Source organism: Somniosus microcephalus, chromosome 14 (assembly GCF_052327205.1).
Source record: "Somniosus microcephalus isolate GS21.2 chromosome 14, FLI_Smic_1.0, whole genome shotgun sequence".
Taxonomy (NCBI): Eukaryota; Metazoa; Chordata; class Chondrichthyes; order Squaliformes; family Somniosidae; genus Somniosus; species Somniosus microcephalus.
In genome coordinates, this window is record NC_141000.1 from 91,876,025 (window position 1) to 92,020,203 (window position 144,179).

General features: G+C 46.6%; 1 protein-coding gene and 1 long non-coding RNA gene across 5 annotated transcripts; one reads left to right on the plus strand and one right to left on the minus strand.

Annotated features, from left to right (window-relative positions):
* Positions 1-20,140: 20,140 nt before the first annotated feature.
* LOC147107696 (NXPE family member 3-like) lies at positions 20,141-110,334 on the minus strand. 4 transcript variants are annotated; one of them, XM_086006922.1, is made up of 7 exons: positions 109,947-110,334; positions 104,055-104,167; positions 61,889-62,067; positions 50,164-50,951; positions 46,926-46,999; positions 34,969-35,178; positions 20,141-24,233 (listed from the first exon to the last, which is right to left on the minus strand). In XM_086006922.1, the coding sequence occupies exons 3-7, from the start codon at positions 62,003-62,005 to the stop codon at positions 23,680-23,682; spliced, it is 1,743 nt and encodes a 580-aa protein (XP_085863048.1). In that variant the 5' UTR covers positions 62,006-62,067; positions 104,055-104,167; positions 109,947-110,334; the 3' UTR covers positions 20,141-23,679. The 4 variants fall into 4 exon arrangements, with proteins under 4 accessions (XP_085863048.1, XP_085863049.1, XP_085863050.1 ...); XM_086006923.1 differs by lacking the exon at positions 109,947-110,334 and adding an exon at positions 109,624-109,905; XM_086006924.1 differs by lacking the exon at positions 104,055-104,167.
* LOC147107697 (uncharacterized) lies at positions 110,265-120,299 on the plus strand. Its single transcript, XR_015080849.1, has 3 exons — positions 110,265-110,364; positions 110,512-110,552; positions 120,161-120,299. It is a non-coding gene; the product is annotated as an uncharacterized LOC147107697 (long non-coding RNA).
* The last annotated feature ends 23,880 nt before the right edge of the window (positions 120,300-144,179 follow it).

Below are 144,179 nucleotides of genomic sequence, written 5' to 3' on the forward strand. Positions count from 1 at the left end.
GGACTGAAACTGCTCTTGCCAAGGTCACAAATGACATCCTAATTGACTGTGACTGTGGCAAAGGTAATCTAACCCTTCTCGTCCTTCTGGACCTGTCTGCAGCCTTCGACATGGTTGACCACAAAATTCTGCTCCAACGCCTCTCCACCGTCGTCCAGCTGGATGGGACTACACTCGCCTGGTTTCATCCAGATTCCGCACTGTCACCTTTGGTGTCCGCCAAGGATCTATCCTTGGACCCTCGTATTGCTCATCTACATGCTTCCCCTTGGTGACATCATCCAGCAACACAATGTGAGTTTTCACATGTAAATTGATGATACCCAGCTTTACCTCTTCTCCACCTCTTTTTAAACCCTCCACCATTTCTATACTATCAGATGGCTTGTCTGACATCTAGCACTGGATGAGTAGAAATTTCCTCCAATTAAATATCAGGAAGACCGAAGCCATTGTCTTCCGTTTACGTCGAAAACTCCATTTCCTTTCCACTGATTCGATCTCTCTCCCTGGCAACTGTATAAGGCTGACCAAGTCTGTTCGCAACCTTGGTGTCATATTTGATCACGAATTGAGCTTCATACCTCATATCGATTCTATCACTAAGACTGCCATTTCCACCTTTGTAATATCGTCCATCTCCGCTCTTACCTCAACTTATCTGCTGCTGAAACCCTCATCCATGCCTTTATCACCTCTAGACTTCACTATTCCAATACGCTCCAGGCCGGCCTCCCAAGTTCTACCCTCCATAAACTTGAGGTTATCCAAAACTCTGCCGTCCGTGTGCCAAATCGCACCAGGTCCCGCGCATCCATCTCCCCAGTGCTCACTGACCTACATTGGCTCCAAGTTAAGCAACGCCTTGATTTTAAAATTCTCATCCTTGTTTTCAAATCCCTCCTTGGCCTCACCCCTTCCTAACTCTGTAATCTCCTCCAGCCCTATAATCCCCCTAGACCTCTGCACTCCGCCTATTCTGGCCTTTTGAACATCCCCGATATTAAATGCTCCACCATTGGCGGTCGTGTCTTCAGCTGCCTAGGTCCTAAGTTCCGGAATTCCCGCCGTAAATCTCTCCACCTCTCCACTTCTCTTTCCTCCTTTCAGACGCTGCTTAAAACCTACCTCTTCAACTAAGCTTTTGGTCATCGGCCCTAACATTTACTTATATGGCTTGGTGCCAATTTTTTTTTGATAACACGCCTGTGAAGCACCTTGGGACATTTTATTACGTTAAAGGCGTTATATAAATATATAAGTGGTTGTTGTTGTTGCCCACACTTTGTCCTGTAACCTCCAGCATTCCGCAAATATGACAAAGCTTCGGTATCTGGTCCCACCCCAAAACCCATTGTCACCCACATTGATTGTGTGCAATTTTTGTTGCTGGCCACCTGCCAGCACCTTCCCCCTCTGCCGTCCCGGCCTCTTGACCAGCCCCCCGCGGAGTGCCGGTTGCGCTCTGTGAGCCTGGCACTTCTCTTGAGTGCTGGGCTCTTTTGCTGGCTCTCCGATCCCTGGTGGCCCAGCTGGGCCCCGGGTCGCGCTGCGCAAGGTCCTTCCCCTTTAAGGAGGGGAGGAAGGCCTGCAGTACCGTGGAACATAGCGCTGCAATATTCGCTCGCAGCACCCCAAGAGGAAGGCGGGGCGCTTCCAGTAGCACCCCGCTTCCCTCTTGGTGCGCTACCGATCAATTTCGGCCACGGGGGCACTAAAAGTAGTACCCCGGCGAAGTTAGCGCCCCGAAGGGGGCACTACTCAATTTTTCCCCCTTAATTTCAGTACCCTTAACTTAAGCTAGATCAAGTAAGTAGTCAAGAAACTACACTGTAAACTAAGTACCCTAATTATAAATTTAATTAATTTTAATAAAATAAAACAAGGTCATATAGAGATGGCAGTGCAGGCGGTGTGCCGCAATTGCAGCATGTGGGAGTTTGTGGAGAGCATTGTGATCCTGGACAACCACGTTTGCAGTAAGTGCCTGCATCTTGAGGATCTTCACCTCAGAGTTCTTGAGCTGGAGTCTGAGGTGCAGACATTGCAGGACATCAGGGATGTGGAGAGTTACCTGGACACTTTGATCCAGGAGGTAGTCACACCCCTGAGGTTAGGTAGTGGTACAGGTCTGGTTAGTGGTCAGGGACAGTGATGTGCCTTCAATAAGAACATAGCAGCATTACAGGTCTTCCCACATCGGGTGTCTGGTAGGAATGACTCATCCAGCTCCTGAGACCTTTATATGGCAAAAGACAGGGGCGTAGCCAATACACACAATAGGAACAAAAGGGGGCGGTTCACACAATACAAGCAGGTGAAACACACAGGTAAAACACATAGGCTGATGAAGGCATATATTTCATCACATTCACCCCTTCTACAGATTTAGTCTGTCCGGGGGTGTGATAGTCCTTCCTGAACATCGCAACAGTACCTCGGGTTCCGACCGGGAATCCATGGTGCCCTCCTGGGCATAGCCATCTGCTGGGGTTGTTGCAGGTACTGCTGGGGGTGGTGAGGATACCTCTGGGGATGGTGGAGGTTCTTCTGGGGGTGGTGGTGATGGGTCATCATCGTCGCTTCCTGCCGAGGCGAGGTCCTTTATGGACACGGTGTCTTCACGCCCGTCGGCGTGCTTGACGTACGCGTACTGTGGGTTTGCGTGGAGTAGGTGTACTGCCTCCACGAGGGGATCCGTTTTGTGACCCCTCACATGTTTCCGTAACAGGACTGTCCCTGGGGCGGAGAGCCACGAGGGTAGGGATACTCCTGAGGTTGATTTGCGGGGAAAAACAAACATCTTCTCGTGAGGAGTGGCGTTAGTAGCAGTACACAGTAGCGACCTTATCGAGTGGAGTACGTCTGGGAGGACCTCCTGCCAGCAGGAGGTGGGGAGGCCTTTAGACCTCAGTGCTAAGGTGACCGCCTTCCACACTGTCGCGTTCTCCCTCTCCACTTGCCCATTACCCCGGGGGTTATAACTAGTGGTCCGACTCGTGGCTATCCCCTTTGACAGCAGGTATTGGCGCAGTTCATCGCTCATGAACGACGCCCCCCTGTCAGTGTGGATGTAGTTAGGCATGCCGAACGTGCAAAACAGGTTGCCGAGGCACTTGATGACCGTGGCACTGGTCATATCTGGGCAGGGGTAGGCAAATGGGAAGCGGGAGTACTCGTCCACAATGTTGAGGAAGTACACATTGCGGTCGGTGGAGGGGAGTGGTCCCTTGAAATCTAAGCTCAGGCGCTCGAATGGCCGTGTAGCTTTGATCAGGTGGGCTCGGTCGGGCCTGAAAAAACGGGGCTTGCATTCCGCACAAGTGCGGCAGTCCCTGGTCATAGGCCGGACCTTCTCGATGGAATAGGGCAGGTTACGGGATTTTATAAACTGGAATAGCCGGGTGACCCCCGGGTGGCAGAGGCCATTGTGGAGGCCCTGTAGCCTGTCCCCCTGGATGCTGGCACACATCCCTCGTGATAGGGCGTCGGGGAATTCGTTGAGGGCCCCCGGCCTATATATTATGTCGTACTCAAACGTGGAGAGTTCGATCCGCCACCTGAGAATTTTGTCGTTCTTGATCTTCCCCCTCTGTTTGTTGTTAAACATGAAGGCTACCGACCGCTGGTCGGTAAGCAGGGTGAAGCGTTTGCTGGCTAGGTAGTGCCTCCAGTGCCGCACTGCCTCCACTATGGCCTGGGCCTCCTTCTCTACCGAGGAGTGCCTGATCTCGGGCCCTTGGAGGGTTCTTGAGAAAAAGGCTACGGGCCGCCCTGTAAGAATTCGCAATAATTTACAACTCTGAAGATTCATTTTTTTGATTAAAGGATCCCTGAGCGATGTGCTTTTAAATTTCCAGGGATAAAATGGCAGTCACCACATGGCCGAGACAAAGAGGCTTGGAATGCAGCTTTCTGTGTCTGGAAGTAAGGTTCAATGAAGACAAAGGACAATGCTTTGTTTACAAAGCAACTGAATGCTATTAGCATTTGTTTGTATATCGAGTGGATACAAAGGAAACTGCAGGAGAGACTTTTGCACCTTGAATGGGAATCGTTCAAGATTTGAATGGGTTTTAAATCACCCAGCGCTGGACAATAGAGCAGCTGTATCTCCCTTTTGTTATTGGACCCTTTTGGGTGGGGAATTTTGCACACAGCCCTTGCAAGGCAGGACGGGAGGGGCTCACCAGGTATAAAGAAAGGGCTGAGAAGCCAGCTCGCTCTCTTGACTCGCTTGACTTCCTGGGACCATAGGTGAGCTCTCTCTCTCTCTCTTCGCTGGACCAAACGTGAGCAGAGTTTCTGATTCCTCAACAAGGCAACCTAGCAGGAGTTAAGGGGGGATGGTGATTTAAGGGAACTGCTAAGATTGTTTAAATAACATTGTAGCCATTGTATCCCTCGTTTTCGCCGTCTGCAACCCCCCTGTTATATAGTTTTACAATTTCACTGTGTTCATGTGGGATAGTTTGATATTTTGATTATTGTTTCTTTTAGTTAATAAAGCTTGATTTTTTTCTCTCACCCAAACCACGTGTTCCGTTTTAATACCATTAATTATAAGTTCCTCCACTCAGAACTAAAGGAGGGGTAGCGATTCAAAACTGCTGTTTGTAAATTGGTTTGGAGTGCAGCAGCAAAAAGACTGCTGGCCAGGTAGATTACCTTAAACCAGTTTAAAGAAGCCCCCCGGAATCCTTACAATGGCGAGCCAGCCAGGAGTGGAGGCAGTTTTTGGTTTAATAAGTGGTCTGGATCTGGAGAAAGCATCAGCTCTGGTTTCTCTCGTTGTTTTCAGTATGTGGGTAGCCCTGAGGATGTTAGCAGCAGCGTGTAGGCTGACCTATCAGGGTATAGGTGGCTGGGTTAGGAAGGGTGTGAAGAGAGAGCAGGAGGAAAGGCTTAGGGAAGCAAAGGCAGCTTATAAGCTGGCCTGCGCCCTAAGGTTTGAGAAAGCAGATCATGGCCCCTGTAGGGCAGAGATAGAAAGCCTTAACATGGCTTTAAATGCATTTAAGGGGATGATTTGCATGATCAGCCTGAAGGCAGCTCAGCCGGATTTTACTGGCAGCCCAAGTAGAACCATCCCACAGGCAACACCCAGAACGGTGCTGGATTGGGAATTAGAGACCCCAAGACAGCAGCCCACAGCTCCGGGTTTTGAGGAGCTCTGGCAGCAAGGAGGGGTGGACAATGGGGTGGTAGGAGAACACCGGCAGGTCCCGCTAGGCAGGCGGGGACCAGGACCAGTGTACCCCCTCCAACAACGGAGGTATGGTCCGCCCGTGAGGAGTGAGCCTGAGAATAGGAATCCTCAGCCCACAGCATGTTTGAGTTCACAGGCAAGCACTGTGGCTGGTGTGGGGGGAGGAGCCATTCATATTCAGAGTAAGCTGTTTATGCCAGGGAACAGGAAAGGAGAGTTCTGGGACCCCTGTAGAGCAGGCCCAGTAGCAGAAATCCAGGACAAGGGAGGCACGCAGGGGATAGTTTTGGCCTCAGGAAAAAGGCAGGTCCAAAATTCCCGTTAAAGCCACCTGGGTGAGGGAACATGAGTTTGTTGTCCATGCAAGTTCAAGTTCACAGCCTACAAAAACAGGAACTGTGACTTGTTTTCAGGGAAGAGCAGACAAACCCAGAGAGAGATTTGCACCGGCAGGCTGCCAGGTGCATTATACAGTGCGGGCTATTTGGACATGGGGGAGAAGGTTCCCAGCCAGATGGGGCTGTGACCCAAGCTCAGGGTCCGCCAGCCAAAGTTTCCCCCATAGAGACACCCCTCAGAAGGTCTCAGCGGGTGCCCCAGCCTAAGAAAGCATGGTCACCCACTTTACAGTGGAGTCGGGCGGACTCCCAAGCCGGGGAGAAGCCAGAGAACAGAGGTCCCCACTGTGATGAAATATGCCATTCATCAGGCACTCTGTATTCTCTGTGTTTGATTGTGCCTGTGACTGTGACAAGCAGGGGAGTTTAGTTTCAGTTTCATTTCCTTACCTGTATTGTATTGTGTGTAGGGCTCCGCCCATACCTGGCCCCTACTTAAGCAGGCCCCAGCGTGTCTCACAGGCAGTACAGCAGATCTCTGGATGAGAGACACTTCTCCACTGTGTATTACTTTCTGAGTTAATAAAAGCCTTGCTTTGCTCCGTTAACGTTGAGTCTCGGATTCATTGAGGCACATCAATTTTATTAACTCAATTTTCAACGCAATGGATCAACTCTTGAAACCCGAACGTTTGGATTTGGACCCGCATGCTTCGGACGCATCGGCACGATTCGGACACTGGTTTAAGTGTATGGAATTCTTCCTGGACAATTCCGCAGCCATCACAGGCGCTACGGACGCTGAAAGTATGAAACTCGGAATCCTGCGGAATTGGGTAAGCCACCGGGTTTACCCCCTCATCCAAGACGCCGACACGTACCCGGCCGCCTGCGACATCCTAAAGGCGCATTACCAGCAGCCTACGAATGAGGTGTACGCTAGGCATCTGCTCGCTACTCGCACACAGCAACCTGGGGAATCGCTGGATGAGTTCCTAGTCACCCTGAAAACGCTTGGCAAAGACTGCAAGTGCCAAGATGTAAAAGCCGCAGTGTACACTGACGAGCTTGTTCGTGATGCCTTTATCACAGGCCTCAGCTCCACTTACATCCGGCAGAGACTACTGGAAAAAACGGGATTGGACCTGAAACAGGCTGTGGACACAGCGCGATCCCTGGATGTGGCCCAGAGAAACTCGGACGCCTACTCTTCAGCCCGCGCCGCCCACGCCACCACGTGTGCACCAAGGGCGCTGCCATCTTGGAAGGCATCTTCCCCGCCCGGCAGCCCGACACCGTCGGGGCCCCGCTCTCCCCCCAGAAGCCCTACGACAGCCGCGACGCGTCGGGGCCCCAACTGCTACTTCTGCGGGCAGCCGAAGCACACCAGAAACCTTTGCCCGGCGAAAGGCACCACCTGCTTTAAGTGCGGTAAGAAGGGGCACTTCATGAAGGTGTGCAGAGGGAACCCCGCTGGAAAACCCGCCACCGCCGCGTGTGCACCGTGGGAGCGGCCATCTTGGACGCCATCTTGCCTGACCTCGTGTGGTCCGCCATCTTGTGAGCAGACAGCGTGGACGCCATCTTGTCTCGATCAGGGCCCTACAGTGGCATCGGTCACAGTGGACCAGACCAGACCGCACCCGCTATCCAAATCAATGGTGGACATCGAGGTAAACGGGTGCGGGGTTAAATGTTTAATTGACAGTGGAAGCACGGAGAGTTTTATCCACCCTGAACTAGCACAACAACTCTCTCTAACAGTGGTCCCTGCTCGGGGCACCATCTCTATGGCTGATAAAACCCAGACATCGACCATTATGGGTTACTGCGCGGTACAATTGTCCGTTAATGGAACTGTATACGATAATTTTAAATTACTAATCATGAAGAGTCTATGTGCGAGCGTGATCTTGGGCCTGGATTTCCAGTGCCACCACCAAAGCATCACGCTCAATTACGGTGGGCCCCAGCCGCCCCTCACAGTGTGCGGTCTGGCTACCCTGAAGGTAAAGCCGCCTTCGCTATTCGCGAACCTTACTCCCAACTGCCGGCCAATAGCGACCAAAAGCAGGAGGTACAGCTGGGAGGACAGGCGGTTTATCGCGACCGAGGTGGACAGGCTGCTGAGGGAGCGCGTCATTGAATGCAGCAACAGCCCGTGGCACGCCCAAGTGGTGGTGGTGAGGGGTAGCGAGAAGAAACGGATGGTGATCGACTATAGCCAAACGATCAACATGTACACCCAACTAGACGCCTACCTGCTACCCCGCATATCAGAAATGGTGAACCAAATTGCCCAATACCGGGTGTTCTCCACCATCGACCTCAAGTCAGTGTACCACCAGCTCCCTATCAGACCAGAGGACCGCCCGTACACCGCCTTCGAGGCGAACGGACGCCTCTACCAATTCCTCAGAGTCCCCTTTGGGGTGACGAATGGGGTCTCGGTCTTCCAGAGGGAGATGGACCACATGGTCGATGACCACCACTTGCAGGCAACCTTCCCCTACCTCGACAACGTCACCATCTGCGATCACAACCAGCAGGATCAAGACTCGAACCTCGAGAGGTTCCTGAAAACCGCACAAAAACTCAACCTCACTTACAACGAGGACAAGTGCGTTTTCAACACCACGCGCCTCTGCATACTAGGCAGTGTGGTGGAGAATGGGGAAATCAGACCAGACCCCGACCGATTGCACCCCCTACGGGAGCTGCCCCTGCCCAACACTCCCAAAGCCCTGAAAAGGTGCCTGGGGTTATTTTCTTATTATGCCCAATGGGTCCCCAACTACTCCAACAAAGCCCGCCTCCTCTTGAAAGCATCCTCTTTTCCGCTCTCTGCTGAGGCCCACGCCGCCTTCAAAACCATTAAGCGGGATATTGAACGGGCCACGCTACAGGCAGTGGACGAGAACACTCCCTTTCAAGTGGAAAGTGATGCGTCTGACTTTGCCTTGGTGGCCACCCTCAACCAGGCGGGGCGGCCCGTAGCTTTCTTCTCGAGGACCCTCCAAGGGCCCGAGATCAGACACTCCTCCGTGGAAAAGGAGGCCCAAGCCATCGTGGAGGCAGTGCGCCACTGGCGCCACTACCTAGCCGGCAAACGCTTCACCCTACTTACCGACCAGTGGTCGGTAGCGTTTATGTTTAATAATAAACAGAAGGGGAAGATTAAAAATGATAAGATTCTCAGGTGGCGGATCGAGCTCTCCACCTTCGAGTATGACATCATTTACCGGCCAGGGGCCCTTAACGAATCCCCCGACGCCCTCTCACGAGGGATGTGTGCCAGCGCCACCGGGGATCGGCTACAGACCCTCCACAACGACCTCTGCCACCCAGGGGTCACACGGCTGTTCCACTTCATAAAGTCCCGCAACTTACCCTACTCGATTGAGGAAGTTCGGTCTCTGACCAGGAACTGCCACACTTGCGCTGAGTGCAAGCCTCGGTTCTACCGCCCAGATAGAGCCCACTTAATCAAAGCTACACTGCCCTTTGAGCGGCTCAGCTTAGATTTCAAGGGCCCCCTCCCGTCAGTCGACCGCAATGTTTACTTCCTGAACATTGTGGACGAATACTCCCGTTTCCCATTCGCCTTCCCCTGCCCAGACATGACCAGCACCACGGTCATTAAATGCCTCAACAGCCTGTTCTGCCTGTTCGGTATGCCGAGCTACATCCATACGGATAGGGGGGCGTCCTTCATGAGTGAAGAGCTACGCCAGTACATGCTGTCCAGGGGGCTCGCCACGAGCCGTACCACCAGCTACAACCCCCAGGGTAACAGCCAGGTGGAGCGAGAGAACGGGACAGTATGGAAAGCAGTCACACGAGCTCTAAGGACCAAGGGCCTCCCTATCTCCTGCTGGCAGGAAGTCCTCCCAGATGTGCTCCATTCGATACGGTCGCTATTGTGTACTGCCACTAATGCCACGCCTCATGAACGAATGCTTGTCTTTCCCCGGAAATCCACCTCAGGTGTATCCATGCCATCATGGCTCTCCACCCCAGGTCTGGTATTTGTACGAAGGCATGTGAGGGGCCACAAGACGGACCCTCTCGTGGAGTCAGTGCACCTACTCCACGCCAACCCCCAATACGCGTATGTCCGGCACGCCGACGGAAGGGAGGACACCGTGTCCATAAAAGACGTCGCCCCAGCCGGTAACGACAACAACCACGACAACAACAGCAACAATGATCACAGCAACTCGTACCCACCCACTATCCTTTCATCACTCCCGGAAGAACATCGACCAACGGTGCCCCCACCAACTACCCCTTCAACAACCCTGGCGGCGCCCCCGGCAGAGACCCAGGAGGCCACCGGGGACACCCAGCCGACACCCGCGGCACCACAACAGCTACGTCGGTCACAGAGGACTATCAAACCCCCGAACAGACTAAATCTGTAGAAGGGGTGAATGTGATGAAATATGCCATTCATCAGGCACTCTGTATTCTCTGTGTTTGATTGTGCCTGTGACTGTGACAAGCAGGGGAGTTTAGTTTCAGTTTCATTTCCTTACCTGTATTGTATTGTGTGTAGGGCTCCGCCCATACCTGGCCCCTACTTAAGCAGGCCCCAGCGTGTCTCACAGGCAGTACAGCAGATCTCTGGATGAGAGACACTTCTCCACTGTGTATTACTTTCTGAGTTAATAAAAGCCTTGCTTTGCTCCGTTAACGTTGAGTCTCGGATTCCATTGAGGCACATCACCCACTCAACAGCCATAAGCTGCGAGGGACCAGAGACAGGAGGCAGTCCAACTTCGCTGCAGCCAGCAGCAATCTGTGACAGTGCCAGAGATTAGACTGGCCGTCCGGAGACGGGCGGCATTTGTATTTATAGCTATGTGTGTGTATATAGCGTGCTTTAAGGTGTATTTTAAGTTTTGTTGATTTAACTAGTTTTAAGTTAAAGGGCAAAGAGTTTAAGTTCACATGTGTGCCAAATGTTTGTGTTTTGGTCTGAGGTCGAGGGACCTGACCATGTCTCCACCTAAGGCAGTAGGTCAGTGAGACCTGGCTGCATGTCCCTTTTATGTTTTTGCAGGAGATTGGAAAATGAAGCAGCCATGTTCGCCCAGCCCGAGCTGGACATCGAATGAAGATACAGAATGTTGGGGATCACCTCGCCACTGGACGAATCCAGAAGACCCCGCAGCGATCTTCGGGAAAAACCGGACAGAGTCTGGAGGAACTTGCCTACTCCTCCTACGGGGAGGAGATGGCCCCAGCTGGGTGGGGCATGGCCCCCAACCCAGCATTGTCCTGACCGAAGTTCACTTGCGGGAGACCTCGCTGTCGAGGAGTCACGATGGGGAAGCGCGGGCGCCTGGTCATAGGGATGCATTCCTCGGGGGTGAGTGGTGATGGCCCGGGAATGATTGTATAGAGGAGGGGGGAGACCCAAGAGTCGCGTGGGTGCGGTCGGGGGAGGGAGGAACTCACCCGGGGGCCCACGGGCAAAGAGGATAAGTGTGGCTGGGAAGGATGAGTGGGTGGCCGGATCAGTGTGGGGCCAGGGAGAGCCGCCACACAGGCACCCATCATTTTCTGCAGCCAGTCGAGGGAAGACGGGAGGGGGAGGGACTGGGAGTCATGAGATCCCATACTCCCCGGTCTCGGTCTGTGCCAAGGTAAATTTTAAACGTGAGGGGTACCCCGCCTCCACAAAGGGACAAGGGAACGGTTCGGGGCTGGCGGAGCAGGCTGGTCGCTAAATCCATTCTGCCTGTTTTAAAGTTTAAGCTGATCACAGAATCACAGAAACCCCACAGTGCAGATAGAGGTCATTTCGGCCCATCGAGCCTGCACCGACACATATCCCACCCGATCCCTGTAACCCCTACACCAACACATATCCCACCCTATCCTTGTAACCCCACGTATTTAATCCCTCTAACACTAAGGGTCAATTTATCATAGCCAATCAACCTAACCCGCACATCTTTGGACTGTGGGAGGAAACCGGAGCTCCCGGAGAAAACCCACGCAAACACGGGGAGAATGTGCAAACTCCACACAGACAGTCGCCCGAGGCCGGATTCGAACCCGGGTCTCTGGCCCTGTGAGGCAACAGTGCTAACCACTATGCCACCGTGCTGATCAAAGGGGGGTGGAAGGTACTTTTACTGCCCAAGTGGGAGGAGCAATACCCACTCAAATTTCGCAACCCATCATCAGCACGTGATGATCGGGGTTCATTTAAGCATGTTGTTTAATGATTTTTTGTATTTTGTGTTGCAGCCCCAAGTTGAGCAGAGGCGTCGGATCCTCTCCGTGCTTGGGACCAATTTGTGACAACTCCAAGTTGAGCAGAGGAGTAGGACCCTCTCCGTGCTTGCGATAATTTGAGTACATTGTGTAACTAAGCTTGCAACATTTTGTAATAACTTATGATGTAAAAAAAAAGGTGATTGTAAATTTGGTTTACACTGTATAATTTTACAAGCATGTAGGGGTATGAGACCTCTTGTTGAAAACTGAAGTATCTGTAAGATGCCTACCGTACCATGGTTTTTTTTCTGGAATTTAAGGGGAATAGACGGGACGGGGATCAGTGGCAGATAGCTATTAGGTAAATACAGGGGATGGTTGTATTGTGGGGGGTCAGAAATCATTGCTCATTTCTTCAAGAGGATACTACAAGCAAGCTGGAAGTATCCAAGGGCGGACTGTAAGAATTCGCAATAATTTACAGTTCTGAAGATTCATTTTTTTGATTAAAGGATCCCTGAGCGATGTGCTTTTGAATTTCCAGGGATAAAATGGCAGTCACCACATGGCCGAGACAAAGGCTTGGAATGCAGCTTTCTGTGTCTGGAAGTAAGGTTCAATGAAGACAAAGGACAATGCTTTGTTTACAAAGCAACTGAATGCTATTAGCATTTGTTTGTATATCGAGTGGATACAAAGGAAACTGCAGAAGAGACTTTTGCACCTTGAATGGGAATCGTTCAAGATTTGAATGGGTTTTAAATCACCCAGCGCTGGACAATAGAGCAGCTGTATCTCCCTTTTGTTATTGGACCCTTTTGGGTGGGGAATTTTGCACACAGCCCTTGCAAGGCAGGACGGGAGGGGCTCACCAGGTATAAAGAAAGGGCTGAGAAGCCAGCTCGCTCTCTTGACTCGCTTGACTTCCTGGGACCATAGGTGAGCTCTCTCTCTCTCTCTCTCTTCGCTGGACCACATGTGAGCAGAGTTTCTGACTCCTCAACAAGGCAACCTAGCAGGAGTTAAGGGGGGATGGTGATTTAAGGGAATTGCTAAGATTGTTTAAATAACATTGTAGCCATTGTATCCCTCGTTTTCGCCGTCTGCAACCCCCCTGTTATATAGTTTTACAATTTCACTGTGTTCGTGTGGGATAGTTTGATATTTTGATTATTGTTTCTTTTAGTTAATAAAGCTTGATTTTTTTCTCTCACCCAAACCACGTGTTCCGTTTTAATATCATTAATTATAAGTTCCTCGACTCAGAACTAAAGGAGGGGTAGCGATTCGAAACCGCTGTTTGTAAATTGGTTTAGAGTGCAGCAGCAAAAAGACTGCTGGCCAGGTAGATTACCTTAAACCAGTTTAAAGAAGCCCCCCGGAATCCTTACAGCCCATCCTGGTTGAGGGTGGCGGCTAAAGCGAAGTCGGACGCATCGCTTTCGACCTGGAAAGGGATGTTTTCGTCCACTGCCCGCAGCGCGGCCTTCTCAATGTCGTGTTTAATGCTGTTGAAGGCGGCGTGGGCCTCGGCCGTGAGCGGGAAGGACGTTGATTTCAGGAGGGGACGGGCCTTGTCGGAATAATTGGGGACCCATTGGGCGTAATTGGAGAAGAACCCCAGGCACCTTTTCAGGGCCTTGGGGGTGTTTGTTAGGGGTAGCTCCCGTAGGGGGCGCAATCGGTCGGGGTCCGGACCGATTTCCCCGTTTTCCACCACGCAGCCCAGGATACAGAGGCGCGTGGTGCTAAAGACACACTTATCCTCGTTGTAGGTGAGATTGAGTCTGAGGGTGGTTTTCAGAAATCTCGCGAGGTTCGAGTCGTGGTCCTGCTGGTCGTGGCCGCAGATGGTGACGTTGTCTAGGTATGGGTAGGTGGCTGTTAACTGGTTCTCATCGACCATGCGGTCCATCTCCCGCTGGAAGACCGAGACCCCGTTCGTTACCCCAAAGGGGACTCTGAGGAAGTGGTAGAGACATCTGTCCGCCTCGAAGGCGGTGTATGGACGGTCCTCCGGCCTAATGGGGAGCTGGTGGTATGCCGATTTTAGGTCGATGGTGGAAAACACCCGGTATTGCGCGATTTGGTTAACCATATCCGCTATGTGGGGCAGAGGGTAGGTGTCTAGCTGGGTGTATAGATTAACCATCTGGCTATAATCTATCACCATCCGCTTCTTTTCGCTACCCTTAACTACTACTACCTGGGCGCGCCACGGGCTGGTACTGCATTCGATGATACCTTCCCGCTTGAGTCTTTCTACTTCTGACGCAATGAACCGTCTGTCCTCCCAGCTGTACCGCCTACTCTTGGTCGCTATGGGTCGACAGTTGGGTGCGAGGTTGGCGAACAGAGAGGGCGGCTTGACCTTCAGGGTAGCCAGACCGCACACTGTGAGGGGCGGCTGGGACCCACCGTAGGTAAGCGTGATACTTTGGTGGTGGCACTGGAAGTCCAGACCCAAGATCACGCTCACACAGAGATCTGGCATTATCAATAGTTTAAAATCTCTGTAATCATTGCCTTTTACTGACAACATAACCGCGCAGAAACCTGTAATTTTTGAGGTATGAGTCTTATCGGCCATGGCGATTTTGCCCTGTGTGGGCACTATCGTTAGTGAAAGTCATTTTACCAGGCTAGGATGAATAAAGCTTTCGGTGCTCCCGCAGTCAATCAAGCATTTAACCTTGTTCCCGTTTACCTCTATGTCCATCATCGATTTAGACAACGGATGCGGCCTGGACTGATCCACTGTGATCGAGGCCACCAGTGGGTCCTGGAGGTCCGTGTAGTCGTGGCAAGATGGTGGACTCCATGAGGGTGGACAAGATGGCTTCCAAGATGGCCGCTCCCACGGCGCGCACGCGGCGGTGGTGGAGTTGGAGGCGGGGTTCCCTCTGCAGACTTTGCTGAAATGTCCTTTCTTCCTGCATTTAAAACAGGTGGTGCCCTTCGCTGGGCACAGATGCCTGGAGTGTTTGTCCTGGCCGCAGAAGTAGCATTTCGGGCCCCGATGCATTGCGGCAGTAGTGGGGCTCCTGGGTGGAGGCTGGGGGTCCGATGGTGCTGGGCTGGCCTGAGACCTGGGAGGTGAAGATGGCTTCCAAGATGGCGGCCCCCACGGCGCACACGAGGCGGAGTGGGCCGCGTGGCCAGGGGAACAGGATTCAGAGTTCCTCTGGGCCATATCCAGCGATCGCGCTTTATCTATAGCCTGTTTTAAGTCCAGTCCCTCCTTTTCAAACAGTTTCTGCCGAATATAATTTGAACTGAGGCCCGCAATAAGGGAGTCTCGAATCAGCTCCTCCGTGTACACGATGGCAGACACGGCCTTACAGTCACAGTCTCTGCCCAGTACTTTTAGGTTTAGTATAAAGTCCTCTAGTGACTCACCATGCCGCTGCGTGCGAGTAGTCAGAAGATGCCTGGCGTACACCACGTTTATTGGCCGCGCGTAGTGGGCCTTCAGGGTGGTGCAGGCCTCCTCATAGCTGGTGGCATCTTGGATGAGGGGGGAGACCCGATGGCTCACCCAGTTTCATGTTTCCGGTAGCGGTTTCGGCTGCGGCTATGGCAGTGGATGAGTTTGCAATGAAAAATTCGAAGCATTGGAACCAGTGTCCGAACTGTGTGGCTGCGTCTGAGGCATGGGGGTCCAGATCCAAGCGCTCTGGTTTCAGGAGTCGATCCATCCTGGTGTTTTAGTGATTAAAATTGATGTGCCTTCAATAACTCAAAGACAAGGAATTTAAAGGATTCAACTAAGGCTTTTAATCACTAAGAACATAGCAGCATTACAGTTCTTCCCACATCGGGCGTCTGGTAGGAATGACTCATCCAGCTCCTGAGACCTTTATATGGCAAAAGACAGGGGCGTAGCCAATACACACAATAGGAACAAAAGGGGGCGGTTCACACAATACAAGCAGGTGAAACACACAGGTAAAACACATAGGCTGATGAAGGCATATATTTCATCACAGACAGGAGGGTGTGACTGCAACTCAGGCAGGTAAGGGGACCCAAGGTGCAGTGCTGGAGGAGCCTCAACCTTTGCCCTTGTCCAATAGGTATGAGGTTCTTGCTGCCTGTGTGGATGAAGGAAAAGCCTGCAGGATGGATGAGCAAGCTGACCATGACACCATGGTGCAGGAGGCCATTCAAGTGGGGGGAGTGAAAGGGAATGTAGTTGTGGTAGGGGACAGTATAGTCACGGGCATAGATACTGTTCTCTGCAGCTGCGACTGAGAGTCCGAAGGTTGTGTTGCCTGCCCGGTGCCAGGGTTAAAGACATCTCGTCGTGGCTGGAGAAGAACTTGGAGTGGGAGGGGGAGGATCCAGTTGTCATGGTCCACGTAGGAACCAACGACATAGGTAGAACTAGGAATGAGGTTCTGCTGAGGGAGTTTGAGGAGCTAGGACCCAAATTAAAAAGCAGAACCTCAAAGGTAATAATCTCTGGATTGTTACCTGACCCATGCACAAATTGGCATAGGGACAAAGAGATTAGGGGGGAAAAATTCAGTTGTTTGCACCTCCCATTAGCGCCTTAAGAGGGTGCCAAGTAGGGCGCAAAACAACTAGCGCCTGGGCGCAGCGATGTTTGTGCCGCTCGCGAAATTAACTAGACATTTTGCGGCGGTGCTAAACACTACTGCCACGATCTCCTGCGCCGGCAGATCGTGACATCAGTCGAGTGCGCAACGCTCTGGTAGTGCCCCAGACCGGAAATTGAGTGGCGTCCCCTGCCTTACCGCCTGCCGCTAGCAACGACAGGTTGAGGGGAGCGTTATGCTGTCAGAAAGGGACTAGGGGAGCGCTATTTAAAGGCGACCACTTCCTGCCTGTTTTTTTGGTGACATTTTTGCACCACACATTGAGAGAGAGACTTCTGGAGAGATTCAACGCTGTGTGACTGAGCAGCACTTTGCAGGTTGGTTTTGATTTGCCCTTCCTTGTATCGATTTAGAAGAGACTATGGGGTCTGCACTCTGAGCTCTTCCCCTGGTTCTCTCCATTGTTCTTTCCAGCAGATTTGATGTACAGGTCTCTCCAGGCCGAGATTCAGGCTGAGATTCAAGGCTGCAATGAGCAGGATGTGGATGGAGAGCAAAATCAACCCTCCCCTTTAAGATAAAAACAGAAAATGCAGGAGAAACTCAGCAGGTCAAGCAGCATCTGTGAAGAGAGAAACAAATTTAACGTTTCAGGTCGATGACCATTCGTCAGAACTCCCCTTTAAGAATTGGACGGTGCCAGTGTGTCTGTGTTCCATTGCTGACTGAAATCACATGAGCTTCGCCAGCGCTGTGAGGTAGCGCTTCGCTCCTCGACCTTAGCGCCTTAAGAGAGGTGTGTAGCACCTGATTTAGCGCTCCAATCACCTCCAGGGGTGATAAAAGCCATGTTTGCTGTCGGAGGCGATAATTAGCGCCAGGCACTAAGCTTTGCGCTCCGCCAATAATAGCGCCCCAAATGGGGCGATACCGAATTTTTCCCCCTAGAGGTTTGTGGCTCAAAGAGTGGTGTAGGAGGAAGGGGTTTCAGTTCAAGGGGCACTGGCACCAGTACTGGGAGCTGTTCCATTGGGTCAGGCTTCACTTAAGCCAGGCTGGAACCAGTGTCCTGGCCAACCGAATAACTAGGGCAGTCAACAGGGCTTTAAACTAATGAAGGGGGCGCGGGGGGGTGGGGGGCGGCGGAGGCTTCGGGAAAGAGTAAATTTAAAAGCAGCGAGAGAAATGTCAAGGCTTTGGAGCAGAGTAGAGTTTTGGGTAAAAATAAGCAGAGTGGGTCAGGAAGGGACAGAGAGAGTAACAAAGGTAATAGGGCATCAGTGACTAAGGTGACAACAGGGAAAAATAGAAATAAGTCAAAGCTAAAGGCACTATATCTGAATGCATGAAGCATTCGCAACAAAATAGATGAATTTATAGCGCAGATAGAAATTAACAGGTTTGATCTAATAGCCATAACAGAGATGTGGTTGCAAAGTGGCCAACGTTGGGAACTAAATATTCCAGGATACATAACTTTTAGAAGTGATAGGCAAAATGGAAAAGGAGGAGGGGTAGCCCTGATAATAAAAGATGGGAAAAAGACAGTAGAGAGAAAGGATCTTAGCTCTGAAAATCAAGAAGTAGAATTAGTTTGGGCGGAGCTAAGAAAGAGCAAGGGGCAGAAAACATTGGTGGGAGTTACTTACAGGCCCCCAAACAATAGTTGTAATGTAGGGCAGAGTATAAATCAGGAAATTAGAGGCGCATGTAACAAGGGTAATACAGTAATCATGGGGGACATTAATCTACATATAGACTGGACAAACCAAATTTGCAGTAGTAGTGTGGAGGACAAATCCATGGAATGTATGCAAGATAGTTTTCGAGATCAGTATGTTGAGGAACCAACTAGGGAACAGGCTATTTTAGATCCAGTATTGTGCAATGAGAAAGGGTTAATTAATAAACTTGTAGTAAAGAGGCCTTTATGGAAGAGTGACCATAATATGAGTTTGAAAGTGATTTAGTTAAATCCGAAACTAGGGTCTTAAATCTAAACAAAGCAAACTACGTAGGTATGAGGAGTGAGTTGGCTAAGGTAGATTGGGAAACTACATTAAAAGGTATGACAGTAGACAAGCAATGGCTAGCATTTAAAGAATTAATACATAATTTACAACAAATATACATTCCTTTAAGGCACAAAAACCCCACAAGAAAAGTGGTCCAACCGTGGCTAACAAGAGAAGTTAAAGATAGTATTAGATCAAAGGAAGAGGCTTATAATGTTGCCAAAAAGTGTAGTAAGCCTGAGGATTGGGAGGATTTTAGAATTCAGCAAAGGAGGACCAAGAAATTGATAAAGAAAGGGAAAATAGAATATGAGAGTAAACCAGCAAGAGACATAAAAACAGACTGTAAAAGCTTCTATAGGTAGGTAAAAAGGGAAAGATTAGGGAAAGTAAATGTGGGTCCCTTACAGGTTCTCAGAATCTCAGAAACCCCACAATGCAGATAGAGGCCATTTCGGCCCATCGAGCCTGCACCGACACATATCCCACCCGATCCCCGTAACCCCTACACCAACACATATCCCACCCTATCCCCGTAACCCCACATATTTAATCCCCCTAACACTAAGGGTCAATTTATCATAGCCAATCAACCTAATCCGCACATCTTTGGACTGTGGGAGGAAACCGGAGCACCCGGAGGAAACCCACGCAAACACAGGGAGAATGTGCAAACTCCACACAGACAGTCGCCCGAGGCTGGATTCGAACCCGGGTCCCTGGCGCTGTGAGGCAACAGTGCTAACCACTATGCCACCGTGCTTGAGACGGTTGAGACAGGAGAAATTATAATGGGGAATAAGGAAAGGACAGAGAAATTAAACAAGTACTTTGTTTCTGTCTTCACAGAAGAAGACGCAAAAAACTTCCCGGAAATAGTGCAGAACCAAGGGGGGGTGATTTTCTGCCATCGGAGGAGGTGGATTTGGATGCAGGAAAGATGGGAAAATCACATTTAATGAGGTCGGGTTTGGAACTCACCTCCAACCCTCCTCCACGGGATTTTGCCGGAGCCAGTTTTGGAAGACGGGAAATGGTCCCGCTTCCAGCTAGCCATAGCGATACTTGTGATCATTAAATGCTCATTAAGGGCCTCTCTAAGCCTATTTTGAGAGGCCCTCATGATTTTTCAAGGATTTCGGCGTGCTCCATGCACCTCCTGAACCACGCCAGGTAAACCTGGCAGGTTGACTCGTGGGTGGCCTCCTCACAGCTGCAGGTCTAACAATACATTGTTTATTGCAGCAAGGATTACTTGCAGGTGCCAGGCCTTGGCTTTAAAAGGTCTCTGAGCACTTTTAGAAGGCCTTCTGAAGCCGGAGGTGCTGCAGCTTGTATCAATCAACTGTGGGACCTCCTTGTAAGATCCTCTCCCTGCTTGCAATGAGCGCTTCCCTAAAGGAGGCATCTGCAAGCAGTATGGGATCCATTCATTTTCTTTCTGCATGGACCTCAGATAAGGAGGAGGAGGAGCAGGAGGAAGAGGAGGAGCAGGAGAAGGAGGAAGAGCAGGAGGAGGTCAGAGCGCCAGTGCATCGACCAGCGGCAGCGGCAGCACGCGAGCACATAGCTGCCCTGGATGCAAGTGATGAACTTATCCTGGCCAGATTTGTATAGGTTGCCCATGTTGGCATATATCCTTGGCTCCAGCCTAGGACATCATTGACAATGGACATGACTCTCTGGCCTCCTTTCACTCAGGCCACGAACCTGACAACGCAAGTGTGGCGGAGGCCGCAATGTGGAGCTGTCTAAGGCAAAAGAACATATGTCATAACGCCAACATTTTGACTTCAAATCATTTTAATTCTTTCCAACAGGGATGGCATTTCATTAATACACATAAACATTCTCCCAATCTGCACACAGATCTGGAGGTTATATCCCTTGCATGCTGTGCCCACAGCCTTGGTTTCTTTGGCAGGCCTCTTCCTCCCAGATGAGTAGAAGAGCACCTCCATGATAGCTGTCACCCCCTCAAACAACTTTTGCAGCGCCTCATCTGAGAGCCTTGGGGAGGCCTTTGCCTTGGAATTGGACATAGTGGTTTCTCAGAATATGTTGCAGGTGGTGCAGCATAGGCAGAAATCCTGTGGAATGAGCCAAGGGAGCAAGAAGCCATAAAATCAGACTGGAAAAGTGCTGTCAACAGAGGCGAATTTCAGTTCCAAAAGGCTAATTGACCAAGGGCATCCCACACCTCTGAAATCAAGTGGCCAATCATGGGAAAATCGCGAATTTTTGAAAACTATCAGTGGAGGCGGGTTTCAAACCCACCCAAACTGAAACCTGCCTCCAGTGAGAAAATTGCCCCCTTGGCTCTAGCTAGAATGAGGAACTGAAAGAAATTAGTATTCGTAAAAAATATAGTACTGGAGAGATTAATGGGACTGAAAGCTGATAAATCTCCTGGACCTGATGGCCTACATCCTAGGGTTTAGAAAGAGGTGGCTATAGAGATAGTGGATGCATTGGTTGTCATTTTCCAAAATTCCATTGATTCTAGAACGGTTCCCACAGATTGGAAGGTAGCAAATGTAACCCCACTATTTAAGAAAGGAGGGAGAGAAAACAGGAAACTGCAGACCAGTTAGCCTGACATCAGTAGTAGGGAAAATGCTACAATCTATTATTAAGGATGTGGTAACAGGGCACTTAGAAAATAGTAATCGGATTGAGCAGAGTCAACACGGATTTATGAAAGGGAAATCGTGTTTGACAAATCGGTTACAGTTTTTTGAGGTTGTAGCTAGCAGAATAGATAAGTGGGAACCAGTGGATGTGGTGTATTTGGATTTTCAGAAGACGTTCGATAAGATGCCACACAAGAGGTTATTAAACAAAATTAGGGCTCATAGGATTGGGGGTAATTTATTTATCATGGATTGAGGATTGGTTAACCGACAGAAAACAGAGAGTAGGAATAAACGGGTCATTTTCGGGTTGGCAGGCTGTAACTAGTGGGGTACCGCAAGGATCAGTGCTTGGGCCTCAGCTATTCACAATCTAAGTCAATGATTTGGATGAGGGGACTAAATGTAATATATCCAAGTTTGCTGATGACACAAAGCTGGGTGGGGATGTAAGTTGTGAGGAGGATGCAAGGAGGCTTCAAAGTGATATAGATAAGCTAAGTGAGTGGGCAAGAACATGGCAAATGGAATATAATGTGGAGAAATGTGAAATTACCTAGAGTATTGTGTACAGTTTTGGTCTCTTTACCTAAGGAATGATATACTTGCTATAGAGTGCAACAAAAATTCACCAGACTGGCTCCTGGGATGGGGGAATTGTCCTATGAGGAAAGATTGAGTAGACTAGGCCTATATTCTCTAGAGTTTAGAACAATGAGAGGGGATCTCATTGAAACATACAAAATTGTTACAGGGCTTGACAGGGTAGACGCAGGGAGGATGTTTCCCCTGGCTGGGGAGTCTAGACCCAGGGGTCAGTCTCAGAATATTGGGTCGGCCATTTAGGACTGAGATGGAGAGAAATGTTTTCACTCAGAAGGTGGTGAATCTTTGGAATTCTCTACCCCAGAAGGCTGTGGAGTCTCAGTCGTTGAGTATATTCAAGACCGAGATCAATAGATTTTTGAATATTTAGGGAATCAAGGGATATGGGGATTGTGCAGGAAAGCTGAGTTGAGGTAGATCAGCCATGATCTTACTGAATGGCGGAGCAGGCTCGAAGGGCTAAATGGCCTACTCCTGCTCCTAGTTCTTATGTTCTTAAATGTCACTTGGCTGAGGTACTGGCCGGCATGGTACCCATGGAAACATATATCAGGAAGTGGGTCAATCCTTCAGAAGAGGAATGGTGTTAAGAAAAAGAAACAATAATACAACCACATAACACCCTTCCTGCAAACATCTTGGCCCATGGAAGGGCCTGGACATTGACAGTCTTTATTACAATCAGTGTATCTGGACTCCTATCCAGCAATCGTAGAATTGACCTCCGGATGTCCTGTAGCCTTCGGATGTATGGTTCTGCTGAAAAAGTGTGGAAATGGCACCATATGGAGAATGCTATAACTGTGCTCTTTCCTCCTTTAATGGCATCCCGTTTGGAGTGGGGTTCGAAACCCTACTCCTTCTGGCCCAGCGGCGGGGATGCTTACTGCTACGCAAAAGGCCCACTCCGCACAAAAGGTGACACCCATACGTTTCCTGCGCCTTTTCCCTCCCCGTGACTGGAGCCCTATGCTGCCACTTGAAAGACCAAGCTATCATCTGCCCTTTTTGCGGCGCCTTTGACTTCTCATTACCAATGATGAGCAGGCGCTGCGCCTCCACCTCGTTGAGGAGATTGCTGAGGTCATCATCAGTTCAATTGTGAGTTCTTTTAATGCCGTGAATTGTGCTCATTCCAGCCATTTCACGTTGCTAATCGGATTGGGCCTTTGGCATAGTGGTAGGATCCCCACCGCTGGGCCAGATCAGGGTAGGGTTTCGAACTCCGCTCCAGACAGTCCCGGCAAGTGGAGTCGGAGCTCCGGCTCTAAATTCTGGGTTGACATCCAGTGGGATATTTGCGTCCGTGGGTGTGGGTGGCCCCCCCTCCCTTGTATAGCTTGTGGGAGCCCGTAAAACCCTCCCGCCATAGGACTAACCGCCCTAATGGCTGGTTCAAAGATGGTTACGGTCACGGAATGAGCGTTAATCATGGCCATAAATCCTTCCACCACTTCATACAGTTCCCCAAAGGGAACAGTGTGAAGACACGTATGACGACGACATTGCTAAATAAACAAATGGAATTAAAAAAAATCTTTTAGGGCTTTTAAAAGTCTTTAAATTGCTTTAATTCTGTTTAAAACTACTTCAGATTCTTCAAAATAATGTAAACGTTTTTAAAAGTTTATAAAAGTTACCAAAAGCTTCAAAAAACTTCCAAAAACCTATTTAAACTGCTGCTTTGCATGTAAAAATGCTTAGCAGCTAGGCAGAAACATTGGGGGCGTGTCCTGTTAAACTGAGACCTCAAGGGGCGTGTCTCAGTTGCACAGCGCGCTCCAGGCTTCGTGCTGGCTGCACTCCTGGGCGGCGTGACGTCAAACGCTGCCCAGGATTCTTCAGATTCAAAATGGAATTCCAGGCGTCCCTGGAGGTGATCGGCAGGCGCGTCGGGTAAGTGCAAATCGGGACCTTGCACGCGCGGCAAGCCCCGTTCACGAATTTCTGGCCCAATAAGGGTCAGAGACAAAAGCCATCAGTGTGCAAAAAAACTCAAAATTCCCATAAATTCCCATGGAAAGTTTCTTCTTTTAAAAATTCCCAGAATTTTGCACCCTAGTTGGAACAGATCTAAATCAGCTTTTAGCCCTTTTTCAGAGGACACACATATGAAAGAAACAAATCTACTTCATTCTTTATAATGACTCGCTTGGGGTGTAATTCATGTGGCAGGTAATGTGCTATCGTCATCTCCCACGCATCCACAAATACCACGTTGATGCCCTCAAACATCTTTCTGAGTACTAAATCAAGCTGATAGGAGTACCAGTCACTGTTGTAGAGACTGACGTCCCGTGGAAGGGCCTGGACATTGGCAGTCTTTATTACAATCAGTGTATCTGGACTCCTATCCAGCAATTGTAGAATCGACCTCCGGATGTTCTGTAACCTGCGGATGTATGGTTCTACTGGAAAAGTGTTGAAATGGCACCATATGGTGAAGGCTATAACTGTGCTTTTTCCTCCATTAATGTCATTCAATTTATTGGCAATGAATGGAAGGTCCGGACTCGAAATGGGAAAGATTCGGATTGGTTGGCCATGGGCATAATATTCCACCTTGATCTTGTTGTCCATATCCAAAGCGAGATGAGGGCCGGTCTTTTGAGAATTGCCAAGATCAAACTTCCTGAGACCTAAAACAAAAGATATCATGATTTAACATGATGCTGAGTCATAATTTTGCAGATAATAATTAATAGGCATGAAATAGACGATCATTGAGAACGTCAGTACATCAAAACTAGAGCCACATTCTCATCCTACTCCACCTAGACCAAACCAGCTTCATATGAATTATGGGGTCTCAAGGTGGGTAAACTATCAGCTAGGTTAAGTAATTGGAACAGGCAGGCCAGTAGATGTCCTGGAAAGCACTCAGGGAAAGCAAGCAGGTGAACTGGAGGGCTGGTAAGTAATTGGAATGGAATCCAGCAGTTTAGCTAGGAAGCACTCAGATAATTGGGTAAACAGAAGGACTAAGAACCTCTCAGGCTCAATGGGTATGTCAGCTATGAGATTCAGAGGCACCCAGGGCAGAACAATGTGCTGGGGGTGGGCAAGCAAGTGGATACATGATGTAGGAGGCCTTGTCATTGGATTGGGCAGTTTCTCCAGGGCTTTCTTTAGGACGGGGCCTCCATTTTCCCCAAACAAGAGGTAATACACATCAGAGGGAGCATGGTCATGGGAAGGAACTTTTTCAGATAACTGAAAACAACTTGCAGTCATATAGTGGCTTTAACATACAACAAACCTCCAAGCCAACACGCAGAGATGTAATCAGGCAAAAATTACTGAGACAAAGGAGATATTAGGCTGGTGACCAAATGCTTGGTCAAAGAGGTAGGGTTTAAGGAGATTTAAAAATGAAGAGAGAGAGATGTAGAGACAGAGGGGTTTAGGGAGGAAATTCCAGAACTTGGGCCTAGACACTGAAGGCAATTCTACTAATGGTGGGAGTGAAGGGAGTGGGAGATGCACAAGAAGCCAGAATCAGAGGAATGCAGATTTCTAGGAGAGTTTAGGGATGGAGAAGATTACCAAGCTAGGAATGGGTGAGGCCATGAAGGGATTTGAACACAAGGATTAGAATTTCAAATTTGAGGTAACTGTTGGATCAGAAGCCAAGGATCGTCAGCGAGCACAGGAGTAATGGTTGAGAGGAACTTAGTGTGAGTTTGGACAGGGCAGCAGAGTTTTGAAGGAGCTGAAAGTGGTGTGGGAGCCAGAAGGTAAGCTAAGAAGCACTCTCATAATTAGGTAAGCAGAAGGGCTAGGAACCACTCAGGCTAAGTAGATGTGTGCATCACCAAGAGAACATTGGAATAGTAGTCTGGAGGTCAGAGGCAGTGGAGAAACTGAAGGAGCTGGTGCAGAGGTAGAGATGGCTGTCTTCAGCATACATGTGGAATCTGGCCCCACGTCTTCAGATGATGTCACCAAGGGGCATCATGTAGATGACGAAGAGGAGATGGCCAAGGATAGCGCCTTGAGGGACGCCAAAGTTAAATATGTAGTCTGGGAAGAGTAGACATTGCTGGCAATGCTCTGGCTGTGGTTAGATTGGCAAGAGTGGAACCAAGTAAGGGTGTTCACAAGGAGATGTGCTAAAGGGGGATGGGAGATGGGGTGGACATCAGTGACAAAGGGCATAGAGAGGTTGAGAAGAATGAGGAAGGATAATGTACAATAGTCACATTCACAGAGGATGTCATTTGTGACTTTGATTAGAGCATCTGGAACCAACTTCAAAATTATTTTAACAATTTGATTTGTCGCCTCCTGCTAGTTTCAACCAATGTCCCAGACTCCTCCATCACTATCCCCGAGTATGTCCTGTCCCACTGGCAGGACAGACCCACTACAGGTGGCGGCACAGTGGTATACAATTGGGAGGGAGTGGCCCTGGGAGTCCTCAACATTGACTCTGGACCCCATGAAGTCTCATGGCTTCACGTCAAGCATCATCAAGGAAACCTCCTGTTGATTACCAACTACCGCCCTCCCTCAGCTAATGAATCAGTACTCCTACATGTTGAACAACACCTGGAAGAATAACTGAGGCACAGAATTAATTCTGGGTGGGGGACCTCAACATTCATTACCAAGAGTGGCTCAGTAGTATTATTACTGACCGAGCTACCCGAGTCCTGAAGAATATAATTGCCAGACTGGACCTGCAGCAGGGAGTGAGAGAATCAACATGAGGGAAAAACCTACTTGACATTGTCCTCACCAATCTACTTGTCGCAGATGCATCTGTCCATGACAGTATTGGTAGCAGTGACCACTGCACAGTCTTCACACTGAGGACACCCACCATCATGTTGTGTGGCACTACCACCATGCTAAATGCGATTGATTCAGAACAGATCTAGCAGCTCAAAACTGGGCATCCATGAGGGCCATCAGCAGCAGCAAAATTGTATTCCACCATATTCTGTAACCTCATGGCCCGGCATATTCCTCACTACCATTAACATCAAGCAAGGTGACCAACCCCAGTTCAATGAGTGCAGAAGAGCATGCCAGGAGCAGCACCAGATGCATCTAAAAATGAGGTGCCAACCTGGGGAAGCTGCAACACAGGACAACATGTGTGCTAAACAATGGAAGCAGCATGCTATAGACAGAGCTAAGTGATCCCACAACCAATGGATCAGATCAAAGCTCTGCAGTCTTGCCACATTCAGTCATGAAAGGTGGTGGACCATTAAACAACTGACGGGAGGAGGAGGCTCCATGAACATTCCCATCATCAATGATGGTGGAGCCCAGCACATGAGTGCAAAAGACAAGGCTGAAGTATTTGCAACCACCTTCAGACAGAAGTGCCGAGTGGATGATCCATCTCAGCCTCCTCCTGAGGTCCCTACCATCACAGAAGCCAGTATTCAGCCAATTCGATTCACTCCACGTGATATCAAGAAACGGCTGAGCTCACTGGATACAGCAAAGGCTATGGGCCCTGACAACACCTGGCTGTCATGCTGAAGACTTGTGCTCCAGAATTGCCGCGCCTCTATCCAAGCTGTTCCAATACAGCTACAACACTGGCAGCTACCCGACAATGTGGAAATCTGCCCAGGCGTGTCCTGTCCAAAAAAAATCAGGACTAATCCAATCCGTCCAATTACCACCCCATCAGTCTACTCTTAATCATCAGCAAAGTGATGAAAGGTGTTGTCGACAGTGTTATCAAGTGGCACTTATTGACCAATAACCTGCTCAGTTTGTGTTTCAGCAGGACCACTCGACTCCAGACCTCATTACAGCCTTGGTCCAAACATAGACCCAAAAGAGCCGAATTCCAGAGGTGAAGTGAGAGTGACTGCCTTTGACATCAAGACGGCATTTGACCGAGTGTGGCATCAAGGAGCCCTGTTAAAATTGAAGTCAAAGGGAATCAGGGGAAAGACTCTTCACTGGCTGGAGTCATACCTAGCACAAAGGAAGATGGTTGTGGTTGTTGGAGGCCAATCATCTCAGCCCCAGAACATCACTGCAGGAATTCCTCAGGGCAGAGTCCTAGGCCCAACCATCTTCAGCTGCTTCATCAATGACCTTCCCTCCATCATAGGGTCAGAAGTGGGGATGTTCGCTGATGAATACACAATGTTCAGTTCCATTCACAACTCCTCAGATAATGAAGCCGTCTATGCCCGCATGCAGTAAGACCTGGATGGCATTCAGGCTTAGGCTGAAAAGTGGCAAGTAACGTTCGCACCACACAAGTGCCAGGCAATGACTATCTCCAATAAGAGAGCACCTAACCACCACCCCTTGACATTCAACGGTATTACTATCGCCGAATCGCCCATCAACATCCTGGGGGGGGCACCATTGACCAGAAATTTAACTGGGCCAGCCACATAAATACTGTGGCTACAAGAGCAGGTCAAAGGCTGGGTATTCTGCAGCGAGTGTCTCAGCTCCTGAATCCCCAAAGTCTTCCCACCATTTACAAGGCAGAAGTCAGGAGTGTGATGGAATACTCTCCACTTGCTGGGATGAGTGCAGCTCCAACAACACTCAAGAAGCTCGACACCATCCAGGACAAAGCAGCCGCTTGACTGGCACCCCATCCACCACCTTAAACATTCACTCCCTCCACCACCGGCACACCATGCATACAGTATACAGTGCATACCATCTACAAGATGCACTGCAGCAACTCGCCAAGGCTTCTTTGATAGCACCTCCCAAATCCACGACCTCTATCACCTCGAAGGACAAGGGCAGCAAGCGCATGGGAACAACATCACCTCCAAAGTCCCCTCTAAGTCACACACCATCCCGACTTGGAAATATATCGCCGATCCTTCATCGTCGTTGGATCAAAATTCTGGAACACCCTCCCTAACAGCACTGTGGGAGTACCTTTGCCACGTGGATTGCAGCAGTACAAGGCGGCGGCTCACCACCACTTTCTCAAGGGCAATTAGGCATGGGCAATAAATGATGGCTTTGACAATGATGCCGGCATCCCAGGAACAAATTTTTTAAAAGTTGCCAATTCAGAATTGGTGTCTTTCAAAAAAATGCAACGACTCAATTGCTCAGATTTCTGTTGCATGTTCCGCATTTTTAGAATCATAGGTTTGAAAATTGTGCTGACTCCTTAGAGGGGGTGGAACTGTGGAGAGTGTGGTGTATGTAACCTGTTCCACCTTAAGAGAACTACCTTAAGAGATGTACTACTTTCTCTTGGCTGCTGTATACTGTAGTACCGGTGGTGACCACACCGGTATATAAGCGTTGTGTAGTGATTTACTGGGCAGTTCAGCCCTGACCTCCAAATAGTAAAGACCTGTTAAAGTTATTCTTGTGGTCTGTGTCCAGTGATTTATAATAAGCATAACTGGGACACACAAACTTAACAGTGGCGACGAGTCCGATCTTACCCTGCGGCAGTTTTACATCCAAGGCAGCTTCGTCCTCAGAACGGGCGTCGAGAAGAGGCATCCGCCCTCATCATCCTGCTGAGCACCATCGCACGGGAGGCATCGAGAACCCGGGTTAAAAAGAAAAATTCTGACCACGAAGCCCTCCATCAGCGACAGGCAGTGATCATCCCTTCTACCACGGTGGTGGGTAAGCCGATCAGCGACACGAGCAGAAAGTCGGCCGCGTTGACTATGGAGTGGGGGAGGGAAAACAGAGGAAAAAGGGCGGAGAACTCGACCACGGCCGGTGAAAAGGACCGGGCTGCTTGCGGGGCTGAGAGGCGCAACAGCAGGGGAAGCGTGAATGCCCACGGGAACCGCGGGGGAGTAAAAGCAGCGTCAGGGAATTGAGAACCGCTGGGGAGGCGAGAACGGCAGCAGCACGGCAATCGCCATTGCAGCCAGCGGGGGAAGAAGGCAAACGCGGGAATCCGCCATTGTAGTCGGCGGGGGAAGAAGACGAGCGTGGGAAAGACCGCCAAGCACGGGAAGCCGCCATTTTAGTAGGCGGGGGAAGAAGACAAGCGCGGGGAAGCCGCCATTTTGAGAAAGAGAAAAATTTTAAAACTTGCAAGGATGCCTAAACATGGGAACATTAATACCTTTGATAGCGATATCGAAGATTGGACCACGTATGTAGAACGCATGGAAGTTTATTGTAAAGCAAATAAGGTACCAGATGATGAGAAAGCACTAACCTTATTAAGCTCAATGGGTGCGAAGACATACGGGCTATTGAAGCACCTTCTATCACCAGATAAACTGGCGGATCAGACTTTCGCGAATATTGTTACTGTCCTGAAAAATCATTTAAATCCCACGCCGCTGATGATAGCGGAACGATTTAAATTTTACAGAAGAACGCAGCTGAAAGACGAAAGCAACGCTGAATTTTTAATTGAACTGCGTAAGCTATCAAAGTACTGTCAGTTTGGAACAGGACTAGCAGATGCGCTGAGAGATAAATTTGTGTGTGGATTGTTAAAAGAAGGAACACAAAAGCGACTGCTTGAGGAGAATGATCTTACGCTTGATAAAGTTGTCACTATTGCAGCATCGCACGAAGCCGCAGCGAGAGGCACTGCGGAAATGCAGCTATGGTCACCGGAACTCAGCAGTAAAATGTTATCGTTGTGGAAAGACAACGCACGATCAGAACCAGTGCTGGTTCAAAAATCAGGAATGCAGAAAATGTGGCAGGCTTGGTCACATAGCTAAAGTATGCCGGTCAGGAAAGAAGACCAGCAACAAAAAGTCACCGCAGGAAAAGTACAGAAAGGTACACAAGGTGACAGAGAACAGTTCGAATGAACAGAAGTCAAATTCAGACTCCAGCAGTAATGAACTGGGTAGTCTAAGAGTACACAATGTTGGTAATGAAGCAGACCTCCAAACAATCTGGGTCACACTTCAGATAGCAGGAGTCCAAGTGAAGATGGAATTGGACACTGGATCGGCATTGACGGTCATGAATAAGCAAGATTACAAAAGGTTATTCCCACATATTCCCCTACGGGATATGGAGATTGTATTGAAAACATACACGGGGCAAAGAGTATACCCCATCGGGAAGATAGAGGTAAAGGTGGTCCACAAGGGCAAAGAAAGCCGAGGAATGGACTTATATGTGCTACCTGAGGGAGGTCCACCACTACTGGGACGGGAGTGGATTAGGAAAATAAATATGGACTGGCATTCCTTAAAAGCACTAACGGTAGATTCCGGTAAAAAAGATGTCAAACCTAAACGATTGTCCAGAATATTGGACGATGCTAAAGAGGTGTTCCAACAGGGACTGGGAACACTGAGAGGAATTACGGCAAACATCAAGGTTGAAGAACATGCAAGCCCGAAATTTTTCAAAGCCAGACCGGTACCTTATGCGATACGACCTGCTGTGGAAGCTGAGCTGGAAGGGCTAGAACGTTCAGGAGTACTGTCTAAAGTAGACTGGAGTGAGTGGGCCACGCCCATTGTTCCCGTCATGAAGCGTTCATCGAGCAACAAGCCGGGGGAACCGGGGAAGGTTCGCATCTGTGGAGATTTCAAGATCACTGTTAATCCGGTGCTTCACACGGTGCAGTATCCGCTTCCGCGGATTGAGGATATCTTCGCTTCGTTGTCTGGCGGGAAACACTTCACCAAGATAGACCTGGCGCAGGCGTACTTACAGATGGAAGTTGAGGAAGAGTCACGCCAGTATCTCACGATCAACACGCATAGAGGCTTGTACCGGTATAATAGACCGTTTTTTGGAGTGGCATCGGCTCCAGCAATTTGGCAGAGGGCCATGGAGCAGGTATTACAGGGAATTCCAGGCACACAATGTTATCTGGACGATATTCTGATTACAGGAGATGATGACGAGGAACACCTTGCAAATTTGGAACTGGTGCTCACCAGATTGAAAGAATATGGACTTCGAGTTAATCGCCAGAAATGTGAGTTCTTTCAGAAGCGGATCTCGTACTGTGGTCATGTCATTGACCAGGAGGGGCTTCATAAGTCTCCTGACAAGATCGAAGCTGTTGTGAAGGCTCCCGCTCCGGATAATGTATCCCAGTTGAGGTCGTTCCGAGGGTTGATTAACTATTACCATAAGTTTCTGCCAAATTTATCCACGGTGCTGCACCCGCTGAACGCTCTTTTGCAGAAGGGAGTACCATGGAAGTGGAGCGAGGACTGTAAGAGGGCCTTTCGCAAAAGCAAGGCATTGATCACCTCAGAGGAAGTGTTGGCTCACTTCAACCCAACGCTGCCTATTCGTTTGGCTTGTGATGCTTCTCCATATGGTATTGGGGCAGTACTCTCACACAAGTTGCCAAATGGCCTGGAGAGGCCAGTTGCGTTTGCATCCAGATCATTGACCTCCGCTGAGCGCAACTATGCTCAGATAGATAGGGAGGCTCTCAGCCTTGTGTGGGGAGTAAAGAAGTTTAATCATTACCTGCAGGGCCAAAGGTTTACGCTTCTGACAGACCACCAGCCGTTGGTATCCATTTTTAACCCTAAGAAGGGTGTTTCGGTGATGACAGCACAGAGACTCCAGAGATGGTCCCTTTTCCTAGGGGCACATCAATATCAGATCGAATTCAAAGGTACAAAGCAGCATGGTAATGCTGATGGGCTGTCGCGCCTGCCACTACCTACAGAGGAGGAGGCACCGACGGTTGACCCTGTTGAGTTATTTCATTCGACCATCATCGAATGTTTACCAGTCACCAATGCAAGTATTGAAAGAGAAACCAGGAACGACCCGACACTGTCCCGGGTCTACGAAGTGACAGTGAAGGGATGGCCAGCACATGGTGATCCACTGTTACCGGCATTCTCAGCAAGATGAGAACAGCTGTCCGTCTGTCAAGGAACATTGATGTATGGAACAAGAGTGATATTCCTCCTGTTAAGAGAGCGAGTTCTAAAGGAACTGCATGAAGGTCATCTGGGGGGAGTCAAGATGAAAAGCCTTGCTAGGGCTTATGTGTGGTGGCCGGGTATCGACCAACAGATAGAGGATCTGACGAAAAGCTGCTCAGGGTGCCAAAAAGTGCAAAATGCACCTCCGATTGCACCGCTGCATCCATAGGAATGGCCTTCAACCCCATGGCAACGTGTACATATTGACTTTGCTGGTCCATTCATGGACTCCATGTTTTTAATTGCGGTGGACGCACATTCTAAATGGCCAGAAGTGATTAAGATGACTACCACTACCTCGGAAAAGACGATCGCGGTGCTAAGAACGATATTTGCAAGAAATGGATTGCCAGAACAAATATGTTCAGACAACGGACCGCAGTTCGTGTCAGAAGAATTCCAGAAATTCATGAAGAAGAATGGGGTGAAACATTATACCTCTGCCCCATATCATCCGGCTACAAATGGGTTGGCCGAGAGATTTGTACAAACGTTCAAAAAAGCAATAAAGGCCATGAGCGAAGATCAGATTCCACTACAACACAAGGTGGACAAATTCCTACTGGCATATCGAAACGCCACTCATGCAGTGACAAACCAAAGTCCTGCCATGATGTTCTATAATAGGAGGTTGCGGTCCAGGTTGGACTTGTTAAAACCAAATGTGCGGAGGGAAGTTGAAAACAAACAGTTCCAGCATATAAATAACAAGACCACTCGGAGTTTCGAAATAGGACAACCAGTGTTAGCCCGGGACTATAAAAACGAGAAATGGCAATCTGGAACAATTCGGGCCAGACAAGGACCCCTGATGTACACGGTAGATATTGGTGAAAATGTAATACGGCGTCATGCTGACCAACTGGTAGAATCGAGAACAAGGGTCGAACCCAGGGTTACGGCAGAGACAACCGTGGAAGAAGTTAGTGAACCTGAAGCATCTACCTCAGAAGTGAATGTACCTGATGATGATGTCCAATCCATAAGAGATCAACTAGATGAGTCACCCCAGCAACGAGAATCAGAGACCCCTGAAAGGCGTTATCCAACTCGAATCAGGAGGCCTCCTCAGAGACTGAATCTTTGAACTGTTTTGCATGAAGTTGTATATATATATATATATCTATATGTTATTATGTTATGTTAAATGGGGATATAACTGTTAAGCTAAAAAGGGAGGATTGTGGTGTATGTAACCTGTTCCACCTTAAGAGAACTACCTTAAGAGATGTACTACTTTCTCTTGGCTGCTGTATACTGTAGTACCGGTGGTGACCACACCGGTATATAAGCGTTGTGTAGTGATTTACTGGGCAGTTCAGCCCTGACCTCCGAATAGTAAAGACCTGTTAAAGTTATTCTTGTGGTCTGTGTCCAGTGATTTATAATAAGCATAACTGGGACACACAGACTTAACAGAGAGTCAGGACTTCCACCTCTTTCACTATAGCCTGTTGCTGTACCTGTGCTAATTCCCAGGAACAGTCATTTAAATATTTGGGGTAGGTGCCCCGTATGGGGTAACAATGAAGTCTCCTGCCCTGATGAAGTTGCAGATAATCATAGTGGCTCATTCCACTGTGAAAGAGAGTACTCAAAGACCTGAAAGGGCTGAAGAAAAATATTATGCAATTTCTACAATTTCCCTCAGGGAGCAAAGGAGGCAGCAATTAGACAGAAAGACAGACTTGCATTTATATAGCACCATTCACGATCTCAGGACATCCCAAAGCGTTTTACTATCAATGAAATACTTTTTTTTTTTTTTTTTAAGTGTAATGTTGTATTGTAGTTCACCAATCCCTCTAAGATCACTTACCTTTCCTGCATTCTTGGATCCTTAAGGCTATGAATAGGGTCTACTCCTGCTCTTAGCAGATGTAGGTCTTAATGGGCCTATCAGGAGATGAGCTAGACACAATTCCCAGCGTATCCTAGGAACACTCGCAGACCCGGCCCCAAAGGTGATCTCGCAATGTAACTGGGGCTGGCCTAAGAAGCACTTGCACCCCTTGGAACACCTCAAATTGGAGCCCTCTCCCCAGGATTGTAACACAGTTCACTCTCGTCGGCACTTGGAATTCCATAGACTTTTGCAGCACAGGAGGCTGCCATTTGTCCCATCGCACCACTGAGTTTGTTGTAAAGTTTCTGGATCCATGGTGGATCTGTGATGGAATGCCGTAACCCTCATTGCAAAGATTTATTTTAATAGTTGTCACAGTGATGAAAGTAAGATCAATGTGAAAGATTTACTGGTAATAATCTTCTCAGAGTACACAGGCATGAATAGCAAGAATGGGCTCCCACCAGCAAAACTTTTACCTTTGTAATTTTCCATTTTCCAGTAGCTTAAGAAGTGTTGTGTAGAAATGGTGACCTATATATTAATGTCCAAGGAAGCATATATTGCCTGGGAAGTATACAAAACTGGTTTGTGACCAGGGTAAACATAATACAAAGCAGATTAGACTAAAATAGATAATGAGAAATAGCTAAACTTAACCTGGCACAAATTCCGTCAAATATTCAAACCACTGGCGTATAGTGGAATCTCCAAAAATGTAAACTTTTTTTCTACGAAGACAGTCTGTAATACTTGTAGGAGTGTCAAAGCGTTGAATGTTGCAGGTTGTTGACACCCACTGGTCCTGATGATAGAATCCAGATGGTGAAAGCAAGGGCTTGCTAGGGACACATTCTCCAAGACCTGTGCCTGAAAATAAAGAGAAAGGAATTTAGATACAGAAATACCAATGCACTGCACCTTAGGTATATGTTATCCAAGGTTTTTTCAATTGGCTAATCACATTTTCTGGGACAACGACAAATCCCAAAGGGCCTTCTGTAGTTATGAGAGAAAGTTAGACAGAAAAATAAGAGAGAAATAGGTGGGGAAATGTGAGGTTATTCATTTTGGTAGGAAGAATATAAAAACAGAATATTTTTTAAATGTTGGTGTTTAGAGAGATTTAGGTATCTTAGTACAGGAAACACAGAGGGGTAAAAATTAGTGTTCGCCAGCAAGGTTGCTGGTGTCACCGGCAACTGCAGTTAACGGCCGCAACGCTAACCGAGTGAAATTGGTCTAGGGGGCATGGAGATAGGTGGCGCATCGCTCACCTTCTGTGCAATGCGTTGTTGGAAGGATCCGGGACAAAGTTTCTGTCCAGGTGCGGTGTTGCAGCTTCCCACAGCTTCTGTGAGCGAAGCTGTGGAGTTTACAATGAATTGTGGGCAATGAAGAGGTATGAGAATTAAAGGGACCATGCACACTGAAGCAGTACAAAATAAAATGCAGTGAATCAATACATTTTTCAGCCCCTTCTGCCTGTTAAGAAATATTCAATATTTAAAAGAAGTTCCAAATGTGAATATTTAGCTGCTAAAGCTGAATTACCGTCCTAATCTAAACAAAATGGGAAAACTGCCTCAGCACTAACACAAAATGCTCAGCAAGCCAGGGAAGGGGCACCGAGGGTCTCACACGCAACACTCCAGCTTTGTGCAGGGGGTCAACATTGCAAGAGCAGCCCTCTACCCACAGGGGCCAGGAGATACTCCAGAAAGAACGATGTGGGAGTACATCACCAGGGCCGTCACTGCCAGCACTGTCGCCCCCACCACCTGGCTCCAGTGCCCAAAGAAGCTTCATGACCTCAGACCACTGGTCAAGGTCAGTGAATGCATCTTCAAAAGCCGTCTCCTACCAACTGAACAACTAGCCACACACACTGCTCATTGCATGACCCCCAATCACTCACCTACTATCAATCTGAACCAATGATGAGGCACATCTCCCATTCAAAGTCTCATAGAAACATAGAAGATAGGAGCAGGAGTAGGCCATTCGGCCCTTCGAGCCTGCTCCGCCATTCAATGTGATCATGGCTGATCATCCAAATTCAGTACCCTGTCCCTGCCTTTTCCCCATATCCCTTGATCCCTTTAGCCTCAAGAAATATATCCAACTCTTTCTTGAATATATTTAATGAACTGGCCTCCACCGCCCTCTGTGGCAGAGAATTCCACAGGTTCACCACTCTCTGGGTGAAGAAATTCCTCCTAATTTCAGTCCAAAATGGCTTACCCTTTATCCTTAGATTATGACCCCTGGTTCTGGACTCCCCGGCCATCAGAAACATCCTTCCTGCATCTAGTCTGTCCAGACCTGACAGAATTTTATAGGTTTCGATGAGATCCCCTCTCAATCTTCTAAACTCCAGTGAGTATAAGCCCAATCGACACAATCTCTCCTCATACGTCATTCCTGCCATCCCAGGTATCAGCCTGGTGAATCTTCGCTGCACTCCCTCCATGGCAAGAATGTCCTTCCTCAGGTAAGGTGACCAAAACTGCACACAATACTCAAGGTGCGGTCTCACCAAGGCCCTGTACAACTGTAGCAAGACATCCTTGTTCCTGTAATCGAACCCTCTTGCTATGAAGGCCAACATACCATTTGCCTTCTTAACCGCCTGCTGCAGCTGCATGCTTACCTTCAGCAACTGGTGCACAAGGACACCCAGGTCTCTTTGCACTTCCCCTTCTCCCAATCTATTGCCATTCAAATAATAATCTGCCTTCCTGTTTTTGCCACCAAAGTGGATAACCTCACATTTATCCACATTATAGTGCATTTGCCATGTTTCTGCCCAATCACCCAACCTGTCCAAATCGTACTGGAGTTTCCCGACATCCTCCTCGCAGCTTACTCTCCCACCCAGCTTTGTGTCGTCTGCAAATTTGGAGATATTACATCCAATTCCCTCGTCCAGATCATTAATATATATTGTGAACAGCTGGGGTCCTAGGACCGATCCTTGCGGTACCCCACTAGTCACTGCCTGCCACTCGGAAAATGACCCGTTTATTCCAACTCTTTGCTTTCTGTCCGCCAACCAGTTCTCTATCCAAGTCAATACCTTGCCCCCAATCCCATGAGCCTTAACTTTGCACGCTAATCTCTTACGTGGGACCTTATCGAAAGCCCTCTGAAGGTCCAAATACACCACATCCACTGGTTCTCCCTTATCTATTTTACCAGTTACATCCTCAAAAAATTCCAGCAGATTAGTCAAGCATGATTTACCTTTCGTAAATCCATGTTGACTTTGTCCGATCCTGTCACTGCTTTCCAAGTGCTCTGCTATTTCATCTTTTATAATAGACTCTAGCATTTTCCCCACTACCGATGTCAGGCTTACCGGTCTATAATTCCCCGCTTTTTCTCTACCACCTTTTTTGAATAGTGGGGTAACATTAGCTACCCTCCAATCCATGGGTACCGTTCCAGAGTCTATCGAGTTCTGGAAGATGACCAGTAATGCATCTACTATCTCTAGGGCCACTTCCTTAAGTACCCTGGGATGTAGACCATCAGGCCCTGGGGATTTATCGGCTTTCAGTCCCATCAATTTTCCTAACACCATTTCCCTACAAATACTGATTTCTTTCAGTTCCTCTCTTTCATCAGACCCTATGTTCCCCGGCATCTCTGGGAGGTTATTTGTGTCCTCCTTTGTGAAGACAGAACCAAAGTATGTATTTAGTTGGTCTGCCATTTCCTTGTTTCCCATTATAAATTCCCCTGATTCTGACTGTAAGGGACCTACACTTGACTTCACCAATCTTTTTCTCTTCACATATCTATAAAAGCTTGTACAGTCAGTTTTTATGTTCCCTGCTAGCTTACTCTCATATTCTATTTTCCCTTTCTTAATTAATCCCTTTGTCCTCCTTTATTGACTCCTAAACTGCTCCCAATCCTCAGGATTATTGCTTTTTCTAGCCAATTTATATGTCCTCTCCATGGATCTTATGCTATCCCTAATTTCCCTTGTTAGCCACGGTTGAGTCACCTTTTTTGTTTAATTTTTATGCCAAACTGGGATGAACAAATTCTGTAGCTCATCCATTCGGTCTTTGAATGTTTGCCATTGCCTATCCACCATCAACCCTTTGAGTGCCATTCCCCAATCAATCCTACCCAACTCGCTCCTCAGACCATCATAGTTTCCTTTATTTAAATTGAGGACCCTTGTCTCTGAGTCAACTACTTCATTCTCCATCTTAATGAAGAATTCGATCATATTATGATCGCTCTGACCCAAGGGGCCTCGTACAACAAGATTACTAATGAATCCTTTCTCGTTACATAATACCCAGTTGGTTCCTCGACATATTGGTCCAGGAAACCATCCTGTAAACACTCCAGGAATTCCTCCTCCACAGTATTGTTACTAATTTGGTTGGCCCAATCTATATGTAGATTAAAGTCACCCATGATGACTGCTGTGCCCTTACTGCACGCTTCTTTAATTTCCCTTTTAATGCCATCCCCAACCTCCGCCTTACTGTTTGGAGGTCTATATACCACTCCCACTAATGTTTTTTTCCCCTTAGTATTTCTCAATTCTACCCATACAGATTCCACATCATCAGAGCTGATATCCTTCATTACAATTGTATTAATCCCTTCTTTAACCAGTAATGCTACCCCACCTCCCTTTCCTTTTTGCCTATCTTTCCTGAGTATCGAATACCCCTGGATGTTGAGTTTCCAGTCTTGGCCATCCTTGAGCCACATTTCCGTAATCCCAACCAAATCATATTCGTTTACCTCTATTGGCGCAGCCAATTCATCCACCTTATTACAAATGCTCCTCGCATTAAGACACAAAGCCTTCAGGCTTGTTTTTTTCACACTCTTAGACCTATTAGAATTATTATTTACTGTGGCCACGTTTGATTTAAACCGTTGATTTCTCTGACTGCCACTTTTGTTTTTCTCCTTCCTATCTTTTGCTTTTATCCCTGTTTTCCTTTCCTCTGCCTCCCTGCTCAGGTTCCCAACCCCCTGCCATTTTAGTTTAAACCCCCCCGAACAGTGCTAGCAAACCTCCCCGCAAGGTTATTTGTCCCGCTCTGGTTCAGGTGCAACCCGTCCGACTTGGACAAGTCCCACCTTCCCCAGAAGCAGGCCCAGTGATCCAGGAAACTAAAGCCCTCCCTCCTGCACCAACTCTTTAGCCACGCATTCATCTGCTCTATCCTCCTATTCCTATACTCACTAGCACGTGGCACCGGGAGTAATCCAGAGATTACAACCTTTGAGGTCCTGCTCTTTAATCTGCTACCTAGCTCCCTAAATTCTTGCTGCAGGGCCTCATCCCTCTTCCTACCTATGTCGTTGGTCCCAATGTGAACCACGACCTCTGCCTCACCCCCTTGGAGGAGACGGTGCAGGCCATTCCTGGCAGGGGCATGGTTGAGCCCTTGGCCGGCAGCGGGGCTGAAAGGATAAAAAATGCGGGTATCCTCGTACGTTATCCTCTTTCTGGCACACACCTCATGCTTTCCCGCCTTCCCGTCAACACAACTCCACCCTAGTGCCTTCCTCATTTCACACACCCAAGAAATGCAGCCTGCCCAGTCAGTGGGTCAACAAGAGGAGGCAGCCTGCCCAGCCAGTGGGAACTCAGGCGGATGATGATTCCATCCTGGTTATCCCAGCCACAAAGGGGCTCTGTAGGATGCATCCTTCCGTCTGATTCCTCCTCTTCGGCTTCCGCCTCTTTTGTGTCTTCCTCTTCCCTCTGCAAGCAGATGCTGCAAATGTAAAATGACAGCATAAAATGCTGGAAATACTCAGTTGGTCAGGCAGCATGTCGATCCGAAATGTGAACTCTGTTTTTCTCTCCACGGATGTTGCGTGACCTGCTGAATATTCGCAGTACGTTCCGTCTTCTCAAAGGCCTTCATTTACCATCCAAGCCCTTGCAAGCATCCAACAGCACTCCCTACACACTTAAAAAAACTTCTCATCTATTGCAGCAGGCCACCACTTCAATAAAATTAAAAGAAAACCCAATCCAAACCCTTAAATACAAACTTACCTGAATGATGTGTGTGTCCCTTTAAGAGCTGCAGACATCGCCACGGTCAGCCTGCTTGCATGCCAGGTTAACCTGGCGTGCTTAGGACCCAGTGCTGAATTTTGCGTTGCACGCCGATTGACATCACAACGCCATCGTTTTTTTGTTTTTTTTTACAGGGTGCTGCCAGTTACCGGCAGCACAAAGGAGGAGAGGAATATGACGGCCGCCGCGGGACCCACTACCAGCTGGTGAAAGAGCGGTGGCTGCCATTTTATTACCAGTTCATGGTGCTAGAGTGGCGGTAAGTACATGAATTTCTAGCCCAGACAGTTAGCATGCAGGTACAGCAAGCAATTAGGATGGCAAATGTAATTTTGACTTTATTGCAAGGTAGTTGGAGTACAAGAGTATGGAAGTTTTCCTACAATTGTACAAGGCTTTGGTGAGACCACACCTGGAGTACTGTGCACAGTTATAGTCTCCTTATCCGAGCAAGGATATATTTGCCTTAGAGGTGATGCAAAGAAGGTTCACTAGATTAATTCCTGGGGTGAGAGGGTTGTCCTATGAGGAGAGATTGAATAGATTAGGCCTATACTCCCTGGAGTTTACAAGACCGTGAGGTGATCTCATTGAAACATAAGATTCTGAGGGGGTTGACAGGGTAGGTGCCGAGAGGTTGTTTTCCCTGGCTGGAGAGTCTAGAACTAGGGAACGTAGTCTCAGGATACGGGGTCGGCCATTTAAGATGGAGATGAGGAGAAATTTCTTCACGCAGAGGGTTGTGAATCTTTGGAATTCTCTAACCCAAAGGGCTGTCGATGCTGAATCATTGAGTATATTCAAGGCTGAGATAGATAGATTTTCGGATTCTAGGGGAATCAAGGGATATGGAGATTAGGCAGGAAAGTAAAGTTGAGGTCGAACATCAGCCATGATGTTATTGAATGGCGGAGCAGGCTCAAGGGACGATATGGCCTACTCCTGCTCCTAATTTTTATTTTCTTATGTTATAGGTAAATGACAATATTGTGAAAAATATTCTGTCATTTCTGCATCCAGTTCTGGTCACTAATGCTTAAGGAAAACTACCAAGCCCTGGAAGTGGTGCACAGAACGACCACAAGCCCGATCCCTGGTATCAGTGTGGAAATGTACCTTTTAAAACTGAATATAGTTACATGTGCCCTTTTGTGACAAACAAAATGAAGTCCCAGTTCTCCCAGAAGCCTCTGCAGAAATGTCCTCTATTCCTTCCTTAAGCATGTTAACCTTGACTAAACACTGTAAACCGTTGCTTATCTGCGTTGTTGTAGGAATTAACGAATTCCTACGAATAACGGAGATCGACACAAGAGAACAACTAAACAGGTCTTTACTCAATGGAGATGCCACGAGGACTGCCTGGGCGTCTGCCCGCGTCTTCCCATGCTCTTAAAGGGGCCACGCCCCGTACATGCAAACTCTATATACAAAACACAGTAATGCCTAACACAATGGTACAGGTTTAGGCTGGTGTTAGAACATCGTTAAAGAGAATTATATACAGTTAGCCAGAGTCATTCAGTGGTTCTGCCACATGCGTCCCCCTAGAATTCGCTTTAACGGGCAATGTCAAACGGTGAGGGGGTCTGACGAGCCTGTCAGAATGACTCCTGTACTCTCGAGGCGGAGGCTGCTGGTCGGCTGGCGGTCTGGCGGGCGGTCGCACTTGGTCTGCCGTAACGACGATGGGTGGCCGACCCCGTCTCGGCAGTTGTGCTGTCGACGGGGCGGTCGAGGTCTAAATGTGCTGGCTTTATGCGGTCGACCGAAAAGTGGTCCGGTTTACCACCGACATCTACCGTGAAGGTTTTGCCCCCTGCTTCCAACACGCGGAAGGGACCGGTATATGGGGCCTTGAGCGGATCCCTATGTGCGTCATGGCGAATAAGAACGTATTCAGCCTTGTGAAGCTCCGTGGGAACGTGTGAACTCTGCAGCCCGTGGTGCGAAGTGGGCACCGGTGCGAAACATCTGGCCGCCTCTTGGTGACTAGCAAGCTGGGCAGGCGCGGACCATGGCTCTGTCGATGTTGGTAGGAAGTCCCCTGGGACTCGCAGCGGCTGACCATACACAAGCTCTGCTGATGAAGAGTGAAGGTCTTCTTTGGGGGCCGTGCGAAGGCCCAACAGGACCCACGGTAGCTTGTCTGCCCATCCAGCGTCCTGGAGGCTGGCCCTCAGGGCAGCTTTCATTGACCGGTGGATGTATTGGCAGAGGCCATTCGCCTGTGGGTGGTAGGCTGTGGTGCGGTGTAATTTGACACCGAGTCCTTGGGCCACTGCATTCCAGAGTTCGGAGGAAAACTGCGGTCCCCTGTCTGATGAAATATCTGCAGGCATTCCGAAACGGGCGATCCAGGAGGAAATGAACGCCCTGGCCACGTCCGCCGAAGTAGTGGATGACAGGGGGACCGCCTCCGGCCATCTGGTGGTGCGGTCAACCATGGTCAGGATGTGTGAAAAACCATGGGAGGGTGGGAGTGGTCCTACCAGGTCCACGTTGACATGGTCAAAACGTCGCTCCGGAACTGTGAAGGTGGCCAACGGAGCTTTGATGTGGCGCTGTACCTTGGCCTTTTGGCAGACCACGCAGGCGTTGGCCCAGTCGCGGACATCTTTATGCATGCCATGCCATACAAATTTCGCTGACATCAGTTTCTGAGAGGCCTTCATTCCTGGGTGTGACAACCCATATATGGCGTCGAACACTTTGCGGCGCCAGACGACTGGCACGACAGGGCGAGGATCCTGTATGGAGACGTCACACAACAGCGTGGAACCTGCCGAATGGAACTTGATGTCGGCCAACTGGAGGCCAGTGATGGCCGTTCTGTAAGCTTGGACTTCCGGGTCTGAGGCTTGGTCCGCTGCCATGAGGGCGTAGTCGATGCCCAAATGAATCGTATTGACGACCGCGCGGGAGAGGCAGTCTGCCACCAGGTTGTCCTTACCGGCCACGTGCTGCATATCCGTGGTGAATTCGGATATGTAGGTCAGTTGACGCTGCTGTCGGGCTGACCACGGTTCAGCGGTCTTGGCCATTGCAAAGGTTAGCGGCTTATGGTCCACAAAGGCGGTGAAAGGACGTCCTTCCAGTAGATTTTGTAGGAATTAAAATGGGGTTGGGGTTATTTGTCTCTGGCCAGTCAGAAGCCTCTGAGCTGCTCCAGGTACCCCCGTGCGGTTTCGAAGCGCTCCCCTATTCCTGGTTCTGACCGCCGGACTTATTCGGTAGTGATGTGGACAGAAAAACACTGAGACTCGTGGTTTGGGTGCAAAACAGATCAGTATTTGTTGAAACAAAAGAAAGAAACAATTTAAAATAAACGATACAACACACCTATGCCTGGTACAGCACTTTTGCTTAACGCAGTACACTTAGCGTCCACTAGAGCACTCCTTGCTCAGTGCAACACTCCTATAGTAAAAATACAGCACTCTTAAATACAGCTATTCAGTGTCCACTGAAGCACTTCCTCTGCTCAGTGCAACACTGTCTTACTTAAATAGGGGAGGAGAGAATGGACACGAGGGAAAATTGACTAAAATCACAGTTCTAACAAAATTCCCACCCCTATACCTATTCTAAGTTGCCTTGTAAAGGGCCAGAAAAATATATGCTCACCAATGAAAAAATGCCTGCTCCGTGCTCTGCGATCTTTGATCTTCATTGCCCCGAAGTAAAAACACCCCAGTATTTTAAAAGCAAACTGCTGTAGAGAGCACGGAGGCGAGGCCAGAGAGAGAGAGAGATGCTTCTAAGAAGCTATCTTTTATACCCCATTTTGGGGCCGAAACCTTCCCGCCCAGATCCGGATGTATCTGGGCTAAACAAAAGAGATCCAAACTGTCCACTTGTCTGGGATGGGTTTGGATGAATTACCCATTCGTTTAAACTGTTCCCTTTCTCAGTTTAAATGTCTCTTCAATTGTCTGTGATTGGCTTTGAATGTATTTCCATTCATCATGCTGGGTTTGAATGGAGCTGTCTTGGTTTGAAAAAAGACATGTCTTTCTGTGATTGCTGAGTAAACAGCTTTGGAGGCTAGTGTAAACAAAGCCATTGTCCTTTGTGGTCAGGCTGAAACCGCAGCTTAAGTGGTTTGTAAACATAGTATCAGTTTCTGTAAACACATCGATTGTCTGCTGCAGGGGGGTGGGAACTCCCCTTTGATTGGCAGATTGGAACCTTTTCCCACAGACCCAGGCTGCTCTTTCCAAGTCCTTTTGTCTTCGGCCATGCGGTCTGATGGCCATTTTGATCCCTGGAATTTTAAAGGCATATCACCCAGGGATTCTTTAATCAAAATTAATCTTCAGAGCTGTAGGAAATTTTGAAATTGTGAAATCCTACAGATCCGAAAATGGCGGATGGCCAGAAAAAGGGCGAGCAACTCCCGGTCGAACATGCTGTATGCTCTCTCATTCTGCCGTAGTTGACGGCTGAAGAATGCCAACGGCTGCCACGTCCCGTTCACCCACTGCTGTTGCACGGCACCGACTGCGTAGTCCAACGCGTCGGTGGTGAGGGCGATGGTGGCGCCTGGCAGCAGGTGCGCCAGCATAGTCGCGTTGGCTAAGGTGCTTTTGGTGTCGGCGAACGCTCGGGCCATGTCATCCGTCCAGTCTACCGGGTTCTTGCCAGTCTTGCCCTTGAGGGCCTCATACAGGGGCTGCATGAGTAGTGCTGCCTTAGGCACGAAACGGTGGTAAAAGTTTACCATGCCTAGGAATTCCTGCAGGGCCTTTACGTTCTGCGGGCGTGGAAAGGATGTCACTGCCTCTACTTTCGAAGGTAAAGGAACCGCTCCCTCTGAGGTGATGCGATGCCCCAGGAAGTCAATTTGGTGCAGGCCAAACTGACACTTGGCCGGGTTGATAATCAGGCCGTGTTGGCTGAGGCGTCGAAAAAGGGTGCATAGGTGACAGGGATGTTCTTCCTTAGTAGGACTGGCAACTAGAATATCATCCAGGTAGACGAAGAGGAACTTGAGGTCCCGCAGCACAGAGTCCATCAGGCGTTGGAAAGCCTGGGCGGCGTTCTTCAACCCAAAAGGCATCCGTAAAAACTCGAAGAGGCCGAATGGGGTGATGACTGCGGTCTTCTGGACGTCTTGTGGATGAACTGGGACCTGGTGGTAGCCCCGGACGAGGTCGACTTTTGAGAACACGGTGTTCCCTGCCAAATGGGCAGAGAAATCCTGGATATGGGGGATCGGGTACCGATCAGGAGTGGTGGCGTCGTTTAGTCGTCGATAGTCACCGCATGGCTGCCATCCGCCGCCAGGCTTCGGGACGATATGGAGGGGTGAAGACCAGGAACTATTCGACCGGCAAATAATCCCTAACCGTTCCATGGTTGCGAACTCCGCCTTTGCGACCACCAGCTTGCCAGGTTCTAGGCGCCGGGCCCGCGCGTAGACCGGGGGGGCCATTGGTGGTGATGTGGTGTTCCACACCATGTTTCGTGGCTGTGGAGGAGAACGTGGGTTGTGTCAGGTCGGGGAATTCACTGAGCAGGCGAGCAAACTCATCAGGAGTCGGGAACGCACAGGAGACGGTGCGTGACGTAGTGTTACTGCGGTAACACGGAACAGAATTCAAAGTTGCTGCGTTGATCAGCCGCCGGTTCCTGTTGGCGCACAGGAAATCCGCGCCGAGGAGGGGCTGGGAAACTTTGGCCGTAACAAACTCCCAATGAAAACGTTGCCCCCCGAGGCACAACTCCACTCGCCGTCTGCCGAAGGTCCGAATTGTTCCGCCATTCGCCGCTTCAAGGGCGGGGCCGTGATTCCCTGTCTGCACATCGAGGGCGGACATGGGTAAAATGCTGCACTGCGCTGCGGTGTCGCACAGAAAACGACGACCGGAGAGAGTATCGGTGATGAAGAGCAATTTTCCCGCGTTGCCAATCGCCATCGCGGTCGCGGGGTGCCCGTTAGACTCGTTCCTCGGTGGTCGTAGTGTCAGTCGTTGGTTCTTTTTTTGGGGAAAACTGCAGGGAGGGCAGCAACGTTTCGCTTTTGCGCCGAACTGCGCGTGGTAGAAACACAGCCCAGCAGGCGGACGAGCTGGGGTGGTGTCTGCGGGGGATGGGTGCCTCGTGGCGGCGCAGTTCTGCCGAGTTACAGCGAAAATAGTTCATTGTTCGGTCACTGCTACAGCAGGTCAAGCTATCTGGGAAAGCTGTTGATGATGTGCCAGTAACTTATTCAAATTAGGCCGAGGGACTTGCATCACAACGTTATATAGAGCCTGCCCTCTGAACTTCCAGCACTTTGAGCTATCGACACAGATGAACCTGTGACATGCATAAACACATCTCCATTTTTACCTGACACGCGAAAAAAGAAATCCTCCTTGAACTAAATAAACGATTGCTCCAAAAATGTGATTTAACTCAATAAAAAACATGAATCATTAAATTAAATTTAGAGTATAATAAAGTATCTGGAGAACCAAAGAATTAATCCAACATTCTTCTTACTTGTATTCCCTCTAATAAACCTCTAATCTGCAATAATTTACATTTCTCTTACCTGTACGAGGTGAAGGCTCAACAGTTACATAACCCGGACCACTGGGTAATATGGGCTTCTTGATATTGATCCCACTGAAAATATATTATTGTATGTTAAGCCATTGCATCCATGAATTGTAACAAGTGAAAATGTCAAATTAGTGCAAGTTTAGAAATACAAGGGGGCATTTTATTATTTGGGCACATGGTCAGCGGAACGCAAGGCCCTCCCTGACCCCCCTCCCGTGACATACCCGAGTGCGGAGGACCATTCCTTTTGTCTGTGATTACGCTCCCACCCACTGCTCAGCTGCCTCTTCCTGCCAGTTTTGGGCGGTAGAATGGCTGGCTATGTATGTGAGCCTCAGCCCCCGCCTGCTTGACTTATAATCAGGGTTTTTTTCCCCTCACCAAAGGAGGAATTTCAGCTCCCTTAGCCCAATGGACACCGGATCGAGCGGCATTCTTATGGCTCATTTCCCACCCCACAGCTATTTATAACGCCACAATTCTCTTGGACAGTTGAAGCACCTGCCTGACCGAAGCAGGAGCCTGAAATATATGCAAATCGGGATCCTATCGCATAGGTAGGACCCTGATGCCATTTGAACTGCCTACTTAGTGTCCGCCGCAGATGACCGACTCAGTAAAACCTGAAGAAAACACCCTTGTAAGTCAAGTGTTAGATTTATTTTGTGCGGCCAGGTCTTACCTTTCACAAACCCCAAGGTACACAAGATGGTAGCCAACATGTTCCAGATTGGAGGTGGGTACCAGGATTGGGTGGGGGACAGGCTGTCTGGAGTGGTGCAATATGTGCCAGTGAGAGCAAAGTTGTGGTTGACGTCTGGTATAAAGATGGTGGAGGCAGCAGGGGATCTGGGTGCATAGTAGGTTGTCTCCAGCATGGAAGCTCTGGGTGCCGAGGTCCCGTAGCTCTTGACGAAAGTCAGAGTGCTTAGGTTGGAGGTGGTAAACCCTGGGGGTCTGTATTATTGAGGTTGAGGTCTAGTACCACAGAACAATCCATATGCCAGCAGCATGGGGGGTAGGGGGTGGTTCAGGGGATTCTTGTGCTTAACATGGGGAAATCTGAGGTCTGACGGTACTCAGGGCAGGCTGGGATCTGGCAGTATTTGGAAAACGTTCTGTGGTCTGGCAGAACTCATGGAGATTTAGGGTTTGCCAGCACTCGAGGTGGAGTCTGGGAACTGACAGCAGTCAGGAAGCAGAAGAGGAAGAGGAGGAAGTGAAAGGAAGGAGGCAACCCAGATGGCCCCTTTCTGGCCGGGATATCCGGGATCGAATCATCTGCCTGCGGTATCAGTGAACACAACCCCAATTTCCCTTTCAACTTTAGTCTCACTCCTTACCTTCCCTCTGCTACTGACCATCACAGCTTCCTCTTGGCCACAATGCTGAAATAAAAGCCACCACAAAGCAAACATTCCAATCCAACTTTATCCATATATGCATCCAATATTAAATCAACTGATCACCCTTGTGCATTCCCTTAGTGACTGTCTTGCGTGAGACTTTGCCTATCCTAGTGCTCCCCCAGTGGCTGCAGCATGACTGGTGGAAGGCTGCTGACTCTCAGTGGGGGAGACTACAGATGGCCTTGCAGGACGACTTTGAGGTGGTGTCTGGGAGTGTGAAATCAAGTGACAGTGTTTCTTCTTCATTCTCATCACCCTCTTCATCTTGACCCACTGGCTGGGCACGCTGAATTTCTTGGGTGTCTGAAATGAGGAAGGCACAAGAGGAGGGCTGTGGTGAGGGGGAAGGGGGAAAGCAAAATGTGCACGCTTACACCATGCGCAGCTTGTAAATCAGAAGAGATTATGGGATGAGGGGGAAGTGTGAGCAAGGTACCTCACCGTGGGTGCGGAACAAAAAAATCTATCCCAATAAGTTACCAGCTGAGAAAAAAGTTTCACATTTTATGATTTTTTTGTGTTTTATCTCTCTCCCTCTCTACCACATAATAGTCTGGGAAACAGGAAGTTGACCAATTCCAATGCATCGGGTAATGATGCCCTTCAGACTTCTTGGAAGTGTACGAGAGTGGCCTTGGATTACTGACCCTTTGAATTTTTCTCCCTCATTGTATAATTACTAAATTAACAACCACTTGCCTCCTACTCAACAGCTACTCATCTCCAATTGAATGCTATGAAAAGTGCCCGGAAGTTTTCCATGTTCAAGTTTTTAATCGACATACCAGCAATGACAGGTCTAGTTCTATAAAGTGAATTCATCAATCCCATGCTCTCAGCAGGGAGCCATGCTCAAAAGGAATTTGGATCAGAGATCAGGCTACAACACTGTAGTGCTGAATCGTCAACATCGTCAACCCATTAATGGCCCAGAAATTCGGGTCTCCACGGGTGAGTACGCACGGGGTACTCACCCGTAAGCCCAATGGAAGTGCCGGTTTCCTGCATGCACTGCGCATGCACGGGAAACCGGCACTTCCGTTCCCCTGAAAGAAGGGGTTCAGAGTTCAAACGCGTGCGCAGGAGAGGCAGCGCGTGCGCATCGAACTTAGGTCTTTTTTTTTTTTTTTAAAAACAGGTTTTCCCGGGAGGGTAAGTCTCCAGGAGTTACACATTTAAAAAGCAGGCGTAAGGACTGCTTTTTACAAGTGGTGAATTAATTAAAATTAAAACATTTTTTCCCACAGGTTTATTATTTTTAAATACTTTAAAGAAAGGTAAGTTTATTTTTAGCCCCGTTAGAAAATAAAATAATTATTCAAAAATTTAAATTATTGTTTAAAAGTTATTTCATGTAATTTATAGTTTATTTAAAAAATGTGATTTAAAAAAAATTTATCTGAAGATTTAGTGATGTTTTGGGGCCGTAGTATTTATAAGTTTTGACAGCTCTTCCTGTCAATCTTATGAATGGAGCATTTCCTGCTCCGATTGGCTCCCCATGGCCCACGTGATCCCAGGGGACGCATAGAACTAACTGCACCCCTGGGATACGCAAGCACTGCGCGCCGGCAGCTGGACCAGGCCCAGGATTGGAATTCCACGGGGGCCCAAAGCTCAACGGCCGGCGTGCTAGGTAAGTGCAGGTCAGGGGCTTACACCCGCGGGAAGCCTCCGACCCGAATTTCTGGGCCAATATCTCTTCAGCTGCACTAGATTGTGAGGTTGGTGAATCATAACCTTGTATCATAATCTGAGCTCAGGATGTGAAGGAAAGTAAAACAAAAACTATATAAATGAGAATATTCATTGCCATACCTTTGGAAATAACGTCCTTCTTCTCCTATTAAGAGCTTCTGCTCATAACCTCCCATCATATGGTTGATACGAGCAGAGCAGGGGAGCTTCTCTGGTTTGAAACAGAACCAGGGCTCCCCAGTCCTGAGATCAGTAAAGTTACAGAGCGGTTTAGTTGGAGGCAAACAAAGATTACACACAGTGGTCTCAGAGATGGCCCCTGATTTGAAGGTACTTTTAAAATACACTCTATCTGGCCGGTCCTCACGTAGCCTTTCAAGTACTTGGATCCCTTCACTGGGATGAACCAAGGAAACAGACACTTCAACTTTCCCTGGCCAAGATAAATTAAAATTTAGATAGTAAAATCCATTTTGGTTATCTATAACTGTTCCTGCTGAACCGGCTTTTAAAGCTGGGGTGTGGATCCGGCCTTGGAGATAGTCACCCCCATATTGCTTTGGGTTTCCTTCAAAATCATTCATACGCAGCATCACTTGTAACTGATCTCCAACATAGAAAGTCTTTCCAGAATTTAAAATAACAAAGCGAGTAAGTGATGGGTCGCTGCTTTTCACAAAGGGCACAGCAGGCTTGGGTGGTTTTGGCCATTCAATCATTTTCATAAGGATTGTCCCCTCTGACCTTTCTTCAGGGGTGAAGCTCTGATTCTGGTAGCCACACTGCAACAGTCTGTCCATCCAAAGAGATGTTTTTTTCTCCTTTAGTTGTTCTATTATGGGATAAGACTTTGGAGCTGGGTAACGCCTCCAATTTGTTTCTGATCCAGAGGCTGGATATTTATTATACTGTGGAAAGGAACAACTTTTAAAAATGAACATATTTTTACTTCAGGTTCACTTTCCAAAACACGCCCACCTCCAGCCAAGAAAGAAGCATGGAATTAAAAAGGGGGAAAAAACCTAAGAGTTGTTCAGAATTTTGCTGGATGGGAACATGTTTGGAAAATGTTGAAGGAAGGAACCGAGGCCTGGTGATTATCCTGGTGAGGGTGTAAGTGTAGAAGGATTGATGTCCACAGTGAAAAGGAGATGATTGGGAGCAGAGAATCTGAAATTGTCAAGTGGCAGAAGGCTTTATCAAAATCACAGATTTAAGTGGGTAAAGGCTAGAAAAGGGGGGAAAGAATTGAGTCAAGATCCAAAGAGACAAACTCAGTAGTACAGAAACTAGCTGAAAAGTTGATTTTCTGGAACCATCCTGCTTGTCCACCTTGGGAAACAAGTTTGTTAAAGTGACGGATGAGAGGAAGGATGATGTGGAACTGGGAACCAGAACAGTGGCAAAATAGATGGAGCGAAAGCTGCTGAAGAGGCAAAGAGCATTCATTGGTTCAATCCCTCTACCTATTCCTCAGATAAGGTTTTCCCTCAGCTGTAGTTGACGGGATTCTTGACCATATTCATTGCATTTCCCAAGCTTATGATTTCATCCCCTGTCCCTCCTCTTATAGCAACAGGGACTCCTTAACTTCCCCTTCCACCCCTCTAGCTTCCTCCTATGCCAAATTATTGTCTGTCACTTCTGCCACCTAAGAACATGACCCCACCACCAAGTGCTTTGTCCCCTCTAGGAAACAGTTGTTCATTCTTCTTCTTCCACTCTAACTTCCAGCTGCCCTTCCCACCCCCGCCCCATGAAACCTCAGGAGATGGAAGAAGTATTGATTCATCCATGCCCACACCATTGTCCAGGGCACCAATTATTGCAATTTACCTGTATGTTGGCTGGTCTAGTATATTGTCTTTCAGTAGTCACTTTTTTGAACACCTTCTTTCTGTCCGCAAGAGTGTCGTCCCTCCCTGTGGCTCATTACTTCCAAATTCCTCCTCCCATTCCTACTCTGAAATCTCTGGCATTCTTCCCATGACTGTTCCAAACAAATGGAAGCTTTTGGCACAACATGTAGCAACTTCAGACCTGAGCTATCTTTCTCATTTGCTTAGAGGTAGGGGTTACTGGAGGTGCATTAGAGTCTGGGGAAAGATAGCAAGTTAGTATTACTGGCGTTTACTCTTTGTTGGAACATGATTCCAGCCATGGGGTCTGACTTACAATGCTGGCCAGTCTTTATTTTCGGGAGTTGGCAGCCTGCTGTCTGTTCCTAGCATTTTTAGGAAGCATTTTTGCTGCCTTCTTTTGGCTTGGGTTCCAGGGGGCCAACATCTGCGGACTGTCTCCTGGTGTTTGTGTTGGGGAGTCTTTTTTTCATAGAATCATAGAAAGTTACAGCACGGAAGGAGGCCATTTCGGCCCATCGTGTCCACGCTGGCTAACAAAGAGCTATCCAGTGTAATCCCACTTCCCAGCTCTTGGTCCATGGCCCTGCAAGTTACAACATCTCAAGTACATATCCAAGTACTTTTTAAATGTGGTGAGGGTTTCTGCCTCAACCACCCTTTCAGGCAGTGAGTTCCACACCCCCACAACCCTCTGGGTGAAGAAATTTCCCCTCAAATCCCCTCTAAACCTATTACTTTAAATTTGTGTCCCCTGGTTTTTGACCCCTCTGCCAAGGGAAATAGGTCCTTTCTATCCACTTTAACTAGGCCCCTCATAATTTTATGCACCTCAATAAAGTTTCCCCTCAGCCTCCTCTATTCCAAGGAAAACAAACACAGCCTATCCAGTGTTTCCTCATAGTTAAGATTCTCTACTCCCAGCAACATCCTTGTAAATCTCTTCTGTACCCTATCTAGTGCAATCACATCTTTCCTGTAATGTGGTGACCAGAACTGCATGCAGTATTCTAGCGGAGGTCTAACTAGTGTTTTATACAGTTGAAGCATAACCCCCCTGCTCCTGTATTCTATGCCACGGCTAATAAAGGCAAGCATTCCGTATGCCTTCTTAACCACCTTATCTACCTGGCCTGCTACCTTCAAGGATCTGTGGACATGCACTCCGAGGTCCCTTTGTTCCTCTACACTACTCAGTGTCCTACCATTTAATGTGTATTCCCTTTCCTTGTTAGCCCTCCCCAAATACATTACCTCACACTTCTCCGGATTGAATTCCATTTGCCACTGTTCTGCCCACCTGACCAATTTATTGAGATCTTCCTGCAGTCTACAGCTTCCTTCTTCAGTATCAACCACACAGCCGATTTTAGTATCATCTGCAAACTTCTTAATCATACCCCCTATATTCAAGTCTAGATCATTGATATATACCACAAAATGCAAGGGACCTAGTACTGAGCCCTGCGGAACCCCACTGGAAACAGCCTTCCAGTCACAAAAACACCCATCAACCATTACCCTCTGCTTCCTGTCTCCGAGCCAGTTTTGAATCCAACTTGACACTTTGCCCTGGATCCCATGGGTTTTTAACTTCGTGACCAGTCTGCCATGTGGAACCTTATCAAAAGCCTTGCTAAAGTCCATATACACAACATCAAACGCACTACTCTCATCTACCCTCCTTGTTACCTCCTCAAAAAATTCAATCAAGTTTGTCAGACATGACCTTCCCTTAACAAATCCATGCTGACTATCCTTGATTAATCCATGTCTTTCTAAATGAAGATTTATCCTGTCCTTCAGAATTCTTTCCAATAATTTTCCCACCACCGAGGTTAGGCTGACTGGCTTGTAATTACATGGTCTATCCTTTTCTCCCTTTTTAAACAAGGGTACCATATTAGCAGTCCTCCAGTCCTCTTGCACCACACCTGAAGCCAGAGAGGATTGGAAAATGATGGTCAGGGCCTCTGCTATTTCCTCTTTTGCTTCGCTTAACAGCTTGGGATACATTTCATCCGAGCCTGGGGATTTATCCACTTTTAAAGCTGCTAAACCCCTTAATACTTCCTCTCTCATTATGTTTATTTCATCTAATATTTCACACTCCTCCTCCCCGATAGCAATGTCTGCTTTGCCCCTCTCCTTTGTGAAAACAGACAAAGTATTCATTAAGAACCCTACCGACGTCTCCTGCCTCCACACACAGATTACCCTCATGATCTCTAATAGGTCCTACCCTTTCTTTAGTTATCCTCTTACTCTTAATATATTTATAAAACATCTTTGGGTTTTCCTTGATTTTACTTGCCAATAATTTTTCATGCTCTCTCTTTGCTTTCCTAATATCATTTTTAATTGCACCCCTGCACTTTCTGTACTCCTCAAGATTCTGGAGTATTTAATACAGTAATGCAGAGGTTGGGGATGGCACTAAAAGGGAAATTAGAGAAGCGTGCAATAAGGGCACAGCAGTCATCATGGGTGACTTTAATCTACATGTAGATTGGGTTAACCAAATTAGTAACAATACTGTGGAGGAGGAATTCCTGGAGTGTATACGGGATGGTTTCCTGGACCAATATATCGAGGAACCAACTGGGGATCAGGCCTTCTTAGACTGGGTATTATGCAATGAGAAAGGATTAATTAGCAATCTTGTTGTGCGAGGCCCCTTGGGTCGGAGCGATCATAATATGATCGAATTCTTCATTAAGATGGAGAGTGAAGTAGTTGACTCAGAGACAAAGGTCCTGAATTTAAATAAAGGGAACTATGATGGCATGAGACGCAAGTTGGGTAGGATTGATTGGGTAATGTCACTCAAAGGGTTGACGGTGGATAGGCAATGGCAAACATTCAAAGATCGCATGGATGAACTACAGAATTTGTTTATCCCAGTTTGGCATAAAAATAAATCAAAAAAGGTGACTCAACCGTGGCTAACAAGGGAAATTAGGGATAACATAATCAAGAGAGAGGACATATAAATTGGCCAAAAAAAGCAGCAAACCCGAGGATTGGGAGCAGTTTAGGATTCAGCAAAGGAGGACAAAGGGATTAATTAAGAGGGGGAAAATAGATTATGAAAGTAAGCTTTCAGGGAACATAAAAACTGACTGTAAAAGCTTTTATAGATATGTGAAGAGAAAAAGATTGGTGAAGTCAAGCGTAGGTCCCTTACAGTCAGAATCAGGGGAATTTATAATGGGGAACAAAGAAATGGCAGACCAACTAAATACATATTTTGGTCCTGTCTTCACAAAGGAGGACACAAATAACCTCCCAGAGATGTCGGGGAACATAGGGTCTAATGAGAGGGAGGAACTGAAAGAAATCAGTATTTGTAGGGAAATGGTGTTGCGGAAGTTGACGGGACTGAAAGCCGATAAATCCCCAGGGCCTGATAATCTACATCCTAGGGTACTTAAGGCCCTGGAGATAGTAGATGCATTGCTGGTCATCTTCCAGAACTCAATAGACTCTGGAACAGTACCCATGGATTGGAGGGTAGCTAATGTTACCCCACTATTCAAAAAAGGTGGTAGGGAAAGAGCGGGGAATTATAGACCGGTAAGCCTGACATCGGTAGTGGGGAAAATGCTAGAGTCTATTATAAAAGATGTAATAGCAGAGCACTTGGAGAGCAGTGACAGGATCGGACAAAGTCAACATGGATTTACAAAGGGTAAATCGTGCTTGACTAATCTACTGGAATTTTTGCGGATGTAACTGGTAAAATAGATAAGGGAGAACCAGTGGATGTGGTGTATTTGGACTTTCAAAAGGCTTTCGATAAGGTCCTGCATAAGAGATTAGCTTGCAAAATTAAGGCACATGGGATTGGGGGCAAGGTATTGACTTGGATAGAGAACTGGTTGGCGGACAGAAAGCAAAGAGTTGGAATAAACGGGTCGTTTTCCGAGTGGCAGGCAGTGACTAGTGGGGTACCGCAAGGATCGGTCCTAGGACCCCAGCTGTTCACAATATATATTAATGATCTGGACGAAGGAATTGGATGTAGTGTCTCCAAATTTGCAGACGACACAAAGCTGGGTGGGAGGGTATGCTGGGAGGAGGATGTCGTGAAACTCCAGTACAATTTGGACAGGTTGGCTGATTGGGCAGATGCATGGCAGATGCAGTATAATGTGGATAAATGTGAGGTTATCCACTTTGGTGGCAAAAACAGGAAGGCAGATTATTATTTGAATGGCAATAGATTGGGAGAAGGGGAAGTGCAAAGAGACCTGGGTGTTCTTGTGCACCAGTCGCTGAAGGTAAGCATGCAGGTGCAGCAGGCGGTTAAGAAGGCAAATGGTATGTTGGCCTTCGTAGCAAGAGGGTTCCAGTACAGGAACAAGGATGTCTTGCTGCAGTTGTACAGGGCCTTGGTGAGACCGCACCTTGAGTATTGTGTGCAGTTTTGGTCGCCTTATCTGAGGAAGGATGTTCTTGCCATGGAAGGAGTGCAGCGAAGATTCACCAGGCTGATACCTGGGATGGCAGGAATGACGTGAGATTGTGTCGATTGGGCTTGTACTCGCTGGAGTTTAGAAGATTGAGAGGGGATCTTATCAAAACCTATAAAATTCTGTCAGGCCTGGACAGACTAGATGCACGAAGGATGTTCCTGATGACCGGGAGTCCAGAACTAGGGGTCATAGTCTAAGGATAAGGGGTAAGCCATTTAGGACTGAGACGAGGAGGAATTTCTTCACCTAGAGAGTGGTGAACCTGTGGAATTCTCTGCCACAGAGGGCGGTGGGGGCCAGTTCATTAAATATATTCAAGAAGGAGTTAGATATATTTCTTAAGGCTAAAGGGATCAAGGGATATGGGGAGAAGGCAGGGACAGGGTACTGAATTTGGATGATCAGCCATGATCTCATTGAATGGCGGAGCAGGCTCGAGGGGCCGAATGGCCTACTCCTGTTCCTATCTTCTATGTTTCTATGTTTCTATTTAGCCCTCGTTATCGGTCATACGCCTCCCTTTTTTTCTTTATCCTACCCTGTATGTCCCTAGATATCCAGGGGGCTCTAGATTTGTTAGTGTGGTAAACCACTGTTTGTATTCCTGTTTGTCCTGTTTGTATTCCACTGTGTACATGCCTGGACATGCCTCGGCTGACTCCTCCCACAGGTCCTAGTATAAAGGTGACTGCTCCCCAGCCCTTTGTATCCTGGACCGGTCGACCACTCGAGGCAGACCTCCATTCTGTTGTTAATAAAAGCCTTTAGTTACTCTTCTGACTCTCAGTCTTTTATGAGTAATTGATAGCGCATCAGTTAGTCCCACTTTTTTTCTTTAAGGGCATATATTTGGTCTGAACCCTCCGGATATCCTCCTTGAATGCCTCCCACTGCTCTGACACTGACTTACCTTCAAGTAGCCGTTTCCAGTCCACTATGGCTAAATCCCCCCTGAGCTTAGTAAAATTTGCTTTTCCCAAATTTAGAATTTTTATTCCTGGTCTATCCTTGTCCTTTTCCATAATTACCTTAAATCTAACTGAATTATGGTCACTAGAACCAAAGTGCTCCCCCACTGGTACGCCTTCTACCTGCCCAGTTTCATTCCCTAAAACTAAGTCCAGAACCACCCCCTCCCTTGTTGGGCTTGCTACATACTGACTAAAAAAGTTCTCTTGGATGCATTTTAGGAATTCCGCACCTGCTATACCCTTCACACTAATTTTATCCCAGTTAATATTTTCTATGGTCCAGTGGCGGAATCACTGGTTCAGGTAAAACTGGGGGTCAGATTTGAGGACACATGGATGCCAGAGGCCAGCTCATAGGCCATGAGACAGGCCATGAGACAGCCAATTCATCTAAAGAAATTGTTTCATTCAGAGACTCTACAAAAGAGCTGAATTGATCATTCTGAACAGGCTACATTAACTCCTTGTGGACGGTTTTCAAATCTGAATATTTTTATTGTTAAGAAATTTAATCTGTTATTTAGCGTGTAAAAAGTGGTCCACCATTACTCATAACTTTTAACTTTTGCCCCCCCCGATATTTGAACCTCTTCTCACAGTATTTGCCTAGCCAAACTTTGTCAATCTTCTTCACAATTTTAAACTTCTGTAAGGTCTGTTTGCATCAAGTACATTAGAAATATGCAATTAGGATCATGGATTTTGCTACCATCGCTTTAGCCCCGATTATAACCTGCCGAATGGTGAGTGGGGGCCCGCAGGACAAAAATTGCACTCGACCGGCTCACGGACATGTGGGTGGCGACATTTTAGATCCCAGGCCTCATTTAAATACACCATGCTCATCTCCCACCCGAATCCAAGGTCAATGACGTGAGGCCGTCAGGCAGGAGCAAGGTGAGCATGGCAGAAGGTAACTGCAGGAGACCTGCTGGGACAATCCCCAGAAGATGAATTGGGCGCGACGGTAGTGGAACCAGAGGCAATCACAGTCATGGGAGGGGAGAGGAAACTCAGGTGAGGGGGGACCCAAACCGTACTCCTGCTCTTCCTGGCCCATAAGGTAACTTGCAAGAAAACATCTTTTTGCCCTCCTCTGGCCCTTCTGCTCCTTGGCTCCAGGTCTCCCTGGTGAAAACTGCCCAGGTACATCCTGTCCACAAAAGGCAGGACAAATCCAACCCGGCCAATTACCGCCCAATCAGTCTACACTCAATCATCAGCAAAGTGATGGAAGGTGTCATTGACAGTGCTATCAAGCAGCACTTACTCACCAATAACCTGCTCACTGATGCCCAGTTTGGGTTCAGCCAACACCACTCGGCTCCCGACCTCATTACAGCCTTGGTCCAAACATGGAAAAAGGCTCTGAATTCCAAGAGGTGAGGTGAGAGTGACTGCCCTTGACATCAAGGCAACATTTGACCAAGTGTGGCATCAAGGAGCCCTAGTAAAACTGAAGTCAATGGGAATCAGGGGGAAAACACTCCACTGGCTGGAGTCATACCTAGCACAAAGGAAGATGGTTGTGGTGATTCAAGGCCAATCATCACAGCCCCAGGACATCGCTGCAGGAGTTCCTCAGGGCAGTGTCCTAGGCCCAACCATCTTCAGCTGCTTCATCAATGACCTCCCCGCCAACATAAGGTCAGAAATGGGGATGTTCGCTGATGACTGCACAGTATTCAGCGCCATTCACAACTCCTCAGATAATGAAGCAGTCCATGCCCACACACAACAAGACCATGATGACGTTCAGGCTTGGGCTGAGAAGTGGCAGGTAACATTCGCGCCACAGAAGTGCCAGGCAATGACTATCTCCAACAAGCGAGAATCTAACCACCTTCCTTGACATTCAACGGCATTACCATCACCGAATCCCCCACCATCAACATCCTGGGGGTCACCATTGACCAGAAACTTAACTGGACCAACCACATAAATAATGTGGCAAAAAGAGCAGGTCAGAGGCTAGGCATTCTATGGCGAGTGTCTTAACTCCCGACTCCTCAACGCCTTTCCACCATCTACAAGGCACAAGCAAGGAGTGTGATGGAATATTCTCCACTTGCCTGGATGAGTGCAGCTGCAACAACACTCAAGAAGCTCGACACCATCCAGGACAAAGCAGCCCGCTTGATTGGCACCCCATCCACCACCTTAAACATTCACTCCCTCCACCACCAGCGTACCATGGCTGCAGTGTGTACCATCTACAAGATCCACTGCAGCAACTCACCAAGGCTTCTTCGGCAGCACCTCCCAAACCCGCGACCTCTTCCACCTAGAAGGACAAGGGCAGCAGGCACATGGGAACACCACCACCTCCACGTCCCCCTCCAAGTCACACACCATCCTGACTTGGAAGTATATCGCCAATCCTTCATCATCACTGGGTCAAAATCCTGGAACTCCCTCCCTAACAGCACTGTGGGAGTACCTTCACCACACGGACTGCAACGGTTCAAGGCGGCGGCTCACCACCACCTTCTCAAGGGAAACTAGGGATGGGCAATAAATGCTGGCCTTGACAGCGATGCCCAGATCCCATAAGCGAATTAAAAAAAAAGTTGACGTCCCCAACGACACCCAGCTCTACCTCACCACCATTTCTCTCAACCCCTCCACGGTCTTTAAATTATCAGACTGCTTGGTCGACATCCAGTTCTGGATGAGCAGACATTTTCTCCAATTGAATATTGGGAAGACCGAAGCCATTGCTTTTGCTCCACGCCACAAATTCCGTTCCCTAGCCATTGACTCCATCCCTCTCCGTACCATCTGTCAGAGGCTGAACCACATTGTTTGCAACCTTGGCGTCAGCTTTGGTCCTGACATGAGCTTCCAACCACAGATCCACGGCATAACTAAGACCGCCTATTTCCACCTCCGTAACGTCACCCGTCTGAGCCCTTGCCTCAGCTGCTGAAACCCTCATCCATGCCTTTGTTACCTCTAGACTTGATTATTCCAACGCACTCCTGGCTGGCCTCCCACATTCTACCCTACGTAAACTTGAGGTCATCCAAAACTCAGCTACCTGTGTCCTAACTCGCACCAATTCCCGTTCACCTATCACCTCTGTGCTCACTGATCTACATTGGCTCCTGGTTAAGCAATGCCTCGATTTCAAAATCCTCATCCTCCATGGCCTCGCTCCTCCCTATCGCTGTAATCTTCTCCAGCCCCACACCTCCCCGAGATATCTGCTCTCCTCTAATTCTGCCCTCTTGAGCATCCCCGATTATAATCGCTCAACCATTGGTAGCTGTGCCTTCTGCTGCCTCGGCTCCAAGCTCTGGAATTCCGCCTCTCTACCTCTCTTTCCTCCTTTACGATACTCCTTAAAACCTACCTCTTTGACTGCCCTATTTTCTCCTTATGTGGCTCGGTGTCAATTTTTTTTGTATTATAATACTCCTGTGAAGCGTCTTGGGATGTTTTACTACGTTAAAGGTGCTATATAAATACAAATTGTCGTTGTTGTTATTATTACATTGCTCCAGCACTTGAGGCTACTCCCGGGCTTCCCCAGGAATTCTGTCTACAACATCCTGATCAGCTCATTGCACCCTGCAACCTACTTCTGCCGAGAGCAGGCAAAGGTTCCCTTGTGGGCTAAGGAGAGGCCTGAAGCTGCAATGGCAATTTGCAATTGATGCAAGATCAATGCCATTTCTAAAAGGGCCCCTTGAAATTTTTTTTAAAATCCTGATGTCTTTTGTCTTCAGCCTGATCTAGACCTCCTGCTCCCCCCTTGTAGTGGTAGGGTGCAGCTCTGGGATCCGCTGCTTGCGCGGGACAGGGGTCACTGCTGTGCTGCTATAGGTGCGGGTGCCCGCCATATTTATGTAAATTATCCTGTCCCCTTGATTTGGGATGAGATCAGTGGCAAGTCAGCAGGCGGATGTTCCAACCCCTCTGCACTTTTGCAGGCATGAAGCTCCCGCAGAGTTACTTCCCTAATATCTCTAGACTATGCCGATCAGGAAAGTGCCAAATTCAATTTCTGGTTAGTGACGAGTTGGCTGATCTCAGCCAGGCAGCAGTAAAAGCGCTAGAATTGGCCTCAGCACCTGTTGGTTAAGAAAAGGCAAGAATCATCCAGGGTATCCAATCCTGATTGTTATCCAGAAAGCCTTGCTGGAAGTGTGCTTTGTGCACATCAGGTGCACACAGGCTTGGACTCAGTTGTAGTAAGCTTTGGTTGAATAGCTTGCCAACACTTACTGTCAAGGCTCAAACATGAACAATAGCTATTTGGGCAAGGTACTAGAGGACAGCAGCTGCCAGTGGAACCATATTGCTGCATTAGAGTCAATGGCGTCAAGAAAGAGGGGCGATAATGAGAGGAGAAAGTTGGAGAGAAAGAAGAGTTAAAAAACGACAGGAAACCCCCAAACATCATGTTGCTTTCTATTTGCAGTAATCAGCATACACACACACACACACACATCACATTTTTAAACTCTGCTACTTTGAGCCTTGTTTAACATATCGGTTTATAATGAACACGCTTTTTTATTATTCCACACACCTTTTGGTGATGAATGTTTAGAGTCATCAGCAGCAACGTCATCAGCACCAACAGCCCGAAAATGAACTGGAACACGGAGCAGAAACAGAATGATTCTTTTGTGGGTCGTTCATCCATGCTTGGATCTCAGTGCACCAGTATTATCAATCAGTCTGATCAGCACTGCCTGCGTCTTAAATCTACAATAATAGCAAAATAAAGGCAGTTACTAAAAGAAAACTGAGAACATTCTTGGTATCATAGTTCACATACAGTTTTTCATTTTACTTGTACAGCAACACAATAGCAAACTAACATTCAAGCAGCAATGAATCTGTTTAGAATCAGGGCGATTTTCTGTCGCTGGAGGAGGCGGGTTTGGAGTCGGGAAAGGCGGGAACATTTGAATTACTGAGGTCGGGTCAGAAACCTGACTCCAACCCGCCTCCGTGGGATTTCGCCGGTGCCGGTTTTGGCGGTCGGGAAACGCTCCTGCCTCCAGCTGGCCATAGTGTTAATTAACTACTGCAAATTAATTAACACCTGCAAATGCTTGTTAAGGGCCTCTCTAATCCGATTTTGAGAGGCCCTCTTGAATTTACCATCATTTTGGCGTGTTCCACGCACCTCCTGAACCACGCCAGGTAAACCTGGCGTGTCGACTCGTGGGTGGCCTCCTCACTGCTGCAGGTCTAACAAGACTTCGTTCACTGCAGCAAAGCTTACTTGCAGGTGCCAGACCTTGGCTTTAAAAGGTCTCTGAGCACATTTAGAAGGCCTTCTGAAGTTGGAGGTGCTGCAGCTTGACTCCATCAACTGTGGGACCTCCTGGAAAGAACCTCGCCCTGCTTACAATGAGCGCTTCCCCAGAGGAGGCATCTGCAAGCAGAATGGGAAACATACATTTCCTTTCACCTTGGACCTCAGATGAGGATGAAGGTGAGGAGGAGGAGCAGCAGGAGGAGGTCAGAGTGCCGGTGTTTCGACCAGCGGCAGTGGCAGCACGCGAGCACATGGCTGCCAGGGATTAACTTATCATGGCCACATTTGTATAGGTTGGCCAAGTTGGCACATGTCCTTGGCTCCATGCCAGGACTTCATTGAAAATGGACATGACTCTCTGGCCTCCTATCAGTCAGGCCACCAACCTGACACCGCAAGTGTGGCATTGCCCGCAATGTGGAGCTGCCTAAGGCTAAGTAACAGATGGCATAACGCCAACATTTTGGCATCAAATCATGTTAATGCTTTCCAACAGGGATGATATTTCATCAATACACAGAAACAGTCTCCCAATCTGCACACAGATCTGGAGCTTATATCCCTTGCCAGCTGTACTCACACAGCCTTGGTTTCTTTGGCAGGCCTCTTCCTCCGAGATGAGTGGAAGAGCACCTCCATGCTAGCTGTCACCCCCTCCAACAACATTTGCTGCGCCTCATCCGAGAGCCTTGGGTAGACCCTTGCCTTGCAATTGGACATAGTGGTTTCTCAAAAGATGTTGGAGGTGGTGCAGGAGACGCAGAAATGCTGTGAAATGAGCCAAGGGAGCAAGAAGCCATAAAATCAGACTGGAAAAGTGCTGTCAACAGAGGCGAGTTTCAGTCCCAAAACACTAATTGAGCAAGGGCATCCCACACCTCTGAAATCAAGTGGCCAATCATGGGAAAATCTCAATTTTTTGAAAACTATCAGTGGAGGCGAGTTTCTGACACACCCAAGCCGACACCCGCCTCCATCTCGCCTCCAGTGAGAAAAATCGCCCCCTATATCTCTATTCATGAAGCCCAGGATCCCATAAGTCTTTTTAACTGCTTTCTCAACCTTCAACAATTTGTGCACACATACCCCCAGGTCTCTCTGTTCGTGCACCCCCTTCAGGATTGTACCATTTAGTTTATATGTGCTCCCCTCATTCTTGCTACCAAAATGTATCACTTCATAGTTTTCTGCGTTAAATTTCACCTGCCACATGTCCGCCCATTTCACCAGCCTGTCAGTCTTCCTTAAGTCCACCACTCTCCTCCTCACTGTTCACTATACTTCCAAGTTTTGTGTCATCTGCAAATTTTGAAATTGTGCCCTGTACACCCACATCCAATTTGTTAATATATATCAAGAAAAGTAGTGGTCCTAGAACTGACCCCTGGGGACCACCACTGTATACCTTCCTCCAGTCCGAAAAACAACCGTTCACCACTACTCTCTGTTTCCTATCACTTAGTCAATTCCGTATCCATGTTGCCACTGTCCCTTTTATTCCATGGGCTTCAACATTGCTGCAAGCTGTGGCACTTTGTCGAATGCCTTTTGGTAATCCACGTACATTATGTCAACTGCATTACCCTCATCAACCCTCTCTGTTACCTCAAAGAACTCAATCAAGTTAGTTAAACACGATTTGCCTTTAACAAATCTATGCTGGCTTTCCTTAATTAATCCATACTTGTTCAAGTGACTGTTAATTTTGTCCCTGATTACTGTTTCTAAAAGCTTCCCACTATCGAGGTCAAACTGACTGGCTTGCAGTTGCTGGGTTTTTCTTTACATCCTTTTTTAAACAATGGTGTAACATTTGCAATTCTCCAGTCCTCTGGCACCACCCCTGTTTCTAAGGAGGATTGGAATATTATGGCCAGTACCTCCACAGTTTCCTCCCTCAATTCCCTCAGCATCCTAGGATGCATCCCATCTGCTCCTGGTGACTTATCTACTTTGAGTACTGCCAGCCTTTCTAATACCTCCTCTTTATCAATTTTTATCCGATCACGTATCTCCACTACCTCCTCCTTTACCATGTCTATGGCAGCATCCTCTTCCTTGGTGATGCAAAGTATGTGTTTAGTACCTCAGCCATACCTTCTGCCTCCATGCATAAGTCTCTGTTTTGGTTCCTAATCGGCCCCGCCCCTCCTCTTACTACCCTTTTACTATTTATATGCCTATAGAAGACTTTTGGATTAACTTTTATGTTGGCTGCCATTCTATTCTCATACCCTCTTATTTTCTTTTTCACTTCTCCTCTGACCTTTCTAAATATAGCCTGATTCTCAGCTGTATTAGCAACCTGACATCTGTCATACACACTTCTTTTCTGCTTCATCATATTCTCTATCTCTTTCGTCATCCAGGGAGCCCTGACTTTAGTTGCCCTGCCTTTCCCCCTAGTGGGAATGTACCTCAACTGTACCTGAACTATTTCCTCTTTAAAGGCAGTCCATTGTTCCATTACAGTTTTGCCTGCCAATCTTTGATTCCAGTTTACCCAGGCCAGATCCGATCTCATCCCACTGAAATTGGCCTTCCCCCAGTTAAACATTTTTACTCTAGATTGCTCCCTGTCCTTTTCCATAGCTAATCTAAACCTTGAGATACTATAATCACTGTTCCCTAAATATTCACCTGCTGAAACTTGCTCCACTTGACCTACCTCATTCCCCAGAACCAGATCCAGCAATGCCTCCTCCCTCATCAGGCTGGAAACATACTAAAGAAAGATCTCCTGAACACACTTCAGAAATTCTTCCCCTTCTCTGCCCTTAAGCTGGAAATAGAAGATAGGGATTCAGGTGAAGGGGTATTTAGGAAGGCAGAGAGAAAGGAGAAAACAGTAATGCAGGGCAATGACAGGGGTAATGATAACCAGAATGTATCAGGAAGGGGCAGAGCATACAAGCATAAGCGTGCACCAGAAAAAGAGTCAGAGTAAGGAAAAAATGATAAGATAAAATTAAAGGCTCTTTATCTGAATGCACGTAGCATTCATAACAAGATAAATGAGTTGATGGCACAAATAGAAATAAATGGGTATGATCTGATGGCCATTACAGAGACGTGGTTGCAAGGTGACCAAGGCTGGGAACTGAATATTGAGGATTATTTGACATTTTGGAATGATAGACAGAAAGGAAAAAGGAGGTGGGGTAGTCTGTTAATAAAGGATGAGATCGCTGCAGTGGTGAGGAATGATATTGGCTCAGAAGCTCAAGATGTAGAATCAGTTTGGGTGGAGATAAGAAATAGTAAGGATAAGAAGGCACAGGTGGGAGTAGTATATAGGCCCCCTAACAATAGCTATACTGTAGGACAGAGTATAAATCAAGAAATAATGGGGGCTTGTAAGAAAGGTACTGCAATAATCATGGGCGATTTTAATCATCATATAGATTGGACAAATCAAATTGGCAAGGGTAGCCTTAAGGAGGAGTTCATAGAATGTATTCGGGATGGTTTCTTAGAGCAATATGTTGAGGAACCAACCAGGGAGCAGGCTATTTTAGATCTGGTAATGTGTAATGAGACAGGATTAATTAATGATCTCATAGTAAAGGATCCCCTAGGAAAGAGTGATGACCATAGCATGGTATAATTTCAAATTCAGTTGGAGAATGAGAAACTTGGGTCTGAAACTAGTGTCCTAAACTTAAATAAAGGCAATTACAAGGGTATGAGGATAGAGTTGGCTAAAGTGGACTGGGAAAATAGATTAAAAGGGTAAGATGGTAGATCAGCAGTAGCAGACATTTAGGGGGAGAAATTCGGTATCGCCCCGTTTGGGGCGCTAGTATTGGCGGTGCGCAAAGTTTAGCGCCAGGCGCAAATTATCGCCACTACCAGCGATATTGGGTACCTGCACCCCTGAAAGGTGATTGCGGCGCTAAATCAGGCGCTGCACGACAGTCTTAAGGCGCTAACCCGGCGGCGCGACGCAATATCTCCGCGGGTGGGCAAAGCGCAGGTGCTGTCAATTATCGCGTGCAGCCAGACACGCTGGCGCCAGACAGCTCTTAAAGGGGCGGATCGATCATCATCTCCAGCCACACCCTGCGCATCGTAGGCCTCAAACTCAGCGGTAACCTACCTGTGGCGTCGACAACTGCCTGAACATGGAGGGGGCCAGGGAGAGAGCACAGCGCTTCAGCGAGGGGGCATTGGATGCTCTGGTTGGTGCGGTGGAGTGAAGGCGATCTGTACTCTACCCAGAGAATGGCAGGAGGCCTCAGCACAGCGACTATCGCAGAGCTTGGAGGGAGGTTTCCAACAGAGTCACCTCCAGCAGCATGGCTCCCAGGACTCCTGTGCAATGCAGGAAGAAGTTAAACGACCTCACTCGGGTCATCAGGGTGAGTGCCTTTTTCAGAATCATCTTCATCCCTCCATCTGGACCTCGCTTTATGACCAGAGGGTGTGCAAAGCCCCAATGACCAGCTGTCATCCAGCACCCATGGCCCTTTCTGGAAACACACACGCACATTCAGCTCTGTGCATAATGTAAGGGCTTCTGGACCATGGGAGGCATGTCATCCCAGATCAGGGCAGCATAATGTAAGGGCTAATCGACCATGGGAGGCATGTCATCCCAGATTAGGGTTGCAGGTTTCCTCACACCCCATCCTTTCTCTTGCAGGCCAAGCTGGCCCATAATAGAAGGCAACAACATTGGACCGGAGGAGGCCGGCCTCACCTGCAGACCCTCACAGACCTGGCGGAGCGAGTCCATCGGATTGTGGCAAGCCGGATGATTGGCCCCGTCGCCTCTGGAGATGCCGACCCCATTGTGGACAGCAATGGTAAGGTCAGCACCTTTTTGACCTCTCTCCTTCCACTTGTTCCCCACACCAGCATGCTTTTTCACTCTCGAGCCAACTCAGAGCATTGCAGCACTCATGCATCCCTTGCTGCCACCCTGTCCTTTCGCTAAAGCCACTCTTGAGACTCCCTGCTTTCAGATGCTGCATCACCAGCTCGGGAGGCGGGTCCTCAAGCTGCCAGTGCGAGTGACTCTGGAGGCGACGAGGAGGAGGAAGCCGGACCATCCATGCCACCCTCAGGCGAGCCAGCCCATGTCCAGACTGGGGAGACGCCTTCCCTGGAGAGGAGCAGGGGGGGGGGAAATGTCTGAGGAGGATGCAGCTCCAGGACCCAGTGGCTTGCAGCAACGCGAGGGGGGTAGGCAAGCTCGGGGGCCGTCTCCCCGGAGGGAGAGTCGGGCCGCGAGTGCTGCTACAGTGAGCGCAGAAGAGGTGCGTGCCCTCACAGAAATGAGCGCCCAGGCTGGGCAGAGGCACACTGAGCTCATGGCTGCAGTGGCAAGGATGCCCGATTCCATTGAGACACTGGCAAGGAGTGTCCAGGACTTCGGCGCAGCACTGGCAAGGATTGTCCAGGACTTCGGCGAAGCACTGGCACCTACCACGCAAGTGCTGAGTGCTGCCATGCAGTCAGTGGCTGGTCTCATGCAGACGCAGATTGAGGCCACGCGAGCACTGACTGCTGCCACCCTCGCTGGATCGGGCAGGATTCCCCGGGGCCCTCGCCACGCCACAGCAGGCCAGCAATCTGTGCACCAGCCGATTGCTGCGCATGCTGCCCCGTCAGAGTGACAGTGTGTCAGCCGACCAGGGAGCTGCTGTCCGCTCTCAGGATGACAGCATTCCTGATGCCACCACTGGCACTTCTCCACTGCAGCTACCACCACCTGTAGGACAGACTGCTGCCGCCCATGCAGAGTGTCAGCAGCCGGGCCCTCCAGGCCCAGAGCTGGTCCAGGCCGTACCTCAAGGGCATCTGCAGTCTCAGTTTCAGACAGTCAGCAGGCCTCCCCCAGTGTTGCTGCAGCCACTGGGGTCCCATTACAGAGGAGGTGCAGGGCGGGAAGGGGGCAATTCCGCAAGGGAAGCAGATCACCATCGAGGGGCAAAAAGTAGGAGGTGTTGCTAAATTATGTTATTTCTTTCATTCAAGGCCGAGGATGCTGGTCTGAATGTTGGTTATGTTTTGGACATTGTTGTTGTGTCCGTGTGTTGATAGAGGCACTGAAGACAGGAGTTGGTTTCACAGGTGTTTACTAAACAAAGTCTGGAGGGGAACTAACTGATACAACACAATATACAGGCTTATATAGCCCGAGTGGCCATTACCGGCATTACAGTACACATGAAGCTCTTAAAGGCACATACACTACAATTTCTCCCCTTTTAGCCAACCAGTACATAATATTTTAAGTAATCATTAATTACATGTTACAAGAAAAATAATCTACACATTGCTGCAGTTAATTAATTATAAGTCAGTCTCTCTGGAGGCTTCCTGACGCAGTCCGGATAACGCCTCGGTGGTGTAGCAGTTTCTGGTGGTGTAGTAGGTTCTTTTGGCAAGGCTGATTCGGCTTGAATGCCAGTGTCGGGTTCATCGGGTTCCAGTATCACCGGAAGATATGGGTATCTCTGCTTCATCATTAGGCGTATAGAGTTGTGGTGTAGGTTGTCCCTTTTCGGATGACTCTATGATTTGGTCAGCATGGCTCCTTATTATGCTTTCTCCGATGTCCACGGTATACATCAGCGGTCCTAGCCATGTGCAGATAGTTCCAGGCTGCCATTTCTCGGTACGGTAGTCCCGGGCCAAAACTTGTTTACCTATCTGGAAGGTTCTAGTTGGCCTTTCATTCATGCCTTGAAATTGCCGGTTCTCCACGTCCCTTCTGATGTTTGGCTTGATCAAATCCAGCCTGCATCTTAGGCTTCTATTGAAGAACATCATGGCGGGAGTTTGGTTTGTAACCATATGTGTTGCATTCCTGTATGCGAACAAGAAGTTATCCACCTTGTGCTGAAGTTTTATGTCTTCATTACCCATGGCCTTTATGGCCTTCTTGAAGGTCTGGACAAACCTTTCAGCCAATCCATTGGTGGCGGGATGGTATGGGGCGGACATGTAGTGCTTAACCCCATTGTTTTTTAAGAATTTCCTGAATTCTTCGGACACAAATTGCGGTCCATTATCAGAACAGATCTGTTCCGGCAGCCCATTCCTGGCAAATATGGTCCTTAATATTGTGATGGTTTTTTCCGTGGTGGTGGAGGACATCTTTATTACCTCCGGCCACTTGGCGTGTGCATCAACCGCGATTAAGAACATTGAGTCCATAAATGGAACAGCAAAGTCGATGTGTACCCTTTGCCAGGGAGATGAGGGCCACTCCCATGGATGTAGAGGGGCTTGTGGTGGAGCATTTTGGACCTTCTGGCATCCTAGGCAGCTCTTGGTCATATCTTCGATGTCTCCATCGATACCTGGCCACCATACAAACGCCCTGGCTAGGTTCTTCATTTTCATTCCACCCAGATGCCCCTCGTGAAGCTCCTTTAGCACTTTATCCTGGAGTTTGGGTGGAATCACCACTCTGGATCCACACATCAAGGTTCCTCGGCACACTGACAGCTGTTCTCTTCTTTGCGAGAATGCTGGCAACAGTGGTTCGGCATGTGCTGGCCATCCCTTCACTGTTAAATCGTAGACTCGTGAGAGAGTCGGGTCATTTCTAGTTTCCCTTTCAATGGCAGAATTTGTTACTGGTAGACATTCGACTTTGGTAGAGTGGAAAATCTCCACTGGGTCTACGGTAGGTGCTTCTTCTACCATTGGCAACGGTAGGCGCGATAACCCGTCAGCATTCCCATGCTGTTTTGATCCTTTGTATTCGATGTTGTACTGGTGTGCCCCTAGAAAAAGGGACCACCTCTGTAGCCTTTGCGCTGTCATAATGGGAACACCCTTTTTAGGGTTGAATATGGAGATGAGGGGTTGATGGTCAGTCAACAAGGTAAATTTTTGTCCATGTAGGTAATGGTTGAATTTCTTCACTCCCCATACCAGGCTGAGTGCTTCCCTGTCGATTTGGGCATAGTTACGCTCAGCTGAGTTCAATGAGCGTGACGCAAAAGCTATCGGCCGTTCCGAGCCATCAGGGAATTTATGCGATAATAACGCTCCTACACCGTAAGGGGATGCATCGCACACCAGTCTGATTGGCAGTGATGGGTTGTAATGAGCCAAAACTTCTTTGGACGTGATTACGTCTTTGCATTTATGGAAGGCACGTTTACAGTCTTCGCTCCATTTCCAAATTACTCCTGTTTGTAGCAGTTCATTAAGAGGGTGTAGAAGAGTTGATAAGTTCGGTAAAAATTTATGATAGTAATTTATTAATCCCAGGAACGACCTTAATTGTGAAACATTTTCAGGTGCTGGGGCTTTTATGACCGCTTCAATTTTTTCAGGTGACTTATGCAACCCTTCCTTATTAATTATGTGGCCACAATATGATATTTGATTCTGGAAAAATTCGCACTTGGTGCGATTTGCTCGTAGGCCCCGTTCTCTCAGCCTAGTGAGCACCTGCTCCAAATTGGCAAGGTGCTCGTTGTCGTTTTCTCCTGTTACAAGGATGTCGTCTAGGTAGCATTGAGTCCCCGGAATCCCTTGGAGGACTTGCTCCATAGCTCTTTGCCAGATAGCTAGAGCGGATGCTACTCTGAAAACCAGTCGATTGTACTGGTACAGGCCTTTGTGTGTATTTATCGTGAGATACTTTTTAGAGGCCTCTTCAACCTCCATCTGTAGATATGCCTGTGCCAAGTCAATTTTGGCGAAACGTGAGGCAAAAATATCTTCTGATACTGTACCGTGTGAAGGATCAGGTTTACAGTCACCTTGAAGTCTCCACAGATGCGAATTTTTCTCTATTCTTCAGATTTATCATTATTCAACGTTTTCTTCATGACCGGGACGATGGGTGTTGCCCACTCGCTCCAATCTATTTTGGATAATACCCCTGCCTTTTCCAAATTCTCCAGCTCTGCCTCGACTGCTGGACGAATTGCGTATGGCACCGGTCTTGCCTTAAAAAACTTGGGAATTGCTGCATCTTCCACTTTTATTGAGGCGGTGATGCCTTTCAAGGTTCCTAGTTTCTCTTGAAACACTTCCTTGGCGTTGGCCAAGATGTCTTTTAATCGTTCCGGTATGACGTCATCATTTTTTTCCTTACTGGTCACCGTCAGTGCCTGAATGGAGTGCCAGTCTAAACGTATTTTCCTGATCCATTCACGTCCCAACAGCGGGGGACCACCATCTTGTAGAATGTATAAATACAACTTCTGTATTTCCTTGCCGTTTTATACAACAGGCACCCTTATTTTTCCTTTGGGGTATACTTTCTGCCCCGTATATGTTTTCAAGATAATGGATGTGTCTTTTAAAGGTATATGCGGAAATAGCCGCTCGTAATCCCGTCGATTTATGACGGTCAGAGCTGATCCTGTATCTAGCTCCATTTTAACTGGGGACCCTGCTATTGTGAGGGTAACCCAAATGGTCTGGTAATCTTCTTTGGCAATTACATTATGTAATTTGAGACAGCTTTGTCTCTTGTTTCCGGAGTCGCTATCACTCTTCTGGTCTTCGGAGCTACTGTCCATCATCATTTGTACCTTTCTGTGCTTTTCCTTATTGATTTTTTTTCCTGTTAGTGGATTTTTTGTTTCCAGATCGGCATACCCGTGTAATGTGTCCCATCTTTCTGCATTGCCTGCATGCTTTGTCCTTGAACCAGCAGTCCCTCTGGTCATGGGTGGATCTGCCACAGCGATAACATCTCTCGAAACCCCGTGTCATTTCATGGGTGCCGAAGTCCTGTGGCTTTTGCTGTATCTCTGCAGCTCCTCTTGCACTGAAAGCCTTGTCCAGTGTCAAATCTTTCTCAGAAAGTAGCCTTTTTTGTGTTCCTTCACTTAGGGGACTGATGCGCTATCAATGCCCCGGTAGGCTGCATCCAATGATAGTGCGAGTTCAGAGGCCTTGTTGAGGTCGAGGTCACTCTGCTCCAACAGTCGCTGTCGGGTGTAATTGGATCTGTGGCCCGCTACAAAAGCGTCCCGGATAAGTTCCTCTGTGTACACGGCGGCCTTTACATCCTTACAACCACAGGCCCGGCCAAGCACAGACAGTGCCTGAAGGTATTCCACGGTCGATTCCCCAGGTTGTTGTTTACGACTCCCCAGAAGGTGCCTGGCGTACACTTCGTTCACTGGGTGCGTGTACTGGTCCTTGAGGAGCTTGATAGCGTCCGCGTACGAGGTCGCGTCTTGGATGACCGAGTACACTCGGTGGTTCACTTTGGAGGTCAGGACATCCAGTTTGTCCTCGTCCGATTTGATTGCTGCGGAGGCGGTCAGGAATTTTTCGAAACACTTAAGCCAGTGAGTAAACTTGGTGGATGAGTCCGCCTCCCGATGATCTAAGTCCAGGCATGCTGGTGTGAGGATGTTCTCCATTTTAAAAATTTTGTTAATAAAATTGATGCGCTATCAATTACTCATAAAAGACCGAGAGTTAAGAGAGTAACTAAAGGCTTTTATTAACAAAAGAATGAAGGTCTGCCTCGAGTGGTCGACCGGTCCAGAAATACAAAGGGCTGGGGAGCAGTCACCTTTATACTAGGACTTGTGGGAGGAGTCAGCCGAGGCATGTCCAGGCATGTACACAGTGGAATACAAACAGTGGTTTACCACAGGGACCGCAGACGAATTTGTCTCGTAGAGAATCTGCCAGTCCTGCCCCGAATTGGCAGTGTAGGGTATCAACAATCTCCTTAAAATTCTTGTCCATCGGTTCGGCTGGAGTGATTAAGTTTTGTAACAGCTTGTATGTCTTTGCGCCCATTAGATTTAGAAGTACTGAAGCTTTTTTTTCATCTTCTATTCCATTTGCGGTGCAATATACCTCCACTCTTTCCACATATATGGTCCAATCCTCTATCTCGTTATCAAAAGCATCAATATTGCCAGACTTAGGCATCCTAGAAAAAAAAATGGCACTTCCCGCGCTTTTCTTTCTTTTCTGCAGAAAAGATATGGCGCTTCCCCGCCGCTGCTGCCGATGACAACGCTGTTTCCCGCGGTTTCCGTTCTTTTTATTTATTTATTTACAGTTGGCGAGTCGTTCCCGCCGGACTCTCTCTCTAGGTCTGAACGCCAACCTGCTTGCAGCGCCGGCCGTCTCCCGAGTGCTCCCTCCCCGTCTGTCACTGCTTGCCTCCGCCTTCGCTGCTTGGCCTAGCTGCAGAGCCAGCCGCTGGAGCCCCAGCCCGACGCCCAGGAAGGATTATTGCAGTACCTGCCACCAGCTTGGCTTGCTGGTGAAACCACAGCTTTTTCTTTTTCTTGATTTTTCTTCAACTTTGGACGCCAGAGGAATCAATGTCCTTGAGGTGCTGCCGAATTGCAGGTCAGTCCGTTTCCAATTCGTCACCACTGTTGTGTCCGTGTGTTGATAGAGACACTGAAGACAGGAGTTGGTTTCACAGGTGTTTACTAAACAAAGTCTGGAGGGGAACTAACTGATACAACACAATATACAGGCTTGTATAGCCCGAGTGGCCATTACCGGCATTACAGTACACATGCGGCTCTTAAAGGCACATACACTACAATTGTCTCCCACATGTCTCCAGGGTGTGAGAGACAGTTATGTTTTGGACATTGTCTCCAGGGTGTGAGAGCCAGTTATGTGGCAGTCTGTTTTTTTTGGTGTTTGTTTCCATTGCTTTGTCATGCAGGAAGGATACACAGTTTGTTAAATAAAGAAGTTTATTTATTCACAATGTCCATCTCTGTTCTTTGCACAAATTGTTGCCTTGACCAGCTTAGGGGTAGCAGAACGGTTCCATTCATGTTCTTGGAATGGCAGAAAGCATTCCCTCAGAGGGGCCTAGAAGCGACTTGCTATAAGCCTCTGACGGATAGCCCTTGCAGTTTGTGCCTCCCTCCAGTCTTGGTGCTGCTCCTCCTCCTCCTCTGCTGGTGCTTCAATGTCTGGTGGCATTGGCTGGGTCCTGAGGATTGCCAGGTTATGCAGCATGCAACACACAACCACGAAGTGGGAGACTCGCTCAGGTGAGCACTGAAGGGCTCCTCCGGAATGGTCCAGACAGCGGAACCGTTGCTTCAGCACGCCGATTGTGTGCTCCACGATGTTCCTGGTTGCTTGATGGCTCTCGTTGTATCATTCTTCAGCAGGGGTGCTAGGCGAACGGAGCGGGGTCAGCAGCCAGGGGCACAGAGGATAGCCCTTGTCCCCGAGAAACCAGCCTCCTGGGTGAGCCGGGGCTTCGAAAAGGTCTGCCACAGAAGTCTGGTGCAGGATGAAGGCGTCGTGGCTGCTGCCTGGAAAGTGGGCATTGACAGCGAGTATCAGATGTCGGTGGTCACAGACCAGCTGCACATTCAAAGAATGGAACCCCTTTCGGTTGCGGAAATCCTCCGCATTCTTTAGAGACGCCCGCAAAGCCACATGCGTGCAGTCAATGGCGCCCTGCACCATGGGGAGGCCCGCTATCCTTGCGAAGCCCTCTGCGCACTCTCGCTGCTTGTCCAGGGTCATTGGGAAGGAGATGTACTGCCGTCTCCTTTTAAAGAGGGCATTAGTCACTTGACGGATGCAGCAATGCACCGTGAACTGTGAGATGTTGGCAATGTCCCCAGCAGCGGCCTGAAAGGAGCCGCTGGCATAGAAGTTTAGAGCCACAGCGATCTTCACAGCCACCGACAGAGATGTCCTGCACCTTAGTTGAGGCTGCAGATCTGGCTGAAGCAAGTGGCAGAGCTCAGTGACCACCTCCTTACTGAAGCACAGCCTTCGGAAACACTGCTCCTCAGACACGTTGATATACGAAAACTGTTGGCGGAAAACCCTGGCAGCGTAAGGTCTCGTGTGCAGACGTCTGTTGGCCCTCCTCCGTCTGGCCATGCCTGCCACTCTATCCCTGCGTCTCTGTGCCCTGTCAACATGATTGAGAAGGACGACTTTCCCATCCAATGCAGCCCCCATAGTAAGTGCGCACTGAAAGTTATGCCGGTTGAGAAGCTTACCAACTGCAAAGTTATGTTCAGAAGACTAAAGTTCCTCAGCCAGCACTGGCTCACTGCAGAAATGGCTCTCAGTTTGTATCTGAGCAACTCTCTCTCTCTGAGAAGGTGTGGTGCAAAAATGGCTACCACTAATAATCCAGGAAGAGTCCCCTTTAAGTAGCGACCCCCCAGCCCGACAGCGACTGAGAAACGTTCCAGGTAACCTGTCGTTGGTAGCGACAGGCGGAACGGAGGGGGCACCACTGAATTTCTGGTCCGGGGCGCCCCAAGGGCATTGCACACTGAAATTACGTCATGATCTGCGTGCTCCAGTGAGCGGGCACTATGGTTTAGCGCCGGTGCTAAATGTCCGCTCAATTTGGGAAGAGGCGCAGGGTTCGCTGCGCCCGGGTGCTAGCATGGTTAGTGCCCCACTTCTCGACCTCCTTAGGCGCTAATGGGTGGCACAACCAACCAAATTTTTCCCCCTTAAGGTGATATTTCATAACTCTCAGCAAAGGTATATTCCAGTGAGAAAGAAAGGCTCTGAGAAGGATGCACCATTTGTGGCTAACTAAGGAAGTTAAGGATGGTATCAAATTGAAAGAAAAGGCATACAATGTTGTGAAGATTAGTGGTAGGCCAGAGGATTGGGAAATTTTTAGAAACCAGACTATCAAATTATAAAGAGGGAGAAGATAGAGTATGAGAGTAAACTGGCAAATAATATAAAAATAGACAGTAAGAGCTTCTACAGATATATAAAAAGGAAGAGAGTAGCTAAAGTAAATGTTGGTCCCTTAGAGGATGAGGCTGGGGAATTAATAACGGGAAAGAGAGAAATGGCAGAGACTCTAAACAATTATTTTGGATCGGTCTTCACAGTAGAAGACACTAAAAACATTGCAATAATAATAGATAATCAAGAGGCTATAGGGAGGGAGGAACTTAATACAATCTCTATCACTAGAGAAGAAGTACTAGGCAAACTAATGGGGCTAAAGGCTGACAAGTCCCCTGGACCTGATGGCCTGCATCCTAAGGTCTTAAAAGAAGTGGCTGCAGAAATAGTGGATGCGTTGGTTGTAATCTACCAAAATTCCCTGGATTCTGGAGAGATCCCAGCGGATTGGAAAACTGCAAATATAACTCCACTATTCAAGAAAGGAGGGAGACAGAAATCAGGAAACTATAGGTTAGTTAGCCTAACATCTGTCATTGGGAAAATGCTGGAATCCATTATTAAGGAGGTAATAGCAGATCATTTAGAAAATCATAATACAATCAAGCAGAGTCAGCATGGTTTTATGAAAGGGAAATCGTGTTTGACAAATTTGCTAGCGTTCTTTGAGGATGTAACAAACAGGGTGGATAAAGGGGAACAAGTAGATGTAGTGCATTTGGTTTTCCAGAAGGCGTTCGATAAGGTGCCACATAAAAGGTTACTGCACAAGATAAGAGCACATGGGGTTGGGGGTAATATATTGGCATGGATTGGCTAACTAACAGAAAACAGAATCAGTATAAACGGGTCATTTTCAGGTTGACAATCAGTAATTAGTGGGGTGCCACAGGGACCAGTGCTGGGGCCCTCAACTATTTACAATCTACATTAATGACTTGGATGAAGGGACCGAGTGTACTGTAGCCAAATTTGCTGATGATACAAAGATAGGTGGATTAGCAAGCAGTGAGGAGGACCCAAAGGGCTGGATTTTGTCAGTGTGGGCGGGCTGGGGCGTGTCAGGTGGAAATCGTGTCAGGACCCCGACTCTTAAGTGATGTGTTGAAAAGGTGGGATTTTCCCATAATTGGGCAATTGATTTCCTGCGTGTGGGAACCACTGGCCCAATGAGTCTTTTCATCCAGAAAGTCGCCTCCGCTGACATCATCAATGCTGTTGGATTTAAGACTTGCAAGCAGCCTTGATTCTTCTGGAGACTGGAAATGCTTTGGACATTGTATGAAGGACTTCATTTACCGACCATGTCCACCAGCAAGCAAAAGCGTGCACCTCACTTTGATGAGCCCTCCCTCCAAGCTCTGGTGCAGGGAGCAAGATCTAATAAGAAGGTGCTCTTCCCTTCCTCAGGGAGAAAAAAGCCACCACAACAAACTAAAGCTGTGTGGCTGCAAGTGGCCCAGGAGGTCAATGCCATCTCTATGTGCCGCAGAACCTGGCTGCAGTGCAGGAAGAGGTTTCATGACCTTCTCCGCACAGGAAAAGTGAGTAAGACTTTCTCATCACCCTCAATCTCATCCCCATCGCCTCTCCTCACCAGCGCTCTGCTTTGCCAACCTCTTCCTCCACATCCCACTTGACACTGACATCCCTGCACCCTTACCCATTCCCGCTCTCTCTATTGTCACATTCACTTAACTATTCGACCATACAGCCCTCACACTCCCTATCACTGTGACACAATGACAACAACTTACAACACACAGGGAGGGCCCTTTGGCTCCTTCTATGCATCTATGCTATGGATTCTCTACACTCACTCCTTCATTCTCACTCAAACTCCACTTGTGTCCCTCATTGCAAGAAAAGAGAGCCCACAATAAGAGGGAAAGAGTGAGGATAGGAGGAGGGCCACCCTCAGTAGCCCAACTCACCACCTCAGAGGAGGCGGCCCTGGAAATTGCCAGGATCAAGGAGGATTCCCAAGCGGGGGACGGACAGACGGGCGCATCACAGCAAGCTGGTGACAGAATAGTTTGGCATCTCTCTCACTGACATTGCATGAGTGACTGATAATGATTCTGATGCTCTAACAGATTGACTTATGATCATCTGCACAATTCAATGTGCATGCAACCGTTACCTCACATCTCTAACTCTTTACTCCCCCACAGGACCATCGAGAGTCCCCGCCCCCACTGTCCAGGAAGAAGAGCCTGAGCTTCCAGACTCCTCAGAGGAAGCTGCAACCTCCGAGGGCACTCCGTCAGCAGAATTAAGCGCATCCTGCACCAGCGCAAACACTCACACCTTGGTGGGACCTTCGGGATAGAGTAGAGTTGTCACCTGGTACATCACAGTTCACAAGTGAGGATCAGCAGATGGTGGAAACAGGGACAGCAGTGGAGAGTCCTTGTCGCAGTGGAGAGGACACTCCCAGTTTGGCTCCGCTGCATGTCGACCCTGTGCCTCTGGGTCCATCCAGAAGGAGGGCAGTGCTGGAACTCCAGGAACAGGTGCAGGGGTCTCTGGCTGGTTTTGTCTCCAGGGTCGCTGCAAGTGTGGAGCGAATGGAGGAGTCCATCGCTAACATGGGCAGAGCCTTTGTGGAGGCATTGGCGCATGAACGCATCACCACGGAAAGGATGGCTACCTCCATGGTAAGGCTGGCTACCGTAGAGGTGAGGATGGCTACGTCCATGGAGGAGCTTAGTCGCCAGGGTATGGAAAACATGGTAAATGTTCAGAACAGACTGACATCTCGAAGGGCGACGGTCAGCTATTGAGCAAACAAACCAGACCTTCATGCAAGTCCTCTGGAGTAGGACTTCCAGTGCAGAAACGGGTCCTCATGGCCCCACTACAGTGCAGCAAGGTGCTGTCCAGCCACTTGCTAGCTCTGAAGTGGGGCTGACCCATGAGAGGGATGTTGGTGGCATACAACAAGGAAGTGGCGGCTCCTCTCCAAGCACTCACATGACCATGCCACTGCAGAGCCCTTGGTCAGAGCCCCACCAGAGTCCCCACCCAACTGAGATCGGCGTCTCAACCCCTGCACAGCCGCAGCAGCAGCAGACTGTTGCTGAGCCCTCACAGCTTCGCAACCCCAGAGGACGCTCGCCAAAGGGGTCAAGACAGGAGCAGCAAGAAAGTGAGCAAGGGGCCTCCACATCTGCTGAAACCACAGGGGAAGCATCACGTAGGAGCATGCATGAGGAAGATAATGCACAAGTAGTCACAAGGGTAGTCACTTGGGTGTAATGTTGTATTTAATTTTGAAAAGCCATCAGTTGCTTATTGTCATAAAAAAATTCTGATGGCAAACTGTCAATGGTCTGATAAGAAGGTGCGAGGCAAAAGTGTTTGATTGTGCAGGCTAAGCAAATCTGGCCAAGATGAGTGCATCCCTTGCATCCTGGGCAGCAATGTGGTCGAGTGCTGGTGCCTTCTGGCCTGTGCAGCTTCAGGTGGGTGAGCAGCAGCTTGGCGCTCCTGTTGTTGCCGTTGCTGTGGTTCATGGTTCTGCTGCTGCCATGGCTGGTCTTTGTCCGAATCTGATGTCCAGGAGGAAAGGAAATAAATGGTTCCCATGCTTCTGGTATATGCCTCAGTTAAGGAAGCGCTCAGTCAAGGTGGCGAGAAGGGTTTCCCAGGAGGTCACACAGGAGATGGGCGCCAGGCTCCAAACTTCAATAGGTATGCCTGCTAAAAGTTCCCCCAGACCTGAGACAACAAAGTTCTGCCACCTGCAGAAAACTCCTTTTTAATAGTGGAGCTGCAGCTGTTAGTAAGCAGTCCACTTGTGAGGCCACCAGGATTCACTGGCGTGTTCCAGAGGAGACGTGCAGAACGTGGGAAATGTGGTAAAATCAGAAAGGCCTCTCAAAATGGGATTATAGAGGCACTTAACTGGTTGCTAAGGGCCTATTCCGCCTCTTGGAGGTGGGATGGAAACGGGGTCAGGAAAGACGCATTAGGGAAAATTGCTCGGAGGCAGGATGAAGGCGGGAGAAGGCCCGCCCGCCATTTTTTGCGATTTTACCACCTCACACGCCTCCAATCCCACCTCCTCGGGCCTGGCAAAAATCCAGCCCAAAGAGTCTGCAAAGGGATATAGACAGGTTAAGTGAGTGGGCAAAAATTTGGCAGATGGAGTATAATGTGGGAAAATGTGAGGTTATCCACTTTGGAAGGAAGGAAGAATGAAAAAGCAAATTATTTAAATGGAGTGAGACTACAAAATCCTGCGGTACAAAGGGATCTGGGGGTCCTGGTACATGAAACATAAAAAGTTTGCATGCAGGTACAGCAAGTAATTAGGAAGGCTAATGGAATGTTGGCCTTTATTGCAAAGGGTATGGAGTATAAAAGTAGGGAAGTTTTGATGTGCTGGAGAGACTGCACCTGAAGTACTGCGTACAGTATTGGTCTCCCTATTTAAGGAAGGATATACTTGTGAAAGGGTTAAAAGCAAATCCTCTCAGTGTTTAAAATGCAAAGCAAACAAATTACAAAGGAAAGAGAAAGGGGTTATGTGCGAAATCACTAAGAGCTGAGGAGAAGCCAGGTGGCTAGATAAAATGTCTGCCCAGCTCAAGGGCTTTATACAATGGAACCTTACAAGAATAAGATAAGGCATAGCCACCAAGCTACACACAGCTAATGCTGAACTGTGAGAAAGATTTAATAAAATCAGCTAAACTTAAAGTAGTAACATAAAGAAACAAAATGGCTTGCGTAGATTAAATAAACCTCAGCCTAGCAACTGTAGAACCAGACTGATGTGCCTCAATAAATCCGAGACTCGATGTTAGCGAAACAAAACAAGGCTTTTATTGACTTAGAAGGTAACACACAGGAGAGAGGTATCTTCCATCCAGAGCTCTGCCGTACTGGATGTGCTGCAGGCTGGGCCAGCTTACACAGGGGCCAGGTATGGGCGGAGCCCTACACATAGTACAATACAATGGGCCAGGTATGGGCGGAGCCCTACACATAGTACAATACAATGGTGAGGAAACGGAACAGAGGTAAGGGAAATGAAACTGAAACCAACCACAGTCACAGGCAGTGATGAATGGAATATTTCATCACACAGACGTCATAACACAGGTGGCAGAGATAAGGAACAGAACAGAAAGAATGGGCTCAGTTACAAACGAGTTGTTGATACTGTAACCTATGACCTGCAGCCCAGTATTGCAGACCAAGAAGGGTCACGAGGGCCTAACCGCCAGAATCATTGCAGGGGAGGATTAATTAGGTTGAAGGGGTTAAATTGAACCCTCAGAATTCGGACAGCCGAGGTGACCACTAATTAAGTGATGCCAGCAAAATTAAACTCAGAACAAAGGAGTGAGGTCATGTGAAAGTGAATAAGATAAGAAATATCACAATAAAAATTGACTTACGTAAAGAGGCGAAACTAAACAAAGAAAAATGTGAGAAGCTTCGAAAAACCGAGATAAGACGCAGTTGTGGGACCAGACAGAATATGTGCGTTTTGCGTAAGCGATAAGGAATATGCTGCTTTAGCTAAAAATTGTAGACACAGCAGAATATAGGGGTCATGGGAATTTGACCTGTAACCAAAGGCATAGTAAGATGTAACTAACCTTTATTAATACTGAAAAGAATCCATATGTGATCAGGTGATTATTGTAATACAATGTGATTGGATGAAAATAGAATAAAAAGCTGTACCAACCAAGAGAGAACGAGAAGGTGCTCGCACAGACCGCGGGGTCGGAGACTCTTCTCCCAGAGCTCTGATAATAAACTGCATCTTTTTACTTTTACATGGTTTAGATGTGAATTTATTTTCACCACAACACTTGCATTGGAGGCCGTGCAGAGAAGGTTCACTAGGTTGATTCCTGGGATGAAGGGGTTGATGTATGATGAAAGGTTGAGCAGGCTGGGCCTATACTCATTGGAGTTTAGAAGAATAAGAGTTGATCTTATTGAAACACAAGATTGAGGGGGATTGACAGGGTGGATGCTGAGAGGATGTTTCCCCTAGTGGGGGTATCTAGAACTAGGGGGCATAGATTCAGTGTAAGGGGTTTCCATTTAAGACGGAGATGAGGAATTTCTTCTGAGGGTCGTGGATCTTTGGAATTCTCTACCCAGGGAGCTGTGGAGGCTGGGTCAGTGAATATATTCAAGGTGGAGATAGACAGATTTTTGAAAGGTAAGGGAGTCAAGGGTTGTGGGGAGCGGGCAGGGAAGTGGAGTTGAGGCCAAGATCAGATCAGCCATGATCTTATTGAATGGCGGAGCAGGCTCGAGGGGCCAAATGATCTACCCCTGCTCCTACAACTTATGTTATATTCTTATAACTTTTTAAATTCCCAGGAATACAACCCTAATTTGTATAATCGCTTCTCGTAACTTAACCCTTGAAGTCTAGGTATCATTCTGGTAAACCTACGCTGCACTCCCTCCAAGGCCAATATATAATTCCTAAGGTTGGTGCCCAGAACTGCTCACAGTACTCCAGGTGTGATCTTACCCGGGTTTTGCATAGCAGCAGCATAACTTCTACCTCCTTGTATTCTAATCCTTGAGATATAAAAGGCCAGCATTCCATTAGCCATCTTGATTATTTTCTGTACCTGTTCATGACATTTTAATGATCTATGTACCTGGGCCCCCAAGTCTCTTTGGACCCCACTGTTTTTAGCTATTCACCATTTAGAAAGTGCCCCGTTCTATCCTTTTTAGGTCCAAAGTGGATGACCTCACATTTTCCTGCATTGAAATCCACTTGCCACAGTTTTGCCCATTCACTTAATCTGTCGATATCCCTTTGTAATTTTATGCTTTCATCTACACTGCCTACAATACCGCCTATCTTTAGGTCATTGGCAAATTTGGAAATATGACTATCTATACCATCATCTAAGTCATTAATAAATATTGGCCCAGTAATTCAGGTCCCAATGCGTGAATACGGACGGGGTACTCACGTGTGGGCCCGATGGAAGTGCCGGTTTTCAGGATGCACAGCGCATGCGCTGAAAACCGGCATTTCCTGTCCTCTGAAGCAAGGGGTTAAGAGGCGGAATGCGTGCGTCATTTCAGGCAGCGCGTGCGCGCTGAAATTCCTTTTTTTTTTTAAAGAGTTGGCAGTGCGTAAAAGCCTCCGGTTTTTACGCGTGAAAAAAGCAGACGCAAGTACTTAGTTTTAAAAGGTAAGTGGTCTATTAATAAAATTTAGAATTTTTTTCCCCACAGGTTTATTATTTTTAAAGAATTTACAGTAAGGTAAGTGTATTTTTAGACCCGATTTGTTAAAAAATTATTTTTCAAAAATTTGATCAATTGTTTAAAAGTTTTTTTTAGTTATTCATAGTTCATTTATTTAGTGGGATTTTTAAAAACTTTTATTTGAAGCTTAAGTACTGTTTTGGGCACCCTGAGCTTTCATGAGTTTGACAGTTCTTACTATCAAACTCATGAATTAACTTTTGCAACCTCCGATTGGTTGCCCAGTGCTCACGTGATCCCAGCCGGCTCATCGAACTAACTACGCCGCTGGATCACGCAAGCACAGCGCGCTGGGAGCTGGACCAGGTCACAGAGCAGAAATCCATGCAGGCCCAGGCCTCAAATGTCGGCGCGATAGGTAAGTGTAGGTCGGGGGCTTGCACCCGCGGGAAGCCCCCGACCCAAATTTCTGGGCCATTGTGAATAGTTGAGTCCTCAACACAGATGCCTGCGGGACACCACTAGTTACATCCTGCCAATTGGAGTACCTACCCTTTATCCCTACTGCCTGTCTCCTACCACTCAGTTTCCTAACCACGTCAATACTTTGCCCTCAATTCTGTTAACCTTAAATTAAGTCTCTTATATGGGACTTCATCAAATGCCTTCTGGAAGTCCATATAAATAACATCCATAGACATTCCCCTGTCCACTACTTTAGTCACCTCCTCAAAAAATTCAATCAGGTTTTTCAGGCAGGACCTACCTTTCACAAATCTATGCTGGCTATCTCTGATCAACTGAAAATTTAAGTTGTTCAGTCACTCTATCCTTAATTATAGACTCCAGCAATTTCCCCAACAACAGAGGTTAGGCTAACTGGTCTATAATTCCCTGTTTTCCCTCTCTTGCCATTCTTAAATAGTAGAGTGACATGCACAATTTTCCAATCAAGGAACGATTCCTGAATTGGGAGAACTTTGGAAGATTATGGTTAGGGCATCTGCAATGTGCTCACCTACTGCCTTTAAAACCCTGGCATGGAAACCATCTGGTCCTGGGGATTTCTCACTCTTTAGTGCCATTATTTTCTTCACTACTGTTACTTTACTTACGTTAATTTTATTGAGTCCCTGTCCCTGATTCATTATTAGTTTCCTTGGGATTTCTGGCATGCTATTCTCTTCCTCTACTGTAAATACTGACAAAGTAATTATTCAACATGTTCACCATTTCCTTATCATTGACAATATCACCGTTAAGTTTTTAAGGGGCCAACATTGCACCTGATTACCCTCTTTTTCCCCCAATATAATTGTTAAAATTCTGTGTGTTGATTTTGATATCCCTTGCAAGTTTCTTTTCATATTCCCTTTTGTAGCTCTTACTATCTGTTTTGTGACCCTTTGCATCTTTCCTATCTGGCAAAATCTGTGCTATATTTTGCATTTTTGTATGTTTTTTTCCTTTTAGTTTTATGCTGTCCCTTACCTCTTTAGATATCCATGGCTGTTTTTTTTGGGCAAGTAGAGCTCTTGACCCTCGGGTATAAACTGGTTCCGTATCACCTTAAATTCTTTCTTGAACATCTCCCACTGATGTGTTGTTTTACCCATTAACTGATTTGCCCAGTGAGGAGGTTAAAATGAATCCTCTCAGAATTCAGACAGCTGCCAGCAGAATTAAAATCAGAACAAAGGAGTGGGGTCATGTGAAGATGAACGAGAACTAAAAGAAACCAGGTGGCGATAAGAAGTAGCACAATAAAAATTGACTTACGCAAAAAGGCAAAACTAAACAAAGAACAGTGTGTAAAACAAAGATAAGACGCAGCTGTGGGACAAGGCAGAATGTCTGTGTTAAGCGATAAGAAATGTGCTGCTTTAGCTAAAATTGTAGACACAGCAGAATATAGGGGTCATGGGAATTTGACCTGTGACCAAAGGCATAGTAAGATGTAACTAACCTTTACTAATACTGAAAAGAATAAATAAGCCATATGTGATCAGGTGATTATTGTAATACAATGTGATTGGATGAAAATGGAATAAAAAGCTGTACCAACCAAGAGAGAACGAGAAGGGTATCACTAGACCGCGGGGTCTATGACCTTCTCCCAGAACGTTCCGTTAATAAACTGTGTACTTATACTTTAAGACAGACTTGAGTTAATTTATTTTTCACCACAAATTGGCGTAGTCGGCAGGATGCTACGGAACTGAAAGACTGCCCGTACCAGTGAACCCAGACGAGAAGTCAAATTTTGACCGTCCAGAAATTGAGTCATCTGGGAAGGCGGTGGGACAGTGCCGTAGCATCACGAATCAAGTGAAAGTCTGTAAGAGGTGAGAGAACACAGTTGTGAGTGTGGATCGCATGAACTAAGGGAACACTGTGTAGCAATAGAGGTCATGAAGGAATGAGTGATTGACTGATCGACAAGGACAAGGAGGGTGCCTGTCTCATCGACCCTAGCCTGAACCAGAATTAAGAGGGCGATTGGGCCCCACGTGATGGCCAGGATCAAGTAGGCTGAGACTCCAAAGTACCCTGGGATCATGAAGTCAATGAATGTATGTGTGCTTAATTGTGATTAATTAACCGCTTAGAAGTCTTTTATGACCACCGGGGGTGTTACGAGAGGGAAGACGGAGGGGAGAAATTCCAGGTCACGGACGTACCATGAATAAAGACAGGATCACGGCAAACCTGCAGAGAGAAACGCAGCAGAGTAGGTAAGACTGACGTAGGACTGGATATGGCGTCGGGGAAAGAGATGGAATGGGTATCCCCTGGGTCCCTTACCAGGCTCTATGCAGACGACCGGAAGGGGTTGATAGACAAGATGAAAAAGGACGGATGGGATCCGTCTAAGGTACCAATGTACCAACGAGAATGGTAGGAGACACAAAAGGGAAGAAAGACAAAGAAAACGGGAGTTATATTGGTACACCAATTAGTAACGGTCATTCGAAAGACCGAGGAAATTAAAACAAAAATCTACAGGGGCAGGTGACAAAATTAGAGAAAAAAAAATTGGCAAAACTAAAGGATAAACAAGAAGAAGATGGGGACACTGATGGAAAAAGAGGGAAAAAAAGAGAAAAACTTAAAGTTTTACTTTGTGCTGAGACAAATAAAACACAAGGGCCCAGTAATTCCGTTCCAAACGCGTGAGTACGGTCGGGGTACTCACGCATCTGGCCGGAGGAAATGCCGGCTTTCAGCGTGCACAGCGCATGCGGAGAAAACCGGCATTTCCAGTCCTCTGAACGAAGGGGTTCAGAGGCACAGCGAGTGCGACTGCACAGGCAGCGCGTGCGCAGTGAACTTCGTCGATTTCATTCATGGATTCAGTGAGGTTAAGTCCTTACAAGTTACACTTGAAAAAAGCATGTGTAAAGTTGCTCCAGAGGCTGCGGAGGAAGATATATTTTATCGTGGAGCTTCTGAAAGGCATTTTTTTGTTTGGGAAAGGGAGGAAAGTTATTTTAAGAAATGCTGAGGTAAGTTTTAAAGTTTAAATTTTTTTTTTTTTTTTTTTTTAAAAAAAACGGGTTTTCAGTACTGTAGGTAGAAGGAGCAATTGTGGCTGTGTGAATTGAATGTGAAAATGAGTGTTCTAAAATGAGTAATGTAACATTTCCAACACTTTTAAGAAAGAAACTTTTCATCAGTAATAAGTAATTATGTATGTATGTCCGTATATATTCCTTTACGTATATGTATGTATGTTTTATATTCCTTTACTTGTGTATGAATGTATGTTTTTAATTATGATTTTCCAATAAGTTACTTTCTCTGAAAGTCATAATTAAATATACATTCATACACATAAGTAAAGGAATATATACATACACGCAAAGGAATATATACAGACATACATACATAATTACTTAAAAGAATATATTACTGATGAAAAGTTTCTTTCTTAAAAATGTTGGAGTCATTTTTACATTTAATAAACACAGCAAATTCAATTCACATAGCCACAATTGATCCTTCTACCTACAGTACTGAAAACCCGTTTTAAAAAACAAAAATAAACTTTAAAACTTACCTCAGCATTTCTTAAAATAACTTTCCTCCCTTTCCCAAACAAAAATATTGCCTTTCAGAAGCTCCACGATAAAAAATATCTTCCTCCGCAGCCTCTGGAGCAACTGTACTCATGCTTTTTTCATGTGCAAGTTGTAAGGACTTAACCTCACTGAAAGCATGAATGAAACCGGCGAATTTTACTGCGCACGCGCTGCCTGTACAGTCGCACGCATTCTGCCTCTGAACCCCTTCGTTCAGAGGACAGGAAATGCCGGTTTTCCCCGCATGCGCTGTGCATGCTGAAAACCGGCATTTCCTCCGGCCAGACGCGCGAGTTTGGAAGGGAATTACTGGGCCAACATTTTACATGTCAATAAAATGAAAAATTTAACAATTGCACGATTTGCCCCCTCGCATCTGCGACTGAGGGTCCAAGGAGGTGCATTGCACAAGAGGTCATCATCGTACGTATCCTCACACTGTTCGCTTTCGGGAACTGTATGAAGTGGTGGAAGGATTTCTGGCTACGTTAACACTCCTTCCGTGACCATAACCATCTTCATACCAGCCATTAGGGTGGTTAGTCCTATGGTGCGAGGGTTTTACAGGCTCCCACAACCCATCCGAGGGGGGGGGGGGGCCACCCACACACGCAAGTATCCCGCTGGATGTCCACCCAGAATTTAGAGTTGGAGCTCCGACTACACTTGCCGGGACTGGCTGGAGCGGGGTTCGAAACCCTACTCCTTCTGGCCCAGCGGCGGGGATGCTTACCGCTACGCAAAAGGCCCACTCCGCGCAAAAGATGACACCCTTACGTTTCCTGCACCTTTTCCCTCCCCGTGACTGGAGCCCTATGCTGCCATTTGAAAGACCAAGCTATCATCTGTCCTTTTTGCGGCGCCTTGGACTTCTCATTGCCAATGATGAGCAGGCGTTGCACCGCCACCTCATTGAGGAGATTGCTGAGGTCATCATCAGTTCAATTGTGAGTTCTTTTAATGCCGTGAATTGTGCTCATTCCAGCCATTTCACGTTGCTAATCTGAGTGGGCCTTTGGCGTAGCGGTAGCATCCCCGCCACTGGGCCACGCGGCGTAGGGTTTCAAACCCCACTCCAGACAGTCCCAGCAAGTGGAGTCGGAGCTCCGGCTCTAAATTCTGGGTAGACATCCAGTGGGATATTTGCGTCCATGGCTGTGGGCTGCACCCCCCCCCCCCCTCGTATAGGTTGTGGGAGCCCGTAAAACCCTCCCGCCATAGGACTAACCACCCTAATGGCTGGTACAAAGATGGTTACGGTCACGGAAGGAGCGTTAATCACGGCCAGAAATCCTTCCACCACTTCATGCCGTTCCCCAAAGGGAACAGTGTGAAGACACATACGACAACGACGTTGCTAATAAAATAAATGGAATGAAAAAAATGCTTTCAGGGCTTTTAAAAGTCCTGAAATCGCTTTAATTCTGTTTAAATTATTTTGAAGAATCTGAAGTAGTTTTAAACGTTTTTAAAAGTTTATAAAAAAAGTTAAAAGCTTCTTAAAAACAGAAAACCTATTTAAAATGCTGCTCTACATGTAAAAATGCTTTGCAGCTTGTGAGAAGCATTGGGGGCGTGTCCTTTTAAACTGAGACCTCAAGGGGCGTGTCTCACTTGCATAGCACGCTCCAGGCTTCGCGCTGGCTGCACTCCTGGGCGGCGTGACGTCAGACGCTGCCCGGGATTCTTCAGTTTCAAAATGGAATTCCAGGCGTCCCTGGGAGGTGACCGGCAGGCGCGTCGGTTAAGTGCAGATCGGGGGCTTGCACGCGCGGCAAGCCCCCGACCCGCATTACTACCCCAAGATTTGCTAAGTGAAAGGAACCTTAAAAAATGCTGGAATTTCAGTTTGAGAAAGTGTGTATTAAAGTGTGAAAGTTTTCCTGACTATGAATGTTTAAGAAGTTACAGTATGTCTTTTGTCTGAAAGTCTGTCTTTGAAAGAAAGATTCTGTTATATTTGTTTCCGCTCCACCCACTTCTGTGTTAAAAGCATTTAAAAACTTTTGTCTTGTCTTGGATTTTGGAAGTTTTAAGAATGTGCGAATAAGATTGTGCCCCAAGAATTGGAAAAAAAAAACCTTTGAACTAAATTTAAGTTAAGCTGGTGTGTAAAAACTCAGAAGAGCAACAAAAAGTTTGTTTAACAAAAGATTAAGTTTCAGTCTAAGATTTAACCTTGGAGTCGCGGTTGCTATGGTGAAATCTTCTAAAGCAGTTTGATTTGATTTGTTTAAAATGTGAAAAACTAATTTTCCTCCAGTTGTATGCAATGTTTTTACAGTATTTTGGAAAGACATCTGAAGGGCAAGAAGAAAATATGACGTAATTTACTGTTTTCTGCAAGAACGTGCTATTTTGTTTTGTTTGTCTTCATAGTTTTACAAAAGATCAGCTTCTGCCTTAAAGTTACAGTTGCCAATGTGCTTGGAAGAAAATTAATTTGAATGTTTACAAGATCTGGATTAAATTGGAGTTATGAGGTTAATTAACCTATTAAAACCAGACTTTCATTGTGGCCACGGTGAAATTTTGGTTGGTGTAAATTTGTGTAGACCGCATTGAATAAGATAACTCCGCTCCGCAAGAACATCAGATAGTTGCAGAGTTCCTTACAAAGACTTACTTAGCTTGTGAACTTTGCTCAATCCCGTCTTTCTTCACTGTCCATATTACCTCCGTGTTCGTGTTTAGTTAAAGTGTGAAAACACAACTGTCTTTCGATCAGGAAAGTTTTTTTTTTGATTTACGTGAATTGACGCAGTTGCGTGCATTTTATTAATGATTCGCTCCACCTTCTTAAAAACCTGCAAAAGGAGTTAACCCTTTCCACTGACAGCTGTTTAAGTTCACCAAGCAACAACTTTAGTATGAAATCTAAAGATAGTGGACATTATTAAATTTAAGTTTCTTAATTTTAAGTTATTTCACCACAGTGACAGAGGGAAAATTAAGATTTGATAAATTAACCCCTTGGGCTCTAAACAGAGTCACAATGGATTCCCTTCTTTCTTTTGTTATATGGAAGTTACCTTGTGAAATAAAGAATAGATTTGCCTTCCAAAGCTAGGCTCTATTAACTTTAAAATCTGCAGCACATCTTTCCACATCCAGTCCCAACCAAAGCTGGAAAAGAACTGAATTTAAGGTGGCCACCACACATCATGTGACATCAACGACCAATGAGATTACAACATATATCCCAAGGCAGTTAACAAACAACCAATCACAATACTTTTACTAAACAAGGAATAATCACCACAGTCACCCCTCCTTTTAAAATATACTCCAACCTAAATAACCTTTACAATTTATAATTAATTATTTACAACTAAAACTATGCACAAGAGTAAAACTGTTTACATGACACAATACTAAGTGAACAAATAATAACATTGCACATAAGTATTAAGTATCTCTCAACTAAAACAATAATAATATTTCAACAATTTTAAAACATTACTATCAATTTAAAAGTCCATTTTCAATCGGTCGACCAGATATCTTGTTTGTGTCGACCTGCTCAACCTTGGTGAAATTCCTTGCCCTCCCACACCAGAAGGCACAGAAGTAGCTTCAGCAGGAAGGCTATCCATATCCCGATTTTCAACGGTTTCCGGATTAGAAATCCCATCAGAAGGTAAGCTGGGACGGTCATAAACATCCATCAAGGGCTGACTAATAGAAGTATAATTATCTGCAATCGGATTGGAGACATTCGTAGTATCTGTAACAGCATCCACATTATCTAAATCATGACTATTGTTAATATCCTCAGAAGAGGGCTGGCCACCACAAGGAGCCAAGTCTTTAATTGAAACGGTACTTTCTTTCCCATCTTGGAATCAAATATGAGCATATTGGGAATTTGCCTCCAACAGCTCCACCTCCTCCACTAAAGGATCATATTTTGACAATCTAACATGGCGTCGAAGCAGCACAGGTCCCTGCATAGTAAGCCATGAAGGTACCGAATATCCCGTAGTAGATCTCCGCGGATAGTTAAAGAGCCTTTCATGGAGGGTCACATTAGTAGCCGTTGAAAGCAATGATCTAATGGAATGCAGGGCATCAGGCAGTACCATTTCCCACTGTGTATTCTTAAGGTTCCGGGATGTCAAAGCCAACATAACTGCCTTCCAGATCACCCCATTGTATCGTTCGCACTGTCCATTACCCTGGGGATTATACAGGGTAGTTCTACTAGTAGAAATTCCCCGACTCTGAAGGTATTCCTTCAGCTGGGAAGACATAAAAGAACTTCCCTGATCCGAATGGATATACGCAGGCATCCCAAAGATGACAAAAAGTTGAGTCAGACATTTGATAACTGTAGCAGCTGATATATCTGCACAAGGAAAAGCAAAAGGGAACCTTGAAAACTCATCCACAACAGTAAAAATATATCGGTTTTGAGTAGTTGAAGGAAGAGGCCCCTTAAAAATCGACGCTCAAACGTTCAAAAGGAGAAGTAGCCTTTATAAGATGAGCTCGTTGAGGCTTAAAGAAATTTGGTTTACACCGAGCGCAGATAGAACATGATGAAGTCATCCGCTTGACGTCTTCAACTGAAAAGGGCAAATTCTTACTGCGTACGAAGTGTATCATCCTCGTAACCCCAGGATGACATAAGGCATTGTGAAGATTAATAAGCGTATCTCCGGGAATCACAGAACAATAAGCCCTCGACAGTGCATCAGCAGCAACATTATCCTTCCCCGGACGATAAACTATGTCAAAATGGTAACATGCCAACTCAATCCTCCATCTCATTATTTTATCATTTTTGATCTTTCCAAAATGTTTAACATCAAACATAAAGGACACAGATTTTTGATCAGTTACCAATGTGAAATGTCGCCCCGATAAATAATGTCTCCATTTACGCAATGCTTCTACTATTGCGTATGCCTCTTTCTCTATTGAAGAATGTCTTTTTTCACTATTGTTCAAAGTACGTGAGAAAAAGGCCACAGGTCTTCCATTTTGGTTCAGAGTAGCCCCAATTGCAAAATCAGAAGCATCTGTCTCGATCACAAAAGGAACCTGCTCATCAATAGAATGCACAACTGCTCCTAAAATATCCTTTTTAAAATTCTCAAAACATGTCCTGGCCTCCCATGATAGAGGATATGTCGTAACCCGAATAAGAGGCCGGATCTTCCGTGAAAAATTTGCAATCCAATTAGAATAATAAGAAAACAGTCCAACAACTTGTTGCAAAGCCTTAGAATTAGTAGGACAAGGTAAATCAATCAATGGTCGCAGACGTTCTGGATCTGGTTTAATCTTGTTTCCCGAGATAATATACCCCAATAGATTTACCTCAGTAGTCGAAAAGATACATTTCTCTTTATTAAAAGTTAAACCAACTTTTTCCGCAGCTTGAAGGAATCTTTTTAAATTAGAATCATGCTCCACCCTTGATTTGCCACACACTGTGATGTCATCTAAGTATGAAAAGGTGTCAGAGAGGGAGTTATCACTTATAAAAGCATCCATTGCCCGTTGAAAACAAGCAACACCATTAGTAACACCAAATGGTATTCAGCAAAACTGATACAGCTTTCCACCAGCCTCAAAGGCCGTATATGATTGATCCTTCTTAACAATAGGAATCTGATGATAAGCACTCTTTAGGTCAATAGTGCTAAAAACCTTATACTGAGATACTTTATTGATAAGCTCATCAATCTTAGGCAAAGGGTACGCATCTAATTGAGTATACGTATTAATAGTTTGGGAATAGTCTATCACCATTCGTTTCTTGTGTCTCTCGTTAGTCGTGACAACTACCTGTGCTCGCCAAGGTGAACAACTAGGTTCAATGATTCCTTCCAATAAGAGACGTTGAACTTCAGAATTAATAAATTCTCTATCCTGACTACTATATCTTCTTGACTTGGTAGCAATTGGCTTACAATCCGGCATCAAATTGGAAAAAAGTGATAATGGAGAAATGGATAAAGAGGTTAATCCACAAATAGATAAAAGGTGGCTTAGTCCCTCCAAATGAAAGACTAAGAGACTCGTGTAACTGAAGCACATCATGTCCAATCAAAATATCCACACAGAGATTAGGCAAAACAGATAGGCGTATATCAGTATACGTATTACCTAGAAGAATCATTTTCACAAAGCAACAACCAGCTATTTGTGAAGTAAGGGTCGTCTGAGCCATACACACCTGATACGTAACAGGCGAAATTTTCAAATGCTTCTCCTTCGCAAACTGAAGACTTATAAAACTCTCAGTACTGCCCGTATCTATAAGGGCCTTCACTTCCAACCCATTAACTTGAGCCGTAACTATAGCTTTGTTTAGGCCATGAGCAAATGCAGCAGAAATTGATGCAATAAACGCCCTATCTAAAGGCTGAATAGTCACAGAGGAGGAGGTGGTAGAGGAGGGCCCTCCCACACCAGGAGAGGAGGTAATTGAACCTGATGATTTGCACACGTGTGCATAATGACCTCTCTTGCCGCATTTACTACACACAGCCTCCCGAGCAGGACACTTCAGACGAGGGTGCCGGATATTCCCACAAAAATAACACTTCTGAATCCTAGAGGCAACGGCCGCCGAAGTAGAAACTGTTTCAGAATCTAGTAAACCACTCCTATTAAGTCCACATAATTCCTTTTCATCCGAAACTGCCGAAACCATAGTCGCAGGCCGATTAAAAAGAGCATAAGAATCCGAACTTCTCTGAGCCACATCCAATGTGGAAGCTTGCTCAAAAGCACTTTTAAGATCCAAAGTCTTATTTTCTAACAACCGCTGATGAATTGATCTGGACAGTAATCCATTAATAAAAGCATCCCGTACCGATTCTTCCTTATATTCTTCAGCCGTCACGGCCTTATAATTACAGTTAACACTAAGGCACCGAAGTGCTTGTAAATAAGTATCCAAAGATTCTCCCACCTGCTGCCTACGGGCAGATAGAAGGTGATGTGCAAATACCTCATTCTTTGGTTTAACAAAAATCTTTTCCAATGTAGAAATAGCCACTTCATAAGTTTTACAGTCCAAAATATATTTATATACATCCGGAGCAATGTAGTTGATCAGCATATTCAGCTTATTTAGAGACTCTTGATCCAACACGCCCAAAAAGTTTTTAAATGTACAATACCAATGTTTCCATTTATCATCCACTCCAGCAGAATTGGGGTCAGCCTTAAATCGTTCTGGTTGAAGATATCGCTCCATTCTAACATAAAGTTAATAAATTGAAATAAAGAATAGATTTGCCTTCCAAAGCTAGGCTTTATTAACTTTAAAATCTGCAGCACATCTTTCCACATCCAGTCCCAACCAAAGCTGGAAAAGAACTGAATGTAAGGTGGCCACCACACATCATGTGACATCAACTACCAATGAGATTACAACATATATCCCAAGGCAGTTAACAAACAACCAATCACAATACTTTTACTAAACAAGGAATAATCACCACACCTTGTAAACTAATTGCAACACTTCTGTCTCGAATGTTAAAAACACTGTGTAAGCTACCTAGCCTGAGAATCACTTGTTTCTGAAATTGGAAGATAAATTGATGGAGATGGAATTGAACATTGACAAAACCTGTCAGTTCAACTGTACTGCTATTGGGATTTTGGGATAATTTTGAAATGACAAAGACTCAGGCACTATATATTTGGTTACTTTTGGGATAATAAAAAGATCCTCTAAAAATGATAAATAAAGTGTTAATAACTTGGATCAAGTGAGAACGTTTGACCTAGGTTTTCTATCTTAAATATTGTACTGGACAGTAAAGTTTCTCCAGGACTCATGAATGAGATATGAATGGTAATTAAAAGGAAAGTGATTGAGAGTGTAAGATTGAAACAGGAGAATTACACTACTGAATGGGAATTTTCAAAATTTTCTAGTGAAAGTCAGGAAAATGTAGTTAAGAACAGTAAATTGATAGCTTTCTCTTGGAGACATTTGTGTCCCCGTCTTTAATGAGCTTTTAAGAAAACTGAATTTGATAGTTTGGTCACTACCCAAGACATCGGGACCATGCAGAGGAAGATGAGCAAAGATCTCCAGGCGACTACAATCTTTCAATAAGATACCTGAAAGCCCGAGAAAGGCTTGTATCGGATGGCACATGTGGCACGATATTGAGATACTGATGATGAGTGTGCAAATGTGATTCAATACGTATGAGGTAATTACCATCCAGGAATGTATGTTGAGTTTGCACTGAAGAATGGGTCTCAGGCATGCTCAGTTACTTGACAACAGCAAGACATGAAATGGTTAATGTGGCTCAGGAAAGCGAGACAACTTTTAAAGCAGACTCCATCGAGAAACTTTCGAATTACTGAAACAATCAGAATAGAGTTAAACACACAGGTACCTGTTAAAGTGTAGGATTTGCAAAAATCCAGGAAAATACAGTCTACATTGTAAAACCCCTGAAATGGCCACATTTTATGAACACAAGATGGAGTTGGCAGATCACATGACTCATTTCAGAAGGACATACCACTGCAGTATCTTAAAGAAACCTGAGTCACCACCGATTAGAAGATTCCAGAACTGACTGCAATTGATATGGTAAAATGGTTACAGTAGTAACGAAGTCAAAACAAAAGTATTTACACCTCAAGGTGTGTTAATTGCTAGCAAAACACAAATCCATCTGAAAACACAGAGCACATACAAAACCTATTATCTGTACCAAACTCAGAGGGACACAGGACAGATCCCATTAGTTTCATTTACAAGACATTAAAATAAAGTACCCGCTTTTGTCAAAGCAGCCTGCCCATTACTTTAACAAAAGAAAACCCCTGATTTGGCGCCAAGATAAGGGCAAGAAAACAGTATAACTGTTGGGGGAAAAGAGACATTAAAAAAAAGTTTCACACAGACACGAGGTCAAAGGCAGAGCGAGTGGAGAGGTTCGATTACGGTTCGAGGAGCACGGAGGGCCTACAAGTTCGAGCAGGAGAGCAGGTTCAGGAGCCGGTCCCATAAGGAAGATTGGAGATCCCGGACGATACAGGAGCACCAAGGTCAAGGACAGTTTTAAAAACCCTGGTGTGCATAGAGGCCCAACTCCACCTAGCTGATCTAGTTGAGGTATACTGTAGAGACGGGAGGGTTTTTAATATTAAGGGCTTTGTAATTTGGGAGCGTTATTCATCCTTCGTTGTGCCGTGCGCATTCTCCACCCCCGTTTTATTATATCGCTGATCTAGAATTGATGTATTATGATAGTCAAAGTAACTCTTGTGTGTTAAATTTTAGTTCCCATTGAGAGGCGTGTTCATGATTTTTGTCTGCATTGTTTCTTCATTCTCTATGTTTTATTCTCCTTAAAAATAAAGATACCTTTGATTTAAAACTTACCTTGTCTCACCTGATCCATTTGTCTTCCGAGTCACAAGTTGGGCCAACACATCAAGGTGGTCTGGCAATAAGCCCAGTGTCTAGAACCGGTGAGGGGGGAGCGCTTCGGAACCGCTCACGAGCAGTGTGAAATCAAAAACCGATCTCGCACACCACAAGCTCGTTAAAACGACCCCTTACACAGAGGGATTGAAGTTGAAGTGGAGAGTTGCATGGAATCTGGATTGGTACAATCGAGGGCTAAGGAGAAATCATGATTAGTAAGAATTATCCACAAGCTGGATACGAGCAAGAGAGATCTGAAGAATCTTTTAAATCCATGATTTGTTGATGTTAAACTGTAATGTATTCGATATGATTGTAAGACTGAATTTAACTGACTGTAATAATTGTGTTTTGTAGGTAACAGAGCGTGGGAAAAACCAGTACGAATCCAGTAGGTGATTTTAGTGGTGCCTCCTGTGTCACTACTACTGCAATTACTATGCTTTGCGGGTCTAACAGGACCTGTCCCATCAACCAACACGTTTTTAAGTATGAGCTACACAATTATGTGGCACAATTTGGATACTCGGATATGACATTCCCCTGTTGTTTGTGGGTTTCAGTGAGCTCATGATGTGACTGAACTCCTCCCTAAAGCATTTTTATGTTTTGGAGCAAGACAATTCGAGACTAGATATTGAAATTGACAGCATAGGGGACAACTCACATTGATGGGATATTGGGCTTAATACATCAGCACACCCTTAGGTTTGTATTATTTCACATGCTCTGGTAGTTATCCAACTTGTAATGATAGTGTATTTGATACATGTAACGTGTGTAGTAAGACTTTGATACATAAGCCAATTGGGTACTCATGCCCATGACTGACAAGCACTAACAAATTAATTGAGCACACCGAAAGAGAAGATCCGAAGCAATGTAGAGGAGACCCCAGGCGGGGTAACATCAAGAAAGATAGAAGAAACAGAGGATATCCCAGGCGGGGCAGAATTGGAACACCGGAACAGTGAATTGAATTTGAGTAAGGGGTCAGAGGTTGCTCCTTCTCAAAGGAATGGACTATAAGGAAGGAATCTTCAAGACTCCCTACTAACTAACGCCCAAGTTGAGAGAGCAATAAGAGCTAGCTAGATAACAAGGAGCCACAAAACCCCAGGGGAAGGCTGGTGGAGTTGGCTATTTGGAGGATCTTGGGGTTCATATCTGACCCATGGACTTATAATTATTATAGTAGTATTATTTTGCGTTATAATGACGGTTCTGAATGCATGCTGTAAGGCAGCTGTGTCCCAAATAATGCCGGTTGCTACAGTTGATTGAGCCAGAAACCGAACAGTTAATGCGGGATAATGAACTGATAGAGATAGGAACATACATGTAAAGTTCTTTGGTCATTTGCACAGACTACCATGCCTAGCACAACAAGATAGACAGAGGGGAAAGACGAACTTAGGTACTAAGTTTAAGCCATCAGTGTAGGAGTAATCCCAGGGATGGTAAAAGTGGAAAAGAAGTTGGTATCCTTAGCCAAAGTCTAAATTTGGTGCGGGACCAACAGGAGGGACTGAAGGGGTTAAAATGAATCCTCTCAGAATTCAGACAGCCGCCAGCAGAATTAAAATCAGAACAAAGGAGTGGGGTCATGTGAAGATGAACAAGAACTAAAAGAAACCAGGTGGCGATAAGAAATAGCACAATAAAAATTGACTTACGTAAAAAGGCAAAACTAAACAAAGGACAGTGTGTAAAACAAAGATAAGACGCAGCTGTGGGACAAGGCAGAATGTCTGTGTTAAGCGATAAGAAATGTGCTGCTTTAGCTAAAATTGTAGACACAGCAGAATATAGGGGTCATGGGAATTTGACCTGTGACCAAAGGCATAGTAAGATGTAACTAACCTTTACTAATACTGAAAAGAATAAATAAGCCATATGTGATCAGGTGATTATTGTAATACAATGTGATTGGATGAAAATGGAATAAAAAGCTGTACCAAGAGAGAACGAGAAGGGTATCACTAGACCGCGGGGTCTATGACCTTCTCCCAGAATGTTCTGTTAATAAACTGTGTACTTTTACTTTAAGACAGACTCGAGTGAATTTATTTTTCACCACACCCAGTTTATTGTGAACAGGGTCGGTCTCATCCCGTTGAAGTCGGCCTTACCTAAATCTAAAATCTTTACAGCTGTTTCACCCTTTCAAATGCTACATTGAACTCAATCATGTTATGATCGCTATTGGATAAATGTTCACGCAAAGTTAGGCTGTTAACTAAATCTGGCTCATTACTCAATCTAACATGGCAAGCCCCCTTGTTGCCTCTAGGACAGATGTATAAAGTTGGATTCAAAGGTTTACTTTGTGGTGGCTTTTATTTCAGCATTGTGGCCAAGAGGACATTGTGATGGTCAGGAACAGAGGGAAGGTAATGTGTGGGACTAAAGTTGAAAGGGGAATTGGGGTTGTGTTCACTGGTACCACAGGTGGATGATCTCGATCCTGGATATACCAGCCCGAAAGGGGCTATCTGGGATGCATCTTTCCTTCAGCTTCCTCCTCTTCCCTCTGAGCAGTTTGTCTCCTTTGCTGCCTCTGCTCCATCTCCATGACATGCTGCAGCCCAAGGGGAACTGCAACTGGAGCTCCTAGGAGTTAGAGCAAGTGGTGTTCTCAGAAGCCTTCCTTTAAGAGACATACGGGGAGAAATTCGGTATCGCTCCGTTTGGGGCGCAATTATCGCCTGGGCGCAAAGTTTAGTGCCTGGCACTAATTATCGCCTCCAACTGTAAACTTGGCTTTTATCACCCTGGAGGCGATTGGAGCACTAAATCAGGCGCTGCACACCTGTCTAAGGCGCAAAGGCCGAGGAGCAAGGCGCTAACCCAGAACACGGGCGCAGTGCAGGTGATGTCAGTTAGCGATGGAACACAGACACACTGGCGCCAGGGAGGATCAATCTTCCTCTCCAGCCACACCCTGCTCATTGGAGCCTTGAATCTCGGCCTGGAGAGACCTGTGCCAACATTTTCCAGCCAAAGACTATGGAGAGGGAGACCGAGCTCAGCGCTTTAGCGAGCGGGCCTTGGAGGCTCTGGTTGGTGCTGTGCAGAAGATCTATACACTACCCAGAGAGTGGCAGGAGGCTTTTGCTACGCGACTACAGATGAGTGTGGAGGGAGGTGGCTCAGCACATCTCCTCCAAGAGCATGGTGCCCAGGACCCATACTCAATGTCACAAAAAGTTCAACGACCTCACTCGGGTGAGTGGCTATTTTTCAATACCTCTCCATCTCTTCATTTCCACCTCACTATGGCCAGAGGGTCTTAAAACCCCAATGCCCAACAGTCATCCAACACCTATGGCCCTCTCGTGAAATACACATGCACATTCCACACCTTGCATACAGTAACAGCTATTCAACTATCGCCGCGCCCGGGCGCTAGTTGCTTTGCCACCAGGGATCGGGAGTGCCGGCAAACAAGCCCGGCATGCAAGGGGAGTGCTGGGCTCACAGAGAGTAGCCGGCACCCCTCAGGGGAGGGGGCTTCACGGGTGCTGGAGACAGCAACGGGGGCAGGTGCTGGCAGGCGGCCAGCAACAAAAATGGCAGCCCGCCACCTCCCCTTTAACTAGCACTGCCCCGGCCGCAGGTAGGCCCCCCTGACCCCGGCGGACATAGTGTCCGCCGGTAAGTCTGAGGGCGCCACCCAATATTACAGCCAGGGCGCGAGTGGGGTCACTGCTCACAGTGATGATGCTAACCTCCCGCTGAATTTCGCGGGAGGCGTTAACGGCACTGCGCCCGGGCGCTAGTAGATTTGCGCCCCATTAGCTCCCTCTTAGGGTGCTAACGGGAGGCGCAAATCAACCGAATTTAGCCCCCAAAGCCTTTCAAATGTCCAGCAGCACACCCTGTGCACTTTAACAACTTTTTAAATGTCTTACACCAAGCCACTACTCAAATAAACTGTACAGGAACCAGCACAAAAACAAAAATCAAAACTTACTTGAAAGTTGCATGTGTCCCTTTAAGTAGCACAGGTGGGGGTCTGTTGTGCAGCTGAACACAGGAGAGGGTGTACCTTCAAGCAGCGATGTCCAAAATAGAAGGTTGTATTGTCGTGACCAGACTCCCATTTTTCCACCAAGCGCAGGCAACAGCTGTGCTGCCAACCTGCCCAAAATGGTGTCTGCAGCGGTCCGCGCCGGAAGTGATACGGCTGCCATTTTTTCTCCAAACTGGCCTTATCAGCCGGCGCTAAGGTGCCGAATTTCATGGCCAAGGTCTTAGACAGATAATGCAACATGGTATTAGCACACATCAGAGATGTGGATTGCTGGTCCATTCTGCACTTGGACTTTAAAATGATGTCCTGTGCCTGGGCTTGGCTCATTCTAAGTCTCAAACCATTTTTTCCTGACTGTTCCCCTTTAAGAGACCGAACTGCTTTCTGAAATGACAGCCTTGCTTTAAGAGAAGGCTGTTCTTGCAATGACGCTACGGCCAGGCTAGACTGGGGCCTCCTACCGGAACTAAAGCCACCAAAACAGCTTTGCATGGTAAGTTTTGTGTTGGGCTAATGTTAATGCCAGCACCATCAATTTCGGCGGCCGTTATCACCGGCCCACGCTGGCACCAGCAGCTTTTTAGCGATGTCGAATTTTTAGCCCGACAACTATCCTCATCACGGTCTACTATGTTGTCAATTTTGGTATCATCTGCAAACTTTGTAATGCTGCTCCCTACACAGAGACTAGCTAGTTTATAAAATTTGAAAAGAGTAATGGACCTAAAACTGACCCTTGGGGAACACCACCTCCCAATCTGAAGAACATCCATCCACCACCACCCTCTGCTTCCCGTCACTGAGCCAACTTCGTATCCATACCGCCACTTTTCCCTTAATTCCGTGGGCTTCCATCTTCTTGACACACCTCCTGTGTAGCGCTTTGTCAAATGCCTTCCGAAAGTTCACATATACATCAACTGCACAACTTTGATCAACCCTCTTCGGTTACCTCAAAGAATTCAATCAAGTTAGTCAGACACAATTTGCCTTAAACAAATCCATGTTGCCTCTTCTTGATTAACCCATGCCTTTCCAAATGAAAGTTTCTTTTGCCCCCGATAATGGTTTCCAATAACTTCCCCACCACCGATGTTAGGCTGACTGACCTGAAGTTTCCTGGTTTATCCTTCTCCCCTTTCTTGAATAGTGGTATAACATTAGCACCCCTTCAGTTCTCAAACACTACTCCTGTATCCAATGAGGATTGAAAAGATTGTGACCAATGCCTTTGCTATTTCTACCTTTGCTTCTTTCAGCAACCTAGGATGCATTCCATCTGGACCCGGTGACTTACCAACTTTCAATACTGCTAATTTTTTTAGTAGGTCTTCTCCATTACTATCCCATCCATACTTTCCCTCTCCTCTTTTAGTGTAACCTTCACTTCATCTGCTTCCTTTGTGAAGACAGAGGCAAAGTACTCATTTAATACATTAACCATGTCCTCTGCCTTTACATGAAGATTTCCCTTTGGGTCCTTAATAGGCACAACTTTTTCCCTAGCTAACCTCTTACACTTTATGGGTGTTTATAAAATGTTTTAGGGTTCAGCGTAATGTTGCTTGCTAATCTTTTCTTGTAACCTCTGTCTCCCATGTTAACATTTTCAATTCCCTCCTGTACGTTACATAATCTTCCTGGATATTAACTGAATCTTGCTGCTGAAATTTGTCATAAGCCTCCTTTTTCTGTTTTATTTCCTTCATCATCCAGGGCACATTAGCTTTGGATGCTCTACCTTGTCCCTTCAGAGGAATATGCCTACTTTATACCTGAACTCTCTCTTCCCTGAATGTTCTCCATTATTCCGCTATTGCTTTACCCTGCAATCGCCTTTTCCAATCTACTTGTGCTAGGTCCCTTCTTAAATTACTGAACTCAGCTTTTCCCCAGTTGAGCATTTTTACCTTTTGGTATTTTCTGGTGTCTTTCCATAATTACTCTAAACCAAGTGATGTTGTGGCCACTGTTAGCTAAATGATCTCCTACTGTATCACTTGCCCTACTTCATTTCCCAGAACCAGAGCCAATACGGAGTTCTGACAAAGGATCATCGACCTGAAACGTTAACTCTTGTTTCTCTCTCCACAGATGCTGCCTGACCTGCTGAGTATTTCCAACATTTTCTGTTTTTATTTCTACTTCCTTCCTTGTTGGGCTGGAAACATATTGATCAGGAAAGTTCTCCCGTATGCATCAGAAATTCCTCTCCTTTTCTATCCTTAGCACTGTTTTTCCCAGTCTATATTATTAGGGTAATTAAAATCTCCGAATATTATTACTCTATTTTTGCTACACACCTTTGAAGTTTGCAAACAAATTTGTTCATCTATCTCCTTCGCACTGTTTGGAGTTCTATAAGAAAAAACTCCCAGCAATACAACAGTGCCCCTTCGACATAGAAACATAAAAGATAGGAGCAGGAGTAGGCCATTTGGCCACTCAAGCCCACTCTGCCATTTAATGAGATCATGGCAGATCATCCAAATTCAGTACCCTGTCCCTGCTTTCTCCCCATATCCCTTGAGCTTCAAGAAATAGATCCAACTCCTTCTTGAATATATTTAATGAATTGGTCTCAACTGCCCTGTATGGCAGAGAATTCCACAGGTTCACCACTCTCTGGGTGAAGAAATTACTCTTCATCTCAGTCCCAAATAGCTTACCCCTTATCCTTAGACTGTGACCCCTGGTTCTGGACTCCCCGGCCATCAGGAACATCCTTCCTGCATCTAGTCCGGTTATAGTTTCAATGAGATCCCCTCTCATTCTTCTAAACTCCAGCGAATATAAGCCTAATCGACCCAATCTCTCCTCATATCTCATTCCTGCCATCCCAGGTATCAGTCTGGTGAATCTTCGCTGTACTCCCTCCATGGCAAGAACATCCTTCCTCAGAGAAGGCGACCAAAACTGCACACAATACTCAAGGTGCGGTCTCACCAAGGCCCTGAACAACTGCAGCAAGAAATCCTTGCTCCTGTACTCAAATCCTCTCGCTATGAAGGCCAACATACCATTTGCCTTCTTAACCGCCTGCTGCACCTGCATGCTTACCTTCAGTGACTGGTGCACAAGGACACCCAGGTCTCGTTGCATTTCCCCTTTTCCATGTTGGAACCAATGAGATAGGTAGAACAGTATTGAGGTCCTTCAGTCAGTTTCAGGAGCTAGGAAAAGAATTAAATTAAAAACAAGTCCTCAAAAAGGTAGTAATATCAGGATTACTGCCAGTGCCATGTGCTAGTTAGTATAGAAACAGGAAGATAGTGAAGGTAAATGCATGGCTGGTGAAGTGGTGCAGGAGGGAGGGTTTCAGACTCTTAGGGCATTGGAACCGGTTCTGGGGGAGCTGGCACCTGTACAAGATGGACAGGTTACACCCGAACAGAGCTGGGACCAAGGTTCTTGCCGAGAGGTTAACTAGTACTGTTGGGGAGGATTGAAAATAATTTGGCAGGGGGACAGGAACCAGAAAATAGCTGAAAGGAGCAGCAATAAGATCAGAGGACACAGAGATATAAATAGCAGTAAAAATGGAAATACTGTAAGATGTGCAAAATTTCTGCATTTCCCCGAAGGCTGTTATTAATAAACGGGACCCTGCGTGGAAATTTTAAATCAAAAAGGGTACCCAAGATGGCGTCCGTGCCTCGTGGCAGAAAGCCGGAGAGATTTTAAAATGGACTCTGCAACGCAGACAGCTTGTGGATCAAAACCCAAGCTGCAGGTTTCTGTGAAGAGAGACTTTGTATTTTGAAACCAGACAGCACTCTGAATTATGCATTAGACCGAATTGGAGACAAATCTAAATTCAGTTTAGGCCTATAGTTAAGGCCATCAAGCATATATAATCGGAAACGGATCAACAGCGCCATCGAGGCTGGACAGGCCCATCAAGGAACTTTCATGACAATACAAGTCAATTATCGGGCCGGTAGACACGATTACCGGCCATCTAAAACCAGTTAGTATGGATTGCTACCATTATTTAAAATAGCCCGCCAAGATTAAGACAAAAAACTAACCTGATTTGGCGCGCAGATAAGGGTTTTCGAAAAAGGTATAATTGAAGGCCCCCCCCCCCCCCCCCCCCGAGTAGCAATCGGGGTGCTGGTGTTGCTGCTCTCTCTGCTCTTCGGCCCCTCACCCTCGTGGCTGCCACTCTTACCCCGTCCCGCGCTTACCCCCTGGCCTTTGCCCGTGCCTTTTGCCACTCCATCTGAAAAATAGCCCCGACACTGCATCGGGCAGACACGGAAAATTCAGGCCAGGCGAGGCGGGACGCGATGAGGGGAGGGGGGAAGACCACCGGAGGGAAGGCCACCTGAGGAAGACCGGCTGAGGAAGACCAACTGAGGAGAGGCTTCGCATTATCAGGCCTTCAGCCTCAGCCAACCTTCGAATATCTGCACACCAACTCAAACTGTCGGCTGGCGACGAAGAATCATCCCTGCAAGGTAAAGTACCCAGAGACTTTAATTTTGGGGTACTCGAACCTGGACAACGCCCTTGCAGCGCCCGGAGACCACGTGACGACGGCAGGCTCCAGAGAGCACCAAGAGCGAACCCCAAACCCCACCGCTGTTTTGAGTCCAACAAACCTTTTTATTGGTGAGCATGAAGTTCTGACCCCTCATAGCTTAACCTAGTTAGGTATAGGGGGTGGGATAAGGATAAGGGGATTGTTAACAGTTGTTTTCCCTTGATGTGCCATATGTTCCCCATTCCCTGTAGAAGTATATTATTATTCTTTTGTATTATTTTCGCCTGTAGAAGTGTACACTAGTAATTTTCCATAAGATTGTATCCATTTTTCCTTTTCAATAAAATCTTGGTTTTTGTTTACATCCAACCACCTGTCTACTCGAGTCTTCTCTGTACCGCCGCCTTGTACCCAAGTCCGGTGTCTAGAACCCGGGGCATGGGAGCGATTCGAACCGCTCACAAAACAGTCAGGGGCATAACTGACTGGGCGTACGCGCCAAACACCACCCCCTACAAATACCTCAAATTGCAGGGATCATATTGAGGAAAATAGCAAGAGATGAAGGAGGTATTAAATTGTATGTACATCAATGTCCGTAGTATAACTAATAAGTTTGATGAGCTGCAGGCACAAGTTACCACATGGATTATGGCATTAACAGACACATGGCTCAAACAAGGCCAGGAAAGGGTTCTTAATATTCCTGGTTACCAAGTATTCAGAAATAATAGAGAAGGAAGAGAGGAGGGGGTATGGCAATATTGATTAAGGATGATGTTACAGTTCTAAATAGAAAAGATATACTGGAAGGTTCTCGAACTGAATCTATTTAGCTTGAGTTAAGGAACTATACTATCACATGGCACTGGCAGTAATCCTGATATTACTACCTTTGAGGTCTTGTTTTTAATTTAATTCTTTTCCTAGCTCCTGAAACTCTGACTGAAGGACCTCAACACTGTTCTACCTATCTCATTGGTTCCAACATGGAACATGACGTCTGGTTGTTCCTCTTTCTCTTGCAGAATGTCCTGCACCCACTTGGTGATATCCTTTATCCTGGCCCCAGGGAGACAACATACCATTCAGGAATCATGTTTCCGTAACCGCAAACGCCTGTCTATGCCCCTAACTATCAAATCCCCTATAACTACTGCTTTTCTACTCTTTTTCCCCCCGTGTGCAGTTAAATCTCCTGCTATGCGGGTGTTTTGATTCTTACTGTATTCCTCCGAGAAGTCGTCATCTTCCTCGGTATTAAATTTTGAAAACAAGTTAGCAGTGCCACTGGCTTAGGGGATTCCTGGACTGCCTGTGTCTTCCTCCTACTCGGTCTGGAGGTCACCCACTCCTTCACCTTCTGTGGCAGTGGGGTGACCACCTCCTGAAACATACGATCCAAGAAGCTCTCAGACTCCCAGATGCACTGCAGTGCCGCCAGCCGCTCCTCAAGCCCCAGGACATCACTGCAGGTGTTCCTCAGGGCAGTGTGCTAGACCCAACCATCTTCAGCTGCTTCATCAATGACTTTCCCTCCAACATAATGTCAGAAATGGGGATGGTCGCTGGTGACTGCACAGTGTTCAGCGCCATTCACAACTCCTCAGATAATGAAGCAGTCCATGCCCGCACACAACAAGACCATGATGACGTTCAGGCTTGGGCTGATCTGTGGCGTGAATGTTACCTGCCATTTAAGTGCCAGGCAATGACTATCTCCAACAAGCGAGAGTCTAACCACCTCCCCTTGACATTCAATGGCATTACCATCGCCAAATCCCCTACCATCAACATCCTGGGGGTCACCATTGGCCAAAAACTTAACTGGACCAGCCACATAAATACTGTGGCAACAAGAGCAGGTCAGAGGCTAGGTATTCTGTGGAGAGTGCCTCACCTCCAGACTCCCCAAAGCCTTTCCACCATCTACAATGCACAAGTAAGGAGTGTGATGGAATACTCTCCACTTGCCTGGATGAGTGCAGCTGCAACAACACTCAAGAAGCTCGACACCATCCAGGACAAAATAGCCTGTTTGATTGGCACCCCATCCACCACCTTAAACATTCACTCCCTCCACCACTGGCGTACCGTGGCTGCAGTGTGTACCATCTACAAGATGCACTGCAGCAACTTGCCAAGGCTTCGTCGGCAGCACCTCCCAAACTCGCGACCTCTACCACCTAGAAGGACAAGGGCAGGTGTATGGGAACACCACCACCTCCAAGTTCCCTCCAAGTCACACACCATCCTGACTTAGAAGTATATCGCCGATCCTTCATCGTCGCTGGGTCAAAACCCTGGAACTCCCTACCTAACAGCACTGTGGGAGCACCTTCACCACATGAACTGCAGCGGTTCAAGAAGGCAGCTCACCACCACCTTCTCAAGGGCAACTAGGGATAGGCAATAAATGCTGGCCTTGACAGAGACGCCCACATCCCATAAGTGTAAAAAAACTCTGAAACTTGAGCAACTGGCGACACTTCCTGTACACATGGTTATCCAGGACGCGTGAAGTGTCATGGAGTCCCCACATAAAACAGGATAGTTCCATGCTGATCTCCAAGGTGAAAAAACCTAGGTTTAGAAATTGGACTGTGACATGAAAGTTGCCGGTGTCACTGCGGCCTCGGGTTAACGGCTGCTGAAAATGGTTGCACCGGTAGGAGAGAAAAATTCGCGCCTTCCTCATTTCAAACACCCCAGCCAGTGGGAGACAGGAGACAGGAGAACAAGGGAGGGAGGAGGAGGAGGATTTCTTGATGTCATATTGGATGGATAGATGTATAAAGTTGGATTGGAAAGTTTGCTTTGTGGTGGCTTTTATGTTGGCATTGTGGCCAAGAAGACACTGTGATAGTCAATAACAGAGGGAAGGCGAGATGTGGGACAAATTTTGAAAATGGAATTGGGATTGTGGTCACTGGTACAGCAGGCGGATGATTCCATCCTGGATAGAAAGGGGCTGTCTGAGCCGCATCTTCCTCTTCCGCGTGCTGATGATGTAATTCTGAAATAAAAGCATAAAATGATGGAAATACTCAGGTCAGGCAGCATCTCAACCTGAGACATGAACTCTTTCTCTCTCCATGGATGTTGCCTGACCTCCTGAGCATTCACAGCATTTACTGTCCTCAGAGGCCTTCCTTTACCATCTGAGGCCTTGCAAGCATCCAGCAGCACTCAAAAAAAAAAAACTTTTAACATGCATTGCAGCGATCCACTATTTCAATACAATCAAAAAAATCCAGTCCAACAGCTTAAATGCAAAAATCCAGTCCAACAGCTTAAATGCAAACTTACCTGAAAGATGTGTGTATCCCTTTAAGAGGTGCTGACACACCTCGGAGAGTCTGCTGAACACTGGGTTAAGTCAGCTTGCATGTGACGGACGTCACCACTCCCTAATTTAAATTAGCAGGGCCAGCACTCACCTCGGAAAATGCCGGCTGCCACAGAACCCGGCACCAGCTACGAAAGAGCGGTGGCCGCTGTCTTTGCTACATTTTGACGGTAACAGGTGGCGTAAAGCCCCTGAATTTTTAGCCCTATAGTCTTAAAACTCAATTTTTTCTTTGATCTTAACATAGTGGATCAAAGGAACAATTACTGCTTCAAAATATAATAGAGAAAGAAGTCCCTTTTATTATTAAAAAGGAGGATGTCTCTTGACCATTTTCTTGATTGACCCGGTCAGCCTGGGTTTTTGAAACTGCCAAAAAAATGAACCCGTGAAGAGTCGTTTCTACAACAGCCCTTTAATCCTTAGTTTGTTAAGTGCCTCCATTTCATACGCAATTATTAGAAATTATATAGTTTACCCTACCTAACTGTACTCTACTATTCTCCCTTTTCATAGTTTAACTTTGTATATAGTTTTAAAATCTTGTCAATCACAACTGGGCAAGATTTCTATTCTTATAAAAGAAAAAACAGATTTATTTAATTACCAGCTGACCACAAGATTTCTTTCACAATTCGCTAACCCTCCTCCACTTAATCTAAAAATGTAAACTGTTAATAGTGTTTTTGTGGGGAGTATATTTACCCACACTTCTATTAAAATACTTTGTATGAGTAAGCAATCCAAAATATTGTACATTTATTAGCCAATTTACACAGTTTGATTCCTACCAAGTACAGCTACTCCTTCCTCACCAGCACAGAGATTAATTGAAAAATGTCTGCCCATAAACTGCCTGCCGTTTTTACATCTGATTTTGTTACTCACTCGAGGATCAGTATGGCAGCTGGAGAGCCAAGGGGAGAGTCAGTGTGAGCAATGCCAGCTGCATAATGGCAATTCATCACATGAAGGACTCCCCTTAAACACAATCCTATTTTTGAATCTATTCAGCATTGTACATCGGTGTCTCTTTCTACCTTCCTGATTCACAGTAGACGAGAAACGTAGAAGACAAGGCATTTGACCTATTAGAAATAACAAAAAAACTTACTTTTAATCAACCATTCGCAGGCATGCAATCCCTCTCCTGGCATTGGCCATGTGCAGATGGGGGGGGGGGGGAAAGAGGTCCGAGGAAGAAAAGTTTTGTAATGAGATGCAGCAAAGTCTAAGAAGAGGGAAATTCCTGCAATAAACCACGCCGCACTATATTCAAACTAACCACGTCAGCAAGCCACAGCATTTATCATATAGTGCTTAATATAGCGTAGCCCAGTAGTTAATAACTGACGAACATTGTTCCGTCATTCTAGGCTCGAATTTCTGATCAGCAAAGTTCATATACAAGCACTCAATTGACTTGTACTACATTGCGGTGCGCGCTATTTTTACGCAGATATTAATCCGTTTAATTTAAATGGGATAGCGCATGCGTTAAATTGGGACACGGGACTGGAGTGCGAGGGGTGGTGAGTGTTCTCACGTGAACTTCACTGATTGGAATTTCTATTCTTCTATCCCTTTGATATCAGTTAAATTACAATGTATCTCAAAATTAAATGTTACACAAATTGAATGAAGTGACTCAAACAATAAGATTTATTTTTTTAAAATAGGAAAACGACTCAGAAACGTTGAAGGTTAACAACCACTTCAGGTAAGGAAGTCAATGAGTTGGGAGTGGCACTTATGGCATAGAGTCTAAATAGTAGTCCTCTTTTGGTTAGACCCAATTAACTGTAACTTAATAAAACGTAACAAAATTAAATTAAAATTTGATTGGCCGGGGTGACGATGCACTCCAGTCCCCGCGGCGCCCATCAGTCTAGGAAGGCCTCAAGCATGCCGGCGGACACCGCGTGCTTCATTTCCAGGGCCACCCGGGCGCGAACATAGCCGCAGAAGAGAGGCAGGCTGTTGTGTATGTACCTTTAAGAGAATAACTGGTCTCAGACTGCAGTACCGGCAGTGACCACCCCTGTATAAAAGGCGCTAGAGAGCCTCTGTTGTTTAGTTTCGTTTATGCCTTTCACCAGTAAAGATCTGTTTGTTTTCTCTCCTGCTAGTCCGTGTCTCAATCATTCACGGACTTAACACTGGCGACGAGTTAGAAATGAACTTACCTGCAACTCAGCAGCAGCTCCGACGACGTTGTTGAAGGTCGGAGCCAGAAGAAAGAAAAAAAAAAGAGGCCATTGAAACTCGAGAAACGGGCGTCGACCGTCAATCATCGATTTAAAAACTCGCAGGAGAGACTGTCCAGAGCCAGGCTGGGTTCCTCGGTCCGTGGTTTCCCAGCTAGTCGGGCTGGTGGCAGGTAGTGCTCTGATCCTTCCTGGGCTGCGGCGGGCTGAAGCTCGATCGGGTGGCCTTTCAACGGGGGCCGGGCAGCGAGTCGGGAAGCAAGGAGAGAGAGAGAGGGTGGAGCACACAGGGCGCGGCCGGTGTTTCAAAGCTGGGCAGCGTTCGGACCTCAGAAGGGGGAGGGAAGTGTCCCAGAGGGTCCGCTCCACGACGGGAAGATAATAAAGGAAAATGAATTAATATTTAACATGCAGGAAACCGTGGAAAGCAGCGCTAACAACAGCGGGGAAGAAGACAAAGCGCGGGAGGCGCCATTTTGTTAAATCGGGGAAGAAGGCAAAGCGCTGGAGGCGCCATTTTAGATTTGCAAGATGCCGAAGACTGGCTGTATCACTGCTTTTGATAATACATTAGAGGACTGAACCACGTATGTGGAAAGAGTCGAGGTATATTTCGAGGCAAATGAAATAGCGGAGGGGAAAAAGGCATCAATATTGCTAAACTTAATGGGCGCTAGAACGTACGGCCTGTTGCGGGATCTGATTACTCCAGCCAAACCGAAGGCGAAGAGTTTTAATGAAATTGTTGCTGTTCTACAGGAGCACTTAAACCCTGCACCGCTGTTGATAGCAGAAAGATTTAAATTCCACAGGAGAACTCAGCACAAAGATGAGAGCAATGCTGAGTATCTTACGGAACTACGCAAGCTATCAAAGCACTGCCAGTTCGGAGCAGGACTGGCAGATACCCTACGGGACAAATTTGTCTGTGGACTCCTGAGTGAAGGAACACAGAAGAAGTTACTCGCAGAAAAAGAGCTGACGCTAGATAAGGCTTTCAGCGTGGCAGTATCGTATGAAGCAGCAGCCAGGGGAGCTGCAGAAATTCAACAAAAACCACAGGAATAAGGCACCCACGAAATGACACGGGGATTTGCAAAATGTTATCGCTGCGGCAGAACTAACCATGACCAGAAGGACTGCTGGTCCAAAGACAAAATATGCAGACAATGCGGGAAGATTGGACACATTGCACGAGTTTGTAGGTCTGGGAAGAAGACCAGCGACAACAAAAAGGCTACTAAGGAACCGTACAAGAAAGTACAAAAGATGACGGACAGTAGTTCCGAAGACCAGATGAGCGATAGTGAATCCGAGAACAGGAGATTAAGCTGTCTCAAACTTCACAATGTAATCGCAAAAGAGGATCACCGAACCATTTGGGTCACCCTCACGATAGCAGGGTCCCAAGTTAAAATGGAATTGGATACAGGATCAGCGCTAACTGTCATGAATCGACGAGACTATGAGTGGCTATTTTCACACATACCCTTGAGAGAGACATCCATCGTCTTGACGACGTATACGGGGCAAAAAGTATATCCCAGAGGAAAAATAAGGGTGCCTGTCGAATACAATGGCAAGAAAATACGGAAATTGTATCTCTACATACTGCCAAATGGTGGACCACCGTTATTGGGACGGGAATGGATCAGGAAGATAAGCTTAGATTGGCATTCCATTCATGCAATGACGGTGGACGGTAAAAAAGATGAAGACGTCACTCCTGGACAATTGTCAACAATCTTGGCTAATGCCAAAGAGGTATTTCAACAAGAACTGGGCACGCTTAAAGGCATAACCGCCTCATTAAAAATAGAAGAGAATGCAGTTCCCAAGTTTTTCAAAGCGAGACCGGTACCATATGCAATTCGTCCAGCCGTCGAGGCAGAGCTGGAGAATCTGGAGAAGGTGAGTGTCTCAATCATTCATGGACTTAACACAGGCAATCGGGCCGGACGACCCCCTCGACCGCCCGCTGCCTGGACCTATTAATGGCCACTTTGGGCAGGCCCAGGACCAGTCCCACGAGGAGGTCCTCTGAACCGCCCGCTCCCTTCCGCACCGGGTGACCGAAGATCAGGAGCGTGGGACTGAAGTGCAACAAAAAATCAAGCAGCAGCCCCTTCAAGTAATGAAACAGGGGCTGCAACCTCACACATTTTATATAAACATGAAACGCGGACTCCTCTCGGCCGCAAAAAAGGCAGGCGGCCTGGGAGTCCGTGAACCTGCTTAACATTTTATTGCACGGGACTGCTCCATGTAACACCCTCCAGGCCAAGCCCCCCATAGAAAAGGGGAGGAGAATCTAAATAGTGATGTCACTTTATGCAGCCACAATCGTGACCAGATAGGATTGCCAGTACTCCCGGAATGTGGACTAGATCTCTCCGGTGCTGTATCTAGATGCCTGGGAGATCTTCGTGCTTTAAATTTCTTGCCCACCCCACCGTGACATCACCATCCAATTGCGCAGAGAGCCGTGACTGCCTGGTGTGCCGGGCTCGATCGGGAACCATGAGGGGCTCAACAATCAGGGATTTGGGGCACGGGGAGAAGGGGAAACTGGTGGTGGGGCATGGGGCGAGGGAGAGACTGGTGGGGACATGGGGAGAGGGAGAAACTGGTAGGGGGGCATTGTGAGAGGGGGAGACTGGGGGGGGCATTGTGAGAGGGGGAGACTGGTGGTGGGGCATGGGGAGACTGGTGGTGGGGCATGGGGAGAAGGGGAGACTGGTGGTGGGGCATGGGGAGAGGGGGAGACTAGTGGTGGTGGGGCATGGGGAGACTGGTGGTGGGGCATGGGGAGACTGGTGGGGGGCATGGGGAGAGGGGGAGACTGGTGGTGGGGCATGGGGAGACTGGTGGGGGGGCATGGGGAGAGGGGAGACTGGTGGTGGGGCATGGGGAGAGGGGGAGACTGGTGGTGGGGCATGGGGTGACTGGTGGTGGGGCATGGGGAGAGGGAAAGACTGGTGGTGAGGGAGAGGAAGGGAGGCTAGGGGATGGGGAGAGAGGGAGACTGGGAAATGAGGCTTGGGGGAAAGAGGGAGACTGGGGAATAGGGAGTGTCTTGTCCTATGATGTCTGCAACTGTTATTGCATTTACCTGATAAAGGTTGGGTCCCCTGGAGTTGAGTATCTTTGCTTGTGGTTTCACACCTGCAGCTGTCGTATCAGAAATTCCAAGAACCAGGAGGCCACCTGTGAAGAAGGGGAACCGAGGGCGGAGAAGAGGGAAATCGAAGCTGGGGGAACGATTCACAGAGGGAAACCAGAGATGGGAGGAAATTTGATTGCACCAGTAACTAATGGTAGCTCACTGAAATTGCACTGATAATTATTAGTAATACTGGCTGCCCTCAGATTCCCCTCATAGCCAACAGTAATACACTAACTGACTGATAGTCTACATGTAATTGGTAGTAATAGGTCTAACGTGCAACAATATTCTACCTGTACCAAGTAGTAATCCTATAATCTACACCTACACCACAAATATGCAGTCTCCAGAAAATACAAGCACTACACCAGCAAAGACATGCTGATCCAGGCCAACTTGAACAACCTACCACCAACTCGTCTCAAATCTAGAAGGCCATTTTGGACCGTCGCTGAAGCTCTTCAGCAATCTCCCCTCAGCCTTGATGACGAAATGCTTGGAAGAACTGCGACATATGGAATGGATTCCTTATAAAGGATCCCACAGTACAACCTGAAGGATCAAACCTTCCTCGCAAACAGTGGACAACCATCAGTTGCCTCAGAACTGGTCATGGTAGATGCTGCCACCTTCTCCATAGATGGAAGATTAAAGCAACCCCATCATGCGACTGTTCAGCTCCGAATCAGACCCTGGAGCACAGCATTGAGCACTGCCCTCAGAGGAAATTCGCAGGCAGTCTACAATATATCTATGCTGTTGCAGCAGAAGCTTGGCCTGGATATCTGACTTAGATATTGACATTTGATTTGCTTTGCTCTTACCATACGAAAGAAGTAGAAGAAGAAGATCCTATAACCCACTGATATTCACCCTGATACTGCAGCTAGAATCCCCCTACACTGCACAAGGTGCAATCAGGCTCCTCAGTCAATGCCACTTCAATAGACAACATCAGACGACACAAAGCTGGGTGGGAGGGTAAGCTGTGAGGAGGATGTCGTGAAACTCCAGTACAATTTGGACAGATTGGGTGATTGGGCAGAAACATGGCAAATGCACTATAATGTGGATAAATGTGAGGTTATCCACTTTGGTGGCAAAAACAGGAAGGCAGATTATTATTTGAATGGCAATAGATTGGGAGAAGGGGAAATGCAAAGAGACCTGGGTGTTCTTGTGCACCAGTCACTGAAGGTAAGCATGCAGGTGCAGCAGGCGGTTAAGAAGGCAAATGGTATGTTGGCCTTCGTAGCAAGAGGGTTCGAGTACAGGAACAAGGATGTCTTGCTACAGTTGTACAGGGCCTTGGTGAGACCGCACCTTGAGTACTGTGTGCAGTTTTGGTCGCCTTACCTGAGGAAGGACGTTCTTGCCATGGAAGGAGTGCAGCGAAGATTCACCAGGCTGATATCTGGGATGGCAGGAATGACGTATGAGGAGAGATTGTGTCGATTGGGCTTATACTCACTGGAGTTTAGAAGATTGAGAGGGGATCTCATCGAAACTTATAAAATTCTGTCAGGCCTGGACAGACTAGATGCAGGAAGGATGTTTATGATGGCCAGGGAGTCCAGAACCAGGGGTCATAGTCTAAGGATAAGGGGTAAGCCATTTAGGACTGAAATGAGGAGGAATTTCTTCACCCAGAGAGTGGTGAACCTGTGGAATTCTCTGCCACAGAGGGCGGTGGAGGCCAGTTCATTAAATATATTCAAAAAAGAGTTGGATATATTTCTTAAGGCTAAAGGGATCAAGGGATATGGGGAAAAGGCAGGGACAGGGTACTGAATTTGGATGATCAGCCATGATCTCATAGAATGACGGAGCAGGCTCGAAGGGCCGAATGGCCTACTCCTGCTCCTATCTTCTATGTTTCTATGTTTCTATCTCTCTCCCGATCTCCTTGGGGTCTGGTTGGAACTGTGTGAAGCTTACAACTCTGAACTGGGAAACTCAGTCAGAGCTGATCTGTACTTGGACTTCACACATCAAAACTCTCCCGTCCCCCCACTCTCCTACCCCCGTCCTCTCAGTCACTCTCCCACCAACCCACCTGTCCCCCAAACTCTCCCACCACCCCCCAACTCTCTCACCACCCCATCCCATAACCCCATGCCATTGCTCTCCCTCTTCACTCTTCCACCAACCCACCCGTCTCCTAAGCTCTCCCACCATCCCCACCCTCTTCCCCGTCACCCTCTTCCCTCCCATGGCCCTGACCACCTTGCATTTACATAGCACTTTACAGTCAATTAAGTACCTTTAAAGTGTAGTCACTGTTGCAATGTAGGAAACGCAGCAGCCAATTTATGCACAGCAAGATTAACAGGAATGTGATAATGACAAGATAATCTGTTTTAGTGATATTGGTTGAGGGATAAATATCAGCCAAGACACCGGGGAGAGCTCCCCTGCTCTTCTAAATATTACCATGGGATCTTTCCTGTCCACCAGGTCTTTGGTTTAATGTTTCATCTGAAAGATGGCATCTCCAATAGTGCAGGGCTCCCTCTGTGCTGCACTGGAGTGTCAGCCTAGATTATGTGCTCAAGTAGCTAGAATGGGACTTGAACCTATAACCTTCTGACTCAGGCAAGAATGCTACCACTAAGCCATGGCTGACCTCCTAGTAGAGGCAAGGAAGGAGGAACTGTAGAATCTGGTCATGTCCAACAGGTACAATGTTCTTGCTACCTGTGAGGATATGGAGAAAGGCTGTGGGTAGGCCAGCCAGAATGCTAACCATTCAGTGGGGGTGGGAGGAGGAGGAGCATAATAGAAAAGTTGTAGTTATTGGGGATTCAAAAATTAAGAGGATAGAATGTATCCTCTGCAGTAACGAGAGTTCAAAAGGATTGTTGCCTACCAGAGTAAGCAATATCTCAAAGCGGCTGCAAAGGGAGGGGGTAGAACCAGTTGCCATGGAATCCTGTTAAGGGAGTATGAGGAGCTCGGAGCTAAAACTAAAAAGCAAGATCTCGAGGGTAGTAATCTCCGGATTACTAGCCAAGCCACATGCAAATTGGCATAGGAATAAACAGACCATGTAAGTAAATATGTGGCTGAAAGAATCGTGTGGGAAGGAGGGGTTCTATTTCATGGCACGTGGCACCACTACTGGGACAGGAAGGAGCCAATCAAGCGGGCTGCTTTGTCCTGGATGGTGTCGAGCTTCTTGAGTGTTGTTGGAGCTGCACTCATCCAGGCAAGTGGAGAGTATTCCATCACACTCCTTACTTGTGCCTTGTAGATGGTGGAAAGTGTAGTGTATGTACCTTTAAGAGGAACTATGTTTTTTTGAGGCCCCTGTGTACTGTAGTACCGGTAGTGACCACTCGGGTATATAAGCCTGTATAGCGTCTTGTATAGTTAGTTCACCTCCAGACTTTGTTCAGTAAACACTTGTTAAATCAACTCCTGCATTCCGTGTCTCCATTAACACACGGGTTCAACAGAAAGGCTTTGGGGAGTCAGGAGGCGAGACACTCACCGCAGAATACCTAGCCTCTGACCTGCTCTTGTTGCCACAGTATTTATGTGGCTGGTCCAGTTAAGTTTCTGGTCAATGGTGACCCCCCAGGATGTTGATGGTAGGGGATTCGGTGATGGTAATGCCATTGAATGTCAAGGAGTGGTGGTTAGACTCTCGCTTGTTGGAGATAGTCATTGCCTGGCACTTCAGTGGAGCGAATGTTACCTGCCAATTATCAGCCCATGTCTGGATGTTGTCCAGGTCTTGCTGCATGCGGGCATGGACTGCTTCATTATCTGAGGAGTTGCAAATGGAACTGAACACTGTGCAATCATCAGCGAACATCCCCACTTCCGATCTTATGATGGAGGGAAGGTCATTGATGAAACAGCTGAAGATGGTTGGGCCTAGGAGATTGCCTTGAGGAACTCCTGTTGAGATGTTCTGGGGTTGAGATGATTGGTCTCCAGCAACCACAACCATGTTCCTTTGTGCTAGGTATGACTCCAGCTAATGGAATGTTTTACCCCTCAGCAGGTCAGGCAGCATCTGTGGAGAGGGAGAAACAGAGTTAACATTTCATGTCGATGACCTTCCATCAGAACTAGAAGATGTTAGAGATGAACAGCTTTTAAGCAAGTACAGAACCAGGGAAAAGTGGGCAAAAAAAGAACAAATGAAAGAGGTCTATGAGTGGGTGGAGAGCAGGAGTGATTAAGTGACAAAAGTAATCAACTTATTGGATTTAATATAAGTAAAAAAAAGTAATGGAGAAAATAATAGGACTCGAGGTAACTAAATCTCCAGGACCTGATGGTTTAGTTATAATTTTGCAAAGCTCTCTTGATTTGGGAATTATGCTGTTGATTTGTAAAATTGGAAATGTCACTCCATTATTTAAGAAATGGGAGAGAGAAACCAGGTAACTACAGACCTGTCAGTCTAATGTCAGTTGTGGAAAAGTTATTGGAATTTGTTATCAAGGATAAAGTGACTGAGCACTTGGACAAGTATGAGCTGATCAGAGAGAATCAGCATGGATTTGTGAAGGGTAAATCATGTCTGACTAATCTAGTTGAATTTTTTGAGGAGGTCACTAACATGATGGATAAGGGAGTGTATATGGATGTTATCTATATGAACTTCCAGAAGGCATTTGATAAGGTTCGACACAAGGGAATATTAGCAAAAACTAAAGCACATAGAATTGGAGGCAACCTTGTGACGTGGGTTGGAAATTGTGAGGTCAGACACAAAGTATGGATAAAGGGAATGTATTACAATTGGCGGGATGTAACAAGTGGTGTTTTCCAAGGTTCTGTACTGTAGCCTTAGCTTTTAACCATATATATCAATGACTTGGATGAAGAAATAGAACGGTGTATATCCAAGGTTTCAGAGGACACTAAGTTGGGCGCCACAATAAATTGTGCAGATGGGAGCAGGAAGTTACAAAGGGACAAACATAGAAACATAGAAACATAGAAGATAGGAGCAGGAGTAGGCCATTCGGCCCTTCGAGCCTGCTCCGCCATTCAATGAGATCATGGCTGATCATCCAAACCCTAGCACCCGGTCCCTACACCGACAGCCATCCCACCCAAGCCCTATCCCCGTAACCCCACGTATTTAATCCCCCCTAACACTAAGGGCCAATTTTTATCAAGATAGAGTAAGTGAATGGGCAAAATTGTGATAATGTAGGGAAGTGTGAGGTCATCCACTTTGGGTCCAAGAAAGACAAATCAAGAGTATTTTCATAATGGCGAGAGGCTCGGAACTGTGGAGCAGCAAAGGATGTCCATGTACATAAATCACTAAAAGGTAATGGACAGGTACAAAGTAATCAAAAAGACCAACGGAATATTGGCCTTTATCTCTAGGGGGCTGGAATACAAAGGAGAGGAAGTGATGCTTCAGTTGTATAGAGCCTTGGTCAAACCCCATCTGAAGTACTGCATTCAATTCTGAGTACCGCACCTCGGGAAGGATATATTGGCTTTGGAGGGGGTACAAGAATGATACCGGGGTTAAAGGGATAAAGTATTAGGACAGCTTGCATAAACATGGATGTATTCCCTTGAGGTTAGAAGGTTGAATGATAACCTAATCGAGCTATTTAAAATGACAAAAGGATTCAATAGGGTAGTTAAACTATTTCCTCTGGTGGGTGAAACCAAAACAAGGCGGCACAATTTTAAATTACAGTGAAGCCATTCAGTATTGAAAGTAGGGAGCACTTTTTCCACACAAAGGGTAGTAGTAATCTGGAACTCTCTTTCCCAAAAGGCAGTGGATGCTGGGTCAATTAAAATCACTAGATTTTTGTTAGATAACGGTATCAAGGAAAATGGATCAAAGACAGGCAAATGAAGTTGAGGTACACATTAGCCATGATCTGGTTGAATGACAGAACAGTCTCGAGGGGCTGAATGGCCCACATATGTAGCATTAAAAAAATGTCGTTGTCACCTTCACAGCAACAAGGAGCAGAGCCTGAAGATCATCCTACAACAGGCGACATAGCTCAGTAACTGACTCTCTGCTGAAGTGAAAGTTGCTGGACTCAGGCCTCCGCTGACATTCCCAGGTACAACTGGCATTATCTGTAGATTTGAGTCCTGGATATCACCAAGAGCACACAGAAAATCCCACAGGTGCATCTGAAGATGGTGTCCTTTTATGAATTCATCCTCCTTAACCAAGTCAGGTAGCATAATTGGAATACTCAAAGGAGTCATAGCCTCCCACCTTGCTTCAGCTGCATTTTGTGCAGCACCAGTAATGGTCAACATTAATTGACAGAAGAAATTTACTCTTGGTAAAATGTAGGCTGCAACAAAATAGAGCAAAAATAGAGGCTTCAACAAATCTGCAAGTTGTGCAGTGCTAACTTTAAGAAAACATATAGAGCAGGCCTGCCTGTTTCCCAGAGAATTAGCCAGTTCATATGGGCAAGAAGCTTGCTGTGGACAGAGACCCACTGGCATTGAGAATTTCAGAGTATGACCTCTTTTGAGTAATTTTACTGTGTAAAACGGGGTTTGCCTGCCTGCAGCAAAGGCCTACATTTGCTTCACTAAATCACCTGTCAGGTAATGCAGTTTGCAAAACTATTAGCCCGCCCACTACCAGCAAGGCCCCACACTGCTGACAGATCCTCAGAAAATCAGTGCCAATTCCAGTATTCAGTGCAAAGCTGCTCCCTGCTGCCATGCCTGGTAAGCCACATCCTACAAGAATGCATGTCTGCCACATACAACCACATCCCCCTCGCTGGGTTCAAGTGCTTGAAGAGCTTACCATCATTGCCCATGAGGTACAGTGGTGCCCATTACAGCTCGGGCATTCAGCTGCATGTGTTCCTTCACTCCTTACATGAAATTATCCTACATTATGGGCCAGTAGTGTGCAGCTTCATTGATAGTGGTTGCAGATGGGGAAATTGTGCCAAAGCAGAAACATAATGCGCCAAAGATAATGTGGAAACAGGTTTATGAAAAGTTAAAAAAATAAAGAGCTTGCAATACTATATTAACTGTCACTCACATTTAAGAATCAAACTACTAAAGACCAGAGCAAGAAATCCCAGCAGGGCCTATTGGTGAACAGGTGAACATCACTGAAAGATTGTACAGTTGAAAAAGATTGCAGATTTTGGCATGGGACTAACTTATATCAGAATGACTATAATTAGGAGTTATACAGTAAGGCCATGCATGCCTTATCTCTCTCCCTGGCAACTGTCTGAGGTTGAACCAGACTGTTTGCAATCTTGCTGTCATATTTGACCCCGAGATGAGCTTCTGACCACATATCATATTAATGGCCTACTCCTGCTCCTATCTTCTATGTTTCTATGTGATATACCTGGTCTGCCTAGATTCCTGGCAAATAAGGGTGGAATGTAGATCGACAAGTACCAGTAAGCAGCATGCACAACACATTCATCCTAAGTATCTATACTTAGGATGAATGTGTTGTGCATGCTGCTTACTGGTACTTGTCGATAGGGATATAGCTTTAAGAAATTGTATAAAATGTCAGAATGTCCAAGGCAAGGTGGTATAGCTTTAATAAATCGTTAACGTTAATTGCCTTTAATCAGGGTGTGGCGATGCCGGTGTTGGACTGGGGTGGACAAATACTGATTTCATTCAGTTCCTCCCTCTCATTAGACCCTATGTTCCCTGACATCTCTGGGAGGTTATTTGTGTCCCCCTTTGTGAAGACAGAACCAAAGTATGTATTTAATTGGTCTGCCATTTCTTTGTTCCCCATTATAAATTCCCCTGATTCTGACTGCAAGGGACCTACGCTTGACTTCACCAATCTTTTTCTCTTCACATATCTATAGAAGCTTTTACAGTCAGTTTTATGTTCCCTGCAAGCTTACCCTCATAATCTATTTTCCCCCTCTTAATTAATCCCTTTGCCCTCCTTTGCTGAATCCTAAACTGCTCCCAATCCTCAGGTTTGCTGCTTTTTCTGGCCAAATTATATGTCCTCTCCTTGGATGTTATGCTATTACTAATTTCCCTTGTTAGCCATGGTTGAGTCACCTTTTTTGTTTTATTTTTATGCCAAACAGGGATGAACAAATTCTGTAGTTCATCCATGTGATCTTTAAATGTTTGCCACTGCCTATCCACTGTCAACCCTTTAAGTAACTGTTAGATCGGGTAATTAATTTCAGTGGACCACACTGATTTGAGGTCAACACACTAAAATTAAAGTTTGCGAGTCCGGTGGTAAGTTTTAAATAGTCGATTTATTGCATCACTTGATTTACACTGTTTGACTTCCTTTATCCGACTAACATCATATTCAAAATGGCTGGTTTTTATACAGCAGCAGATGTACCCATCCCCTTTATTACCATTGGCTCAGCAGCATGCATGCAGAGCTATGGTTGGTTCAACTACATCATACTGATTAGATCTCTGGTACATCAATCATTCCTTTGTTCTCTAGTTAAGCAGAATCATCACTTTCAGTTTTAAGCTAAGATCAGCACTTTCACAGTTTAAGCTAAATCAGCATTTTCATTGTTCTCAGTTTTTAAGTCAGCCGATGTGACGTTACCAGCTGTGATTGGATCTGATACATCACACCATCCTTTGGCATGTGGTCAGCTTAAGCATAATCAGATTTCTTTAAATCATTAATTTAATCATATTAAAATCTATGTTATTAAAATATTATATTCCCTAACAGTAACGTTCCCCAATCCATCCTAGCCAACTCGTGCCTCATACCATCGTAGTTTCCATTATTTAAATTCAGGACCCTAGTCTCTGAGTCATCTACTTCACTCTCCATTTTAATGAAGAATTCTAACATATTATGATCGCTCCTTCCCAAGGGGCCTCGCACAACAAGATTGCTAATTAATCCTTTCTCATTACATAATACCCAGTCTAAGATGGCCTGATCTCCAGTTGGTTCCTCGACATATTGGTCCAGGATACCATCCCGTATACACTCTAGGAATTCCTCCTCCACAGTATTGTTACTAATTTGGTTAGCCCAATCTATATGTAGATTAAAGTCACCCATTATAACTGCTGTGCCCTTATTGCACGCATCTCTAGTTTCCCGTTTAATGCCATCCCCAACCTTAGCATTACTGTTTGGGGGTCTGTATACAATTCCCACTAACGTTTTCTGCCCCTTGGTATTTCTCAGCTCTGCCCATACAGATTCCACGTCACAACATCACACTATATAAACCCTTCCAGAAATCCAGCAATGCTGCCAATAGGAAACATAATGAGGCATATACCAGGGTGTGAAACAGAAAGAAGAGCATGAGAAAGTATGGAAAAAGAAAAAGATATTTCACTACCACACAGGATAATCTTTAAAGAAAATTAGAATCATTAAGGAATCATTGCAGCCAAGAGTGAATATGAACCTGACGATTCGGAGGCTGTGACTGAATTACATATAACCAGAAGATTAGCATTGCAACAAATGAAACCCCAGAATAGGAGTGTGATTTATGTTATTGGGGAAATTCCTAAGGGATGGTCTGGAAATGAAATGAGGTTGCAGGGTACCAGGTTCACAGAAGCTGCCTGTCTAGGTCTTTTTACATTGAATTTACAGCACAGAAACAGGCCATTCAGCCCACGCAATGTTTATGCTCCACACAAGCCTCCTCCCACTCTATTCACTTCATCTCACCCTATCAACATATCTTTCTATTCCTTTCTCCCTCACTGTGCATTCATGTGATGTTTTGGTTAGCGTTATAAAAAAACTAGCAATTAGTGTGAGAGCAGAAGTGTAATTATGTCTTATATATATCCTATTAAAAATCATATATCTACACACATTTCCTGTCTACAAAAGCTCTCTCTCATTCTGTTACAGAGGTCATACTGGCCTTATTCCTGATTGCAGGTTGGGTGCGGCTCGTTTAATGTTTAAGCTGGTGGATGGGGTGCCAATCAAGCAGGCTGCTTTGTCCTGGATGGTGTCGAGTTTTTTCAGTGTTGTTGGAGCTGCACTAATCCAGGCAAGTGGAGAGTATTCCATTACACTCCTGACTTGTGCCTTGTAGATTGTGGAAAGGCTTTGGCGAGTCAGGAGGTGAGACACTCTGAATGTCTATGTGCCCTGATCCAATTACCCCTGCCCTCTAATTCAGTTTCACCTACTTTGTTTTCAGTCATTCTAGGACTTTGTATCCAATTTTCCTCCCCGTTTTTCACTACTCTGTAAAAATGCCCTAACTTAACCTCTTGCCCCCCACCCACACCCACCCATGGCCACAGGCAATTACCCTGGTTGCTTACCCTTAAGCTGGTACTGCTGGGCACTCCCTCAGTATGTCCAATGTCGTATGTGGGAGCAGAACCGTGGGAAACAATGAGCTTTGTTTTCCTGCCTGAAAGTTCTCTCAATCTTATTACCCAGCATGTTGAAGTTGGACAAGAGAGGTAATTTTAGAGTTGATCCCAAGGCTGTATAGTAACAATCAGACAATTAATGAGAGATGCTTCTACTGTGCTTAGGACCTGTGCCGCTGAGGTGTCGGCTGCAGAGGTAGGACGCCAGGAGAACTTTCCTGCTTTTTTTTTGTATAGTGCTATTGGGATTATTTTCATCCACGAGGACTTGGTTTAACATAAAAAAGCAAAATACTCTAGATGCTGGAAATCTGAAATAAACACACAAAATGCTGGAAATACATCTGTGACGAACCTCTGACGAAAGGTCATCGACCTGACACGTTAACTCTGTTTCTCTCTCCACAGATGCTGCTTGACCTGCTGAGTATTTCCAGCATTTTCAGTTTTTAACTCAGTTTAACATCTCATCCGAAAGACAGAACCTCTGACAGTGCTCCAATGGTAGATTGCAGAACCTTTGCCAGAACTGGAAGTGTATTTTGATTCCTGTAGACAATCCTGCTCAAAAAGTCAGCTAATTCTATAAACAGGCCCTGTGAGATCAGAATCCCTAGGCCTTGCTTCGGAAACACTGCAGGCAGCGGGTGTTTCTTTTTCAGCCACCTCCACCATCTATTCCTTCGCGTCTGTGTATTGTGACTTCCCCAGTGCCACCTCCTCAAATAAACCATCTAAAGTTTCTGTGATATGTATAGCTGTGCTGGTTCTTGGTAAAGATAGCAAGGATGACACGGGTGTTATGAGTGCTGGCTTTCTTGGAGACACTGTGATAGCACTCTGTTCTTCCTGATTGATTGGCTATGATAAATTAACCCTTAGTGTTAGGGGGATTAAATACATGGGGTTACGGGAATCGGGTGGGATATGTGTCGGTGCAGACTCGATGGGCCGAAATGGCCTCTATCTGCACTGTGGGGTTTCTGTGATTCTGTGATTCTGTGAAACATATGTCAAGATGCTTCCTCAAAAACAAGTGTCCTTCCCTTCTTCTCTTCCATTTTAGATGCAGTTCTGAGGAAGAATTTATATCTCTGGGTAATTTCAATAATAGAGGCACGAGGCCTTCTGTCGCAAAGTATTACAAGCCTTTAGTAAAACAGTATATAAAAGATAACACAGTATGCAGAGATACAACCTAGGCAAAGCATTACTACAAGACCGTGAGGTGATCAGTATCTTGACTCTTGCTGCACTACCTGAGTGGTAAGGTCGCGCTCCGAGAACTTTCTAAAATACCCCATGCTAGTCCTGCCCTTCACACACATAGAAAAATAACTTGTGTAGTGAGACCCTCCTTGATCCCATGACTCTTGTTATTATTAGTTAACCTAGTGTTGCAGGACTTTGAGACCTTGTGAATCCTGTTATTGTCTTTACTTCTGCTTAGCTAGCCCTTTGTTTGGTATCACTTTGCAACCCATCTCACTAACAGGAGGCAGGCAGCTGGTGGTTGTAACTTGCTGATCTGTTAGAAACCTTGGGGCCCAGTTAAGAGTAATCTCAACCGTAGAGGTGATCATTTTAGGATTAGTTATCTTGTCATTTCATTTTGATATAACTGAATAAATCACATACTATCTCCAAAAATGGAGAAGGTCTGTTTGACCAACTCGACTCAGGTCGAGAAAATTTTGCTTAAGGAATTGGAGAAGGTCTCTGTGACCAATCTGATCTCCGTCCTTACCAGTGACAAGAGAAAAACTTACAGAGAGGCTGTGAGTTTCATTCAGAAACAGTAGATGACGAGGTAGTCTGGAACTGGGTAAAATCCTGTTGGAACGAGGTGGGTCAGATGCAGACAATGGCTGCTACTGCCTCTGAGGATTTTTAAAAAGAGATTGTGCAGGAGAGAGCAGTGTTAATACCAGCAAAGTTTATATTAGGCTTTTCACAGCATACAAATGTTGTAAAAGAGTTCCTTAAAAAACCCTGGGTTGGACACTCAATATCGCCAATTCTCGTGAATTAATCGTGAGACATGCGATTTTTAATGAAAATTTCCCCACACTTGTGATCTCACGATTCAACTATGAAAACTCATGATTTTTTTCCCTATTGTATTAATCTTTGTCACCGCCTCCTGTGATTGGCTGCTGGGACATGTGAGTTAGGTCAGAGGTTCTCAACCAGGGTGGGTGTCTTGTTTTGCACACTTTGTATAAAAATAATAAATTGCAGGACAACGGAGTATTACAGTTTAACTCTTTTTATTAAGCATTAGGTCTGTGATCTTACTCATAGCAGCACCAGTGGGGAAAAGCATGGCATTAGGACCCCTAGCCTGGGTTTTCAAAACAATAGTAGTCCTTACAGATGCCTGCAGGCCAATGACAACTCAGCATGTGATCGCATGTGAATATAGTAGGTATTCCTTACAGATGCCTGCGGGCCAATGATAATTCAATATGCAAATGTTACAGTGGGTCTGTGAGAAGATTTCAGGTGGTCCGTGAGTTGGTTTGTCCCATAGTACTGTCTCCCACGAGTTGGTTTTCCATCAAGTTTCCCCTGTGTGATTGGAATGTCTCAGATATACAAAGACTGTGCATGCACACTGTTCACCATTTGCAACGTGGTTGAACGAACCTCTACTGCTGCAGTCTTTTACTTTGGAAGATACACGTCTGAAAGGGCGACAATATCCTTTAAGTAGGAGCCCAGGCTAGGTTTGTGGAGCAGGGGGAAGCACCACTGCTCCCCCCGCACCCACCACCACAGCTCCACAAAAATAAACAGCAAGTCACCTTTCGGGATCATCCTCCATCGCACAGCCATTGATACTGGCCGGATCGAGCACGGCACATGTTCCAACCAGTTCAGTCCAAAAATGGGAATCAAGGACCTATTGATGTCATGGAACCCTGAGTTCCATTTTAAATGGCCTATTGCCTGACTCCAGGCGGTCGCTCCGGCCGTTCAGCAGTAGGCCCCGGTGAACATTGCGTTGCCACAGCAACAATGGGGTCATTCCCTACCATTTTCGGGGCACTAACTCGCCATTTCCGGAAGGGCTGAAAATTAAGGCTAAGGTCGTTAACTTGCAGAAAGAGTTGTACCTGGGACAGTGGATGCTGGAGATCAATTATTCTTCTGAATAAAACTTTTGAGTTTTATATTTTGCAATCGTGAAATAAGGCCAAGTCCAGATTAATTTTTTTTTGATTTTTTGAGGTTGGAAATTTGTAGAACAATGAATTATGAGGTTACTGCTAGCATTAGAAGTTAATCAAATTCACAACCCAAATTACTTGAAATGGCCTCATTTTATGTTAATTTACCAGTACCTGAAGTTTGTCGAATTGAGATCATTTCAAATTGATGTTATTCTATCACTGTATGTATATCCTGCCATTAGCTTTCTGCCATCACAACAGCTGGTGATGCAGCTGTTCTGGGTGGTTGAAGCTAAAGGAAATAGCAGCAACTACTAGTATTTTCTTATTTACCCAGAAGTCAGACGGCCGAATGCACTGCTTGTCCGGGAGCAAAGGTTGGTAAGGGGTCGGGTCGGAAAAAAAATAGCAACTCATGATTTTTACACCAAAACTCCTGATTTTTAGGAGTTTGTCTCTTGACTTATGAGCTGGTGGGGTTCGTGAGGTCGATAATCGTTCGGTGGAACTGGAAAAAGTTAGAGATGTACCAGATTTTTAAGCAAGTGTAGGGGCAGGGAAAGGGAGGTGGGAGGAAAGAACAAAAGGGAAGGTCTGTGATAGGCTGGAAGGCAGGAGAGATTAAAAGACAGGAGCCGAGAGCTAAGAAAGATGAGTGAGGAGTCTAAATCACACAGGAAGCAAGGTTTGACAGAATGGCTAGGCATAGGAGTCACAACAGGTTTGGCAGGAGTAAATAGGATAGATATAGAAAGTATGTGGGACCATGATGAGGTAATGAAGAGACAACTAAAATTGGCAAAAATGAACCAACAAGAGGGTGACAACCCGAGGGAGCATCAGAACATGCTGTTGTCCACTGAGGAGTTAGTAAAGAATCTTGGAAGGGTTCAAGATATGATAAATGAAATGATATAGACAAACAACAAGGTCAACCAGAACAGGCATCATATACAGCTTGTACGCAGTGTTTGCAATGAATATAATTCAAAAATGACGAGACAATATGGAAAATAACCATATCCCCTCCTTTATCCATGAAGAGCAATTATAGAAGTGGTTCGATGGGAGTGAGGACACTGATTACGATATGACGTGCCAAATGGTGATGGCACTCTTGGCCCCACAGGATGAGGGTGAGGACAAGAACATCGTCCCAGTGGTACTGGCATTACCTTTGCTAATAAAGAATGGAAGCCAGCCTTGGGAAGTGTATCAAGTAGAGTCTGTTGGAATAATTGAAGACTCTGGAATAGGCTCGATACACAAACAATATGAAGAACACCCACACCATCTGATAAAGAATGACAGAACTTGGATAGCACCGGACATGGAGTGCTGCACCCAAAAAGGGACCACTTGGTCTGTAGGTGCGATATGGTATGGCAACATACCTCTCCGACTTGCGGGTTTACGATTGATGAGGAATCACTCAATTGTTAGATAAGTCTAGGAATCTGGGAGAAGGAAAGGACTAATATAGCCTATAAAGGCAAGAGAAAATACTGTGTGTCCACCACAGCTGCCTTCATGACAGCTGGGTCGACCAGATGCCCCATATCAAAACACCAAATCTGCTTATCCCAACTGAAAAAAACTCGAATCGGTGATAAGACACTGGTGCTGGTGCACTCCCATAATGTAACTCACCTCCAAGTGAAACTGCCCTTGGAGAATGGCGCGATCCAAGCAATCCCACATAACGGACCTCTATCCCTCAGTCTGAAATCCATAATCCACAGAACAAGAACCTCACAAAAACATATTGTGTACATGCTACAAGATAATAACCAGATAGAACAAGCAATCAAGGAATTAAGAATTCATGAATGGTGGGAGGTAGCGACAAGTGTAGAATTACATCCCTGGGCTAAACTGGTCCAAATGGGACGAGTAGTTACTCAATTGGTAATGTTGGCAGTCGTATTGATCATGATGTGCCTGCTGTACAAGAGAATCCAAGAAGTAAAAGCCTTGAGAAATGAGGATTGGATAGCCAAGGCAGTGTAAAAGAATAACCAAAGCTAGAAGGGTAGACGAAAGTAAAGGATAGATTTAATTGCTGATTAATTCCGTAAGTTCAAAACAAAAAAGTAAGGAATGGTGAAGCATGGAAGGTAGGAAGAAGGTTCAAGAGAGTTAGTCTAGCCACAGATAATTGGATTAATTGTGGACAAAGACAGGGAGCCGCTCATGATGAAAGACAAGTCGAAGCATGAAGGAGAATTACTGAAGGGGATGTGCCATAAAAGGGAGCCAATAGGAAAGAACAAGGGACTTGGGAAGAACTCATTAATGTGTAAATAGGCTGCAATGTTTAGTTTTTAGTAGTACAATACCCGAAGAGATGCTTGGTGTAATACCTGAAGGATATCCGAATCTGAAGAGTGCATGACTACGCTTCATTGTACTCTGCTTGTGTAACTTCTCTTCACGGCGAGCTTAATAAAGGAGAAACAAGAAAACTCTGGTGTCTAAGATGCACGCTTAATTCAACCTTGTAATTAACGAATAATTCAAGAAATAATACTCCAGAATAGCCTTTTCTGTACTATTTACTATCTTGCAACAACAACAACAACTTATATTTATATAGCACCTTTAACGTAGCAAAACGTCCCAAGGTGCTTCACAGGAGTATTATAAGACAAAAAATTTGACACCGAGCCACATAAGGAGAAATTAGGGCAGGTGACTAAAAGCTTGGTCAAAGAAGTAGGTTTTAAGGAGCGTCTTAAAGGAGGAAAGAGAGGTAGCGAGGCGGAGAGGTTTAGGCAGGGAATTCCAGAGCTTAGGGCCTAGGCAACAGAATGCATGGCCACCGATGGTTGAGCGATTATAATCAGGGATGCTCAAGAGAGCAGAATGAGAGGAATGCAGATATCTCTGAGGGTTGTGGGGCTGGAGGAGATTACAGAGATAGGGAAGGGCGAGGCTACGGAGGAATTTGAAAACAAGGATGAGAATTTTGAAATCGAGGCGTTGTTTAACCGGGAGCCAATGTAGGCCAGCGAGCACAGGGGAGATGGGTGAATGAGACTTGATGCGAATTAGGATACGTGCATGAGAATTTTGGATGTCAAGAGGTAACAAAGGCATGGATGAGGGTTTCAGCAGCGGATGAGCTGAGGCAAAGGCGGAGATGGGCAATGTTATGGAGGTGGAAGTAGGTGGTCTTAATTAGGCTGCGGATATGTGGTCGGAAGCTCATTTCAGGGTCAAATATGGCACCAAGGTTGCGAACAGTGTGGTTCAGCCTCAGTCAGATGTTAGGGAGAGGGATGGAGTCAGTGGCTAGGGAACAGAGTTTGTGGCGGGGACCAAAAACAATGGCTTAAGTCTTCCCAATGTTTAATTGGAGAAAATTTCTGCTCATCCAGACCTGGATGTCAGACATGCAATCTGACAACTTAGAGACCATGGAGGGGTCAAGAGAAGAGGTAGTGAGGTAGAGCTGGGTGTCGTCAGCATACATGTGGAAACTGACGCTGTGTTTTTGGATGATGTTGCCAAGGGGCAACATGTAGATGAGATATAGGAGGGGGCCAAGGATAGATCCTTGGGGGACACCAGAGGTAACGATGCGGGAGCGGGAAGGGAAGCGTTTGCAGGTGATTCTCTGGCTACGATTAGATAGATAAGAATCGAACCAGGCGAGTGCAGTCCCACCCAGCTGGACAAAGGTGGTGACGCGTTGGCGAAGAATGGAGTGGTCAACCGTGTCAAAGGCTGCAGACAAGTCAAGAAGGATGAGGAGGGATAGTTTACCTTTGTCACAGTCACAAAGGATGTCATTTGTGACTTTGATGAGAGCCGTTTCGGTACTGTGGCAAGGGCAGAAACCTGATTGGAGGGATTCAAACATGGAATTGCGGGAAAGATGGGCACGGATTTGGGAGGCAACAACATGGTCAAGGACTTTGGAGAGGAAAGGGAGGCTGGAGATGGGGCAGTCGTTTGCAAGGACGGAGGGGTCAAGGGTTGTTTTTTTGAGGAGAGGGGTGATGACGGCAGATTTGAGGGCGAGGGGGACAGTACCTGAGAAGAGAGAACCGTTAACAATGTCAGCTAACATGGGAGCCAGAAAAGGAAGTTGGGTGATCAGCAGTTTGGTGGGAATAGGGTTGAGGGAGCAGGAAGTGCATCTCATGGACAAGATGAGCGCGGAGAGGTCATGAAGGGAGATCGGAGAGAAACTGGAGAAAGTTGTGAGTTCAGGGCTAGGGCAGAGGGGAACCTTAGAGGAAGTATGGCCTGGTGGGCTAGGGGAAGGAAGGGAAGGGGCAGAGGCAGCTAAACAGATGGTCTCAATCTTGGAGACAAAGAAGTCCATGAGCTCCTCGCACTTGTTGGAGGCGAGGGTGGAGGAGACAGGGGAGAGCAGTTTAAAAAGATGGTTAGCAGTGGAGAATAGAAGCAAGGGTTTATCTTTTCATTCCAGAATGATTCTGAAATAGTGAGCAAGTTTGGCAGATGAGGGCAGGACCTGTCAGTGCTTTATGTGGTCCAGCCAGGTCTGGAGGTGAATGGCTAAACCAGTTGTCCACCATATCCGTTCAAGTCTGCGTCCTTTGGACTTAAGGGAGTGAAGATGAGGGGACACTAATTTTTCCGGGGCGCTACTTTTAGCGCCCCGGCAAAGTTAGTGCCCTCAATTTTTAGCCCCATCTGTTTTAGGTATTGGTGAAGGATAAATGTTGGCCAGTACTGCAGGAGAACTTCCCTGCTCTTCTTTCAACAGTGCTGTTGGGGATTTTTTACATCCACAGGGACTCAGTTTAACACCTGATCAGAAAGACAGACCACCGACAGTGCGGAACTCCTGTGGTACTGCACTGAAATGCCTGCCTAGATTATGTGCTCAAGTCTCTGGAGTGGGGCTTGAATCTACAACCTTCTGACTCACAGGCGCAAGTTCTACCACTGTGCCAAAGCTGACACCTAATAAAGTTACCTATAAGGCTGAAAAGTCCAGTGCCAGGAAATTCCTTTGAGCTTCTCCTGCTCCACTGCCATTACTTTGATGTAGTGCCACGGAAACTCCATTTGCGCACGTAAATGGAGTTTCCGCTGCACTTACGACAATGTAACAGCAGCAGAGTGAGAGCAGCTCTGAGGAGTTTCCCAGCCCAATTCTAATCTTTCCTCATAACTGATATCCCAGACATGAGGGTCAGCCTTGTTGCTCTTCTCTCCACTGTTTCCAGCACTTGAATATTTCTCAACAACCAGAATTGACACAGTGCTGAAGGTGTGCTCTGACCAAATCACTATGTAGTTTGATCATGACTTTGCCTGACTTGCAACCCACTGGTATGGCTGTGCGGTTCAACATTCTATTGGCTTTGTTGATTGCTGCTCTACGTTGGTTGGACATGTTGAGCATAGGGTCCACTAAGACCCCTTGGTCTCTTTTAACCTCATCCTTGGCTATTTCAACACCATTTATGTGTCTCCAATTTTTCATTCCTATGTGCAATAGTTACACTTGGCAGCATTACATTTCATTCACATTGTTCAGCCCACGCACATATTTTATTTAGCTCATTTTGTAATTTCTTGGCTGCCTTTTTCAAGGTCCACTGACCCTCTGAGTTTGGTATCATCTGTAAATGTAACTAATTTGCATTGAGTTTCAGAATCCGAGTCATTGAAGTAAATCAAAAACAACAGTGCTTGCAATACTGAGCTCTGGGGCACACACTCAGTATTTTCACCGCCTCAACATTACCCCTCTGACTAGTACTCAGTGTTCAGTACCCTTCAGCCAATTCCTTACCCAAGTTTGAATTCCCACAGCTTTTAGCTTAATTAGTCATTTTGCATGTGGAACTTTAGCAAATGCCTTTTGGAAGTCGAAGTACACAACGTTGTGGGGTTTACCACAGTTGACTTGGGTTGTCACCAATGTGCCCTCTAAGGTGCGCAGCCATGCAGTAATCTCAAAGGTCCCGCGCAGGTCGCTCACCGGCTTTTTCATTGTAAATACCGCACATGTGCAGAATTTAAAGGGACCGCGCATTAATAGAAACAGGCCGCGGAGAACAAAGCGCAGCTTACAGGGAACATTGGTTGTCACGTCCTCAAAGTAATCGCAGAGGTTGGTCAGACAGCATCTTCCCTGTCTAAAGCAATGTTGATTGCTGTTTACTAGGTTTGATTGAACAGATTAGACCTGATAATTGATTCCATTATTTTACACAAAATTGAAATAATAACTTCTATAATTGCGTGTGTCTGTTTTGTCAACATTTGTGAATACGGGAACCACATTAGCTTGTTTCCAATCTAATAGTAGCTCTCCAGTGTCCACTGACTCCCTGATAATGATTGTCAGTGTCTCGCAAATCTCCTCACTGGTCTCTCTCAATGCTCTGAGAATTTATTTGTTTTAAGTATTTTCAGCTTGACTAGAACTTTATCTCATTTATATCAAAGTCCTCAATTTTGCCTTCGTACTTTTTTTTTAGAGCGGGAATATTGCTCATATCTTCCCTTGTGAATGCTTGAAGGATGTAATCATCAGAATATTTAGTAGTGACAAAGCATTTCACAGTCCAGTAACAGTAACCTTTTTGTTACATCCGCCACTCCGTTAGACTGCTGATTGGGGATTATAACGGGCCTGAAATTGCTGAGAAGGTACGCCATAGTAACAAGGCATTAATGTGCAACATTATCCTCATGTCGCCTTTGGTTCTTCTGCCAATTACCTTAACTCTGTGTCCTCTGGTTCTTGACCATTCCGCCAGTGGGAACAGTTTCTCTCCATCTACGCTGTCTAGACCCCTCATGATTTTGAACACCTCTATCAAATCTTCTCTCAACCTTCTCTGCTCTAAGGAGAACAACCCCAGCTTCTCCAGTCTATCCACGTAACTGAAGTGACTCATCCCTGGAACCATTCTTGTAAATCTTCTCTTCACCCTCTCTAATACCTTCTTCTTCTTCTTAGGCAATCCCTCGGAACCGAGGATGACTTGCTTCCACATTAAACATGAGTTCTCAGGTGACTGATGAGTCCAATGTGGGACCTACAGTCTCTGGTGCTTGGGTTGACGTGCGCTCCTTGCGCATGGCTTCCGCTTGCTCCTGGCGAAGTGACTCGAGGTGTTCGGCGCCTTCCCGGATGCTTCTCCTCCATTTTGTGTGGTCTTGGGCCAGGGATTCCCAGATGTTGGTGGGGATGTTGCACTTTTTCAAGGAGACTTTAAGGGTGTCCTTGAAGTGTCTCCTCTGCCCACCTGGGGCTCTTTTGCCGTGTCGGAGCTCCAAGTAGAGTGCTTGTTTTGGGAGTCTTGTATCGGGCATGCGGACAATGTGACCCGTCCATTGGAGCTGATCGAGCGTGGTCAAAGCTTTAATGCTGGGGATGTTGGCCTGAGCGAGAACACTGACGTTGGTGCACCTATCCTGCCAATGGATTTGCAGGATCTTGCGGAGGCAGCATTGGTGGTACCTCTCCAATGTTTTGAGGTGCCAGCTGTACATGGTCCATGTCTCTGAGGCATACAGTAGGGCGGGTATCACTACTGCTCTGCAGACCATGAGCTTCGTGCCGGGTTTGAGGTCCTGGTCTTCAAACACTCTCTTCCTCAGGTGACCGAAGGCTGCACTGGCACACTGAAGGCGGTGTTGGAGTTCGTCATCGGCATTTGCCCTTGTTGACAGTAGGCTCCCGAGGTATGGAAAGTGGTCCACATTGTCCAAGGCCTTGTCATGGATTTTGATAGTCAGGGAGCAGTACTGTGTGGCGGGGGCAGGTTGGTAAAGGACCTCTGTCTTACAGATGTTTAGTGTAAGGCCCATGCTCTCATACGCTTCGGTGAAGGTGTTGACAATGGTTGCAGTTCGACCTCTGAGTGCGCACAGATGCAAGCGTCGTCTGCATACTGTAATTCGACAACAGAGGATGGGACAACCTTGGATCTGGACTGGAGGCGACGGAGGTTGAACAGCTTCCCGTTTGTTCTGTAAATTAGCTCCACTCCAATGGGGAGCTTACTGAGGGTAAGATGGAGCATTGCAGCGAGGAAGATCGAGAAGAGCGTTGGTGCGATGACACAGCCTTACTTGACCCCGGTCCATACGTGAATTGGGTCTGTGGTGGAACCGTTGGTCAGGATCACGGCTTGCATGTTGTCATGAAGCAGGCGAGGTCAGGGCCCAGGAGTGATGGAGTGTGGACCAGCAGCGGGGTCGGTGCTCAGGGAAGGTGTGGCACAGGCCAACAGCGAGGTCAGGAGGACCACAATGCATCCTACGAAACCCAGGCAGAGAGGACCTGCAGGAAGGAGGGAGGAGGGCAGTAGGAGTATGTTTGTGTGTGTGTGTGTGTGCTAGGCCGATGTAGCAGAGCCTGGTCTCCAATCGTCTTGGATCCCCTTGCCATTGGACCAAGACCTTGCTCTGTCAAGCCCGTGTGGTAGCTGGTGTGCAACGGCCACCCCACATTAAAAGAATTCATGCACAGGCATCTTCCACCCTTTAAATGAAGTTCGGGACCTGGAACGTCAGGACCCTGTTAGATTCGAATTTTTGGAGCAAAACCACACGGAGACGGAACTGCTGACAAAGTAAAAGTTTTATTAGTAAATAGCAAGAAAGCTTGTGCACAAGGGAGAGAGGCTGATTTCCCCAGAATTGAACCTATCCTCTCAACGAAATACAATCTACAAGCCTTGATATACCTTTCGATAGGTGACGCCCATTAAGTTGCAAAAGTAGCCATACACATACAAACAGCGTCACTACCATTACTCCCTTATTGGTTGGCGTGATTAGTCACTCAATGTCGGGAGCCGCCCTGAAGTGTTCTGACATACAGCATAATATCTAGTTTCTAGCTTCTGTGAGCAAGGCCGCTTAATTCTTGAGATGATAAACAATGTCCGCTTTTGGTTGCGAGCAGACATTACAAAGGAAGATAAGGTGTTTGAGGCAGAGATAGAAATGGCCGACTGCCTATGAAGTTCAGTTCCCCTTATCTCTCAGAAGGCCAGCTGCATTACTGCTTCTATAACGCTGATAACAACAAAGACAGAGACTAAGAGTCTAGTAAATATGTTATTCCTACAGTACTTGGTTAAGAGGGTTAATATGATGGTCAAGTATCCCATCATGCTTTGCAGCTACCTAAATGCTACATGTTCATTTTATATATATTTCCTAATACGTGAAGCTAAACATCCTTTGAATGGTTTCTAGTACTACAGCCCTCCCTACAGCTTTGATTAATATATTTAAAGACTAGAGGATTCAGGCTTTGATTCACAGGCCTATTTTTGCAATCCAACAACCCCCATGGACAACCCCCAACAGCGACAGACCGGAATGCCGTACTGCTATCTAAGATATTCACATCCTTCCTAAAGTGCGGTGCCCAGAATTGGACACAATGGGCTGGATTTTGCCAGCCCTGGGGAGGCGGGTTTGGAGGCATGACTGCCAGGAGAATGGCAGAATTTGGGGGTGGGTGCACAACCTGCCCCCAACCCACCTCCATGCCATCTTGCCAGGAGGCGGGTAGCCGTCCCGCGCCGGGTCCCATCTCCTTGGAGGCGGGAAGGGATTACAGCTACTTAACTGCCTGTTAACAGGTAGTTAACAGGCAGAAAATAGGATTATCCCCTATTTGCCCTCACAAGTGTGGGCTTCCTGAAGGCTCCAAAACCCGCCAGGGTCACCAAGGCGAGTAACGGGTCTGCGGGGGTCGGTGAGGTCCAAAAGTGCGCTGTGAAGGTAAGTGATGGGTGCAAATGTGGAGAGGTGAGTATCTGAGGTAAGTGCAATCCAGCCCTGAGGAGGTGGATATGGAGGCGGGACTGTCAGTAAAGTTGCAGAATGTGGGGGCAGGTGGCAAACCTGCCCCCATCCCATCTCCGTGCCCTTTTGCCAGGAGGCAGGAAGTCGTCCTGCCCTGGGTCCCGTCTCCTCTAGGATTAGTCCCATTTTACCTTTTCAACTGCAGGCTTCCCGACCTCGGAGAACCCCGCTGGGGTGGGGGAGTCGAGTAGGAGGTCTGCGGGGGTTGGAGGGGTCTGAATGCAATGTAGAGGTGAGTGATGGGTGCAAGTGTGGAGTGGTAAGTAGGTGAGGTGAGTGTTAGAAAATGTTCACTTACCTTTGTTTCTGCCTACAGCCTTCAGCCACTGTGGTTCTGGAGTCCCGACATCTTCATTGTAGATTTCACAGACTGGCTGTTGGATCCTCTGAACCAACAGTCATCTGATTTCTACAAAGTAGAAAGGTTTGATGAGTCCTGAACACAAGGACTCATCAAACTACACAGAATGTCAGTGTTTGACAGCTTCACAGAGCTGTCAAACGCTGACATTTCTTCTTTCAAGAAGTTTTGACAGATGAAACGTCATATGTTGACGTTCTCTGCAATCGGCTTTCCCTTAATTGGCCTGCTAAGCACACTGGGCGGGCTTAACAAGGTCAATGAAGGGAAAATAGCATGGGTTGGCCAGAAGTTGATGGAAGCGAGACTGAAACCCTACAAGTGGGAGTCCCGCCTCCAAAAGCTCCCCATTGGCACAATCACACCCAATACTCCAGTTGAGGTCAGACCAGTGTTTTATAAAGGTTCATCATAACCTCCTTGCTTTTGTACTCTATGCCTCTATTTATGAAGCCCAGGACCCCGTATGTTTTTTTAACCACTTTCTCAACCTGCCCTGCCTCCTTCAAAGATTTGTGCACATATACCCCCAGGTCTCTGTTCATACACCCCCTTTAGAATTGTACCCTTTAGTTTATATTACCTCTCCTCGTTCCTCCTACCAAACTGTATCACTTTGCACTTTTCTGCGTTAAATTTCATCTGCCATGTGTCCGTCCATTCCACCAGCCTGTCTATGTCCTCCTGAAGTCTATCACTATCCTCCTCACTGTTCACTATACTTCCAAGTTTTGTGTCATCTGCAAATTTTGAAATTGTACCCTGTACACCCACATCCAAGTCATTAACATATATCAAGGAAAGCAGTGGTCCTACCCCTGGAGAACACCACTGTATACCTTACTCCAGTCCAAAAAACAACCATTCACCACTACTCTCTGTTTCCTGTCACTTAGCCAATTATGTATCCATGTTGCCACTATCTCTTTTATTCCATAGGCTTCAACTTTGCGGGCAAGCCTATTAGGTGGCACTTTATCAAACACCTTTTGGAAGTCCATGTACACCACATCAACTGCATTGCCCTCATCAACCCTCTCTGTTACCTCATAAAAAAACTCAATCAAGTTAGTTAAACACAATTTGCCTTTAACAAATCCATGCTGGCTTTTCTTAATTAATCCGCTTGTCCAAGTGACTGTTAATTTTGTCCCTGATTATCGTTTCTAAAAGCTTTCCTACTCCGGAGGTTAAACTGACTGGCCTGTAGTTGCTGGGTTTATCCTTACACCTTTTTTGAACAAGGGTGTAACATTTGCAGTTCTCCAGTCCTCTGGCACCACCCCTGTATCTAAGGAGCATTGGAAGATTATGGCCAGCACCTCTAATTTCCACCTTTACTTCCCTCGGTATCCTAGGATGCATCCCATCTGGTCCTGGTGACTTAACTACTTTAAGTACAGCCAGCCTTTCTAATACCTCCTCTTTATCAATTTTTATCCCATCCAGTATCTCAGCTACCTCCTCTTTCACGATGACTTTGGCAGCATCTTCTTCCTTGGGAAAGACAGATGCAAAGTACTCATTTAGTACCTCAGCCATGTCCTCTGCCTCCATGCGTAGGTCTCCTTTTTGGTTCCTAATTGGCCCCACCCCTCCCCTTACTACCCATTTACTATTTATATGCCTACAGAAGACTTTTGGATTCCCTTTTACGTCAGCTGCCAATCTATTCTCATACTCTCTCTTTGCCCCTCTTATTTTCTTTTTCACAGCCTCAGAATAAGGGGTCGGCCATTTAGGACTGAGATGAGGAGAAATTTCTTCACTCAGAGGGTGGTGAATCTTTGGAATTCTCTACCCCAGAGGGCTGTGAAGGCTCAGTCGTTGAATATATTCAAGACAGAAATTGTTAGATTTTTGAATATTAAGGGAATCAAGGGGTATGGGGACAGTGCAGGAAAGTGGAGATGAGGTAGAAGATCAGCCATGATCTTACTGAATGGCGGAGCAGGCTCGAAGGGCCAAATGGCCTACTCCTGCTCCTATTTCTTATGTTCTTAAAACTAGGGGTCAGAGATAGAAGATAGTCACTAATAAATCCAAAAAGGAATTCGGGAGAAACCTCTGTACCCAGAAAGTGGTTAGAATGTCGAACTTGCTACCACATGGAGTGGTTGAGGCAAATAACAGAGGCATATAAGTACATGAGGGAAAAAGGAATAGAAGGTTATGTTGGTAGGGTTGAGGGTGGGAGGAGGCTTGTGAGGAGCATAAACGGCATAGACTAGTTGGGCCGAACGGCCTGTGAAGAGATGCTGTATCACATGGGCAGGGGTGGGGTGGGGGGGGGGGGTGTTGAAATCGCAGTGGGGGAAAGTGTCCTGAAATCACAGGGTGCTCAAGAGTTGGGGGAGAAGTAGACTGGGGAATAGGGGCTGGGGGACAGAGATGGAGACTGGGAGCTTGGGTTAAATATGGAGAGAATGGTTTCCCCTCTTCACCTGCTGTCGGGCAGCCTCCTGGTTCTTGAAACTTCTCACACAACAGCTGCTGGCGCAAAACAAGATACTCAACTACAAGGGATCCAACCTTTATAGGGTAAATACAATAGCATTTGTAGAAGTCATGTGATCCAATGTCACATGGTCAGATGCCAGGTGGTCAGAACATCGTGTGATCAAACCTCCAGGAATGCCTCCAACCAGAGTTAGCAACCCCACTCCCCTAGTAGTTCAACAGCCCCCCTACCCACCCCCCCGGCACTTCAAACAGTAGCAGCTGCAGCACACGAGGGAGAGGGTCCTGGACAGGACATTAATCCTTCCCTCCCAATTTGGCTGGGATCTCCCAGGCACCCCGGCCCTACAGCGGCTACCTTGCCCTGTGCAGGGTGCCAAAAAAGCAGGTCCCAGGAACAAGACATTCCCTCTCTCGATAAAAAAGGACCGTTCAATTGCAATGAACTAGAAAACTCAACAAACAGAAAATGAACTGAAATCACATCCTGCTGGCAGTGCTCCAGAATTAGTCAGGATCCCAGGTGAGGGCAAAACAAAGAAGGAATGTTGCAGGAGATACAACCAATCCCTGGATATTTGGCTCATCCAGTTTATTGTATGTATACAATGACTATTTTGAAAATAAAGACGTCTGCAAAGAAAGGACACATAATGCAAGTCACTTATGTGTCCCTAATATACAGATCTCACTGTAGTTCAAACAATTGTAAGTTACAGAACGTTGTTAACCATAGTAAGCAAACATTCTACAATGAACATCACTGCCTGTGAACTAAGCAACAGTGGTTACACAGTATTGAAGTAGTCAATTGAAAAGTAAGGGTTAGTTTTATAAGTAGTGCAACATTTTTCTTGTAACAACACTTTTCAATGTAAATTTGTTCAACAGTATGTAAGATTTGCAAAATTTCCACATTTCCCCAAGGTTATTATTAATAAAAGTGACCCTGCGTGGACATTTTAAAACAAAGGGTACCCAAAGATGGCGTCCGCACCTCGTGGCCAAAAGCCTGCAAGATTTTAAAAGCTTGGACTCTGTGGCACAAGCAGCTTTTGGGGAAATCGAAACCAAAGCTGCAGTTTCTGTGAAGAGAGACTTTTGTATTTTGAAAAGCAGACAGCAGGACTTTGAATTATGTATTAAGCCAAATCGGAGGCAGATCAAAACCAGTTAGGCCTATACTTGAGGCCATCAAGCTGTTTGCATAAATAATCGGAAACAGCTTAGGGAAGCCATCGAGGCTGGTCAGGCCGATTAAGATGCATTAATAACAAAACAACTAGACATCAGGCCAGTAGATGCGATAACCAGCCATCTAAAAACAGTTAGTTTAGATTGCTACCATTATTTAAACTAGCCCGCCAAGATTGGGACAAAGAACTAACCTGATTTGGCACGCAGATAAGGGCCATCCGAAGGAGTATAACTGAAGGCCCCGGGTAGCAATCTCTCTCTCTCTGCTCTCTGCCCTTGCTCGTGGCTCCTGTTCCGGCCCCTCGCCCTCGTGGCTGCTGCTCTTCCCCCATCCCACGCTTACTGCCTGGCCACTGCCCGTGCCTTTCCCATCCCATCAGGAACGCCCGGCATTGCACCAGGCAGACACGGACAAACCAGGCCAGGCGAGGCGGGACGTGACGAGGCGAGGTGGTGAGGAAGACGAATTGGGAAGACGATTGAAGAAAAGCTTCAAATAATTGGGCCTTCAATCCAGCCGACCTGTGACTATCTTCATGCAAACTCCAACTGCCAATCGAGGAAGAGGAATCATCATCCCTGCGAGGTAAAGTACCCAAGCAGAGGCTTTAACTTTGGGGTACTTGTACCTGGACGACGCCGTTGCAGCACCCCGAGATCACGTGATGACAGCAGGCCCCAGAGAGCACAAAGAGTGAACCCCAAGCCCCACCGCTGTTTTGAATTCAGCAGATCTTTGATTGGTGAGCATGAATTCTGGCCCCTCATAGCTTAATCTAGTTAGGTATAAGGGGTGGGATAAGGATAAGGGGATTGTTAAGATAGCTTGTTTTCCCTTGATGTGCCGTGTGTTCATCATTCCCTGTATAAGTATATAGTTATTTTGTATTTGCCTGTAATTTCACACTAGTAACTTCTCATAAGATTGTGTTAATTTCTATTTCAATAAAATCTTGGTTTTGCTTACATCCAAACCACCTGTCTACTCGAGTCTTTCTCTGTATCGCCGCCTGTACTTAAGTCCAGTGTCTAGAACCTAGGGGCATGGGAACGATTCGAACCGCTCACAAACAGTCAGAGGCATAACTGACTGGGCGCACGCGCCAACCCCACCACCCCCCACAAGTATTACACTTTTTCAACATAGCAAAATAGTTTCAAACAACTTATAAAATGATTAAACAACAACAACAACACCAAGTATAAGAAATATCAACACAGCAACACCAAGGACAACTGCAAAAACTATTTACAGCAGGTGGGGCTGTGAGAAGGAACACGGGCATCAGTGCAAGGAATGCATTGCCTGCAGGAAGCAATTCAACTGCCCAACAACCCGGCAGAGGTTGCCCAGATTCTGCCCTATCGTGTGCATCCCCTCAGTCAGGAGCGCATACTGGTGGTCGATGGACCCGAGGTGACGCAGATAGCTGCGATGCTCCTTCACAGTCGCAGACCCCTCTAGTCCTGCTCGCAGTCTCAGAGTGTGACTCCAAGTCTCTCAGTCCACACGGTGGCGTTTGCAGCTGTATGCAAGGGGTTAGAGCATGTAGGAGCCCTTATTCAAGATGGCTACTGGGCAGATGGCTCATGGGCTGGCAGCTCCCTGGGGAGCTCCTTGTTGTGCAATTCTATTCTTGGTTCCTTGGCTGTGCCTCTCTTGGTATCCTTCGAAGGGCCCATCAAGGCTCTCACCACTTAACCTTTACGACCAGCAACCCCAACTGCCCCATCCTACTCTCTCACTGACCTTCTCGCTTAGTGCGCCCGCTGGGGGCTAATCTTGCCAAACTCCTATACGTCCCACTCATCCCTCCCAGAGCTGAACCTGCGCAGTCTGCCAGTGGATTTGTTATCCCCGCTCCTCTCCGCCTCTCCCTCCAGAATGTCCATTCACTTGTGAACAAGGCCCTTGCCATCCATATGTTTATTGTGGTTGATTGCATCGACATCATGGCTTTGTCAGAAAATTGGACAACGGGTGATGACACCTTCCCCCTTAATGCAGCCTCCTCACCTGGCTAAACCTTCCACTTCCCTGCCCAAACTGCTATGGTAGCGTTGATGCTCTTTCCTCCTTCAGCATCTGCACCAAGCGACTTCTCATCCTCGGTAATTTTAATGCCCATCTCTACTCATCATAGTCACTCTCCTCTGAGTTCATTGCCCTCCTATCTTCCCGTAATCTCTCCCTCCATATAAACTCGCCTACCCATAATCAGGGCCACCCACTCGATCGTGGCCTATCTACTCCCATCATGTCAATCACAGATAAGGCCATTTCTGATCATTTCCTTGTATCCCTCACCACTCACATCCCCCTTTCCCCTCCTAACCCCACTTCCTTCCCCGCCCGCCCCTGGAAAAACTCTCCCCCAAGTCACTTACAATGGTACTTTCAAATTCCCAACTCTAACCTTTGTCCTTCCATTCACCATGACATTTCTGCAGCTACCGATTAGCTCAATCACACCCAAACCTCCACCTTTGATGCCCTTGTCCCCACTAAAACATTAATCTCCCTCAGCTCCAATCCCTTATGTCTAAGGGACGCAGACCTGAATGTTTATGGTGGACAACTGGTTTTGCCATTCATCGCCAGATTTGGCTGGACCACATAAAG

Bases quoted from the DNA above. Each gene is read 5' to 3' on its own strand.
- LOC147107696 (XM_086006924.1), bottom strand. From the start codon at position 62,005: ATGGATGAACGACCCACAAAAGAATCATTCTGTTTCTGCTCCGTGTTC. The intron at 47,000-50,163 runs GTATGGCAATGA...ATATATTTTCAG, and splicing joins GAAGGACGTTATTTCCAAAG to TGGGATCAATATCAAGAAGC. The intron at 35,179-46,925 runs GTAAGAGAAATG...CTTTATTTTCAG, and splicing joins TGAGCCTTCACCTCGTACAG to GCACAGGTCTTGGAGAATGT.